General features: G+C 42.4%; 1 protein-coding gene and 1 long non-coding RNA gene across 4 annotated transcripts; one reads left to right on the top strand and one right to left on the bottom strand.

Annotated features, from left to right (window-relative positions):
• Window positions 1-48,058: 48,058 nt before the first annotated feature.
• On the bottom strand, window positions 48,059-97,188 carry LOC148687312 (uncharacterized). The gene is made up of 3 exons (XR_015947901.1): window positions 97,047-97,188; window positions 76,183-76,292; window positions 48,059-48,300 (listed from the first exon to the last, which is right to left on the bottom strand). It is a non-coding gene; the product is annotated as an uncharacterized LOC148687312 (long non-coding RNA).
• A 7,630-nt stretch (window positions 97,189-104,818) lies between these two features.
• NEIL3 (nei like DNA glycosylase 3) lies at window positions 104,819-128,664 on the top strand. 3 transcript variants are annotated; one of them, XM_035112163.3, is made up of 10 exons: window positions 104,819-105,160; window positions 110,243-110,361; window positions 111,778-111,912; window positions 112,933-113,146; window positions 114,241-114,315; window positions 115,436-115,602; window positions 119,119-119,288; window positions 123,570-123,948; window positions 126,352-126,526; window positions 127,938-128,664. In XM_035112163.3, exons 1-10 carry the CDS (start codon window positions 104,987-104,989, stop codon window positions 128,118-128,120), a joined length of 1,791 nt encoding a protein of 596 aa, XP_034968054.3. In that variant the 5' UTR covers window positions 104,819-104,986; the 3' UTR covers window positions 128,121-128,664. The 3 variants fall into 3 exon arrangements, with proteins under 3 accessions (XP_034968054.3, XP_088515728.1, XP_088515723.1); XM_088659602.1 differs by having other exon boundaries at window positions 104,888-105,160; window positions 123,741-123,948; XM_088659597.1 differs by having other exon boundaries at window positions 104,888-105,160; window positions 127,973-128,664.
• Window positions 128,665-144,179: the final 15,515 nt, after the last annotated feature.

Below are 144,179 nucleotides of genomic sequence, written 5' to 3'. Positions count from 1 at the left end.
GTTTTAATTTTATATAAATATCTGAATCATAAATATGATTCCCATCTCAAATCACTCAGAGACAGCTCACTTTTTTTTTCTTGCTAAAGCAGCCTTTTGTTTTAGTATGCATTTGTGCAGACTAAAATGTGCTAATTGAGCAATCATGGATATGTCCAGTGCAATTCTTGGATCATGGCATCTGGAAAAATACCTGCTGTGAGCACAGTAATTGTTGCCAGCTTAATCTCTAATTGCTCAATTCATATATTTCATTTGCTCATGTGAGCATGAGCCTTAGGACGTTTGGCAACTGCTCACACACTATTCTTCAAGGTCAGTTCTGAATACCAATTTATGCATCCTTTTTGTTCGCATAAGGTGGACCATTTCCCTATATGAGTGGATGTTGGGGAGTATTCTCACAGTCCCAGGTTGATGCAGTTTGCTCTTCTGATCAATGAAGCTTGTTTCACTCACATATATTGAAGCCCCCCCCCCACTCAGTCTTTATGGCATTAGGAAGCGTGAAAAACAGTGTCCTTTCAACCACATTTGTAACTACCCTGTTTTAAGAGCAAGAGTGTAGTTAAGAGTGTGGTTTAAGTTAACTAACCTATGTTAAATTATACTGTGAAAGAGGATAAATAAAGTACTTAGGAACATGTGGTGACCTTATAATCTTTTTCTTTTTCTTCTTCTTCAAAAAAGTGCTTCCTTTGAAAGTTGTTTTTTATACCAGTAACTGCTTAAAATCTGTTTCTGTGATTTGAAGGTAATAGTAATTATATTTCCTACTTTGTTCCTTCCAGTTACCCTTTGGCAGGTCTTTTGTAACTCTTTGCCAGATTTATGGGGGTCATCTTGCACATCTCAATCTAGCGTAGAGGAAATTGTTGGCTCCAGCAAAGAACTATAATGAGGATAATCTCTTCTCCAAAGGCCTCCAAGGGTCCAGATACTTTTGGTTTGGACGTGGTCTCCATTCATTCCTCTCAGGCAGCTCAGTATTGCACTATATATTGAATTCCAGGGTGGTGGTTTTTTATTTTACTTCCACTCACCAGCAACCCACAACTTTGTGCCTTAAACTGCCAGTGTGCTTGGTTATACAATCACCAAGAACAAGTCCTGCAGGAGGGGAAATATCAGGCTTCCAAGAAGAAAATTCCACTAGGCTACTTCAACAAGTACAGTTGAGAATACAGTGTGACAGCAGCTGAGGGCTGCTTTAAACATTACCACCCCTACGTGAGCATCACCAGCAAAATTGTTCCGTAGCTCCTAAAAGCTTCTATGCATCCACCTAAACACACATCCACTTTCCTGAGGGTTGTTGGTATCTGGGCAGAACAAAGGTGGAATCATAGAGTTGGAAGGGACCCTGAGGATCATCTAGTCCAACCCCCTGCGATGCAAGAATATCCACTTGCCCCATATGGGGAATGAGCCTGCAACCTTGCAATTTTCAGCATCACACTCTAACCAACTGGGCTATCCAGGCTGATATAAGAAGTTTATCCCAGATGTGGTAGAAAATGTATTTTCTTTCTTTACTGAGAAAGTTCAAGAGTCCCCAAGTGCCTTTGACTAGTGGCCAAATTTCATCCTACTTTCTATCATGTACTGGTAAATCTGAACATTCATTAAGGGCCACTTCTCAGGGTATATTCTGTAAGCAAGTACTTCCTGAGCAAGTACACAACATGTATCACATCAGATCTGAAGGGCACACATGTTTCACAAATGGCTTCCCCTCCAAACTACTTGCAAGCAAGGCCAAGAGAGGTTCAAGCTCCCACATGCAAATATTTGGAAGGGAAAGGCACTTTTTCTGCTTATTTCATTGATACAACACTTTCCTCAGTAACTCCACTCAAAGCACCTTGCAGCAATTTAAACAATAACCACCCTATAAATATAAAAAATAATGAGAATGTAATTGATACTACCAATTAAAGTTAAAAACAGCAGCATAAAATAAGATTGGAGCATATTATAACAACTGAACTGCAGAACAAACACTGAGCATACAAATCCTTTGTTTTTGCAATTGATACTTGCAAATGTATCACATCAAGTGTCTGAGTTTTCCAACCTTGCACTGGCCAGGACCAGTGACAACAGGTCCTTCCTCACTCATTACAGTTCTTCTCAACAGCCACCTAAGAGTGCGATGGAAACAGAAAGTAAGGCCCCTTTTCTGCCACATGGTAGGTACGACTGTTTGTTTGTTTGAATTTCTATCTCACCTTTTTCTCCAAGGAGCTAAAGATGGTGTACATGCACAGGAACCAGAGCAGCAGGACCCATTACCAGAGCCAGAGGGGCCCCAGTCCCCACGAACACGGCAGACTCTGAGGTGTAAGGAGTGGCACTCTAGGAGGCTGAGGCAGGCAAGGGCCCACAGCCCAGCTTTCTAGCTGGCCAGGTGAGGCTCGCTAGCTCTGGGAGAAAGTGTGTAATTACTCAACTGGAGAAGGCTTGGAACAGGTGAAGATCTCATGCCTCACAAGCCCAGATGCTGCAATCAGCATGCACAGTACAGAAGGGAAGCAGAACTGAGGTGCTGTGTCTTCTCAACAGCCTATGTTGGTGGACCTCGGCTTGGATGCATAGCTGCCAAGTTATCCCTTTTTTAAAGGGATTTTCCCTTATGCTGAATAGGCTTCCTTGCGAGAAAAGGGAAAACTTGGCAGCTATGCTTGGATGCTCTTGAACCTCTATGGGGCTGTGCTTTGGGTTTGATTCTGGACTGTATCCTGATTGCTGGACTTCAGACTTGGCTGTTTGTATTGTACGCTTTTTGTATTGCTGTGTTTCCTGACCTTTGGATTTTGGACTTTGCTTGTGTGAACTGAACTCCGGGCTTAAAACTTTGGACCTGACATACTGACTTGTTGCCAGCTAAGCCAGGGGTTGGTTCAGGACACATGGTAATTGTTACAATCATGGTGCTCACCTTTGTTCCTGTAGAGGGTTACAATGCTGGGGTCACACATTTCTTGTGGCATGGATCCTATTTCCCAGCACTGCAAGGAAAGACCATCAAGGTGCATCATGAGGGAAGATTTGGCACACTAAAATCATTGTAACATGTTCTTAAGTGATGCAACTGCAGTGGATCTTTTTTCCTCCGGAGCAATCCAACAGGTTGCACAAGAAGAGCTCTGTTGTGTTAAGTTCTCACAGTGGCTGATCAGATACCTATTGAAGCCCACAAACAGGACTCTTACCACTAACGTTCCGCATAAACTAGTATTAAGAGGCATGCTGTTTCTGATAGTGCAAGTAGTACACCGCAATCATCACTAGCAGCCAATGATAGCCTTTTGCTCCATGTCTGAACCCCCTACAATACTTGGTGTTCCTTTGCCGGCACTCAAGCCAGGATCAACTTGCCCACACAAATGGTGCAACACAATTTGTGCTGTTGCTCCAGATAGCTGCCATGCTTTGTGTTGCTTGTTCCGCAAGCTGAGCGCAAAACTGTAAGGGTGAATTCACTAGGCATGGATCGCAAGATCTGAGGCATCCCAACATCACAATCATTCCAAACCGTTGTCTATATTTGTACTTCAGCATAAGCAAACAAGGCCCTAATGAAAGGCAAAGCAGGTCTTTAATAAATGAGTTCAAGATTTACAGTGTAAACTCCTTTGGGTGCCAGCCATAACAAATTTACTCTCAGCACCGCTGAAATAGTGTGAAAGCGATGAAAGCTACAATTAGGCTGGGCTCCAAAATACACACATATAGGTTTGGCGATGAAAAACAAGGTTCCTGATTTGGGAGCTTCATCACCTGCAGGTGGTTAAAAGAATGCATCCATCATTGACACAAACCCTGTGAATGTCATCAAGCTACAGCATCTGACTCCAGTCCTCCAAAGGGCTCTTACTGGTGCAAGATCCATTCTTTAGAACTCATTCAGCAGGATATTCTGCTTGTCTCTTGTCTGTTTCAGCCTTGGAACAAATTCGAATCCCATAGTAGATTGAATAATGGGAAGTTAAAATAAATTTGATTACTTTCTCAAATGATTTTCAGCTGCCCAGTGTCTCTTGGGCGCTTTATGTGTAAAAAAAGAAAAGAAAATTTAATTATTGGGTACTCAGGAGAGGCCTATATACTGTAAACTGACATGTAAGATAACAAAAGCGTATATAATACACATTTACTATCGCCAACTTAAGGAATCAACTTTCGTTGTGATTAATCATGGATTCTCCTCCTGAGAGCTCATGCTTCAGTAACAGTGCAGTAAAACTTCGCTTCTCTAAGGGAGCAATCACATACTGAAGATTTGCTGGCTGAGGAGTTGCAGGGTTTGATGGAAGCCCTGCTATGCTGACAAAGCCCCAGAAACATGGTGGAACGCTCTAGATATACTGGCAGAGCACTCCACTGCCGGGGCTGTTCTGTAAGCAAAGATGCACCAGAAGAATGGCTGAAACAGAGCAGAGATTTTGGCAGGGAATGGTGGCACAGGGGAGGCATACACAATACAACTTCAGTCATTGACCATATTCCCATCAATAGTGCAGCTTGACTGCACAGCGCCAGGCCCAGGACAGGAAATTTCCTACCCATTCACTTCAAAAGTGGGGTTGGAATGAGCTAGTCTCACACTGCCCATGTCACCATGATAGAGGATAGACTCAAAGAATGTGGTGTAACTCAGCACCAAGGGCTCATCCAGACTTCCCTTTGTGCCCTGTTTCTAGGCTCAGGTCCCTGTGAAAACCCGCTCTTTACTACTGAATCAGAGCAAATGGCAATCCACAGAAAACCTGAATTGCTTTGGGACAATGAGGCATAAAGACTGTGGTGTTTATTTACTCCCATATACAACCTGAGCCTAGATGAAGGGCTTGCAGAACATTCACAGCCAAAGCAGGTCCAGACTCCTCCATAAGCGTAGCATTGGATTCAAAGAATGGCAAAAATTCATGTTTCTGCCTCCTTTTCCACAGCCTGCCACTGTCAGTCTCTAGTCTACACCATGTTCTGCCCCCTCTTCTCTGCTTGCCAAACTGCTTGCAAAACTGACACCTTCCCCCCTGTTCACTAAAGTCACCCACCCCAAAATCCTAAGCCCTTTGGTCTCTGCCCACCAACACACAGCTGGAGGAGGAACCCCTCCTCTCCTTGTCTTCACTCTCTCTTGATGAGTTCCATGAGGCCATCACTGTTCTTTGTTTCTTAATGGCTTGCACTCAGCTAGCCCTGCCAGGCTGGCTAGATTTGTTAGCATAAGGTAAACTCAGGCATTTCCATGTTTGGCACAGTTTAATCAAACTTTATTTCCAACTTTTACTCATTCTAAGACTTGTGGTGCCAGTTTTGTGGGTGCAAGGCACTCATAACACATAACAAATAGCTGCTGTTCTCTCCAGTGCCTTGCTTATATTTCAGGGGGTGTCTAAACATTTTTCACACTCACAATAGATGCACATTCACAACACATGCAGCACACACAAACAGAGCACATATAGTTTCACAGAACTCTCCATCTTACGCACACGCACACAGCACCAGCAACACTCAACACTCTCAGACACACGTACCCATGCAGAGGCATGTGTATGTTCTTTACTCTTAAGGAGTAGACAGGGTTGTTTTTTTTATCTGATCTTAGTGCTTCTAAAATTGATGATAAAAGATCCCTCTGGCTGCCCTTTAGAGTTCCTTTCTAAAGGGCTGCCAGAAGCATCTTTTAGTTCCTGATTGGACTTCTCTCAAATCTCAGCACAGTGGTGATTAGTGCTGAGATTATAGATAGATGATCCCTCTGGCTGCCCTTTAGAGAGGAATGTCAAGGGCAGCTAGAATACTTTTTATGACTGGGAGACGAAGCAATCTGCCTGTTCTTAAAAAAAAAATCACTCCCTAAAGAACAGAAAACTTTATCACCCAATGAGATTGCAAGATAAATTTGCAAAGGCTGGTGGGACACTTTATGTGGTTTGGTGGGCCGGATCTCGCCTGTGGGCCACATGTTAGCCACCCCTGCTATATGTGAACACTCCATCTCAGCATAACTGCATTGTTCTCAAACTCCCCATCTCTCCACAGTGGGGAGAAGTATCCGGGGCAAAAGCACTCATATGTGCACACAAATAAGCTCTCTGTTGGCAAATGTCAGTCACTCCAGCACTTCCTGAATGCACATGTTCTGCTGGATCCGTGGAGCAGAATTAACAGTCACTGAATACATGGTGTTCACCTGCAAGTGGGAAGTGAAGAGTACAGTCACAACAAGTCTTCCCTTCCCTACTAATTGTTGTGTGTGAGAGAGGCTGAGCCATGAGCTGTGCATTGAGCTGGCACAATTCACTTTCCTCTCACTCCCTCACAAAGTCCTGTTGTTGCATGAAACATAAGATTGGTCTGTGAAACCACCACAGGTCATAGCCAATGTTAGTCATGCCCATTGCAATTAATGGTCATGGCTTACTTACTCTGGATAGAAACATGGCTGAATACGGCTCCAATGTGTGTGATGTTTTAAGGCTGCCAGTGACCATACATCATGTCCTTTCTTCACCCTCAAACTTCCCTGGAAACCAGAAGGATACACTCAGAAGACTCCATTGCTCAAAACAAAAGTTAGCTAACAATTTAGCTTGGCCAATGTAATTTTGATGCTGCACTGCAACATTTAAAACTCAGAACACCAATTAAACCACATGTACAACCAAACAATCCATTAAGCACAGACCAAATGGTGTTTTTTTTTTTTGCTCTTTCCTATCTCTCCCAAACTAAAGGAAAAGCTGGCCTTATATAACATAACAGCCTTCTGAGTTGCGCACCCCCTCCCAGGCTGGGTCTAATCCAAAGTGTCATAGATAATAATGTCACCCAAACTCATAATTACTTTGTTTATGAAACTGCCTAGCTTGTAATGCTCAGATGCAACACGAATTGAATGTCATTTCCTTCAAAGTTCTCTAAAAAGCCAATTGGTTGGGTGTGGCTTGCAGCGCCTCCTCTTTTAATTCTCCTTAAAACTCAAGGGGGGAAATATAGGAAGGAAATGCAGGGACGTGAGCATTTACTAATCAGACTTCCAGATGGCATTCGGAGCGTCATAACAGTAGCTGCTTTCCCTTGCAAAATGTGTCCAGTACTTGGCAATCTTATCGAGAATGGAAGGGTTGCTGGCAGGCTTAATCCCTGCTAATTTTAGGAAACTGAAGTGGAGAGGGTTGAAAATCAGAATTTGTATTCCCAAGACAAAGGGACCGAGTGACATAAAAGTACACCTGGGTTAGGGATATCTAGGCAGTAGGCATGCCAACAATTGTATTGGCCTTTGCAGCTTGCTTGCCTTTAATAGCGATCTGATTGCCAGGAATCAGCAAGTGGCAAAAGCTTCAGCTCCCAATTTCTATGAATCAGGCTGCTCTTGAATGGCAAAACAGGAAACCATTCCCCCTTCCCAGGTTGGCAACCCTACAAAGCAAGGTTTTTAACTGGTGTAATTAACTGGGCTTTTCACAATTTTATGCGCAACAAAATATTTTTGTAGCATTTACGGTGTGGAAAACAGTATCCAATGGGACAAATATGGAGAATACACTCCAAGTCACAGTAAATGGAAAATCAATTATTTTATTAATAAGTCTCTCTTTAAAAAAAAAAAAGGAAGTGGCCCACTCTAACACTTCCAAGAACAATAGAACACAACCCCAGAAAAGCATATTCAGTATGTTTAGCACAGTAGTTTCAGTACTGGCTGGAAAGCGACACTGTGTTTGGTGCCTGATGAAAAGCAGCGGCATGTCACATTATATTGCTGGGTCCCTCGCAACTGTCTGAAAGGAAGATGGATGTGTGGGCTTTTATTTTTTTAGATGAAGCAAACTGCTCTTCAGAGACCTAATTGCTAAAGAAGCATTTTTGTATGACTGGCAATTTCTACACGGTGATCTCTAATGACAGAGCTACAAAAACTGAAGAGCTGCTCCAAAGCACTCTTGTCTGTCAGTACAAGATATCTGGGGGAAACCCTTGATGATTATTTCTGGCCTTGTATAGACATATGTTTTACTATTTTGGTTTGATTACCATATTTGATCTTGCAGAAGCTTGAGCATTCATATTTCAGTATCAAATAATGATCAACAGTACAGTAATTATTGACATCATTTGGGTGTATAAAGAGCTGTAAGTCTAGAGCAGGCACCCCCAAACTGCGGCCCTCCAGATGTTTTGGCCTACAACTCCCATGATCCCTAGCTAACAGGACCAGTGGTCAGGGATGATGGGAATTGTAGTCCAAAACATCTGGAGGGCCGAAGTTAGGGGATGCCTGGTCTAGAGTCTATCTGGAGTGTAAAGTGTATAAAGTCTACAGTTCTTTCCATATACCTTAAGAGTAAAGTAATAATAATAATAATGCAATCTCATTCATGTCTGCAAGTCTGTGAAGTAGGTCTGCCCAGATATATTTTTGAGAACTGATTTCCATTAAGAGAAAAAGCAGAAATGGGAGGTTGGGTGTAATATAATCAAGGCCAGCATCAGTGTTTGGCATCTTCAGGCAGTTGTTGAGGGCCTAGTCTCCACCCAGGTCCCACTACACTGGGTGGCTATGGCTGTGAGCATAGCTGCCAAGTTATCCCTTTTTTAAAGGGATTTTCCCTTATGCTGAATAGGCTTCCTCGCGAGAAAAGGGAAAACTTGGCAGCTATGGCTGTGAGCCATCAACTACTTTAATGGCCTATGATGTCCCAGAGCAACGCTGGTTTAATTAAAATGGCAGGCACCTCACAGCCATCTGTTGCTGATCATGCTGCTGCTGCCTGCCCCTACCAGGAGGTAAGCCTACTAAGGAGCGCTCACTGTTGTAAGAAGGAGGACACAAGAGGCACTTTGCTGGTGGTCTCTAAAGCCTGGAGCTGCCCCTGTGTCTAGTAATAAGTCAAAATGTATGTATATATTATTTATTTATTTACTTATTAAAATTCTATTAAATATCATCTAAGGATCGCAGCACAGTTTACAATATAAAAACACAAAAATGCATAACACCACTAATAAACAAAAACAATACCACCAACCCCAGTTTAAAATACCATAGGTAAAGGTAAAGGGGCCCCTGACCATCAGGTCCAGTTGTGTCCCACTCTGGGGTTGCGGCGCTCATCTCGCTCTATAGGTCGAGGGAGCCAGCGTTTCTCCGCAGACAGCTTCCGGGTCATGTGGCCAGCATGACAAAGCTGCTTCTGGCAAACCAGAGCAGCGCACGGAAACGCCGTTTACCTTCCCGCCGGAGCGGTCCCTATTTATCTACCTGCACTTTGATGTGCTTTCGAACTGCTAGGTGGGCAGGAGCTGGGACCGAGCAACGGGAGGTCACCCCGTTGCGGGGATTCAAACCGCCGAACTTCTGATCAGCAAGCCCTAGATTCTGTGGTTTAACCCACAGCGCCACCTGGGTCCCTTACTTAAAATACCATAGATTGTTTAAATAGCCAAAGGCCCGGGGGAAGAGGAATGCTTTTGCCTAATGAGTCTTACGGGAGAGAACAATCCACAAGCTGGGAGCCACCTTGGAAAAGACCTGTACCCATGTTGCTACCCTCCTGACCTCTCATGGAGGGAGCACATGAAGAAGGGTCTCAGATGATGATTGCAGGGTCTGGGTTGGTTCATATGTGGAGGGATGGTCCTTGAGCTATTGTAGCCCTGAGCCATTCAAGGCTTTATAGATCAAAACCAGCACTTTTATTTTGGCCAGGAAACTATTTGGCATTGAAGCCATGACAGTTCATCTTCTAATGTGTTAAGTGTTTTAGATACCCAATACTTTTTGTGGGGAGGGGTGGGTGGACATGGAAACAGAGATATTTAATTATGCCATGGCTGGTTTTGTTGATTGTATCACAGAATAATTATTTTGTAGGTCAGAGACAGAAGATAAAATTGTTTAATTCTTGGATCCATGCAGTTTTAGGATGAAAAGAAATGGGTACTTGGCAAAAGTTTCCCCTTGTTTATCATTCTTGAGTGGGTTAATATAAAATCTACTCAGCTGAAATGGTTTTCTAGACAGAGTCATAATCTCAATGGTCACAGCACTTTGAGGCTATCTATGGCATTCTTTAGAGACATAGACAGATTTCTCTCAAGTGTATTCCTTTCAGACCACCTGAGAACAAGTATTCCTCTACAAAATTTATATTCCTAAAATTATCCATTCTCCCTGGTTCTATAAAAAGATGATTTGCTCATATTTTCCCCCTTTGCTCTGAGTATGCAGCAGTCATGTTGGACATCTTTCCTCGGTGTTCTTCATTTCATCATTCAGCTCACATCTGGTGGCTTGACCTTGGGATCTGTGCCATTGGACAGCTCCATATATCAATGTTTTCTTGGCAGAAACCTTCCCCTCTACCATCTTTCATACTGAAGTACATGCTTTTTATACACTGTGATAAATATGCACTTTTGACTGCTAGTTCATGCCAAGAGGCAAAGCCACACTGTTAACCGTTCCTCTTCCTTTGCCTATTTTTTGTGTTTGATAGCATATTCAAACAGCATATTCTGAAATAGCCACAAAGTTCACTTTGCACAGAGAAATCAAGTGAAAGCCTAAGTGAGGAGGAACAGTTTCATGCATCTGCATTTTTGAAACATTTCTATTTACGCCTTACAAAAATCTGCCCAATATACATTATTGTTGTTTTTTTTAAAAAAAAATGCACTAAACAAAGGAATGATGTAATTTATATTCATAACACGTGTAGCTCCAAACAACCCTAGAGATACAGATAGAGATACTGATCCAGTGGGCTTCATGTATGCACTGGAGTTTAATGTGTGCATCTGGATTTCCCGTGTGAGCAAGTGTTGTTGACCTAAAGACCGGACTATGGTAATGCACTCTTTGTGAGGCTGCCTTTGAAAGTGGTCCAGAAATTACAACTGGTACACAATGCCAGAAATGCTTTGAAAGTGGTCCAGAGACTTCAACTGGTACACTTGTTATCGAGTGTGCGCTGGCGAGAACAACGCATCACGCTAGTTCTGAAACATCTGTCTTGGTTACCAAGTTTTTCCCCTTAAGCCTGATTCAAAATGCTGTTTTTGGCCTTTCAAAGCCCTGTGCAGCCTGGGAACTCAGCAAACACGTTCTTCCATATGAGTCCCCAAAGGTGTTAAGATCTGCTGATGAGGTTCTTCTCTAAGTGCCCTCTTTCTTGATTAAGATTAGCTTTTCCTAGGAGCAGAGCCCTTTCAGTTTTGTTTCTGGAGTTGCGAAACACAATCTTTGGAAAGGCTCATTTATGTTCTTCCTTGTTTTCCTTTCAGAGACAAGAGAAAACATCTCCGTCCTACCAGGCATTTTAGCATTTGACTGGAGCTATGTTTTTAGTGTTTTGTGGGTTGTTGTTGTTTTGCTTTTGAGTAATTTTATTAAATTGTTCTATTTCATCTATAGAGAGCTTAAATTGTTTCATTGCATGTAAGCAAGCTTGAGACCATTCACATTTAAAAGAAATGGCACAGAAATATGTTGGGGGGGGGAGAGAACCCACTTCAGAAATAGTTTAGGTTTTTGTAACCATAGGATGGGGAGGAGGAGAAGAAGAGGAGTTTGGATTTGATATCCTGCTTTATCACTACCCGAAGGAGTCTCAAAGCGGCTAACATTCTCCTTTCCCTTCCTCCCCCACAACAAACTCTCTGTGAGGTGAGTGGGGCTGAGAGACTTCAGAGAAGTGTGAAGTCAACTCCCATGATCCCTAGCTAACAGGACAAGTGGTTGGGGAAGATGGGAATTGTAGTCCAAAACATCTGGAGGGCCGAAGTTTGGGGATGCCTGCAGTTTAAAGCATTATAACAACCTAAGGAGTGGTGTACTCTTGTAATGCTACAATCCCACGTGTGGCTTTTCAGAAGTTAGTAATACTATATTCACATCTGACTCACACCACTACTTGATGAAAAGAGAAAGAGAACTGTGTGTCCTCAGTGCACTGACTCATAGCATTTTACTACATATCTATGGATGGCCTCCTTCACTGGTTTCATGTCAAAACTTAAGAGCATGCAGGGGCCAAATACTCTGGGCTGAGTCTTTATCATCTTTGGGTAATTCCTGGCAAAAGTGCAAGCATTTTCTGAGAATTTATGATGGCTCAGAAAGACCCAGCCCAGTCTGAATCAATATGCGAAGTTTTGTCTATCACTGTTCAATATTAACAAATGAAAAAGGCTTCTGTGAGAAAAAGCCTTGTTGCTTCTCCATGTACTTAGATGTTATCAGTGTTTGTTATCATCAAAGAAAGTGGTAAGGTCAGAAGTTACTATTTGTTGGCAAGTTCAAGAAGTCAAGAGAGTTTCAAGAAACCTGTAAGCCTCAGCATCATGTTACAGGTAAACAAAACAGGTAAAGTAAGGTGCAAAGCGTTTACCTGGAAGTAAGAACCATTGTACTCAATAGGACTTACTTCTGAAGAGAGATGTGTAGGATTGTTGTGTAAGTTGATGAAAAGCACATAGAAATTAAATGCCAACTCATTGAATTCAGTGCCTCTATCATGTAATCCTAACAAAATAATAGCAAAGGGCTGCGATGACAAATGGATTGCAGAGTTTTAGCGGCAGCCTTTAAAGTGGTTCTACATTGCAAATCTATGGCAGCATACTTGACATGATGTTTCTTTGTGGGCTGCAACGTACATCTCTATTACTACTGTCAAATGTCTTAGTCTGTCTGTGGAAGCTGCCCTATAGCAGGTCAGAATATTTGTCAATCTAGCCCAGTATTCACTACTCAGACTGACAGTTGTTTTCCAAGTCTCAAGCAGAAGTCTTCAGACCAGAGGCTTTATGCAACCTACAGCTCCTCCCCAAATTCCCTTCTTGTCACAGCCTGCACAAAGTGCTTAGGATGAAGGCAAGATATTGCTGTAGATTAGGGGGTGGGGAACATACGGCCCCACAGATGATGATGTTCTCCAACTCCCATCAGCCCCAGGATGGGAGTTGCAGTCCAGTAACACCCAGAGGGCCATAGACCGAGATTTTGGATTGAAGATACCCAGAGCTGCTTCTTTTTTCAGCCAGAGCTCACCAGATCTCGGTGGCACCTATCAGATAGGCACCATTGCCATTCTAAGAGAATAAGGGAGAAGTTCATGGTGAGATCAGGAGCCTCTTTTTAAAAGAAAAATAGCACTGAAGATACCACTTGTGTTCCAAGTGACTCCACAGAGTGGGAACAAAAGGACCTGCGAATAACAGCTGCTGAACGTTTTAAAGAAAATCAGGGCATTAGCAATATAGCTGGCAGGGAATTCAATGACTACTTAGAATCTTGAGAAGAATGACAATCACTATAGAGAGGGGCAAGGGACATAAAACTGGTAACATGGAAGTCAGGATGATGAGGGCAAACACCTGAAGATGGGGATTAAGGAGAGCCATATTATGATAACATACCCTCCAACATTTCTCTGATGAAGATAGGGACATCCTACCATACCCTCCAACATTTCTCTGATGAAAACAGGGACGTCCTAAGGAAAAGCGGGACATTCTGAGATCAATTCAGAAACTGGGATGGCTTCTGTAAATCAGGGACATCCCTGCCCTGGAAAATAGGGACACTTGGCTGTTCTGTGATAATCATGACAAAACATCGTAAGGATGTCACTGCTCTTAATAATTGTACTTGCTTTAAGCCACAGTGCCCCTTCTGGCAATGCCTTTATAAGCATGCTTTTCTTTTAGAAAGAGTATCTGAATATTGGTGCAATGCAAATAAAAAGTACAATATTCTTGAGAAATAAGGCTGAATATTATATTTAGAATTTCAGATGGATTCCTGTAAGTGGCAGAATATATTTAAAATGTCTGCAACACTCCAAGAAGCAAATCATGTTCTGATGCAGCCTGATAACAACGTAAGTGAATCCAGCCTTCTGTGATAAGCTAATCTGAGATGTAAATTGACATTTGTGACATTAATTGACTGGCTACACAAACAGCAGAGAGCCCATGGCTTTCTAATGTAAATACAAGGAAAGCCACTGTAATCCTTCAGGTTCATGCTATTATGACTGTTCACATGTGTTACAAAGAGATGACAGCATTTTCTTAATGAAACTATAGATAAAGGATTTGATGTGACATAATTTAACTTGGTCCTTGTATGCATAGCGGGTCTCTGTTCTAGAGAGGAAAGATATTTTCTTCTAATCGACTGTTTATTTCTAGAGCAAAAAAAGTCTTTTCAAGTGTTAATATTTCAGCCATAGCATCAAGCACACATTGCGACTAACAATGGACTAACCGAAAACGGACAGAGCTCTTTTCAGTTGACCCTAGCTCTGTTCAAGGTGTTCATGAGTTGTTTCTGATAACATTTCTTCTTCACTCTAGGATTCTAAAAAAGACACATCTTAAAAGGCACTGCACATTAGCTTCAGCAGAATATAAAGGGGGTAGCATTTTAGCTGCACAACTGCAAAAAGGTACTTTTACACCACCTGCAGGCCCAAAGAATGAACAAGGAGAAATAAGTCGCTGTGGTTCAATTACCACTAGCTTTCATCTTTTGCTGTTGCATTAAATTCTATCCATATGGGTTTTCTGAAATGGTATGTGTTTTGATTTTGAAAAACAACAACATTTAAATCCATTTCATCACTTGTTTTTATTTCTTCCCACACATTAACTGCTAAGAGGCAGATACTGTGTAAATGGAAAGATAAGCCCCAAACAGACATGGATACTTAGATGATACAATTAGCACCAAGGAAAAGGTAACGTATAAAAGTCAATTTGTGCAAGTGAAACATAAATATTACAAGCAATTTTTGTAGAGAAATACACAGTGCAACAAACAGGCAAGATTGAGGAACCCCTGGTGCTCCCCCCCCCATTCTTTTTTATTTCCTTCTTTCCTACCTTTTTTTTCCTCACCTTGTTATCTCTTTTGTAATCAGTAGACATGTGTTCATGATTGACTACATAAAAAAGGACTCATAGGAGGACCCAAAGGCTCTAAGCTAGATTCACTTTTACATAAGGTTGAAATTGCTGGAGAAATGTTTAGGAGATACAGAGGCTGGAGAATTAAGGATATAGGGAAAAGCAGCCAAATGGAACAGCTCTTGAACATTTCTTTAAAAATAATAAGAATTGGCATGGTTTATTAAAATTAATAGTAAAATTAAAAATATTGCTGAAAATATGGTTATGTATGGATGCTAGATTTTTGTTTAGCTTGAATGTTAACACATTTCCTCCCTCCTCCCTGATCCACCTCTCCTCCCATTAAACTAAAATTCTATGGGGAAACCAAAAGTTAGTACTTTGCCAGTTGGTGTTTGCTTGGAATTTGTTTAAAATAATGAACTTGGAAAAAGAGGACAATATACCTGCTGAAAATACTGATGAGATCTCTCTGAAAACAATTACGAAGCATTCATTTGCTTTGAAAAATTATGAGGAAATTCTCTACACTTGACCCTTATTTATTTCTTCCTATATAAATAAAAATGTAAGACTATCATCATGCTAGCACTCTTGTGCACAGGCACAGTTGGCAGAGGAGGGGGCAGCGTATGCATGTGCGTGAGAGTCAGTGGGAGACGCAAACAAATGAGCCAAGGTGGTCTGAGGAGAGCCTGTCTGCCTGCAGCCAACCTTCTTGCCAAGATGCCAGGGGCGGCTGTGTTATTAGAGGTAGCCATGTAAGGATCCCCTTTCTTTTGGTGGGTGGAAGAAGGAACAGAAGAAAATAGTTGCTTCAGAAATGCAGATGGGAAGATGAAAAGGGAGCTTAGTAGTTACATGGGCAGGTAAGGTGACGCTCTAGGGCAGGCATCCACAAACTTTGGCCCTCCAGATGTTTTGGACTACAATTCCCACCATCCCAGACCACTGGTCCTGTTAGCTAGGGATCATAGGAGTTGTAGGCCAAAACATCTGGAGGGCCACAGTTTGGGGGTGCCTGCTCTAGGGCATTGCCATGAGGGAAATGGTGAGGGATTGAAGAGTGGAAGCAAGCAGGTGGGCAGCCCCTAGTTATTTAAAAATATTTATATGCCACCTATTCATGCAAAACATATTCAGGTAGTGTAAAAATATAATTTACAATACAATAAACCAGGCATATGCAAACCCAGCCCTCCAGATGTTTGGGGACTACAACTTCCATCATCCCTAGCTAACAGGACCAGTGGTCAGGGATGGTGGGAATTGTAGTCTCAAAACATCTGGAGGGCTGAGTTTGCCTATGTCTGCAATAAACAGATCTACACTACACAAAAGCAAAGCAATACAGCATATTCGGTAGCCAAAAGCTAGAAAACATAGTGACTATAATAAGGAGCCATCAAAGGTGAGTAAGAAGCGGCTAAACTGCAGCAGAGCAGAAGGTATGCTTTATTTCCAGGGGTGGTCATTCCAGTTTATAGGAATCAATACAGAAAAGGCGTTTCCTGATTGTCACCAGATGGACGCCTGTAGGGCTTCTTCTGGTAACTGCAGGGACAGGGCAAGTCTACATAAGGAGAGACTTCCCTGCACGTATCCAGGTCCCAAGTTGCTTAGGGACTTCAATACCCCTTGATATTAAATAGCTAGCAACATGGAAATATCGGTAAAATTGAAGTATCTGCCAATAATGAGCTACATTTACTTACTTCCATTATAATGAATGGCTTCCACTGGCTGTTTTGGAAGAGATTAGTGGACTGCAGTCCAAGGTGGGGAACACCAATTCATGTGGAGTGAGGAGGACATATATCTTGTTTGGTGTCTATCTGGCCTGAAGGTGCTCCCTCCATGAAGCATGGAACCAGATCAGAGGCAGCATCAGCAAACCTCTGCTTTGAGCTGAGCAAAGAAGAGATGGAAGGAGAAGTCAATTTAAGATCTAAGAGGTGGAGAAAAGGGAGAAAAGCAAACCGTGGGTCATGGCTAAACATTGCTTTTTTGAAGTCAATGACTATGGTATGTTTAGTGAAGCCAGTGTTTGAAATCTGGAAATATCTTAGTTTCTAAAGTAATGGAAATCCACTTTAAACCATGTAATTCAAACGCATATTAATGCATCCAGCTCCCTGATGTTAATCTGTAATCTAGTTCAGACAGTCTCCATTTGCTCTCTGCATAGTAGTTATTAATAACTTATTTTGAGTTATCATTACATAAAGGCCACATCAGCATTCCAGTGAACACAGGGACAGCCTCAGCAACCCTATGATGCAGTCATAACACATTAAGGGGTTCTTTTTTCACATCATTATGTCTTGAACTAAGAGCAGACTATGCTGTTGACTATGATTTGACTGTCAAACTGTACCAATATTATTTCTGCTAATAGGCTGACCTCTTTTATATTTTTCAGATATGTGTGGCTTTGGTTTCGGTGACTGGCATCAGTGAAAATTTATGGATGTTGCCCTGTTTGTGCTAAGTGATCAATTGCACTGACATGAAGAGAATAATAATGAGAAAACCCTCCACAAATCAGAATTGCATCTTCCTTTAAAGAAGCAGCTGACCGGAGAATTTACAGTCAATATGTACCTCATTGGAGAGAGCTATAAACTACATGGTGAAATCAAAACCTCCTTCCAGAGTTGGAAACCATTTTTACATTCAATAACATGGCAGATTATATTACCTTATAAATAATAATTGTAAATCCTTAAGTATTCAGTAAGATTAAAAACCTGAGATGTCTTATAAATTTAGACTAAGCGAGACTTATGCTAGATTTCTGAGCGTATGCCATATTATGACTATATTCTGCCAAAGTCAATAGAAAGGAACCGAAAGATTATTTCCATACCATTTTAAACTGAAAAGGCAAAATACCAACTCCCTAATCCAAGGTCCATAGGATTCCATGGGAACCTCTTCTTTGTCTATTGTGTAAGAAAAGAAGTGACAAAGAATATCTTCTTAGTGAACATTTTTGGGATGGGTGGGAGCAGTAAAGTTCTTCTCTAGTAATGATATTATTTAGCATTTATAGAGTGCTTCCTGTGAATGTTCCGATTACTTTGATTATATCATTCCGTAAAATCTTATATCAATTTTATAATTCAGGTCAGTATTATCATTCCCTTGTTCCAGCTGGAAGGTTAAGAGATTGTGGCAATGTCCCAGCAGTTACTCAGGAAGAAACAAGAGAAAGGTCGTGGTAGGTCTAGTGTGGGCAAGCAGAGCATACAGCAGCTGCACAGTGAAGCAACTGGACGCACCACTGCTAGTATTTTTGTGCCATGGCCCCGTGACCTGCAGTTCCCTAGTGATTAATAAACACACGGACACTGGTATTTAGGTTTATGGGTTCAAATAGGACAGAACCTTATTGGTTACAGATGTGGGCGGTTTGGCTTAGACATTGGATGAAGCCAGGCTAAATCTCGTCTCTTACCCATCTCAGGGAGTCCATCAATAGGGGGAACTGTATGACTTACATCAAAGAGGAGCACCCTGAGGGGTCCCTGTAGGGGCTGTGACATGACCCTAGCCCACATCCAGGCATCGGACAGGATCCACACCTCCAGATCCCTTTAACAGGATACCCTTAATGAGGAGGGGCAGGCAGAGGCTACAACCTCCTCTCCATCCAAACAAAGTTGTGACGATTGCTACAAGGTAGGCAAAAACCAAATGGCTGGTGCCAATTTGCCAAGTGGAAAAAAATCCCACCCAGCCCCAAAAATATGGCAGCAGACATTTGTCCATAGCAAAGCATAAAAAGAGGATGGGTGACTTGGGAGATCCGGCAAAAGGGCTAAATCTCCCACGGCCACACTCCCTACCAGCGCTGATTGCCCATTGGGGCCACAGTGGGCCCTGCTCAACGCCGGTGACATGGTTGAGACAGCATGGGGGGGGCGTCAACTCCTCGTCCCCAGGCTGGATCACTTCAGGCGCCCGGATGCTTGGCCACAACACCGCCCACCCAAAAAGGTGAGCAAACCTCCCATCCAGTAAAAGAGCAGTGTACTGATAGTCCACTTGCAACTTGGAGAATCATGGCCTCCTCCTCCTCCTCATTTAAAAAAGATGGTCCTAGCCTTAAGGTAAAAAGAACCAAACCCTATAATCCAGGGTTTCCCAAACTTGGGTTTCCAGCTATTTTTGGACTACAATTCCCATTTCTAAAGTTTCCCCACCATCTCCAGTTAGGATTTCAGGCAGGATGGCTAGGAAAGAGCTCCACTTTTGCCCTTGAAGAACCATTGTAAGTCATACTCAGTACTGTGTTGGCCACTACAGTGGTACCTTGATTCTCAAATGCTTTGGTGCTCAAACAACTTGGAACCCAAGTTCTGCATACCCAGAAGTAAGTGTTTTGGTTTGCAAAAATTTTTTGGAAGCCAAACATACTCCGTTTTGAGTGTTACACTTCTGTTTTGAGCGCCACACTTCCGTTTTGAGTGTTACGCTGAGGTTTTGCTATTTATTTTGCATTTTTGTTTTTGCTGCTCTTTTTTTGTTTTTGTGACTGTGTGTTCAGCTACTGATTGATTGATTGTGTGACTGCAGTACATTGTTTGTTGCTTTCATTTTATGGATCAATGGTCTCATTAGATAGTAAAACTCATGTTAAATTCATGTTTTAGGGGTTGTTTTTAAAAGTCTGGAAGTGATTAATCCATTTTTGCATTACTTTTTAAGGGAAAGAGCACCTTGGTTTTCGAACACTTTGGTTTTGGAACGGACTTCCGGAACGGATTAAGTTTGAGAACCAAGGTACCACTGTATTAGAAAGAAGATTTGAACTAGATGTACCCTCAATCTGATGTAGTATAATTTTTCTTCTTCTGATGTCAGTGAACTTAAGAGGAGGAGTCATAGGAAATTATAAGAGACCAACAATAGAAAGTACGGTAAGTTATTACACACATTTACAAAAAGAAAACAAAATGACAGCTGAGCGGCAGAAAGAATAAGACAAAATAACTTTTTTTAATCCATGGCATAAATAAACACTACGTAGATTCCATGTCTCAAGGCAAAATGTGATTAGCATCCATGCAGTCACCATGCTAGCCAAACAGAGAGACATCAACACACACTATGTTTCAAGACTTGAGTATTTGACTCATCAGAAAGGCTGCACACGCCAAGTTTGCATTCTTAAAGTTGAGTCATCACTGGTCCATTCACTCAATTAGATGCTTAAAATTACATAAACAAAAAAAATGTGTCTCAGTTTTCCATTATGCAAGTAAATAACATGAAACAATTATCCTTGAAATGCTTCAACAGACAGCTAGAACCAACATGCACACCCAATTATTCCTGGTTCCTTGTAATTTTAGAGTGCACCTAGCGTGACTCTGTGTAATGCCATCTCTAGACTAAGAATCATAAGCATATCCTATTAAATTCAGTGTGTACTTTTATTTTCAATATGATAGGTAATGAAATTGTAACAAATATGTCCCTCCAAATCTGGCTTCTTCTACTGTGACATATGTGGTCAGGGTGATTATGAGAATTCACTTGCAATGGGCCCTAAACCGTTCAGAGGTTAGAGGCCAAAGAGTCAAGCTATACCAGTTATGCAACCATTCATTGCTAAATGGCAGCTATAAGTTTTTATTAGTGTTACTGCCTGCACAAGAAGCTCACATCCTAGAATGTCTGCTATATATTAGAGATATGCATGGATTTAATAAGGAATGGTAGTCAACCAAGTCTTTGTCCATGGAAAAGACCCTGATGTTGGGAAAGATTGAGGGCACTAGGAGAAGGGGACGACAGAGGACAAGATGGTTGGACAGTGTTCTCGAAGCTACGAACATGAGTTTGACCAAACTACGGGAGGCAGTGCAAGACAGGAGTGCCTGGCGTGCTATGGTCCATGGGGTCACGAAGAGTCGGACACGACTAAACGACTAAACAACAACAACAACAACAAAGTCAACCAAATGTGGCCCACTGGTGTTGTAGGGTTCCATTTCGCTTGCAGAAGCAGCTAATTTCAGCAGTTTTCTCCTGGAGGTTGCCATTTTATGTGCTAGAATTTGTGTTCTTCAAGAACATTCTGATGGGTGGGGGAATACTGGCCATAAACACCTACCCCCAGAATGTTCCAGAACATTGATACTTCTAGGAAAACATTTTCTGTTGCCAGAAAGTGACTGCCAAAATTACCTGTGCCTGCACTGCCATGGTAGTGGCAGCAAACAAGCAACTGTTAAAGAAAGAAAGAAACAATGGATTTAATGAAACCCAATTGTGGACACCTATCTATCTATGCCTGCAACCTGTCAATGAATTATTTAATGAGAGCAAGTCCTTCATATCCCAAATTGAGTCTCTCCCCTGTTCCTGCAAAGTCAGCATCTCCACCTGAATCCACCTCCAATTCCTATGTACCAGTTGTCAATCGCACATTCAGTTGGCACACCTTTCCAGGAACTGCACCTTTCTATCATTTAACAGCATAGTTCCTGGAATGGAGAAAGGTTATTGCATTGTCACCCCAGTTTGACCTTCTTGAACTTCATCAGTGCCTTCAACTCATTCCTATCCAAGTTGAAACTGACTACTAAAACTTAGTCTACCTGTCAAATGCCTATGCTTGTTCACACTCCTTGCAAGTGTAGCCACGAGGAGGATGTTATCAAGGAATGTTCTAGGCACTAGCAGTGTGTTATCCAAGTAACTCTGTAAATGCCTTGTTCATACTCACACAGTACAGTACCAACTAGTGCACTTCCTCCATGAAGTGGCAATGTGTTGCTGCATTTCCTACAGCCAAGGATATATACCAGAATCATGGAGTCAACGCTTTTAAAATACCCCAGAGCTACTGAGAACAAAATTTTGAATCTATTTTTTTAATTAAAATATATTTTCGTTTTGCTTTTGACATAAAAGTATCAACACAATATAAAATTTCACATAATAAGAAGCAAAATAGAGAGGATTGGTCATGTTACATTTTCAAAGTACATCCAAAAAAGAAAAAGTAACAACAATCCAGAACCTGTTAGGACATTTTTAAGACTGTAGCAATTACAATTATGAGCCTCTGGGTGCAATTATGAGCCTCTGGGCGCCAGTCACAAAATGGCTGCTGTGTGGATGTGCTATATCACAAAAGAGACAGGACCTCAAAACCATGCAAATATGGAAGGTTTTAATAAAAGGGGGATATAAAAGGGAAAACATCCCGCGATTGTTAAGTCTAGTGAAGTGTCTGTGAAATTACACAGAAGAATGGCATACAAATCAAAACCACCATTCTTTGCTCTGTGGAAGACACTTCCTCTTGCCGATGTTGCATCCAGAACAGAATGAAGGGGCGACATCAAATATTTATCCCACCCAATCAGGACTGGGTATTTTTAGCCTATGAGAGCATGGAAGAGTGAAAAGCCTCTTTCTGAAGGTACAGTGTGCCTCTGATGCAAAAGCAAGCACCATGTTGGCAATCCCTAAGTAGGCATTTGAATTGGTAGATTCTGAAATGAACCAATCTCATGTTCTCAAAGCATTATTAGGGGAAACCAGGTAACATTTTTAGATATATATCTAAATATATATATTCAGCAAAACAGATTGTTTAGCTTGAGGGTCACTGTTTTCCTTACGTCATTGAATTCTGATGTGCTCTACGATATCACATCATAAAGTTCAGTTGCATTAACACAGTATTACTTTCCAGAAAACTAATGGACTTCTGGAAAACAGCCATCAATAAGAGCATGTAATGTATGCAGCACCAAAAATGGTCAACTTCTTATGGAGTAAATTCACATGGTCTTTGTTAGAATTCTATGTATCCATGTTCCAGTCCAACAACTTGGATAGTGTGGCGTTAACGGTTTAACCCAGAACCATTAAACATATGTAGGACTATAGCAAATGAATTATTCAGGACCCTTCTCAGAACATTTGGTATCCGTTTGGAAAAGATCTTAAAACTGAACAATAGCAACCCATAGTTTTTGATGGGAAAATTAATTAAACACATTTCATAAATGGATTTTCCAGCATCAAAATCTAGAGTCTCTGTGGTGTTTTTTCTCCTTTTGCATGCTGTGGCAATTTTGTTTGGAATATATTTGGTTCCCTTTTTTCCCATCTTCTAAAGAGATAACTGATTGGTACAATTCCCATTTTTGTTATCAGATCCACTGGCCACCGGACACTGATAACCTTCTAGGTAGACTGCTGCAATGTGGTTACATGCAGAAGTGATCCAGATACTGTGGTTTGAAGACAATTCTGTTTTCTAGAAGGTGAAATGCCCGGAGTTTGTTAATCTTAATTGAACTGGGCTGGCTGCTGCTATGTTTCTGTGTACATTTCAAAGGGTTGTTAAAAACAGCCTTTGTATTTGATGAAACAAATCCTACCATATGTTATTCCCCACCATGTGATAACTGCCAAGAAGGCAATGCTTTGCGTTTTGTCTTTGAATCAAATTTTTACCAGTCTGAGAATGGAAGAAGTGCAGTCTCCTTTGTTGTGGCACCCACAGTGTAGAACTTGCTTCCAAGGGAAATTTGCCTGGTTACCTTCCTTATCAAATATGCTACCTGCAGAAGTTATTTATATTTCGGAAGGGTTTTGTTTCAATTTCATTGGTGTGAGATCAGCTGTCATATGGGGATTGCAAATGTGGTATTTTTAGTATGGCTCTTTGTTTTCAGTTTGTTTTAGGAAACTGGATTAGGTTATGAATTTTATTATACTGTAATATTTTACAGTTTAATTATTTGTTTTAATGTATTCTACTTCGATACTTTTAAAGAATAGAAATTGTGCATAAAAACAACAAACACTTTCAGTGGAGGCCTTGCATAAATGGAGTGTACTTCTGCTTACACAAGTAGGGGCACCTGATATTTGCTGATCCTCTGCTCATACACACTGCGATACTGCATGTCATGTCTCATAAATTCCCAAAGGATGGATGAAATATATGTGTCCTGCTTTGGGAAAGCAGAATTACTTTTTGCTAAAGAAAAGCCAATATTAGGTACAACCTGTTTTACTTCTCCCCTTCAGGATACAAAAGCTGGTAGGCTTAGCTTAATTAGTAAAAGGTGAAGGGACCCCTCACCATTAGGTCCAGTCGTGACAGACTCTGGGGTTGTGGCACTCATCTTGCATTATTGGCCGAGGGAGCCGGCGTACAACTTCCAGGTCATGTGGCCAGCATGACAAAGCCACTTCTGGCGAACTAGAGCAGCACATGGAAATGCCATTTACCTTCCCGCTTGGAGCGGTACCTATTTATCTACTTGCACTTTTATGTGCTTTCGAACTGCTAGGTTGGCAGGAGCAGGGACCGAGCAACGGGAGCTCACCCCGTCACAGGGATTTGAACCGCCAACCTTCTGACCGGCAAGCCCTAGGCTCTGTGGTTTAACCCACAGCACCACCTGCATCCCTTCAATGCAATGGTAATTGCGACTAATTATAAAGTTTGATGGCACGATGGTCTTTTTGCTAATGCAAAGATGGAAATAAAGTATAAACACTAGCCTCCACGCGCCTCGCCCCACCAGCCCTTGGTGCCTGTGAGGACCAAAATGAAGTACATTTGTAATCCAAACGTCCTACTTTAAAAAAAACCTAACTAATTTCTTGATCAAAATCCTCCTCATATCTCAGAAACTGCTATTAGCTCCATAGTAGAAAACATGGTGTTGTGAGTTTGGGGGTGGGGGGGTAGGCTCTATGCCTGAGTCCCTTCTAATTCTTCGATCCAACAAGGATTCAATTGCTGGAATATCCAGGCAAGTTTCTTTGTAGTGGGTCATTACGGTAACAAAGGGAGGGCTCTGCGCTAGAGAGCAAATGGATGGGCCCCCACTCTCTCAACTGGCTGTTGGTTAGAAAGACAAAGGCCAGAGTCATGGTGTGTGAGCAACCTCTGATATCACATTGCGAGTGGGGTGGCTGTTGAGGTACAGCACTACTTTCCTTTCCCCTCTTCGGATATCAGAAGCTGCTGAAGCCCTCATCTGCTACTTGGAGGCAGTTCTGAGAGGGATGAGGGGAAAGATGCAGAGGTGAAATCCCAAGCAAGATAGAGGGTGGTATGGGCTCTGAGTTCTCTGACACTGGAAGGAAGATTCCAACTGATGTGGGATGGGGTAGCAATTTGAAGATAAAGTAGATGATTGCTTTGTCATGCAGCCAGCTGCAATGTCCATTGATGCTGCCACACTCCCAGTATACCATTTGGGGAAGGTGGCAGGTGCATTGTACACCTTTGCATGTGATTACTTCTCAGGAGTAGGGATGTAAGAACACATTGCTATCCTCTCTGACCTGAGTTCCTGACATGCAATGCTGTTTTGGTTCTGCTGCAGTTCGACTTCCAACAAAAACTACATTATTTGTCTAGTTGTTTGCTCTGTCAGCATTTTACACAATTCATTACACAATTACTTATGTTATCATTACCCTTTCCCACACCGTTTGGTGCAAAGATCATGTATTTCAGATGCAATGGAAACACAATGCAAAGCAGGGAAAGTCACCAATTATGTTTTGATTGCAGATGGAAAAACAGCAGCAATGTCAATATTATTCACTGCATTGATTTCTCTTCTGGACAGGAGATGAATAGTGAACATTGCCAATTTCTGTTCCCATTTCTACCTGAATTCTTCTACTTAGGGGTGCCTGTATTTCTGGCCAACATGGTTTCTGCATGGTGAGTGAGTAAATGTAAACGGGCCTACTGAAAAATCTATTTTAAAAAAGTTGTGACTGCTTGACCTATAACATTGATATAGTCATTATGAGATATAAACAGCTAACCACAGGAAATACTCTTAGAATACACAGTGTTTTTAGAAGTTAATCTTGAATGTGCCCAGCTATAAGAACTTAAAGCTCTAGGAATCTTGCTCCTCTCTCAAGATATTTGTCCTTTTCACTAAAACCTAAAATTGTGTGACAGGCTGTCAGGGACATTTTTCAGTCAAGTTACAAATCATTTCTAGGAATAATAAAGTATTATGGAGTAAAAAGATGAGAGAGAATGTGAGTTTTTTTGTTTTTTTGTTTTAAAGAGAACTTTAAATAGACAAGACAGGAAAATGAAAGAAGAGAGAGAACTAGCCTACTGTTTATTACAGTTCCAAAGTATTTTTTTAAAAAATAAAAAAACCCATTATCACCAGTTCCAGCTCACTAGTAAAGAAAACGGATTATTAAAACCATCAAGCTCTGTACTAACTGTTCCCTAAGAAATCTTTGGGATTTTCACACCTCTGCCATTAAAAGCATTTGTGTTTGATGTATCCTGCTTTTTAAAGCCTGTTTAAGGGGACTGATAAAAAGAGAATAAACTTGCAATATTACTTTCTACTATTTTCCTCACTTAATCATTAGGCTACTTGTTTTATCTTGAAAGACAAGGAAGAAAACGATGAGTGTTCAAACATCACTCCAGCTAAATAGCTATCATAAAAGCTTGGTAGCTTAACATTTCCAAGATTATAGCTGCATGTTAAGCATATATGTCTCATTGTTACAATCCGAACTGTGCTTAAAGGTTACAAAAAAACAACAACCCATAGCTCGTTCATGGTTAAAGAGTGCACTGAATTTTAGCAAGCTACAGTGTGATCACAACCTAAGTTAACTCTGAACAGTTGTTGCAAATAAAAATTTGATATGCTACAAGTTATATTATTTATTAGGGATGCGGGTGCGCTGTGGTCTAGGGCTTGCTGACTGGAAGGTTGGCAGTTCGAATCCCCACAATGGGGTGAGTTCCCGTTGCTTGGTCCCAGCTCCTGCCAACCTAGCAGTTCGAAAGCATGCCAAAAAATGCAAGTAGATAAATAGGTACCGCTCCGGCGGGAAAGTAAACGGCGATTCTGTGCACTGCTCTGGTTTCACCAGAAGTGGCTTAGTCATGCTGGCCACATGACCCGGAAAAATTGTCTGCAGACAAACATTGGCTCCCTCGGCCAGTAAAGCAAGTTAAGCACTGCAATCCCAGAGTTGTTCACGACTGGACTTAACTGTCAGGGGTCCTTTACCTTTTTATATTATTTATTACAATGAAGTCCAGAAGACATTGTCCAGGATCCAAAGGGTCATGGGCATGGAAAGATGATACAACGCCAAAGACAAATCAGTTAAGGAAGAGAAGATGGGCAGATTCTCAGATCTGTGGGTCATTACAGGTTCCTTAGGCTATATAGTAAAAGCAGTATTGTAGTATGTGAATAAAAGTTTCACTTTTTCAAGCCCTGACATACCAAAAAAATTGGGTTTTATATGTCATCTTACATGACTTTGGAACTTTTCACTCTTCTTCAAAAGTCATTGTGTCAGAGAGGTTGGCTTCTCACAGCCATTGGTTTTGCAACAGTGCATTCTTATCCTTTCCTAACTCCCCCACCATATACTGCTCTATCCTAAACTTTTGGAGCCTATTGTCTTTTCACAATAAAGATAGAGTTTCTTGTTAAGTGGAGTTTTAATACTGAGGTTCCCCAGGTACCTGGCAGGAAATGCACATACCTAAACTTGTACCGAAAGAGTCGGTATAAAATTACCATACAGCTGTTATGAATTTCTTTATTGCTGTGCTGTTGGCATTCAAGTGAAACAGCATGATGTACCTGGCAATGTGTTAGTAACTTTAAGGCAATCTTGGTGATAGAGAATGTAAAGAAATGTCTTTACTGCTCATTTTACTAGGAGAGCTTCCATTTTTTTTTATTAAATGTAGCCAGATACATCCCTTCACTTTCATACTTTCCAGCCTGCTTCATCCCGAAAGCCAAAGTGGCTATTATTCCTCTTGTTTCTGTTCTTCCATTATTTCACAGAATTGTCAACAGTAACTACCATACAGGAACATTGTAAGGATCATGGTAACATGCCCTAGTATCCTAAGTAATTCATACCAGATTGCTATCTGAAAGGGAGGGAAACACTACACTGCCCCTTCAATTGACAGTGTGGCTGCTTTGTCACTTTGATTTAATCTACAAGCAGAAATTATTACACTTGCATAGTGCACAATGAAATGTTGAGCTCCAAGATGACAACAGTAAAAATAACTCAAACTCAACAATCAGTTCAAGATCTTCTCTTTGCCTTACTTCATTTCAAACAATTGTGGCTAACGGACAAATCATTTTACTTCAACCACTGAAGTACTTGGAACTAATAATTTGCTTATTTCCATGTTGCCAATGTAAATCCTAGGTCATGGTTGCAAAAGGTTTGGCAAAATGGATGGGCATTGTCTGCTAAAAGTAAACTCAGTCACTGCATTTCAATCTCAAGCACTAATTCATATCAGTTTTGCTACAGGTATAATGGGATGGGAGTTTATGGTTGTTCCACTTGTTTGGGCACTATATTGTTGTCTATCATGCAGACTTCTCGCTCCCCTATATCTGAACTCCTACTCTGGGATGAAATAGGTTTCAAGCATTGTGGATTTTGTGTGGAACAGCATGCACTTCATAGATGAGTTTCATATATTATAAACCTGTGGTCCTCCAGATGTTGTTGGACTGCAACTTCCATCATCTTCAACCTCTAACCATCCTGCTGGGAGTGGGGAGTCAAATAGCATCTGGAGGTTCCACACCCATTCCAAAATATTAACAGTGTGATCTCATATTTTTCTACTCAGATCAATCCCAATAAGTGTGTATAGGGTTACAGGCTAAACAATGGCATTCTAGTATAGTTTTGTTGGGGGAAGACTTAGACCAGTGATAGTCAAATTGATGCCCTCAGATATTATTGGACTCACCCTCCAGTCCCCAGACAGCATGGCCAACAGCCCAGGAATAATGGAAGCTGCATTGCAGGGCGGGGAGCACCACATTGGCTACCCTGATTTGAAGTCCTAAAATTAAGCCACCATCAGTAATGCATATGAAAGGTTCTCACTTCCCTGCATTGATACAAAAATTCTAATCATTGCTACCACCACATCTATTCCCTAGCTTTTTGTAAACATTTCATCTGTGAAAAAATAGCTGCTTTGAAGGAGGTATTGAAAGTGTGATGATTGGCTCTGTCCCCAATATTTGCACACTCATTTGAACAGCTGGTGGGAGCCTGTGCTTTTACCTGCAAAGGGCCTTCTATATACTTTATCACTGAATGTGCCCAAAGCAGTGGGGGGGGGGGAATCCCTGAGCAATGCTTGTTTTTTTCATCTGGCCAGCCTGGAGGTGCAGACACCCACAGAATATTTGCAGCAAGTGACTTCTGGTTGTCTTTATTAATTACAGTTAATTAAACATTGGAGGTTGGCTGCAGGACTTGGGAGAAGCCTGGCGGAATCAGATAGGATGGCACCCCCTAATAATAGTTTTACTCTCTAATTGCAGCTGCCACTGTTTATGTGGCATAGAACTCCTCCTGTGACTCCTTAATAAACATTGTTTGGAATGACAAACTTCCACCCCAGCATGTAACACAAAATTCATTGTCTCCTGCCAAGTCCTACAATACAACCTAATCTGTTTAGACTTGCCGGAGACTCACAACAAAAAAATCTACTTCGGGTATTCCTCAAATTGTAGTAACTACCCAACAATGTGTGTGTGGGGGGGGTCAACAAATCTATACTGGTACTAACCTATTATGGGACAGATCTAGAAGAGCAAATGACAGAAGAGGAAGAGGAAGAGGAAGAAGAAGAGGAAGAGGAGGAGGAGGAGGAGGAGTTTGGATTTGATATCCCACTTTATCACTACCCTAAGGAGTCTCAAAGCGGCTTACATTCTCCTTTCCCTTCCTCCCCCACAATAAACACTCTGTGAGGTGAGTGGGGCTGAGAGACTTCAAAGAAGTGTGACTAGCTCAAGGTCACCCAGCAGCTGCATGTGGAGGAGCGGAGATGCGAACCCAGTTCCCCAGATTACGAGTCTACCGCTCTTAACCACTACACCACACTGGCTCTCTACAGTGCCCAGTTAAGTCCACTCAAACATAACATCAGTGATCTACAGTTCATCCTGGCAGCGGCGGAGCTTCATGCTCCGCCACTGGGGGCGGAGAGCAGGCGCGCTGCCCCCAGTGATGTGGCGTGTGTTCTGGGGGCGGGGCGCGCTGTATGCAGTGATGTGATGTGTGTTTTGGGGCGGGGCATGCGTTTTGGGGCGGGGCGGGCAGTGGCGATGGTGCCCCTGGGATCGCGTCGCTCAGGGCACACCGCCCCAACCGCCCCTATCTTCCTACGCCCCTGCATCCTGGACAATATCACATTTGCCTTGCAGGTGGCAGCCCCTTCTTTGCTTACAAGAAGCCCTCCCTCCACCTATTAGCAAAAACAGGCCACAACATTCAAAACGTAAGAAACAGACCCAGCAGCAGAAAGCAGCAATGTACAAGGCAGGCAGAACGGCTGCCCTCCTGGCGGCAGCACTGTGCTTACCAGGACACCGTAGGATATGGCAGCAGTCGGGTTGGGGGGAACTTTGAGTTGTTGGTGGCTACACAGGCACATGCATAGCAGCATTGCCACCCCTAATGCAGAACTCTATCACCCTAGGAGTGCACTACTGCTTCTGGGAGGGTACCAATACTGCTCTATCCCTCTGCTGTTGGCAGACGCAGATGCCAATTCCATCCCAAGGTCTATTCTGACAACACTATTACAGAACTTTAATAATGTCATCCACAACACTGGAGGTTCATTCACCTGCTCATATCCCAATGTGATATTAATAATAATTCATTTTTAAAGTGATTAACAATATAAAGACCTATACAGATGCATATATAAACAACGTTTGAAACAATCGCACATATAAAAATCAATTTTTTTAAAAAAAAGCAATTGTAAATATAGAAGACAATTTAAAATAACAGCGCATACATAAAATCAGTTCAGTTCCAAGGCAGAACCTAACTCAGATAAGAATTTTAAAGGCTTGTTGAAAGAAGAACATATTAAAAGTTGCTGTAAAGACAATAGAGAGTGTGCCTGTCTAATGCGCAATGTTTCAAAGGGAAGGGGCCATCACACTAAATATTTGATCCCAATGTCATGCAGAATGGACCACCTAATAGGATGGTATCTGTAGTAATTGGTTAGGTATGTGGGGGATGAGATGATCTTTGGTATCCTTGTTCCAAAATGCATACAGCTTTGTACATGAACTTTTAGAAGACACCTCTATAGGGAAGTTTTTAATGTTTGATGTTTTATTTGTTGGAAGCTGCCCAATGTGGAATATAATTATAATTATTATTACTACTACTACTACCTGCACCTTGAATATAGCCAACTGGCAGTCAGTGCAGTTTCCCCCCCCCCCCCAAGAAGTGGCATAATCTGATGATGTTATTGCTCCCAGTAAGCAGTTGAGCTGCTGAGTTTTGCACTAGCTGCAGTTTATGGGTCATCCTCAAAGGCAGCCCCACATACTGTAGATTGCACTGCAGTAATCCAACCTGCATTCCCAGGATTCTTTTGTGGGAGACATGTGCTTTGAATGTATGTTGAATGCGCTTTAAATGTATGGTGTGGGTCTGCCCTGAGTATATATGTGTATGTTTCAGCCTGGAAACTTCAATCGATTAGAGCATGGTACTGATAATGCCAAGGTTGCAAATTTGATCCCTGTATGGGAACAGCTGTCTATTTCTGTATTGCAAGGTGTTGGACCAAATGATCCCCCAAGGTCCGTCCCAACTCCACAATTATAAGATTCTATGAAACAGACACACACACACACAAACACACACGTGTGTGTGTGCTTTTTAGTAGTAACCTCACTCATTCTCACAACATCCCTGTAGTCACTAGTATTCTATTTTTCAAACTGGGGAACTGAGGCTGAAAGGGATGAGTATGCTGAAGGCCATATAATTAATTCCTGATTGAGCAGAAATCTAGTCCTCTTAACCTAGTCTCAGACCAACATTCTGATGCTATTGAGCTACACTGGTCCAAGCTCACCTTCAACTTAGTTTAATGGTGTGCACCTTCTTAAGGAAATAGAGATATTCCCATATGCACATTTCTACATGTATTGGGAGTAAGTGTTTGAAATGGAGTAGACTAAACTTCAAATTCTTCTTTGACAAAGACCCAATGCACATCTCTTAGCTAAAATGAACTCGAGGATAGAAACTGGCCGGCCAACACTATAAAAATTGCCTTCAGAATTCTTTCTTGAGGATGGATCAGTTTTGTTGATGTCCATATGCTTGCACTTAATCTTTTACTCAAGATCATCTGGCCCATAGAAGAAAACTTGCCAAGTAGCAAATGCCTGGTTTTTAAGAAGATAATTGCGTCAGCTTTATGTGAATCATTGTGGTGCTAATTTTTCCAGCTAAAGAGCCTCTCATTTTCAACAGTAGAAATACTAGAATTTTGGAGTCTTTGTTCATGATTGCAGAGATATTGATAATTTACAACTGTGTGGTGCTTTGCAGAACATTGCTCACTTGAGATGAGGTCATGCAATATAAAAAAGAAACTCTTCACAAGTGTAGAAAGAATGATTTGAGGTTAAGATTCATTTCACTCAGAGCACTTAAAAACAGTGTAATTATGAACACAGAGACATTTTCTCACTCTGGCCTTTCATGCACATCTGATCACATAAAACTTTTTGGCTTGTTTCTGCTAGAAAACCATGTATGCAACATACAGATTTACTATGATCCCATGCTGATCCGCATTACAAGAGACCAAGATCTTATCAGCACATCTATTCCTGGCAATGGGGAAAGGTTCTGGACAGCAGGAGTGGCAATAGCTGACTGCGTTTAATTGTTGAGGATCTGAATATAAAATGCAAATGGTTATTTACTGATACCCCATTCCTACAAGTTTGTGTTAGCTGTTGTGGAATAAACAGAGTCTGTTGCTACTGCAACTGAAGCAGCATCCTAATGAGGCAAAGAGACCCAACAAGCAAAACCTTGTGCAAATTCCCCTATATTCACATGTACTCATAACAAGCAAAAAACCACCAAGATGCTGGTCAATGGCACCCCAATTTTCCATTATGGACTAGAGTCCCATTTTAGCATCTATACACACACACAACAGAAATAATTCCTGGCTTACCCTGCTCCCATCCACCCAGTTCCATGACAGCATTATAGGAGAGGTTGCAGCCAGAAATCATGGAGGTGGCAAATCTCTATGATCCCTGCCTGCAAGTTTTTGTTTTTTTGTTTACAAAGCCAGGAGACATGCAGCTGGATCAGATCCCAATTCAATCAGCCAATCAGACTCGCATCCAGAGCTCGAACTGCTCCCTTCCTTCTGCTAAACTTCTGAAATAATAGCTTTGGTTATCATTTGGTCTTGCAGTGTGATATCATTGCAGCATTGCATGAGGGGGGAATCCCAAAGGTGAAAAGTCTCGATTTTCTTCAACAGCCCATCTGAGCGCAACAGGAAGCAGCAAACTCATGAGCAATGGCCACAGTTCTGAATATAGGCCCAGAAACCGGGTCCTCCCTAACAAGAGGGTACGTGTTGCGATGGAACCTGGCAATCAGACCCTGTGTTGTGGGTGGGAACATTGGAGCAGCCACAACACCCTATTGGTGGTCCCTCGATCTTGGGAGCAATTGGACTAGAGGGAAACCAGTCAAAGCTATTGAGGGACCACTATTTAACCTGCTGCATGTGTTCCTGAGATTCTCTTTTGGGCTCAGTGCAACGGAAGACCCTCCCACCTCTCCCTGTATTTAGGGCTTGTGCTTGACCTTGCTATGCCATCGTGTGTCGCCTGTCATTGGGACAGGGGCACGGCAGGAATTTCCCCCATTTGGGTGATTGGCTGGTGCCACTTGGGTTTCACCTGCTGCGTAGCAAACCGTGACAACTTTGTAAGCTTGCGGATAGGCTCTAGTTCAGGTTGATAGGGGTGGCAGGATGCTTAGCCATCCCTATGCGTTGAGTATTCCTTTAAGATGGAATACACGGACTCATGGTTGGTCTTCCCCGTGCGGGGTTGTGCCCTGAGCCTGAGTCCAGGGCTCATCTGGGTGGAGGCTGAGCAGACTCCCCTGTTCACTACTGTCCCAGGTGTTTACCCAAGGCTGGCTTATGGTTGGTGCCCAGAGTCAGCGCTGCCTGCAGGGCTGCAGGTAGCTAGTCGAACCAGAGCCTATGCAACCACTCTCTTGATTGTAATCAATAAAGTTGTGGCCTAAATTCTGCCAAAAACCAAACCAAAAATTTGAGTCTGTCTGAATTTATTTCTTGGGGATGGTTAAAAGGTCTCCACACGCAACTATATTTGTGTATGCAGTATGGGTTCTGTGGTTGTGAAGGAAAGGAGCAGTAATTAGATAAGAGTTTATTTTGTTGCGAGAGTAGCAGGATAATTTCCCAGAATTTAAAAAGGGGAAGATACTGTTTCAGAACTGCTTTTGTAGCTCCTTGGAAAGATACAGAGCAGATATTTACAACTGGTGAAACAGTATAGCAAAGTGACCTGGGGTTGTCTGGAAGCATACAGTATATACGCAGTACCTGTGAAACTGCATAAGCACATACACCAGTCCCTGTGAGATCAGCAGGGAGCCAACTTGTATTTTGCTGCTCAAAAACTGCACGCAGGTGCCAGGTGCTTTAAAATGGTTGTAAAATCTGCTGTAAATTTCAGCCACACAAAACAATCAGCCTGATACAACAATGTTGACATCCTCAACAAAACTTCACAATGCAGTTAAACAGGAAAGGATACATCCTGGAGTAGTTTAGGAAAAGATGCAAAGCTATATGTAGATTCTGCTTGTATTTGCAGGATGTACCGTACATGGAAAAACAGCAAAAGAGAATTCAAAATGGTGACAGGGTGCTTGGTGAGTTGCTTGACCAAGATGAAAAGCAGATACAGATAAATATTAAGAATCTCATTGGAAGTTCATGTAACAAAGTTTTGAAAAAAAGTACATTGCAAATTAACGATGAGATGCATTAGTTCAAAAGGTATGCAGAGGAAACTCAAAACAAGGAAGTCTCTGCTATACTTGCAATGAGAAACCTTGGGGCTTTCAGTAAGATTTCATGAGCACCGAGTAACCACTAATAAAAATTAGGTTTTCGTATTATATTTTAATTCTTAGCATGTCATGAATTAAGCAACAGCTACAGAAAGGATAGTTTTGGTTTGAAAAACTTTCACTTTATTCTTGTGATTTTTTTTCTAGAATAGTTTCCCCCCCAGTTTTGAAATCTTTTGTTGTATTTTTCATACGCAAACAATATAAAACAAAAACTCAACTGAACAGAGAGGATATATGAAATGTCTAATTGCACTTTACATATCTTCACACTGTGGTACCTAAGTCATACTCAGAATAGACTTCAACCATGACTAATTTCAGTAAATCTGGTTGCACTTTAGTCAGATGCAACCCATATGATTTTTGTTTTGTATTTGTTAAATAGCAGGTGGGATGTGATCAAGATGTGGAATGTGGTGCAAAGGTAAGGAAGCCAAACACATTTTCCAGGTGGGGGTGGGACAAATGTTAATAGAGAATTGTCTTCAGCTACAGATCCATCTTCCAGGATTGTTAAAGCTCCTGGGAAGGTAATGAAGACCCAACATCTCATATAGGGTTTCGCTTCAAAAGTCAAATTGTTTCTCCCAGCTCTCCTACCCGTAAAGGTGGCCACTTACCATAGCTGCCAAGTTTTCCCTTTTCTCGCGAGGAAGCCTATTCAGCATAAGGGAAAATCCCTTAAAAAAAGGGATAACTTGGCAGCTATGCCACTTACACATTGTCAAATAGAGGACAGAAGAGTACACCGTTTTGTATAAAAGTGGCATATGCTAATGTATACATATAAATGCAAATTTAGCAATAATTGATACATCTCACCATAATGGGGAGGACAGTGATCAGATGATCTGCATGGTGGCTTGTGTGCCGTCTAGGTGCCATTGGTTGATGGACCCCTTCAAATGTCTCACTCCCCCCTTTTATGGTTCTTTACCCTTAAACTGGACTTAGGCCTGGGCAGCCCTTCAAACAGAAAACTTAAAATATAGAGGACTGTCCACTGTATAGGACACCACCAGTAGTGGAAGGTAGTTATGGAAGCTGAGCAGATGCTGCATATTGGGATGGAGCTGATGGTAAGGTTAATGCAGTGCAAACAAAATGGGCCAGCCAATCCAGGTCGCTTGCTGGTGCAATTGCCCTGTGTCAACCTCGGCCCTCCTCTGCATCTCATATGCAACAACTACTCAGCTGGATGGAGATCAGGTGAGCGGCACAGCACCACAACTTGGCCCATGGTCAACTGGTCCACTTGTGGGTAAGGCTTTCTGGGTTTGGCTCTTGAAGATGCAGTACACAATAGAAGCATCCACCTGTGAACAGACTTCATTCAAAGAATAGGATCCACATGGATCTTCTTCGTAAATGGACTGCCAAAAAGGAAGAAAAAAAATCACTGTACAGTGAGAAAATGATGCCGTGACTTGGCTCCAAGAATGTGGCATATGGAAAGATGTGACATGGCTTCCAGGTTCAGAAACTGATGCAGATGTAGCAAAAGCATAGACTGAGTTTCAAAATAAGTTTATTTTCATAATAAAGTTTTTGATATGCATTCTTTCCACCAGCAAATGATTTTATGCTCCCATGGGCTTCATTACAATCATCAAAAGTAACTTTAAAAGGAAAATCTGCATGATTTTGGACTATGATATATAGATTATTAAAATCTTCTTTGGGATAGGTTATGAAATACATTCCTACAACCACTTAATAAAAACCTATATCAGAAACACAGCAAAAAATAATAATCCAAATAGCAATAAAAACATTGTTTAATCATATCACCATTAGTGAGCCTTGAAACAATACATAAATTTTCATGAAAAGATATGGAATATAATCCACCCAGAGATTTCCAGTGCAGGCTCCAATGAAATCAATAGGAACCATTCAAGAGTACATGGATTTCAAAGAGAGCATCGTTAACAACACAGTGGGTTCTCTTTCTATTGTCAGTTCTTTCCCACATGGAAGATAATGTCCCTAACACTTTTCTCTTGGGTAATGGTCTTTCTTCCTTGTAATGGTTCAAAAGGATGTTTACATCCTATGACAGAAATAAATAATTATAAACAAATGACGCCATAGACATTAAGGGTATGTTGCATATTTGGCTTTTTTCTCCTTGGACTAATTTTCAGTGTCATTAAGCAGAAAAACATATCATTCTCCAAATCACTGGGAACCGAATATGTACAGAGAGACTGATTTGGCATCTGTTACATAAACTTTCTGGTTTAGATTTGGGATATTTACACAAGACTAGAACAATATAATATGCTGGAAACGTTTGCAGTGTCAATTCCTTTCTCCAGCAGTAATGTCCTGTGTTAGCCAGTTCTATAAGGCCTTACCTGGCTGTGAGAATGAATGCCTAGGATTTCTATCATCAATACTCAAGCATGCTGTGTTCCACTGGCCAGTTTTTGTTATTTTATTAACAATTCCCAAACAAAACTTCCTTTGGGAAAAGCTGAAGCCAAACTTTTTAACATTTATACAAATATTTTACATTTCTTGGAATCTGGGGAGAAGTTAACGTTGTTTTTGTTGCCTGTCAAACACGTCTTCATAGCCAAATCAGCTACTCTTACCAGAATGTTTCAAGTGTAATATACTGAAAGCTGAGCTAAATCTAATCAACAGGGTGGGAACAGATCACTGCTACTATTCCAGTACAGCAGCAGTAAATGTTTGGAATTTTGTAGCACGATGTTATCAACTAATAATTATTCTGAACTTTTAAAATTATGGATGCCTTGAAGACAGAGAAAGTTAAAATAGCCACTAGCTCGAATGATCATTCTTAACATAAAATGAGACCCACTTTTTTACTTGAATCAATTATTCTAATTTCTGGAACTGCTAGTAAGCTAGTTGATAGTAATCATGATATGTGGAATAAAAACCTCCGTAATTCAAGTTTTGTGCCTTGATCAATGCTGAGATATGTTATTTCAAGCACTTAGATTAAGAGTAAGTGCTACTGAAATCAATGGAACTAAGTAAATGTGATAGGATCAGTTTGTAAGTCTGCGATTGACATTTAGGGCAGCCATGTATCTTATCTTACAGACGACACCCTCTATTTGAAGATGTCTTAGATCTGAAGGATTGTCGGGTCCAAGTATGTTTTATGGATAAGGAATCCTAAGAAGAGACAGCAGCGGCCTTGAAGTTTCCCATCAACACTTAGTTACCTGGACAGCAGACTGAGCACGGAAAAAGGTCACCTGGTTTACTCTGCTATAGTGAAAAGTATGATATTTATCTTTAACTTACAATAAATATTTCTAATTTTGCATCTATCTATCTATATCTATCTATCTATCATATATCTATATCTATTAGCACCATCAAATTTTATGCAAATTTGTGTGCTCATCTGATTTTAAAATATATACATGTTTTATTTGTACATCAATTGTATATACATATTTGACAAGAATTTGAAACAAAGCAAAATTGTTTAGCAATTCCATAATATAATAAATAGGGACCACTATTCTGTGGTTGGTCTTTTTTAGTATGCTACTTTTAGCTTTATTACAATGTTACATATTTTCTCAAACCATTCTACCATTGATGGGGCACTGTTCTTTCCCCAGTTTTTGGCTATACAATTTTTTTCAGCTGCAGTCGTTACTCCTGGGTCAACCTCCAGAACTGAGTATTTCTAATATCTTGAAAGTCATTTTATTGACTCTACCTTGTCCTCTTTTTTTAGTGATGTGTAAATGGCCACCCTACTGCCGCTGATGACAAAACAGTCATTTACTGAAATTATTGTATTTTCTCTATTATATTTGTTGTATTGCTTCAATGTGTCAGCATTCTAGACCTATAGAAAATATGTTTTGTGAATTTTGCACTTTTCTTGAACTTCATTTCATTAATCATTATTCACAATGATTTGGTATTCATGATTTCATTATTAATTCATGAACGTATTATTCATTAATTAATCATTTCATTATGGCCTCAGTTTTTTACAGCAGCTTGGAGGTCCATCTCCCCAGTCGTTTTAGTTTCCCAGAGATCTCCTATCACATGCCAATTCCCTGCAGATGCTGCTTTGAAAGACTGTCTACTGAAATGCAATCAGAATAAAAATAGGACAAATAAAGATGTTGCCCATGTTGTAGTGGGAGAAGGCCCTTGGCTACCACTCAGGAATATGGCGCCTAACACCTCTTAAGAATATAGGTACATTAGTTTTAATTTATATGCTTGTTTGTTTAGACATTTATACTCCAACTTTACACGCTAAAATCAAACTCAAATTGGCTTATGACAAAAATATGTCACAAGTATATTACAAACTAAACAATAAAACCAACAGCTGTAAAACAGCATCATAAAAAACCATATAAATGGCAGCAGATTAAAAACATACCGAAGACTCACATATTTTTTTATAAAAAACAAGCCTGCTAGAATAATCAAGGATCCTGTTCAAAAGCATGCAAAGGGCCTGATGAACTTCTCGAGAGTTAAATAGACATTTATTCTCCCACGTTCACCCGAAAGTCCCAGGGTGCGTTACAGCATTAAAAACACAATATAAAAACGATATAAAGCAACTTACAACTGTAAGAATAAGGCAGGTCCTAAAAGCATACACCTCCAGTTTCAAAGGCCAGGGTAAGCAGGTGCATATTCAGCATTATCTGAAAGCTGCATAATGAAGGTGCCAGAAGCATCTCTGAGGGAATGGAGTTCCACTGCAAAGGGGTCACTACAGAGAATGCCCTCTCCTAGGCCATGAACCCCCTGGACCTCTGAGGGTAGAGGAACTACCAAGGGGGCCCCTTAGCTCCAGAGAGGGTCTGTAGGGAAGGAGCTGGCCTTTTACATATTTGGGGCTCAAGTCATTATTGGTTACAAGCCAGTCAACTCTTCCTGGATAGCTGGATGTATGCAATGTTACAAACAATAAATCAACACACAAGCACAAGTTTCGCAAATTCCATTTTACTGCATAGATGTTCTTAACCTATACTCTTTATGGATCTGCTGCATACACACCTATACAAATGCAAAACTAGACACACACACACAAAGAGAGAGAGAGAGAGAGAGAGAGAGAGAGAGAGAGAGAGAGAGAGAGAGAGAGAGAGAGAGAGCAGTACCAAAATGAAAGCATACAGGGTTTTATTGACTAAATAAGGTATAGCTAGATGATACGCTCCAGTTAGTAAAACTTTTATTTTGGATCCTGTCAGCCTCCTTCTTTCTTTTCCAGATGCTGAAAACCAGGACTCATCTTGGAAACAACCTTTGAAAAGGCATTCAGAATAGCACATATCCACTTCTTTATTGTCCTTCCTTCAACTGTTTAGAGGCCCCTCAGTTCCTACCACAAAGCTGGATGAAATATTATTCTTACTGCAGCACATATGGGCAAATATATTGATGAGAGAGACGATCCTGCCACTGTCCTTCCTTCTCTTTCAACAGCACTATCGCCACTTCCTCCAACAGTGCAGTCATCATGCCCTCCCCGCACCCCATGTTTACTTGAAGGTTCCACCTACTTTCCTTCCACTGATAATAGACCTTATAGGGAAAGGAGACAGTAAGATCAAAGAAAAAAATATGGGGCCATCCTTAACCCCCAGGAGTGCAGCATAGGGTTGCCATAGCCCTGGGAGTGGATTTTTTAGGGGGTGCGAAGCAGGTGCCCCCAGTGTGGCCCCACCTAGATATCTTCTCACAGAGAGGAGCACCAGGATGGGCTGCAGTGGGGGGCGGGCAGGCGTGGAGGTGCCTGTTTTGTGACCACCAGGAGCTGTGTCAGCTGGCAAGCTCTCTCCTGTGAGGGTGCCGGGAGGGCAGGTGGCTCAGCGCACCCTTGCTTAGCTCTGGTGCAGAGTGCGGTTGGTCTGGTGAGGACGGTGGTGCCATGGCAGGCTCCTTCACCCTCTGCGCCCCGCCCCCCCCAGTGCCTGCACCCACTCCCATGGAATAGTGAACATGCCCGAAAGAGCCCAAGACTGCACTCTCCACCTCCATCATTCTGCTGAGGTCCAGCACCGAGGGCCTTCTGGCGGTTCCCTCATTGCGAGATACCAAGTTGCAGGGAACTAGGCAGAGGGCCTTCTCGGTGGTGGCGCCTGCCCTGTGGAATGCCCTCCCAACTGATGTCAAAGAGAAAAACAACTACCAGACTTTTAGAAGACATCTGAAGGCAGTCCTGTTCAGGGAGGCTTTTAATGTTTAATAGATTATTGTGTTTTATTTTTCTGTTGGAAGCCACCCAGAGTGGCTGGGGAAACCCAGCCAGATGGGTGGGGTATAAATAAATTATTATTATTATTATTATTATTATTATTATTATTATTATTATTATTATTATTATTATTCACCTCAGGAACACTAACATTGTATGCATTTTTACTCAGAAGTAAGCTCCTCCGTATTCAATGGGCGTTACTCCTTGATAAGGACTGTATCTTATTTCACCAAATACAAATACAGTATGCATAAATAAGGGGTGGGGGTGGGGAAGGAAAGGAAAATATTCAGAGACTGCCTAAATGTATTAAATATATTAAACGTCTTGAAGAAGAATGCAAGGAATCTTGTTCTGAACTGGCAGGCTGGATTTTTAATGCAGGAAATTATCTCTGAAACATTGCAAAACGTTAGAAAATTACCCCACACTTTCTGTCACTTTAAAATAAATGAAAGCAGGTTGTCAATATGATTGCCCTCATGTTCTGTGCTGCTAATGCATATGAAACAGATTTAATAGGGAGGTTTCATTTCAACGCAATTTACAAAACAACATTAAATGCACCAATATATTTTTATTTACCCTGCAAATGAAGGGCACTTGCTTAAAGAGCTGTCTAGAGCTTCCAGCAAACCAGTACCTACAGCTGTGGTGCTTACTACAAGTGGCATGCAAAAGCTTGAGGACACTGCTTTAAAGAAAAACTACTTTTGAATGAGTAGAATTGGATTGTAAACATGATAGCAGAGTGGATATCTAACATGGGCTTGTGAAACAAGACAAATTTTTGACAACCCCGGGAAGCGGGAAGGTAGGCTGTAACAGGGGGCATGATTTGGAGTAGGAAAGCAGTGGATAAGGGAAAGGTTATGTGGCGTTAATGTGCTCTCCCGACACTTCTCCACTACAAGTATATTTCCCCATAAAACAGTTTTTCTTTTCTTATCTTTTTTAAAAAAAGTTTCAGGGTTCTGCTACATTCAGGTTCGTGCCATGTAGTTTTCTCATAACCACAGTAATTCAAAGCACCTATGCAACAGCCCAGGTAGGTTTCCAGAGAGCAGCTCACAGCTAAATGGAGTTTTTGCCAGTGCACAATATGTTTTAGGCTGTACATAGTTCTAGAAACATCATCTATCCTGCTATTTCTTACATTAAGGAAGGGCAGCAGTAATCACTAGTTTAGAAAACTTCTCAGCATAAAAGCAACGACTTGCAAATTGGGTAATCAAATAATAATTGAGTTTGGAGATAAGTACATCTAACTCCCACCAGGCTCAGGTCAGCATGGCCAATGGTCAGGGGTGATGGCAGATGTAGTCCAATAACAACAAAACAACACAAACTTAGTCTTCCATGGGATTACAGTATAGCTCATCTGCTAGGGAAGCAAGCAAGCAAGCAAGTAGGAGTGGTCATGAAAAGGGAATGATGGCGATTAAGAAAAGACCCATAGTGATCAGGTGAAAAACAAAGCTATAGCACCAAATGAACACACAAATTAATTGTCTGAATGGCTGTCTAATGATATACGTATATCATGAAGCTCCTCCAGATCTGCAATGGGTATGTTGACTTTCTAGAAATGGCAGCAAACAGGGCTATAGTGAACCAATTGTTCAGTGTAATAATTGAAGCATCTTTCCAACTTTAAGATATGACTGGGTAAGTGGCAATCACCTTTTAAAATGCAATGGGTCTTACACCCAGATGTTGCAAATATCTGTAATATTCCAACTTTGCTTAACACTTCCAAGAATTGTGCGTTGTTTGTACTCCATTCAGCATCTTATCTCACAGTCAACCAGGACAGGAGTAACCTCACAAAAAGACAGGCATTAAAAGTCAGGGCTATTAAATGGAATCCTCCACATTATTTACTACAAGTGTTTCTAAAAATATCTGGCAAAGTGGGTTGATTATTCTAAGTTCATGCACTTTGCTAGAACAGATGGGCTGCTTCAGGCTCACTAAGTGACCTTTCTCACACTGATTTAGAGCATTTTGTGTGTGTGTCTGCTTTTCTCAGAAGCCAGAGCCTCACAGGATCCATGACCACAACAGATCTGCAGGAGACTTGTGAGAACTGGGCCCTGGTGGACAATGGCAAGCCTCTGAGGTCATGAAGTCATCCATTACAGCATGGCATATGTATCTCCACCCCCACCCCTGCTTACCACAGGCCGTGCAGCTGGAGATATGGGAACCTTGTTCATGTTTTTCTCTTCCTCTAGGGAATTGAAAATAGGGTGGGGTGGGGTGGTGAGTGAGCAAGTCTGCAAATGGACACAAACCAAGCAGGTATAAAGCAGTAGAAGAACATAGCTTCCATAAATGCTACAGTATGTAGAATATTGAACTCAAGTCTTCATTTTAAGGATTTTGTGCAGTTTAAACTATGATGGTCCAAAGAAACTTCCTTAAGTGAAGACATGATTAATATTGCGGTTCACTTGGAGATGTGGGTAGAAAAGTCATTTGTACATGCTTGTCATGCATGTACAACATCTGCTAGAGTGGTGGGGAATCTCTGGCTCACAGACCAATCTTGGCTTACCATGGGATCAAATCTGGCCCACAAGGCCATTTTTACAAAAAACTAAAACCAGCTGCCAATCAGCTAATGTCATTCCAATGGCTTGACATCATTCCAATGGGCTTGACATTAGCTGATGGGCAAGGATCCATTTTGCCTTGGTTGTGCATACTAGTTCCATCTTCCTTAGTGGGAAGATGTCAATGGACAGTTCCTTGACAAGAGGTGACTGGCAGAAGCTAGAACTAAGTACACACCTCTTCATATGTACTAAGGAGTAAGTCAAATGAAGTTCAGTGGCTTTACTGCCAGTTAAGGGCTTATCCATACTTGCTTTTTCTCCATGCTTTCCAGGCATGGTCTGTACTTTAAAGCTCTGTGGTCAAGCACTCCTCTTCCCATCCCACCCTTCACCTGTGAAAACCTGCTCTTTAAAGCTGAATTGCAGCAAACAACAATCTGCAGAAAACCTGGATTGCCATTTGTTGCACTTCAACTTTAAAGAGCGGGGTTTAACGGGGCAAGGTCTGGGCAAAAAAGAAAAAAAAGGGGGGAGGAAGCACTTGAAAAACATCTTTAAAATGCAGGGCAAAATGTAAGTGTGTATAAGGCCTAGGTTGGTACAGGATTTCAGTCTAAGAGACAAGGCAGCTGAAACACAGAGAAAGTAAACAATGGTAAATGTGGCGCTAGTTGTTTGGAGAATTCAACTGAACTGGTCTCCGTTTAAGTGAACTTTTGTTAGAGTGACTTTTGTAATAGTGAAGACACATTCCCTAGTTCATTGTGGTGGCAGTGGGAGAGGACTTGGCAGCCGTATTCCCTAAAGACCACAAATCAACAATAAACATAGCTTTGGTGGCATTCCTTAAGAGATAATTTTGAACAGATAATATCTATTGGTCTTAGGCACAGATCCTTGGAAACTTGGAACTCTATTCCAGTGTTTCCCAACCATGTGCCTCCAGCTGTTTTTGGACTACAACTCCCATCATCCCTAGCTAGCAAGACCAGTGGTCAGGAATGATGGATATTGTAGTCTGAAAACAGCTGGAGGCACAAGGTTGGGAAACACTGCTCTATTCAACAAAGCTTTAGAACAGTCTCATTGAAATTAATGACCTAAGTAAGTCATGCCCATTTATTTAAATGGGTCTACTCTGAGTATGAATAACATTGCATATAACCATGGGTCATTTAAGCAAAGTTACATAGATAAATGCCATTTTCTTTCCCAATCAACTGAGGCAAGCATTTAAGAAACCACTCTGGCATAGGAAGACCCAATGGCATTTTATATTTTGACTGTTAGAAGTAAAAATGTATAGCTCAGCCATTATCAACATCCTCATCTTCACTATTGTTCCAAACCATGAATAGCTTTGATATGTCTCCCTTATCCATGTTAGTAGATGAGTGATGCCAAGGCAGATCTTTATTGGTCACATCCGGCCACATTCTCGGCCATTTTTTTCCTGTTTACTCTAGCCCTCCCATCACTTTTCTCAAGGACTGGATCATGCTCAGCGAAAACTTCTTCAACATGAACTTATAGTTAATAAACCATAAAGAAGGCTGATCACCGAAGAATTGATGCTTTTGAATTATGGTGCTGGAGGAGACTCTTGAGAGTCCCATGGACTGCAAGAAGATCAAACCTCTCCATTCTGAAGGAAATCAACCCTGGGTGCTCACTGGAAGGACAGATTGTGAAGCTGAGGCTCCAATACTTTGGCCACCTCATGAGAAGAGAAGAATCCTTGGAAAAGACCCTGATGTTGGGAAAGATTGAGGGCAGTAGGAGAAGGGGATGACAGAGGACGAGATGGTTGGACAGTGTTCTCGAAGCTATGAACATGAGTTTGACCAAACTGCGGGAGGCAGTGGAAGACAGGAGTGCCTGGCGTGTTATGGTCCATGAGGTCACGAAGAGTCGGACACGACTAAACAACAACAACAATAACAGTTAATAAAATACAGCAACAGCTTTGGAGAAATGGTGTATGGGGGAAGGGTTGAACCTCCCTTCCCTGATATGATATTGGTGTGTGTACTCCAATCTCTGAGTGGTGAGAGATACCAGAGGTTCAGGATTTGGTTTCCTGAGAATGAAGACCATTTGAGCTTTAGGATATATGGTGCATTTACACATATATACAACCTGAGCATAGGATGAAAGGGCTCTGAGCACACAGCAACAGATCTTGATTCCCCATTAGGTTTCCAGGGAAGCCTGTCTGACAAGTGATAGCTTTGGCATTCAACCCACAGAGAAAGTCAAGGCTCTCTGTGTCCCGGCATCAGCCAAACTCACTCACACACAGTCCCCTCCAAGGTTTATTGCCGTCCTTCCTAGGATGACATGCCATCCAGCCAGCTAAGGTGGGTAAAAGGTCCATCCCCTCCTTCTGGAGAGCACTATCATTTAATTCAGTGCTCCCCAACCTTTTTATCGCCGTGGACCAGTCAACGTTTGATCATTTTACTATGGCCCGCCGAGGGGGGGGGGCGTTGATTGTCTCGCGGCCCGCTGATGGGGGGACATTGATTGTTTATATTTTATTTAGATTGTTTTGATTTAATAATTTTAATTTCATTGTATTTAATGTTCATTGGGTGGCCCGGTACCAATTGATCCACGGACCGGTACCGGTCCGTGGGCCGGGGGTTGAGGACCACTGATTTAATTGATGCTGTGGCAACATGGCTCACTGTTTAAAATTTTGCTGTTGGCATCCATCTGTCTAAGGAGACCAGGGGGTGTGCCTCTGAGGATGAAGTTAAACCACTGTGTTAGCAGCACCAAAGCAACCTGCCCAGGGCAGAAGCCTGGACAGTGTGTATGGAGGTCCTGGGCTGACCAGACGACAAGACCCCTCTCTCGGTCTCACTGATGCGGTCCAAAGGAAAGCAGAGCAATATGTTTGGCACCAGTTTGACTGTAGGAGTTGCCAGAAGGAGCATAGCTGCCAAGTTTTCCCTTTTCTCATGAGGAAGCCTATTCAGCATAAGGGAAAATCCCTTTAAAAAAGGGATAACTTGGCAGCTATGAGAAGGAGGCATACAAGGTGCTATCCAACTGTCTTAGGGACTCCACTCCGGGTTTATTCCTTTTCTTCTCCTGAAGATCTCTCGCAAGGCTGCGGAGATTTAGGATCAGAGTTTTCCTTCTCCTAGATGGGCTACTTTCACAGGTTGATAAGCCTCACCTGCCTCACCTGGCCCTCACTTTCCTCTACAGCAGGCACCCCGAAACTGCGGCCCTCCAGATGTTTTGGCCTACAACTCCCATGATTCCTAGCTAGCAGGACCAGTGGTCAGGGAAGATGGGAATTGCAGTCCAAAACATCTGGAGGGCCGAAGTTTGGGGATGCCTGCTCTACATCATGTGCAGAAACTGCCTTCTTGACTGCTGGACCCCCTATTGTTTAAGATTATGATGATGGTATTTAAGTGCCAACTAAGGCCATTGTCTAACATAGAGACTGGTTCGATCAGAACAGCAGGTTCTTCTGCTGGATTCTAAACCTCACAGATATAGAATCACAGACCTAAAAGGGATCCAGACCAACCCCAGAATTCTATATCAAGATGATTCTTGACCTCCGTCGCCACATTGTGACTGCTTTTAAACTTTTAAAGAAACAACCTTATGAGTTCCTGTTTATCAATCTTTCACGCTTTATCTAGTTGGCGCCTTACAGCCAATCCTAACCACGATTACTTAGAAGTGTGTCCAACTGAATTCAAGAGTGCTTAGTTCCAGGTAAATGGGGTTAGGATTGCAATCTTAGTTGAGGGGAGTAGTTGAACTAGACCTAGAAAAATCTAGAAACCTTCATCCTGTGATACTAAATACTAGGAACTTAACACACTAAGAGCCTTCACTGGATCCTGCAAATCTTACTGGATGGTATTGTAGTGGGTGCAACACTATCCCATATGTATTATAGCTGTTCTATCAAGTTGCCCTATCAGTCAAAGTATATAAATATTTCAGTTTTATTCTAGGTTAATTCCCAGGTGAGATATTGGCCTTATTGGCCTAGCTATGTCCTCAAGCAGTTTGGCTGGAGAAAGCATTCTTTGTGGCAAAGCATTCCATCATCAGTAGTGCAGAGTTTGCCCTTCCACCGATAATGAAGACTGCCTTGGCAGTTTAGCTGTCAAGAAGCAGGTCGTCTATCAAGAAAGAAAGAGAGAGAGAAAGAGAGAGAGATAGCCCTGGAGGTCTTTGAAGAAATCTGGGCACCATTCCTCACTTGCTATGCTGGTATGCTGCCTCCTCTGACATCCCTAAAGTCTTATTTCCTTTTCTTTCCCTTTTTTTGGCTTGGGGATTTAAGCTTCCCAAATTCTCTATGACACTGTTCAGGGACGTGTTAAATTTAAGATGAATGGGATATGAAAGGAATTATTAGATGAAATATGTACTCACAACAGCCCTCTGAATTTCCAGCCCTGATGACATGATGATCAATCTCCTGCTGTGGCCTTCAGTGTATTTCATATTGTTCACTGACTTGCAAACCTAGAAAACAAATTCAGCTATTAAGTGAAAAACAGAGAGACAACAGAATAAGGGATTTCTGTTTTAAAGGACTTGGTTTCTAGTTCGTGCAAGCATGACTGATGAAAATGGGACACTGAGAAAATGGTAGATTGATTTCTCAAAGGTCATAAGGCAGGTCAGTGGCAAGGAAAGGAATTACTCTTAATGCCTCAAGAGCCCCATTCTGTTATCCTAAGCATGGGGCTAAAATACCAAACTGATGCCAATGGCGAAGCATGCAAGAAGAGGAGTGCAAGGGAATGTTGTCATGTAATATGGTATCAAATCAAGGGGGGGAGGGAAGCTGATGAATAGTTATGTTCCAAAGCAGTTAGATAACAAGAGAGCCAAAGGGGTGGCCACAAGCTGATAGGAAAAAGGGAAACAAAAACAAACCCTGTAATGTTATTAATTTATTTTACTTCATAAAATTTATACACCGCTTGATTGTAAAAATGAAAACCCTCCAAGTGGTTTGCAAAATAGATGATGCAATAAAATTACTGATCCAAAGAATTAGCAGTAATGAAAACACTGAAAAGTTGAAATCACAATAAACTAAAAAAGGGATTAAGAACAAATCAATGTTCTACATATCTGGGTGCGCTTGCCTAAACAATCCTGTTCTAAGCAGGTGCCAAAAGAGTGCAGTGAAGGCAACTGTGTGATATCAATAGACGGGGAGTTCCAACATGTAGGTACTGCCACACTAAAAGATCCCAGTTCTTACAAACACAAAAAGGGTATTATGTGGCACCAGTTCCACAGATTGAAGTAGTTGAGTGGGTGCATATGGAGTTATCCCCCAGTATCTTCCCTCTTTCACCTCACAATTTTTGAGAGCTCAGATTAACTTCTTACTACTGGGAATTGGCAGCTGTCTTGCCAGACTAGTCCTGGCAGGCACCTCAGCAGTACTGTTGATACTTGATCTCCTCTCAGGAGATCTTCACAAAGACGGCCCAAATCAGGACCCTTACAGTCAGGCTTCTCTTTATATTCTGCCTGTGTCACCCCAATAGCAGACTCCGTCTCGGATATGGAGCTGTGTACTTTGTTCAGCAACATACAAACTTAGGCCTCTTCCCCCACCAACCTCAGAAAATACACTCATAATTTGCCCTCTCCCTCCTGATCAAGGATATGATGGTTGCCTTGGTTAGAGTGTAGCCATCCCCTTCTGTCCCCTTCTCCACATTGTACTATTAGAATATCAAAATGGCAATCATCACAACTGGGTTGGGCATTGGGGCAATTGTAGTCTTGGATGGAGGGGAGGTTCTAGTCTCTGCCTGTCCCTCCAAATGCGGGGAGATCCCATTAAAGGGATCTGGGGGAAGGATCTGCCATGTCCTTATGCCCAGTTGGGGGACCAGGGTGGATGGTACTCCCCCAGATGGTGGTCCCTTTGGGGGATCACCCTATTTGATGTACGTCTTAGGAATCCCTGCACAGATTGACCTATGTGTATTTGATTGCCCCATGCTGAAGCCAAACCTCTTTCATCTGTATTCAATTAAGTTGTGGCTTGTTTTAATCCAAACCAGTCTCAGTTGTCCTTTAATTCTCTGGAGGGTAGGGGACTTAGGGGCAAGACACCTGGGCCTGCAACTCTCTGACTGGTTTCACAGTCAATCCGTCTTCTTGGGGAAGATTCAGAGCATATAAAAGTAAGTAACTATGGAATCTGTTACTACAAGATGTGGTGGTGACTGCCAAGTTGAGTGGCTTTAAAGGGGGTTTAGACAACTTCATGCAAAGTAAGGATATCAACAGTCATGATGCCTAATGTGTACTACCTGCAGCATCTGAGGCTGTATCCTGGGAGCATACAATTGTCCTCATGTCCTGCTTGTAGGCTTCCCTTAGGCAACTGACCACTCTAAAAAGAGCACTAAATAGGCCTTTGGCTGATCTCACAGGGTTCTTCTAATGTCCATAGGAAATGAAGATACATTAAAATGAAAATGCAGATATGTTAAATGCAACAAAAAACAACTGCTTACAGTTGCTGCGTGGAGGTGAGAAGTTATTGCAACGACCATCTTATGTGTCTGCTGCCCGAAGTTTTTGAGGGAATCAGAAGGATGCTATACAGATGAGAATGAAGGTTTCACAAAGCTTTTTTTTGCTTTAGACTGCATATTTGACACTTGAGAGGAAGAGTTGCTTTCTTGCATAGTGGGAAGGAAAAGGGGAAATGTAGGAAATGATGGCTACACTGAAGCGTCTCAGGAAAATGCTAGGCAACAAAGTCATCTGGAAATAATCAAGTAAATATCTGCATTGTGTGCTGGAGCACTGATCAATTCAATATGCTCAGCTCAGTGATTGAGATCTTGCACAAAGAACGTATCTGATTAAGGCTGACACTGAAAAAAATATCCAGAAAAGTATTGATCTCCCTTACATGATGCAGCCTCAATTGGTTTCCTTGTGCACTATTAAATTCATACCTTGTGGTGCTATTTTACATGTAGCTTAACTGTTAAGGCTTAATGTACTATTTATAGCTGGGATATCGTATTTTTATTTGTAATTATAGGGTGGTGCTGTTTCAGAGATTCAGTAGTAAATACAAATAAAGGCTGTTTTAATAGTTATGCACTCTGAGGACCAAGTTTTATTAGAGACAGAAGATTTATGATCTAATATTCTGATGTTTGCTTTTTGTGCTTTAAGCAACCATGGCTGGCCACCAAATTAGATCGGGGGCATTATGCAGGCAGAGAGTTTTTTGTTTGTTCGTTAAAAAAAGCACCACTGTTCCATTTTCTTAAATGAAACTGGTCTCCATAGCTGCTATTTGCCTCACTCAGAAAAACATTTGTATACCCATTTGTTTTCTCCAGATAGAAATATGTCTATTAATTAGATCAGGAAAACACTACAGGGGAAGGGAACATCCCATTCCTCCAGTGCCATAGCCCTGATCCATTCTTTTTTGGGTGGCTATGGGTCGGGTGGTGGGGTTGTTGTTTAAAACATCTGACCCTGGCTCTCTTGTCTCATATATTGTTTGACCACCACCATTATCTAGCTTTGAGACATGTAGAATGGTTAGTACAGTGGGACATCCCAACAACTGAAGCACCCAACTCACACACATTCAAAACTCATTCACATTCAAAGGGATGAAATTAGAAAAATTTGAGGTGAAAGCAAAATGACTTTTCTTCTATGAATACTTTGTCTGGTTATGAAGAAAACAAAGCCCGGTGGATCTCATCTTGGATCCACCAAATTCAATGAAAGTTCTGACATTGATTGCAGTTGGGACTGAGGAATGGATTTCTTTCATCAGAGTCAGCATAAAGGAGAGAATGCAGTGAAAATAATGAAGAGATAGTTTCAAAGACTGAATCGGTTATTGAGTTAATATCCTCCCTGTGTTTTTCTAATCCAGCCAGAGGACATAATCATAAAATGACAAGAACGTACAAATATATCCAAAAAGTGAATATGCCTCTGTAAGCACATATTAAGTGGTTGCTTATCTTTCACAGTAGGCTGATCCAAGTTACCACCCTAAACACAGGAATTAAACCAGTAGGACCTTAACCAGGTCAGACTATTTGTCTAGCTTGGTATTGTCCACTCTAGCCAGCAAAATCACTGGAAGAAGGGTCTTTCCTATTACCTGCTACTGTGTCCCTTTTTTAGATGGAGATGCCTGAGATGGAACCTGGGATCTTCTGGATGCAAATCCTGTCCTCTCCCACTGACTTATGATCCCTCCACCCAAAATTCTCAAAGTGTATACCAGAGCAAACCAACAACATGGCATAAGAGAATTGCTAGCATTTTTAGTTTTTAAAATGTTTATCAATTGGACCTGTTCTAGAGTCAAGGGGTTTCCTGGTCAAGTGGCACCTTCTTAGGTCTCCTACCTAGCCAACCCACCACCACCGACAATTGGGAAACACTGGCATGCGAGCTCTTCAATTGGAGAACCGCCTTTACCAAAGGTATCATGGACTTTGAAGACGTTTGAACTCAGGATGAAAAGGAGAAACATGCTAAGAGGAAGGCATTGTTGGCAAACCCTCACTATGATCAACTCCCACCTGGAAACCTATGTCCCCACTGTGGAAGGATGTGTGTATCCAGAATTGGCTTCCTCAGTCACTTACGGACTGTGGGTGTATGTACTCGTAAGCGTAGAGTAAAGGCAGAATCCGTTCTTCATTCCTATTAAGCGATTATTCCCCTAATGTACCATCAGAACCAGAGAGACTAAACTTAATATAGTTTCTAGGTTTTTCATTCATTTTCTTCTACCAGATTTAGGAAGTGATTGTGAAAAACCTTTTGAAAGAAGGACCATCAAATATGTAATTCATTTTAACAGCCAATTCAAATTTATCCCTTCCCACTAAATCTTTTTCCAACTTTTTTATACTGTTTTTTTTGCCTGTCAAATTATTGTCTACTTCTAGTAAATTTTCATTTTATTTATCAAAATCATTCTTTAAAAGAAACATCTATGGACTCACTTTAAGACCTTTTTTCCTGTTAATAAAACCATAGTCTAACAATTATTCATATGGTATGCAAAAAAGGATATGAATCACTGATTAGAAAATGCATGCTATATTTGATAAGAGTAAGAGTGAGACTTATGTAATTTCTCCCAAATCCCATTACAGTCTTAAACTTGTTAATTCTGAGGAAAACAAGTTTAATAGATTTTGGATTGAAACAATCTATGAGTAATGGCAGATAAATTGTGAGCATGTGTCCTGGGATAAAAATTGGATACAGTTAAAGCACAATGATTTCTAGGATTTGCATCTTGAGAAAGTTAATCTCTGAATAGAAATTGAGCCGAACAGACAATTTGTCAAATCTGTGCAGAGTACTTAGATCATGCAAAAAACAAAACACACACCTAATAGTAAAAGAAGTATAAAATGCTATCCCAAACTAGTGCTACATTAAATGTGTCCAAACCAACCTTATTCTGGATCCAGGTTAGAGGATCTGTGTGGTCCAAGCTGGTCAAACTTCATTCCTATGCAAGGTGCTCTAGCTAGCTTTTTCATACGTACAATGAACTGAAAGGACCAATTTTCCTCATAGTAACTCAATGACTAAATGTCATGACAAACCTTGTGAGGAACCTAGCAACTCTCTAATGAAGTACAGTTGCTGTGCAAACTTGAAAATGATGCTTTAATCACTGACCGAGTTTATGAATGCACAGGCATTTTTCTGGAATTGTGTTTTTCAGTTAACTGAAAAAGAAGAGCAGTGCTCAGTTTGATACAAACAATTGACTTCATTATTTGCATTTCTAACTTTGAATTATATCTGTCATCTACCTACCTACCGGTATCTATCTATCATCTACCTATATATCATCTATCCTGCCCATAAAACCCAAGATTCAAACATGGTGCCCCTCTCAATGGATTGCTGGAACCAAAACATTTATGGCACATTACAATCTTGGCACATCCTTCACTGATCAGAGGTAGACAACTGTGCAAGGCTTCAAACATTCTTTTGGTAATATTGACCCTAATCAGCACCTAATTTATCACACAGACTTGGGACATAAAAGGTGAAGGTCCAGAAACACCAACAGTTTGACCTGACTTGGCCAAACACATTTGTAATCTGAGTGCTCTATTTGATCTTTCAAAGTTGTGGCCAGTCTTGTCATCTCTGTTTGCCTTGTATGTAGCCTCCCTTCTTACATCTTTTAATTGGAAAGCAGAATAGTTTGTTGAGAGAAAAAAAATCTACCGAGAGTGAGAGTGAGAATAAGCTTCTGGGCTCCAAAGTAAAGAACTACTGATGCCATAAATCACTGACCTTTACATTTATTTGCTTCAGCTCAGACTTCGAAGCTCTATTTGCTAAAAACAGAACTCAATTAAGAGAGCCATTTTTAACTTTATGACTAGAAATGAAAATATTTTCCACACAAAATCCCATCTACAGACTAAAAGCTCAAATGATCTCATAGTGCATTCATACTGTGATGACTTCTTAAAAATAATAAACTGAAACTTGTAGTTCTTTCCATCTTAATTAGAAGAGTCTCTGAATGTCACGGTTCATTTTAATTTATCAACACAGCACATCTATCTGAGGTAGAGAAGTAGCTGCTTATCTATTTCCTTATCCTTCCAGACAGACTATGAAAACTCCACATCATATCAATAGGAGATAAAGAGTAAAATAACTCAGGGAAGGAAGGAGCACAAGAAGGATTGATATCCAAGGTTGAAGTTCAGGAGGAGTAGCATTGTATGAATACTGTCCATGGGACCCTGAGCAACAGGTGTACTGTGTAAGTTAATGTTCAACACACACAGCCAAAAAGAGATCAGCCCATTATATTTCTTCTTTGAACATCCAGTCCTTAGCCAGGATTGCTGTGAAAGCCAATCAGATTGAACAAGTTTCTGTTCTACTGTATAGTCAGAATTAGTATTTGGTCTATGCAACTGCAAAACCTGGTACGAAGTGCAGATTTAGCACCCTAATAAACCTCAGCTTTCATGTTTGCTAAGAAAATAAATTTCAAGCTTGTAGTGATGCAAAGATAGTGCTCAAACAGCATTGGCATTGCCTAGTGCAGCGTTTCTCAACCGCTGTTCCGCGGCACACTACTGTGCCGCGAGACGCTGGCTGGTGTGCCACGACGTGCGGCGACGAGAAGGGCGATTTGCAGAACTACCGTACCTATGTGTGGAGAACCTTCTCAGCATGGCTGCGTTTGAGCGCGCCCTTCACAAGATGGCGGCGATTCCTGTCATAACCCGCCTGCCTGCCCCGCCCGCACCACCACCACTCTCCGCTCTCTCTTTTATCTCTATGGTTCCTCCTCGAGCGTCCCTTTGACTTAGTTGTCTATGGTCTTCCGCACCCAATCGAAAGCCACTGAGCGCTCCCCCTCCCCTACTCACCATCTCTGCAGCCGCAACCTCAGCCCAGACCCCCCAGAGAGGAAAAAGCAGCAGAACCCCCAGTATCCCAACATGCACCGCAACCTCGGGACGGCCCAGCCGGGTTCGACGGGAGGAGCGGAGCCACATGGAAATGAAACGATGCATTTTGTAACGCATAAAAATCGCACAGAGACTCCATAGGTGCAAAGAGAAGAGCCTCTTTTGTCCAGCCAGCATCCAAACTGTCACTCTGTCAGGGAGTGAGCGGCCTCTTCGGCGAGGAGCACGTGCTGGCAGAGAAATCAGCGGCTTGTGAAGCCTTATTACAGGAGATTGCAACCAACACAGCAATTGGCAAGTGTTTCTTACAGTCATAATTATAGTCAATATAGGGTGGCACAGAGTTAAATTTTTTAACTTTTTTAATGGTGGTGTGCCGCGTGATTTTTTTCACGGAACAAGTGTGCCGTGGCCCAAAAAAGGTTGAGAAACACTGGCCTAGTGCAATCTCAGAAGCCTAGGTGAGTGGTCTGAGCAAGATTCCAGTAGTCACAGCCTCAGATCGCAGTCTAGTTCACATGGCTAGAAGAAGAAATAATTCCACATATGCACATTTGGGCAAATTGGTTGGATTTGCATTCTTCTCTTCCTCCTCTGGTTACTTTGACTCAGAATTTTGAATTTTAAAAAACACAACACATTACAGAGGACAGAGCACTGACTATGGCTGTGATTTAAGAAGGCTCTATTCTTTTACCCTTCATGTTCCTACATAGCTGATTATGTTGAAAAATGGATGCTGAGTCTCGGGATAAAGCTGCCACAGAAAGTTTGTAATTACCCAGTTCAGTAAATGAATCTGTCAAGCTGCTAATATTTTGAATGTTAAAGGTGATATATATTTCTTTTAAAGCTCTACTGGGTACATTAATTTTTATGTAGTATGTGTGCAAGTCTGCAATTTATATACAGAGAGGGAGAAGGTGGAGGAGGAGCATTATTAGGAATTGGGCTGAGCACCAAACCTATTGCACAAGACCTTAGATCTTCTGTCTTTCCCTCCCCCATAAAATAATATTATTTGTTTTGCTTATATGGCAGCATTCCCTTTGAAAGGCATCCTTACATCTATATTTTACCATATGCAAATTTTATGAGCCTTTTTTTATTTCATATTTTAAGGATCTGAGTTTTAAGGAGACATTAATACCCCTACCAGCTGCTTTGGCATATATACTGAAATCCTTAATGTGAAGCCATAACTCTCAGTGAAACTCTTGATGATTACTGTGAACTGACCCAACTGACTAGACCACCCATCCAAGCAGCCTTGTCTTGGGCCTATTCTTTTAATACTTCCTTGCAAAGATTTTATATGGTTGTCATTTCCCATCCAAATTAAACAGGGCCGGCCCTAAGGCAAGGCTGGGTGGCACAATGCGCCAGGGCGCCACGCTGCTGTGCCTGCGGCATCCACGCTACACCCGCCAGACAGCCACGCTGGGAAACGGGGGGCACCGGAGGGATCTTCGCACCACGGCACCACGGCACCAGATATGCTTAAGACAGCCCTGAAATTAAACCCCCTTCTTCCTTTGTTTTCCCCTTCAAAAGGATTTTTTGTTTCATTTACATGTTGTTTGTTTCACTTTACACGTTACAGCTGCTGGGATATATTTTGGATCCTTAAAAACATATTGTAGGGCAGGTGTGATTTTTAAAATATACCTTTAGGCAACATCCTTCTTTGCTTTTAAATTTGCAGGGCAGTTAAAATGAATGCAGCATTTAGAATAGAGCAGACATTCCCAACCTGGTGCCGCAGAATTGCCAGTAGTGCTAGCTACTACAGTCACTGCTCAGGGATGCTTAAGTTGTAGTCCAAAATATCCGAAGGCTACTAATGGGGAAGGATGGAGCAGACCTTTCTACAGTGTGTGATAGTAGGGGCAGGGTGTTAGCAGTGATCCAAAGTGAGTATGAGAATAGTAGTGTGGCACGTGAGACCTTATTTTCTGCTGTGAAGTATTTCTGGGAGAGGGGAAAACTATGCTTTCATAACAGAAGCTGGTCTGTTAAAAAAACATATTCGCTCGTTTGCTCATCAAGAGTTAGAACATTCACAAGCATTCCATGACATCATAGCAGCTGAGCTAATGGCTGGAAGAGGCTTCCAGCACATGGCAATATAAAGGTAAAGGTACCCCTGACAGTTAAGTCCAGTTGCGAACGACTCTGGGGTTGTGGTGCTCATCTCACTTTACTGGCTGAGGGAGCCAGCGTTTGTCCGCAGACAGTTTTTCCGGGTCATGTGGCCAGCATGACTAAGCTGCTTCTGGCGAAACTAGAGCAGCACATGGAAACGCCGTTTACCTTCCCGCCGGAGCGGTACCTATTAATCTACTTGCACTTTAACGTGCTTTCGAACTGCTGGGTTGGCAGGAGCAATGGGAGCTGGGTTGGCAGGAGCAATGGGAGCAACTGAATCGCAGGGATTCAAACCGCCGACCTTCTGATCAGCAAGCCCTAGGCTCAGTGGTTTAGACCACATTGCCACCTGCATATTGTGGTATACTTCCTTTATTAAAGCATTTGTTTCTTGGGTGCAGGGGGGGGGGGAGGATCCTTGCCTACAGCATCAAATAGTTCTACAGCCTGAAATTTCAAGCTGTCCATTTTACTGCTGGGAACTATCATCATATTAGCTGCAAATAAGAATAAATCAGCATTCTTGGCAACCCTGTTCTACTACTATAGATACTTCCATTTATAGAAGGATTGTACAACCAAAGAACATTCCTACTGTCAAATCTTTAGAGCGATACCATCAAAACTACTACTATAAGAGTCTTTTCTTCTTCATAACCTGCTCCTCATTAGAAAACTTCCATAAAGTTTGCACAAAGCAGAGTACTTTGGCAAAATCTGAAGGCAGCCCTGTTTAGGGAGGCTTTTAATGTTTATTTTATTTCATTTTTCTGTTGGAAGCCGCCCAGAGTGGCTGGGTAAACCCAGCCAGATGGGTGGAGTATTGTTGTTGTTGTTGTTGTTGTTGTTGTTGTTGTTGTTATTATTATTATTATTATTATTATAATATTTATTTTTATCATTATTACTATTATAACTAATGCTACCTTTTGTTGCTATTGCTATAATTTGTATACTGTCCTTCATCTGTAAATCTCAGGGTGGTTCACAACATAGAAGTACATAATGAAACACAAAATACAAAATAACAAGAGCAAACCCCCCACAAACCAATAAACCCTCCTCCCTCACCCCATCCCACAAACACAATTAAAAGGGTATAGGATGTTAATCAGCCAAAGGCCTGGTTGAAGAATGTTTTCACCTGGTGCCTAAAGGTGTATAATGAAGGCAGCAACCAAACCTCCCTAGGGAGTGCATCCCACAAACAGGGAGCCACTGCAAAAAAGGCCCGTTCTCATGTTGCTACCCTCTAACCCAGGCATCCCCAAGCTGCGGCCCTCCAGATGTTTTAGCCTACAACTCCCATGATCCCTAGCTAACTGGACCAGTGGTCGGGGAAGATGGGAATTGTAGTCCAAAACATCTAGAGGGCCGAAGTTTGGGGATGCCTACTCTAACCTCTTGCAGACAAGGCATACAAATAAGGGCCTTAAGTTATGATAGAAGGGTCTAAGTAGGTTCATATGGAGAAAGGCAGTCCTTGAGGTATTGCAGTCGTGAGCCATTGAAGGCTTTATAGGTCAAAACCAGAACTTTGAATTGAGCCCAGAAACTAATCGGCCATCAGTGCCGCCGGGCCAGGATTGGTGTAATATTCTCAAACCATCTTGTCCTGGTGCAAACTGACTGCTGAATTCTCTACCAGCTGAAGTTTCTGAACCATCTTCAGAGGCAGCCCCACGTATAACACATTGAAGTAATCTAACCTAGAGGTTACTAGATCACAGACAACAGTAGTTAGGCCAGGCATCCCCAAACTTTGGCCCTCCAGATGTTTTGGACTACAATTCCCATCATCCCTGACCACTGGTCCTGTTAGCTAGGGATCATGGGAGTTGTAGGCAAAAACATCTGGAGGGCTGCAGTTTGGGGATGCCTGAGTTAAGCTATCCCTGTCCAGATAGGGGCGCAGCTGACCCACCAGCCAAAGATGGTGGAAGACACTCCATGCCACTGAGGCCACCTGAGCCTCAAGCGACAGCAAATGATCCAGAAGTACCCACAAGCTACATACAGTACTTGCTCCTTCAGAGGAAGTATAATGCTCTTAAGAACAGGCAGCCTCCTGTCTATCTGGTCTAGGGAACCACCCACTCACAGTGCCTTAGTCCTATCTGGATTGAGCTTCAGTTTGTTAGCTCTCATCCAGAGAACAAGATAATGATCCAGCACATCCACTGCCACACTTGCAGGTGTGGAGGAGAAGTAGAGCTGTATGTCATCAGCATATTGCTGACAATGTACTCCAATGCCCTGGATAACCCCACTCAAAAGTTTCGTGCAGATGTTAAACAGCAGAGGGGAATAAAATTGTGAACCCTGAGGAACCTCACATTGGCGGCTTCACAGGGCTGAAGAACATTCCCCCAGCATGATCCTCTGGAAACATTCATCCAAGTATTACCACATTCATCCAAGTATTAGGAAAGGACTCTACTTACCCAAATCAGTTTCCTGCCTTGATCTCTGACTACTCCTCCTATTTCACACTCATGCACATCTCTATCCATGTTTATGGTCCTTCATATTATGGTGATGGGTAGAAGTGTTCTTCTTTAACTCTATTTTCTGAGAAAGCTGCAGCCCTTTCCTACAGTGCAGATTGACTGAACAACATTTATTCCTTTCATCTTGGAAGCTAGACCACCATAACGGAATCAACAGTTCCTTGAGGATTTTTTTTAGATTTAGACACTGCTATCAGGAAGGTCTTCTCAGATTATATATATATATATATATATATATATATATATATATATGCAGTGAGATGAGGTGGTTTAGATTTTTTTCTAGAGGAGTATGGAAGGAGAGAAGTAGCACAACCTATGTAAGATTGCCTTTCATAGGCAACTTTCATATCTTACAATATGTCAGATCAGCACTGGCTGTAAAGCAGCACATATATAGAATAACCTATTTCAACACAAGTTGAAAGCACTAAAATATGGTTATAGAAGTCAGCTGCAACATTCATCTCATGCTCCACCCATGCAATGATTCTTATCTTTACATGTATCATCTGTAAATGGATTTTTATTAAAACTGGCCTCAAATCCTTAAGGCATGTAGGAAAACTATTATATATCATAAATAAAAATTCCCTGGAGATAGTAATTTAAAAATAGGCAAAAGAATATTTTCTATGCTTGGTTTCCCAAAGTATAAACAAACAGATGGAACTTTTTTTTTTTAACGTTGGAAAAGTTTGTGTAAAGATAGCATTTTGCCCTATGCTGTAGTCTCATAAATATTCATTGTAGAAACATTGTTCTTTTCTAAGTAACAAATGGGAGCACAGAACACAAGAAGTTTCCTTCAGAGTTTACTTCAGACGGCCTTTCAAAGTATGTTGTGGTTACTTACAGAGAGCCAGTGTCCAAAAATGTTGCACTCCAGGACACAAATATTTGGCTGAACAAAATGAAGCAATGCTCTCCCTTTAATGATCTCTCTCTGATTGCAATAATTTGTCAGAGTGCATTCAGTAATTTATAGGAAATATTCTAGGCATTTGTTATCAATTCAGAGTTGCATTGATTTTAGTAGAAAGCTGAAATGGCTCTATTAATTTAAGCTCTTTCATTCTTTCATTGACCTTTTGCAAGCAGCAAAATAAGGGAGTGTACAAACTTGACATATAGTTAAAAGAAATAATGACTAAGACAGCTAGGAGTAGCTGGGACTGTAGGAGCTGATACTTTATGATAATGAACAGAGATGTTCAGGGTATGGTCTGAAGGCCATATAGCAATTTTCTTAAAGGTAAGCAAATTTTTGCCTAGGAACTCTGTGTGTGCCTCCTTGGCCTTGAAGATAGGAAAGTGTTCATAATAAATAAAGCCTTCTAAATTAAGATGGGCAGGACATGAAAACAGTTCATCAAAATGCAATTATGTCTACAAGCAACATTATTCACAACTAGAAGAACTGTTATAGACATAATTCAGGTGGGCAGAAGCCTCGGCCCAGTATACCTGAAGAAGCGTCTCCAACTCCATCATTCAGCCTGGACACTGAGGTCCACTTCCAAGGGTCTTCTAGCGGTTCCCTCACTGTGAGAAGTTGCAAGGAACCAGGCAGAAGGCCTTATTGGCAGTAGTGCTCTCCCTGTGGAATGCCCTCCCATCAGAGGCCAGGGAGATAAAGAATTACACAACTTTTAGAAAACATCTGAAGGCAGCCCTGTTCAGGGAAGTTTTTAATGTCTGATATATTTTATTTTTATATTTTGCTGGAAGCTGCCCAGAGTGGCTGGGGAAACCCTGCCAGATGGGTGGGGCTTAAGCAATAAAATTACTACTACTATTATTATGTTGTACCCAGGTGCATCATAAATGATGTATGAAATGTGGTTTAAAAGCAAAACAAAGCAAAATATCTTTCATAAATGTGCCTGATATTATTTTAAAGGCAGTGTGTCTCCTTGACTGTCCCAAGGGGAGCATTCCAATATGTTACATCTAATAGTAGAAAACGAGGATACATCTTCCATTTTAAATGCAAAAGCTAAGTTCTGAATGAAACTGTCCTGTCCTAGCTGGGTCCCATGCTGCAGGGGATCTCCCAGATAACCAAGGCTATCTATTGTGGGCATAGGCAGCAGCAATAACATCCATTGTCCAGTTCCAATCAAGCAGCGGTTCCAACAAGGGCTTTGGCAAGGGGCACTCCAGATTCCAGGCCCAGATAAGTAGCCAGTCACAATTGAGTACAAGACTCAGTATGGATAGCAAGATGTTTTTCCAGACATTCTGCCACCATCACATTGAGGCATTTAAGCCACAGCTGCTGGACTCCAACCAACGCCCATCTGCAGCCTTTTAGAGGTTTCTGCAAAGAGTCATGCTCACGAGCGCTCCAGATCATCCTTTCCTAGATGTTCTCAAAGAACCATCATCTGGTGGGGGCACGACATGTATGTTATTGTAGACCAAACTCCCTCTGGAGATTTGGCTGATGCTATTGCTGTTTAATTTCAGTCAGCAGCTGAAAGCCTGTCTTTACCACCAGGCTTTTCCATGAAGAGTGATGCCTGGACCTCAGGAAAAATGATAGATGTTTTAATTTTTATACTGCTGTTCTTAAATCTGTTCCTGTAACTTGCCCTGGCGTCTTCAGATGAAGGAAGGATATAAGCTTTAAAATTAAATGATTTAAAAAAACCAAAACCATTTCCTTCAAATTAATTTTTTTCTGCAGACTTCACTAATGTTGCTGACATTCACAGTTGCTTAATATTTCTGCAGAAACAGAATGTCACAATCATATAGTGGCGAAATCTAGGCTTTAAAGTGTATCCAGGAATGAAATTTATGCAATAACACAGTACTGTCACATTCTGCTGATAATTTGCTGGTGTCCACTGGGGAGTAAACATTCTTGCGTACAAAAATTCCAGGACACAGTGAAATGTGGCTTATTACCACCCTACCCTGAAAATCTGAGCCTGCAGACTCAATGCCCTAATGATGAACTATCACCCCGTTTTCCTCAATGTCCTCAGACAATGCTTATACGGCAGGAATAGAAGGCTTAGCTTAGTCACGTCTGACTGAAGTGGTGGTTTGAAAGAGACAGCATGTTCAGGAAATTAGTAAAATGAAAGAATGCATTTCATGTCAGGGTTGCTGGCACAAGGCTGACTCATTTGGAAGTAGCTAAGATACTTAATACAGAAAGCTGCTAGGTAGCTACTGAGAGGGAGTGAGGTGAAGTGGAGTCAGTTGGGCTTCCTTTCAGTTCCTTAGTGTCCATGTCCTGAACGGCATCCCTGTGAAAGGTGATAGCCTCTTAGAGCAGAGGTGGGGACTCTGGGGCCCTCCAGATGTTGCTGAACTTCAAGTCCCATCAGCCCCAGCCAACACAGTCAATGGTCAGCCACAGCCTAGAGGTGGAGCCTCCTATAGGACTCTATGCCACTGCCATAATGTGTAATGTGATGTAGCACTTCATTATTCCATGTCTCATGGAGCATTTCCAGACGAGGTAGAAGAAAAACCACAAGGACCGTGCTAAGAGTGCATGCTTTCCATGCAGAAGGCATTTTGCTCAATCCTCATATGTCCCTCTTTTTGATCGCTGCCCCCCATCCTGGTTTTACAGTCCATGACCAGAGAGTCCAAACCCCTTTCCCATTTTTATGTTGGTAAGGTTATTACAAAGTGTGTGTGAGAGAGAGAGAGATTCCCCCCACCCTTGGGCATTATCCGAGGGTGTTGTTAATGATGTGTGGCAAGTGTCTTGAAAGTGCTGAACAGTTTGGTATCCAGTTTGGAGTTTTTCCACAAATTCCTTGTACTTTCAGGAAAGGAGCTTTCATGGGCAGTTTTAATTAGGCACTGAGGGGGTCTGATTTTTCTAAAGGCCGCTCTGCAAGTGAACACAGTTTATAAATGTTTGCTTGGGTTATTCACATCCCATCACAGGCTTTGTCCTTAACTGGCGGCCAGGTTGTTCTTTTCCCAAATGAATGTCTCACAGCAGCAGTCACAATTACAAAAGAGCAAAAGCATTCCCAGAGGTTAATTGTTTTTTTCAACTCAAAACAGTCAAGTGGATTCTTTATTCCCATTTTTTTTAAAAAAGCTTCCTACTTAGAACGATAAGTAGCATGAACTCCTCACCATGTTGCAGCAAAATGCCTGCTCTGCTTGAACCTTCAGTATAATCAGGACAGTGGAGAACATTTTAATGAATAATACATTGTGTTGCATACAAATGCAAAGCACTCCATCAATTTCCATTGCAGTTCCTAAATTAATTGTTGTATCCAACAGTTCACACATTTTGGGGAACATTTTCTGAAATGTTGTACATTGTACCTTTTACCCGAGTTTGTGTTAATTAAATTGCTTCTTACCCCTTTCTCTTTAATTTAGTCCTGTCATTTCACACTTTTATCATTCACATGAATTGGATGCTGCAGGTATGTAATATTTTGACGGATGTGTAAAGATTGGGTGACGGGGCCAGAGAAAATGACCTGCCATTACTTCCACCTGTTTGTACCTATGATCACATGCGCAGAACTTCTCGCTCATTAAATCAACTAAGCCACAAGCTGCTTGCAATCTGATCTATTTGCCGCTATAAAGGTAAAGGTAAAGGGACCCCTGACCATTAGGTCCAGTCGTGACCGACTCTGGGGTTGCGCGCTCATCTCGCACTATTGGCCGAGGGAGCCGGCGTATAGCTTCCGGTCATGTGGCCAGCATGACAAAGCCGCTTCTGGAAAACCAGAGCAGCACATGGAAACACCGTTTACCTTCCCGCTGTAGCGGTTCCTATTTATCTACTTGCATTTTGACGTGCTTTCGAACTGCTAGGTTGGCAGGAGCTGGAACCGAGCAACGGGAGCTCACCCCGTCACAGGGATTCGAACCGCCGACCTTCTGATCAGCAAGCCCTAGGCTCAGTGGTTTAACCACAGCGCCACCTGGGTCCCCTATTTGCCGCTATACTGGCCTGCAAAGCTCAAGAAAGAAACAGTTGCAATAAAGAACGGAAATTCTGCTTTTGTGAGGTTCTCCCAGCCCATTATATTTGTTCTGTTTTCAAGTTATGGATGCTGGATCAGGGCCACAACAGAAATAACAGAAAATTCACTCCCATTGTTCTACAAAAACTATTATCTGTGCAAAGGCTTTGTCCTCCATTTCAGCTTCTATGCTGAATTCAATCAGGCTTCACTTGAACATGGAATGAATATTGCACTGTTTATTTTCTAAATAAGTGTCAAGCAGTTAGACAGGGGCTAGAAATTTACTTAACGCAAATCATACAGGAAAGCTGAGATCTTCACCTTCTACAAAGTTTGGATATTCCTCTTTACACGCGCCAGATGCATTATCCAGTCTCCACCTCCTGCCTGCCTTGAATTAATCTGATATTATTAAATAGACATTTGATACTCATTTCAAAGAATGCTGTGTTTCCTTTTTCCATTTGCAGTCACTGCAGGTTTATTAAATCCATATACTTCAAGGTAATAGAGCATTGTCCAAATGTGCTAATGCCCTCCCCATACTACATTGGTACCTCGGTTTAAGTACACAATTGGTTCCGGAAGTCTGTACTTAACCTGAAGCGTACTTAACCTGAAGCGAACTTTCCCATTGAAAGTAATGGAAAGTGGATTAATCTGTTCCAGACAGGTCCGCGGAATACTCAACCTGAAGTGTACTTAACCCGAAGTATGAGTGTAATTGGTTCTGAAAGTCCGTACTTAACCTGAAGCGTACTTAACCTGAAGCGAACTTTCCCATTGAAAGTAATGGAAAGTGGATTAATCCGTTCCAGACGGGTCCGCAGAGTACTTAAACTGAAAGTACTCAAACCGAAGCGTACTTAAACCGAGGTATGACTGTATTAATGAGTCCAAATGTCAACTTGCACCAGGACAAAGCATCATGAATCAAATATTTCAATAGTTGTATAAAAGGGCAAGACAATGTGTAGAACACACAAAACGAGTCCCGCCCCCACTTGCTTGGCCCATAACAGACCAGTACCAGTTTAATCTCCCCTGCCCTTCAGCATGCTCAAATTTGTTTAATGACTCTTCATTGGTTAATACATTTCCACAGAGACACAGCCTGTATTAAGAATGGGGCTGAAAGTTGACAACAAGCAAATATTATGGTATCTGTTGGTTCTTGATTGCACAATAAAAGACACCAATGCTAAAGTTGCTATATTTCAGTTCCATAAATTGGCTAGTCCGATCTCCACATTATACCAAAATGGCAGACTGCCACAGAATGTTGAGGGTTAGTTCTACTGATTATTCAAGAGCTGCAAATAGGCTGCAAAACCAGCAACTCCTCAAACATGTAGGTGTGGGAGGAACAGCAGAAACATCAGCTGGACCACAAGAAGGCAAACAAACGTAGGTAAAGGCATCTTTTTTTGCAATTGACAAGCATCCTTCTCACACAGCCAGAGCTTAAGCACAAGCAGAAGAAAGACACATTACCCCTCTGGGGATGGGAATTTAATCTCACAGCCGGTAGCTTGTGGGGCTGAAGACAAGGTATGTGGTCCTACTCTTCACACTCTTATTCCCCAAGATTCTTGTCAACTCCTTCTATTTGGTTTACACCAGGCACCCCCAAACTTCGGCCCTCCAGATGTTTTGGACTACAATTCCCATCATCCCTGACCACTGGTCCTGTTAGCTAGGGATCATGGGAGTTGTAGGCCAAAACATCTGGAGGGCCGCAGTTTGGGGGTGCCTGCTTTACACTAACTTTCAGTATCTGGTCAGTCAGAGACTTTTCAAAGATCACCACATATCCAGAGGGTTGAATACACTTTTTTTAAAAAAGAGACCCTCAAAACAGACACTTCTTCATTTTCTATCTGCCTGACACATCAACTAATATGCTGACTCATCCTCTCATGTTCTAACATTCCTCTTGGCATGGTGATTTCAATTCCCCATTCTGACTTGATCATCTGTGTTTCCATCCTGTTCTGCTTAATACGTGTGCCCAAATGTACTAGAACATTCTCATAACCACAGCTGTTCATGCCCCTATATTAGCTTTGGGGTAATTTTCAAGTTCTCTTGCTAATGATCTCCTTTTCAATTTAATTAGGTTCATTCAACAATGGACAATGTTTGTATCCTTCAGCATCTGGACACCCCTGTTTCTACCAGCAGCAATGAATAATGTTCAATTTATCTTTAAGATACAAGACTCTGGCATTTGAATTATTTCAATAATTTTTTTTGGGGGGGGGGTCCTCAGGGTCCCTCACTGAACATCTGTTATGCCAAAATAATATTATAGCTGTCAGCCCTTAACAATCCACATAATCTCCCATTGTCATCTTATTCCCTATTACCTAGTTCTGCCCTATTCAGCTAAATCCATTTACAATCCTTCCTTGCTATAAGCAACCTTATAGTACTCAGACAACCCGAACCTTTAAATTAATAAATTAGTAAATTTAAAACTCCAACAGGAAGGTCTGTGGGTTCACAGGTAGAGCAACTGTTTTGTATGCAGACAGTCTCATATCCCTGGTATATCCAGTAGGGTTAGGAAAAACTGAAATTAGGGATCTGAATTCAGGAGAGCCACTGTCAATCATTAGGACAGCACCTTATAGACAGAACCACTGACCTGATTCACGTGTTCCTATGCACTACATGTTGTCTTACTGACCATGGTCATGGATGTGTACCATTAGAAAAGATGATCCATCCATTCCTCATGCAGAGGTTTACTTTCTAGGATTGAGAGCTGAGCCATAAAGGATGACAAGTTAATTAAATTTCAGCATGGCACCCCCAAAAGTCAGCAAATGGCAAAGGTGGGCAAGCTTTCTCTCTCAGTAACTTTGGACTAACTCAGTAATGATTCAAGTGCTCCCCATAGACATTTTCCTTTTCTAAAATAATTTTTGCCAATGCTTAGAGTCCTGAGAGCCAGTGTGGTGTAGTGGTTAAAAGCGGTAGACTTGTAATCTGGGGAACCGGGTTCGCATCTCCGCTCCTCCACATGCAGCTGCTGGGTGACCTTGGGCTAGTCACACTTCTCTGAAGTCTCTCAGCCCCACCCACCTCACAGGGTGTCTGTTGTGGGGGAGGAGGGGAAAGGAGATTAAGAATCTCATGCTCTAGTACGGTAAGTGCTGTAAGATCAAGCTGCCACAGTAAGTCTTCAACTTAAATCTACAGTTACACTTACTTACATACTTACCTACTTCCTTACTCACACACACACATTTACACATTTGGCTTAACTTGCTTAGAATTCTCCCTGTGATCATGAATGATGCATGACTGGGGTCTCCCTTCATGGCATGTAGATTCCAAGTGTGTTCAGCAAATAAAGGAAGTTTTATAGTAACCGAACATGCTGGATGCTGTAATTGCTAGGGAATTTCACTACAGGTGGAATTCTAGCCATATTATGCTGTTCATTATAGGTGAAAAGAAGCTGCAGATGTTTAATGGTTCCTACTAAAAGTCTGTTCTGCTCAGTGTCAGAGTCCTGTGTTGCATCATTAGGCTTTTGCAGAGGCCTTTAGGTGCTATCATGTGCCTAGGGTCTCAGAGGTGTGCACCGGGTAGCGATGTGCCAAAATCTGTCTTTAATTTCTCATAAATTTTCTTCCCCTGCAAATGATGCTTCCATTTTTCTGTCACTTTCTCAGAGCACTTTAAAATTTATAAAGGGGGGGTGGAGAGAGAGAGAACTTGTGCTTACCTGGTTGTAGCAAGGTGTGTGTGTTGCAAGGTTTGTGTGTTTCTCTTTCCAGTAAACATTTCTCCAGCATGCTGTAGGCTCCCCAGGTGCCCATGCTTCCCAATTTGAGAAAGCCCCATGGGAGCAGTTCTCATTAGGTCTTCCCCTGGGCTTTAATTGAAGTAGGGGCACCTAGGAAGGCTGCAGAGTGCAGACCACTGAGCGCAATGATTTGCAGAATGAAGTAAAGGACATTCAAAAACACTCCTTTGTCACCTCAAAAGTATGGTAAGCACAACAACCACTCCCTGCACCTCACCCATGCACATTTCACCATTTGTTTTACTCCCCTCCTTTATAAATGCAATTTCTTATCCAGCCGGATCTGTTTCAACAAAGTAAGGCATTCATGCCAGCCTGCTTTCAGGAAACATCTTGGAGTAAACAGCCTAAATATTTTAAGTGGGGTGTGTTGCTAAACAAATCTTCATAAACAAAATGCAAATAGATGACTGCATTTAATTTGCTGTGATAAAGATCTTGAGAATTATATTCATAGCCAGTGTTTAACAACTGTCCTTATAAGGCACAAAGGATAGGAAACACGACTCAAATTTATCCAGAAATGTAGTCATCACTGGTCAGATGCTTGCTGCTTTTAAGGACATTGGCTAAAGAAAGCAAAAAACCTTCTTTAGGACTACACATCACTGGAGTTGTATCGCTGAAAGCCAGGGCTGTCTTAAGCATATGCAGCACCGGGGTACAAAGATCCGCCCGGCACCCCCCCCCCCAGGTTGCAGGCAGAGCCGGCCAGCCGCCTCATCATCTCGCTGGCTCGGTTGCCCCCAAACGCGCAGTGCAGAGCTGCCCACAGCAGACGAGCCTGTCACGGCGCTCCAACTGACGGGCGGGCTCTTCTCTGACTCAACTCTCAGGCCCCGGACTCTCAGCCTGGCGCCCTTGAGAGCCCAGTGCCGGGGTGCCCCACACCCCTAGCGCCTATGGGCAATATACACAACCCAAACCCAAAAATTAAGCAATGAGATTTAAAATGTGTCAAACGAAATACAGAACTCAGGCCTCATCCAGACTTGCTTTTGTGTTATGTTTCTAGGTACAGGTGTGCGTTTTTCCTGTCTGTGTCCGAGCACTTGGGTTTTTTTGTCCTGCCAGATTCCCTATGAAAATCTACATTAAAAAAAATCTACATAAAAAAAGAAAAGAAAAGAAAATCTACACAACAACTCAACACTAAAGAGTGGGTTTCCTAGGGAGTAACATTTCCTAAGGAGTAACGTTTAGAAATAAGTTTCCTTTTTCTATTGTTTGGTTTTATGAATGCTAATCATTAAAATCATGAAAAGAGCAGGTATAAATTTAAATTTTCAAGACCTTGATGTTCAAAACCTCTCACAACGCAAGTCCTCTTTAGGCATTCAAAGTAGCTGGGCATGTATGGAGATGTGGCTGGCTCCTCTTTTACTGCTTCCTTTTTTGTTCCTCTTTGTGTGTTCATTGGTATGTGTAGATAGCCCTTGAACATACCATACAGGTTCCACAGGAGCCAACTCTAGGGGGCTGTGGATGCCTGGGCACCCACAATAATATAATTGTGGGGGCTGGGCACCCACAAAGTCAATGATAAAAGCCCGCAGGTGGCAGCAGCACTCCCTCTGAGAGAGAAGCAGTTCAGCTCCCCCCCCCTCCACAGCCAGCTAGCGAGGCACCCTTTTCCAGGGGGGTGGGGTACAGATGTGGAGTAAGAGTGTCTCTGCCCCCAAGACCCTCCCCGCAGAAAAGGGCACCTCACTGGCTGCAGAGGAGGAGGAAGAAGAGGAGTTGCTGCTGGTTACCGCAACACAGATGTGCGACATCACACATCCGCATAACAGCGGCATGCACCCAGAATCCTGAGCAGAGCAGTCTTTCCTATTGTGCTTTCTGGCATGTTGCGCCAGGGCGCTGGCCTCTCAGGGGCGCCCCAGAGAGTGGGGGAGCTGTGCGGCTTTGCCGGCCCTTCCCTTTCCCTGCATGCCCACCAGCTGTACCCCGTCAACTATATGGCTGGCGGGCGTGCAGCTTTCTTCCCAAACCTCCGTGGGAGGAGAGTGATCCCTGCAGAGGCTTAGGATGGAAGCCGCGCCCCGCCAACTATACGGCTGGCAGGCGTGCAGCTTCCTTCCCAAGCCTCCACAGGAGGAGAGTGATCCCTGCAGAGGCTTGGGGAAAGGTCGACAACTCTGGGAAACCGGGGGGGGGAATCTTTGAAGCATGACGCCGCATATGCTTAAGACGGCTCTGATCCTGAGGGCAAGATGGCACCCCTGACAGGTTCTCACACATATTTTCAATGACCCCCATTTGGAACACCTGTAGTTTGATACCATAGTGCTTCATAGACAGAAGATGGGATTTATCATATGATACATGATTTTCACAAAATGCTTACCACCATTAAGGGCCAAATATATTACAGTCACCAGGCCCTGGTATGAGAGTGTCGATGTGTGTAAGTAGAACATAATGCATCCATGTGGTCTTTTTGCGGAGTGGCATTCTCTTATGCCACCACCACATCAGTGGAAACTAGACTATACAATTTTGAGTAATGTCCCTGAGTGGCAAGTCATTAGCTCTGGAATGCCACTGGTGGAAGCATAATCAGCCCTAAGGCCAAGACAATAGTGATTCCAGCATTAGGGCAGAGAGTTAGTTTTGCCCTTGCCCTAACAATGCCCACGAGAAATACCTCAAATAATAATTCTCTTCTTGCTATGTAACAGAATTGGCTACATTAATTCCTATGGCAGAATGTTACTGAAAGACAGGAAGTTCCATGGCAAGTATCCCACACTCTCCCAACAGCTTAGCCCATTGCTTTGCTAATGCTGTAATATACGAGCATCAGAGGTGATTTTAGTAAATTATCTCAGCAAATTAGAGATAGTCAAAATGCAACATTTATGATGGTTTTCAAATTTTGATCTAACATTGGTTTCGCAACACATTATTTTATACACACTCTGCACATTTTGCTATCCAAAATATTATATAACAAAAGTGGTTCTTTTAGAACAAGCAGAGTATTTCAAAATGGTTTTGGCAACCAAAACATCAAACATAATACTTAAGAGAACTTTAAGCAGGGGAGGGGAGGGTAAATCCATCAATCAACTGGATTATTTAGGGCCCCTTTACTGCCAAACAACAAACAAACAACCCCAGAATTTAGGCTCAGATCCAAAGATATGCAATATGACCTTCAGACTTTGGCTTATAACTTGGCCTCTGTGTGGGGAAGGGAAGAGTTTGGATTTGATATCCCGCTTTATTTGGTCCTTGAGGCATATGGTGGGGCTGAAGCAAGCCAGTTGTACTTACTGGCTCCAGTGCTTTGACGATTTAGCCAATAGTTACAACTTCGTATCAGTGATTTGTTTTTAATCAATTCATTCTACTTACTCCACCCTTTATCCAAGGGCCCTGTTGTTAAGATAATACAGACAGTAAGTCTTTCCATGTAACTTAATGCTTGTTATGCTTGTTAACCACATTCCAATAGCGGGTATTTGTTTTCGCAACCATAGTGACGACATATATTTATTGGCTGCTCTTACAAGGGATTCTAAACAAGTATCTGTCTTTGTTTAATTTCAGCAAATGAGGACATTTTCCTAATGCCGCAGAAATATGGATTTGGAGTCAGGCACTGCCTTAAGAAATAAGTTGTTCATCAGTATTCTAATAACATACTCGAATGTTTTCAGGTTGGACCATCATCTAGCTAGAGGAAATCAGACATATCTATCACCATTTTGTTATAAATTTGGGGGTGTGGCTTAGCGGCCAAAAATGTACTGCAAAGTACTGTGAGGTACAGCTTGGAGACTTTGTATTAGCATTCCTAAAGTTTAAGATCCTAGAAAATGCAGTACAGGTATTTCCTTTCCTCCAAGGACCAAACCTTGGTGTACATGGTTCTCCTCCTCCCCCTCCCCATGTGGGTCAGACTATGTGGGAGGGGTGCCGTTATCCAAGTGTACACTCATTCCCATATTAAGCAGGGGATGAGGGAGTCTTGTTTTTAAAGTGAAAAGAGGATCATGGGAAGAGAAGGGTGTTGAACTGTGCCTGCTTCTGCCCACCTTTCTTGGCTGTGGTACCAGACGTGAGCTGGGAGTGGGGCATAGGAACCAACTCCTAGGGCCTGAGGTCCCCCCCCAATTAAATATTGGAGGAGGCCATGCCCCCCCAAAGTTGATGGCCATTGCCATTCAAATGGTGCGCATGCACCACACCTTGTGATCAGTTATGCAGGGCATATTTTATTCAAGTTGGCACCCCTGATTAGGAGGAAATGACTGAAGCAATTGGCAGAGTGGTCAGATATCGGGGTGGGAGGGAGCAGTGCTCATTTCTTGCCTGCTCTTTTTGCTGTTAAAGCAAGACCTTTTTCGTGACATGTGAAAAGTAGCACAGGCCAACCTCCATCACGCCCAGTCGAGTCCTTAGCTCTAACTGGAAGCCACATTTGTACTTTCCTGTCTTACTGTTCTTCATTTGCTTCCCTCTCCCTTTAAATCAGTCGGATGCAATGTGAGTTTACTGTGAGTTTGCTCTGAGTTAACATTCATCCATTTTCTACTGTCATTGTAACAGGATCCTAGCTAAAATGTTTGGGCAGTTTCTGGACAACTGAAGGAAAGGATGGGAGGGGGGGCAGGGAAAGTTCCTTATAAAAGCCTTATTATCAGTGGGGAAAGCTCTATCATTAAAGAAAGACTGTTATGGGGGGGGGAGATCCCCAATTGCCTTGCAGAGCTTTCCAAAGATAGATCTGGCAGCTTTTTAGACCATGAATTGCAAGATGGGATAGATGATGTAATCCATATTGGATTTCATGGGACATTCCTAATGAAGAAGAAAAAAACCAAAGCAAGCAGTAAAACAACTCACTTAAATTACCAGATTGAAACACATTGACCTCAGAAAGCTATTGACATTTCATTTGAATGAATGAGACATACCAATGTTATTTTGCAAGTTTGGTGTGGCAGAGGAATATGCACCTCCCAGCTAAGATAACATATCTGCCACAGATTTGAGAAAAGTTATGACTTACAGCATTTGATCCTATTTCCATACTTGATTAATGTTAACCACTAAAGTCAAAGTTTCAAAAGTCTGAAGGAAAAGTGGAAGCTATAATACATTTCCTGTAAAGAATAATAATCTTTGTTCCCTAGCCACTAATCTCCCCTAGAACCTCAGAGTCTGCCTGTTATTTCAGTTCAAATTTGATGAGGAAAAGTCATTTTGGAGGTTTCTGTAGGAGACCAACTGCATGTCACACAGAAGCATCTTTTAAAATGCAAGCCTTCATCCAACACCACAAAAGGAATACAGCATGGGGGAGGCTACTTTGCTGATTCTAGACCAGGCATCCCCAAACTTCGGCCCTCCAGATGTTTTGGACTACAATTCCTATCATCCCGGACCACTGGTCCTGTTAGCTAGGGATCATGGGAGTTGTAGGCCAACACATCTGGAGGACCGCAGTTTGGGGATGCCTGTTCTAGACCAACTTTCAACATGCAGTCAAGCCACTTGCAACCTGTATTAGACTCTATTATACCATTTCCCCCTGATGGCTTGGCTTGTGACATCTTATTAGCAGTTCAGATATTTAACACCTCTTTCTTATATTAACAAAGTCATAATTCAAGAACTATTAAACCAGACTCCAAAAATGCCAGAAATTCCATTGTGAATGAATATATCTTATTATAGACCTAACTTTCAGGGTCATAGTACGCTTGTTTAATGAAGAGGACTCTCAAGTAGACATGTATAGGGTTGCACTATAAAGGTGGGTCAATCTAGCCCTGTATTAGGGTGCTCAGTTCATCCCCAGCTCAGATGTCCTCTCACACTCCACAAGCAAATGCTTCTGGCCTCCCAAGAGCTCACTGATTTTGGTCGCAGCAGTAAAAAGAAAACAAATTTAAAGTAGACCCAATACTGGGGCAGGCAGAACACAGGGCTCTGGTGAAGGCACAAATTGGCCTCTCCGCAGACATCAGATGAGTGTGGAAGATAATCCTCTTTTCTCAACTGATCTACACAGAGGAGCTGGGTGTGGAGGGGGAGAACATTGTGGGCTTATATGTCTCTTGTGTGCATTAGAGTGTATGGGATGGCCATTCCTGCTTCTGTGATGCAGCCCTTGGAACTTTAGTCAAGAATGAATGTGGCTCTTTGGCCAAAGAGGTTAGCCAACCCTGTTAACTATAAGCCCTTATTACTCAGTTATGTGACAATTCTGTGGAAGGCCCAGCCTCCCAGTTGCAGCTCCTGTCTGATGCCACAGTACCATTTACCGTATTTCTTTATTATAGCATGCAGCCATGATCAGTTTGAAAGAGGATACTCAATTAAAGTTAAGAAAACATGGCCGTGTGTGGGCCTTTGGGACCACAGTATTTGTTTGCCATTGTTGACAAACCATGTCATCACAAGCATGGAGATCTGTGCCAAGCAAAATACATAGCCAAAAGAAAGGCACAGAATCAGGCCCGTCCTAGCCATAGAGGCTAGTGGCGTGGAGAACCATGGCACCGGGAGCTGGAGGGCACTGGAAGGGCACCAAGTGAGCGCAGGGTTCCGGCGATCTGGCCAGGACTGCGCTCTATGAGCTGAGAGGCTGCGCCGTGTCTCTCTCCTTCTCCGAGGACTCCGCGCTGCGCCTCCTTCTCGTATCCCCAGCGCTGGGTTCCGCTCAGTCGAGCTGCGCCACCAGCGTGCGCACAGCGCCCAAGCAGCTCTTGCTGGTCCCGCGGTGTGCACGCTGGTGACGAAGCTTGACTGAGCAGAACCCAGCGCTGGGGAAACGAAAAGGAGGCGCAGCGCAGAGTCCTCGGAAGTGGCCTCCCGCTGCTGCCGTGGTCCGCTTGGCACTCCCGGGTCCTTGGAGAGGCTCTGGAGCCAAGTCTGGTCGCTCAGGAGCTGTTTTGGCCAGCAAGGCGGGAGGGGGCTGCCTGTAGCCCACCAGCTCATAGAAGGGCGGCTGCCTCAGCATGATTGCTTTGGTGCTGCACTTTCAGAGGGGGGCGCTGGAGAGACTTTAGCGCCAGGGCGCTGGATGGGCTTAAGACGGCCCTGCACAGAATTCCAAATACAATAATACTTCAAGAATTCATGGCTACAATACTACACTAACTTACATGGAACTGGAAGACAGACTTCAAAAACAATCATATAACTTTTAGAAATATATACAATACATCCCAAAACAAATTTGAAACATATCTTATTCATAATTGTTATATTGTAAGTTATAAATCAAAGATTTTCCCCTAAGTATTTTTAAAAATACTATAATCTTTGATGTCTTTAAAAACAGAGACAACCACCTTTGTACATCAACCTTTAACATTCAGGGCTGATAAAGAAAGGCAGATTCCATATTCTTTTATCTTGCCCTACTTCCAAACCAAAAATAATTATTTAAACAACAAGCATAATAAACAAGTCTTATTGCAGCCTACCTTTCCAATGAAGAAATCCTACTGACTGTAACCTGCTTGTCTGCCCCCATTCAGTTGAATCAATTATTTCATCAGTGCAAAATGACTCACATGTAGTCAATTATCGCCATCTGCATTGGTTTAATAAAAAGATGTGGTTGTAACAAGGCATTTAACTATTTTATTAACAAAACTACAGTATCACACCAATTTCTCTTTTAGGCAAATCTCTCATCCTAATAAAGACCTAAGTAAGGCAGCAGGATAATTCTTCACCTGTAAATGATCCATTATAGCTTTTCAAGAGAAATTCTGAGGTTTTCTATACATTCCTGGTAATTATATTTACGTACATATAACAAATTGTAGGGGAATCTATTGCAAACATCTTGGAGCAAAATCATTCAAAACACATCTTCCCTCTTCAATAGGGTTATAGAAATCTTTCTTACAGTGCATGAAAGAATTAAAGGTAACATGGACTTTGTCCTAATTCATCTCTGTGCACCTGCATTCTTGGAGAAGTCTTGTCTTCTTCAATTGAAAAACTGATGCAAGGAGTACTGTATAAAAAAAAACAAATCGTCTCAGCGGGTCTATGTAATAACCATAATATATTTATGCCCCACCTTTCAGGTACACCATCACAATGTTACATACAAATAAATAGAATATTTGTGCTGAAAAGACCATAATGAAACTTGGGGTGGCACTCCACCAATGGGTTACTACACGCAAAAGTGTCCATTGATTTTCCTGGGATTTAATTTTTTGCTTCCATTGGCACCCTAGCTTTCCCCTTCCCTATCCTAAAATATCACAATCCATCAGATGAACCAATATCAAGTCACCTTGCTTCCTTTGTATTCATTTCCCACAATTATTTCATACCTTTCCTGCAGCCATAATGTTTCAAGGTTCGTAGGATGTCTAGCAATTCCCAAAGGGTAATTTTAGAATCCCACAGAGCTCCAAGTTAAGATTGTCATTGTCCATCTTACAATACTATGTAATTTTATCTGCTTGTCCACATTAGCAAGCTTGCATGCATGTGGCTGCTAGTTGCTCAAGTTTCTTCTGATAGGAATATCTAAAGTTTCTTAAGTCATTTGTCTCTCCTGGAGTAAGATGGGTATTTTATAATTAGTATTTTTCTTTGGTAAGCAATACTCTCTGAGTGCTTGAACATTTGTCAAAATTATTCATCTCAGCTTCTTCTATTAGTACATCAAAATACCAAGGCAAATGTCACACATGGTGTAATGTTAACCATAGTAAATTCTGTACTGCTGTGATTTAAGGTCAGTGCCATGTGTGTCTGGTTCAAATGTGTGTGAGAGAGAGTAGTATAGTTTGTGTCAATACAGCACTACCGTTCATATTAATGTTTCGATATTGTTGCCAAAAGCTATAAGTATTGCTTCAGCACCTAGGAGTCATAGGTCACTTCCAGGTGATCTGTTTATTGAACATTCATCCTGACCTGTTTGAACAAAGTTTGCAGGAGTATCAATAACAAAAAAAAAACTATAAAAAATAACATTGTCTGTTTATTGAGCATTCATTCTGCTTTGTCTGTGTGACAGGTTTATATAATGCTACCTCAAGCAATTGTTTCCAGTGCATTTCCTCTTCACTTTGCTTACGGCAAAATGTTCAGTTTTATAGGAAGTGGGGGGTTTGCTCAATGGCATGAAAACACAGAGGGACGCGGCAAGGGGGTGGTATCCACTAGATACAAAATACTGCTCCACACAAAAAACAATGTTATTGTTGCCCATTGGGTCCAGCAGATAACTTCTAGACCAAGTGTAAATCACAGAAGACAAGACATATTAGAATTATAATAATTTGCTTATAATAATTTGCTTCCTTTGTTTCATTATTTAAGGTATTCATTTTTTTAAAAAAAAATGGAAAATAAGAATCAAAGTTTTATGTTTTGCCAGTGAAGAAAAGGCCTGTAAGTTCAAATAAAGTTATTTAGAGCACACCAGAAAAAGAGAAAAGCATTAGTACGCTAAGTTTAAGGAACATTTAAGGGTGATTTTATACAGACAGTTTTAGGCAGGGAAGCCATGCTGTGAAGTTAAGCTTTCTGTCATTTTGCGGTTGGGGTTTCTTATGAACACATTTCAGCATGATGAAATCAACTTCAAGCTATTTTTGTGGAAAAATAATAGCAAACATTTTCCAAGACATGGCTTAGCAGTTATTCCTCCAGGAGGAGTTTATTCAGAAGAAGTTTTAATTACTGCAGAATGGTGGGGAGCTGTCACCACAAGGAGATGTCTTCCCATCCAAAATGTGTGTAAACTAGTCCTAATAATGTGCATCAATAGTATAGTACTCTTCAGTGTAGTCTGCTAATCATAGCTTGACCTTAAGATTCTACTTCCCATGTGTGCAATTAGCAATGGGACTAAGACTCTGTTTGAGGTAATATTGGCTATGTTCACATGCAGCGCTAAAGTTTAACATTACATGGAAGAGCCTTGGGCTCCTGTGTTTCCCTATCCTTCTCCTCCTCTGGTGTGATTGTGAAGAGGATATTGATAGCATTTGCTTCAGTTTGCAACTATACCCAGTTTGCCATTATGCCCAAAGCGGGACAAACAGTCTTTACTAGCTGTTTTTTTTTAAAAAAAAACTAAAAAAAAACTATGGTTTCTCCAAACAAGTTTCCCGTGATTGATGATCTTGAATTTTTTGAATAAACCATAAATAAAGTGATTACAACTCTTGGTTTAGAAATTACAAATTGTGGTTAGTTGAAAGTGGAAGAAAACACTTCTGCTCTCCTCCTCTTAGCCTCACCAGAGGGTGAGAGAGGAGGAAGGAGCACATGAGCCCAAAACTTGTGTACGTAACACTAAACTATGGTTTTATGTTAAATGCAATTTTTTTTCAGTTTAGAGAAAAGGCAAGCAAGCAATGACATGACATGAGGGTATAGAATTATGCATGGCATGGAGAAAGTGGAGAAAGTTCTTTTCCTTCTCTCATAACATAACAGCTCATGAACATCCCACGAGAATGAATGCTGAAAGATTCAGGACAAGCAACACACACACACACACACACACACACACACACACTTTATCACAGCACAGTTAAACTTTGGAATTCTTTCCCACCGGAGGAAATGGTGGTCATAAACCTGGATGGCTTTAAGAGGGGATTAGAGAATTTTACAGAGGATAAGGCTATCAATGGTTGCTAGCTAGGATGGCTATCCCTTGCCTACACAGTCTGAAGACCAGTTCTGGGAAACCATTGGAAGGGATAGTGCAGTTTCACCCAAACCCTTCTTGTATGCTTCTCATGGGCATGTGGTTGTGAAAACAGGATGCTGGACATACCCTCCAACTCCCGGTAAGAAAAATCCGGGATCAGCAGCGGCACGGCACCAGAGCTTGCTTCTACGCATGTCTGGACATGCATACCGGTAGAAACAGGGCTGTCTTAAGGCTATCCAGCGCCGTGGTTCAAGGAGCCCTCCAGTGCCCTGCCCCCATTCCCATAGTTGCTGGGGCTGGAGGAGCGAGCCACTCCCCCCTCTTTATTGGGGTGCATGTCTGCACAGAATAGAGCAGACCCAGGAGTCCCGGCTCAGCTCCCTGCACCCTCCGCCTCCTCTCTGCTCTGGCCCCTCCCCTCCAGCTTGGCTTGGCTTCGCTGCCGCGAAGCAGGAGCCACCGGGGTGCGCGCAATGAAAGGAGGAGGAGGAGGAGAGCAGGGAGGGACAGAGGGAGGGAGCTCACGGCCTCTCTCTCCTTCCTTTTCCTCTGCGCGGCACCAGGTCCGCCGACTGGGACAAGCGCCCGCCTCTCCATCCTGGCTGGGCTGGAGGGCGGCACCTCTGGTGGGGAAGAGGAGGCTCCAGGCACGGTGCTGCTTCAGCGTGGTGGGCGAGGTCGCTGTGTCCAGCCTCCGCCTCTTCCCTGGCGCCAGGGAAGCCCTGCCCAGCAATGACAGGAAAGTGAAAGTTGCTGAGAGGAGGGAGGGACAGGGTGCCAAGCGCAGTTTCAGCACGTGCACATTCAGCACAAAAACCGACGGGGCGTGTGCAGATCGGGTCACTTCCAAGCTCTCCTCCCCTTTTCTTTGCTTCTCGCAACCTTTTTCTCTGCACGCCCGCCAGCCACTTGGTAGACGGGGCACAGCTGGCGGGCATGCTGGGGCGCCTGTCAGCGCCCAGCGCCCTGACGCAACATGCCAGTAAAACCAATGGGAAGGACAGCTCTGCGTAGAAACAACTTCTGGTGCTGGTGCTGCCCGATTTCCGGTGCCCGGACATGGACAGAGCGGCACCGGAAGTCGCTTCTATGCATGTCCAGACATGCACAGAAGGAGCCTCCCTGGCAGGTAGGAAATCCGGGGGATTTACAGGATTTTTCTCTATTTGGGATAACAGCGGGAAACGGGTTTAAATACGGGGGTTTCCCGCGAAAAACAGAAGACTTGGCAGCTATGATACTGGAGTAGAAGGGCCAATGGCCTGGTACACCAGGACTTTATGTTAATCTTCAGTTTACAAGTCACTGTTTGCAAGAAAATTGAAATTTACAAGCTTTGTACAGAAATCTATCTAAAGGGAATCACCGATGATTCGAATGAAGCCAAACTGAGATACCTACTAAATGATGAAGACTCCTTAAGATCACTCACGGTTGCCAGATTCTTGATCAGCGTCCTATCCCTAAAGAAGAAAAACGGACTCCTGTGCGGCTCGGATAACCCTTTTAAACCATGATTTATGTTTTAGGATGTAATTAGGTGATATCATCATCATAGCTGCCAAGTTATCCCTTTTTTAAAGGGATTTTCCCTTATGCTGAATAGGCTTCCTCGCGAGAAAAGGGAAAACTTAGCATCATTGATGTCTTTTATTAATTTATGAGCAGAGGGCGATGTTTATGCTGCAAATTTATTGTATTGTATGTTGTTGTTGTTTTGTTGTTTTGTTTTTGTAAGTTTTGGCTGTTTAAAATTTGGAGGTTTAAGTACATATATGTTGGTATGGGAATTGTTGTGTGATGGGCCAATGGCCGTAATAAATGTCAATCAATTTGTAGAGAAATCAGGAACAAAGGCGGAGTTGGGAGCAGTGCAGCACGGCTGGAATAAATTCCCCCATTTGATGATTGTCTTTCTATATAGCAGTGTCACCGGATGAATGGCTCATGCTAGATGAAAATGTGCTCATGGATTTTTCCTTTCCCAGAACTGACTTAATTAGTGGGAAACCCAGAGATACAAACATTAGTTTCAAGGAATTATTCTAACGATTTCATGGTTTGAGTAAAGTAGGAGCAGCCTCAGGGACAATGTCTCCTGTAACTGATAGTAGACTCAGACTCAGAGTCATTATCCCCAATAATGAGCAAGAGCCTCTCTCACATCTCCTTTTGAAGATTAAGATTTACATGTTTTCATTATCTCTAAACACTCTTGAGGAGGAGAGAGTAAGCAGAACATTCCTATAGTTTACATTGGGGGTGGGGTTCTGCTCATCATGATTTTTTTTTTAACCCACCAGGTTTTTAATCCTCTGTTAAAGTGGGCAAGTCAGCTGCTTGTGAAATGCCTTCCTCCTCCCAGCTGTGTACTGTGCGAATGCTGTTTTTTCACAGAATTCAGAGGTTGGTGTAATTAAACTGAAGGGACCCTGGGTCATATCCACCTATTAACTCTGCTAATATAACTGACATGTCCAAACTGTTCCTTATGGGCAGTAGGATAAACATTCTCTCTCTCAGATTCTCCAAGTCCCAGAAATAATGAATTAGCGGCTTGTTATGTTGTCTCATCCTCATTGCATGTTTATCACCATTAAGATACACACTGTTTATTCAGAGATATTTCTTTGTAAAGAAAGAGTGTATAAATAAGAGATATTGATGAAGACAGTCTGATACTGACTTCTTACTAAGGCTGCAATCCTGTGTGGATTTTGGCATGCTTAATCCCACAGATTCTAGCAGGCTTAGGTGCACATAAGTCTGCACAGGATCAAGCTACACGGCAGCTAACAGAGGACTTGGGTTTTCTGCAAGTGTGTGACAATATATTCAAATGTTAATATTCATAAATGTCTAGAAATTCAATTCCTACTAGTTTTCTATGGCAGGAGAACCTCCAGGATGGCAGCACTGGTGTAGGGATGGGCATATCTATCCATTTGGGTTTCTCATTTTTCCAGTCTTCAATTCAATTCTCCACATTTTCACACCGGTTTACTTAAAAAATAAAAAGCCCTCATGAAAATTCATCAGCAAATCTCTCTTAACCTGTCCAAAATGTTCCTTTGGGTCAATACCATAAACATTTTCTCCTTCAGATTTTTATGTGTTTGTACGGAATTTTGACCAATATACGGTACAGTGGTACCTCTACTTACGAATGTTTCTACTTACGAATGGAGCTCCGTCCGCCATCTTGGATGCAGTTTAGATAGGATTTTTTCTACTTACAAATTTTTAGAAAGGTTTGCTTCTACTTACGATTTTTTTTCTCCCAATACATTCCTATGGGATTCAACTTACACATTTTTTCGACTTACAAATGTGCGTTCGGAACGCATTAAATTCGTAAGTAGAGGTACCACTGTATACAATTTTGCAAAGCTGTATACAATTTTGTGCTGTTTCAACTAATAAATACATTTTTATGCATAGTTTACCATAGTGCATGCATTTTTTTATACATAACTAGGCTGGCAGACTGCATTGAAAACTAATTTCCAAGAATGTTCCAGTTCCTGTATTGATTCAGAAAGTGCAGTTTAGGTTGGTTTGCCCTTAAATACAAACTCAATTGAATTTCTGCTGCATCCATACTCGGATGTTGATGCTTCTTACTGTATTCAGTAAGATCACCTTGAAAAGATCTGAATAATACATCCAAATCCCATCCCAAAACATGGATCATCTCAGATCTGGAGCCAATGGCTTTCCATATTAATCTTATAGCTTGTTCTACATCAGTTCAAGTCTCCTGTTCATTGCACTAGGGATCCACGTACCCTGGGCTTTCTTTGACAATACTACTTCATTTGTAAATTATGTCACTTTGCACTAACACCAGGAACATTAAACCTAATGGGTTGCATATGTTTTGGGGGACCCTCCACGATAGGTGCCTAGATGCAGCATGTTAACTTTATCCATTAGAAGAGGGTCCTGCGCTGATGACATTGTAAAACGAATGGCTCCTTCATAATCAGTATGTTAGGTTTTCTGGTTTGGTTAAAGTGCGGGAGAAGATATTTCTTTCCAACTATTTCATTCATTGTTCAGCTTCAGATGGCAAGTTCAGAATAAACATAAAATTAATAGACTCATTGACTGGGGGGGGGGGAGAGAATGGGAATGTGACAATTTAATAAAATGGACTGGAAGGAAGGAGGTACACTAAGAAAAGCTGCTGCCAGAATGGCTGAAGACAAATGCTTCAGCCAACAAGACAAGCACTCTTGAAGATTTATGGATGAGCATCTCACTTGAGAAACAGGATTAAAAAATCATGTATAACTTTTGATGTGTAACTAAATCTACTAAAGCATTCCTTTCTCCTTCTTCACATGAGAAAGCAGCCATGTGCTACGGGAGAGAGTGGGGTCACCACTCCCTTGGGGATGTGGTATTCTTGCAACGTTTCATGCTGACAAGATGCCTCCACTAGGAACATGTTTGAGTTTGGGTGTGTGCCAGTCATTGTTCTTTTCTGAATAAGCTAAGTGTTGTGGCACTGGGATCATGGTGGATTCTCTTCCCCAAGAACAACAATAGATCAATGTGAGAACGATCCTAGCCTTCTGAAGTTATGATTGAATGCAAATGTATTATGCGTCTAAAAATTAATCAATAAACTATGCAGTAATAAAGAATTCAACAGCTAACAAAAACAACTTCCATGAGAAACAAATACAGTCGAACACCTCGGTTTACGGATTTTCGGTTTACGAACGCCGCGGACCCATCTGGAACGGATTAATTCACTTTCCATTACTTTCAACGGGAAAGTTCGCTTCAGTTTATGAACGCTTCAGTTTATGAACAGACTTCCAGAACCAATTACAGCCATGCTTCAGGTTAAGTACGCTTCAGGTTGAGTACTCCACAGACCCGTCTGGAACAGATTAATCCACTTTCCATTACTTTCAATGGGAAAGTTTGCTTCAGTTTATGAATGCTTCAGTTTATGAACAGGCTTCTGGAACCAATTGTGTTCATAAACCGAGGTACCACTGTAGAAATAAACAGGGGTGTCTCTTACAGGGGAGCTACATCCCGTTTGAGGCAAAATGGGAAATACCACCCTGCCCTGCAGCTGCCACCCGAACCACCCACTTTGCCATCTCCAAAGTTGTGCCAGCATTGGTTCCAATTTCAGGTAAAATCAGTGGAGGCAGTAGGACAGCCAGGGAGCCCTCGGGGATGCCTCCTCAGTTTCTGCTTGCCTAATGGCTGTGCCGCCCCAATCTCTTATTTAGATTTTAATAATAATAATAATAATAATAATAATAATAATAATAATATAATTTATTATTTATACCCCACCCATCTGGCCGGGTTCCCCCAGCCACTCTGGGCGGCTTCCAACAAAACACTAAAATACAGAAATCCATCAAACATTAAAAGCTTCCCTAAACAGGGCTGCCTTAAGATGCCTTCTAAAGGTCTGGTAATTGTTGTTTTCTTTGACCTCTGGTGGGAGGGCATTCCACAGGGTGGGTGCCACTACCGAGAAGGCCCTCTGCCTGGTTCCCTGTAACTTAGCTTCTCGTAGCGAGGAAACCACCAGAAGGCCCTCGGCACTGGACCTCAGTGTCCAGGCAGAACGATGGGGGAGGAGACGCTCCTTCATGTATACTGGACCGAGGCCGCTCCTTCAGGTATACTGGACCGAGCACCTCCTCTTTTCCTTGGGAATCCTTCCTTTCGTTCAAGCATAGGACAAGTAGTTGTTCTGTCTAGTATAATCTATTTTACAAACGCTGGAAATCCTTAACTGGTAGTGTTTGATTAAGGTGTGTATATGTGATACAAATGCATACAGTTTCATGAGATGGTGTAAAATGCCCCCCCCCCAAGAACTGCTGCAATTAAAGCATTATCTATGAAGTAGGGATGTTGGACAAATTATTGAAATTTGCATTTATGCACAAATAGGTGTGCTCTGGCACCTTGAAGTGAAACCCCTTATCTGCTATGCTCCATTATATTTGTGGAGCATTAGCGAATGATTTTTGGCTCTGCAAAAAAGGGGATTAAAAAAAACATTAACATGTCATATGCTGATATTATTGCTTCCAAATGAAATCTCTGACCATTACCTATTATGGCAAGAAATAACCTATATTTGGCCAGCTCTTTAGTTATGCAAAACCCCATTCTCCCAACAAAATGTGCCAGGCTATCTACTCAGCAAAAAGGAACAGGTTAGCTTCTTAACAAAAGGCAATTTATGAAACAAAAGAAACTGGATGTTGAACATGATTCCTTATGCAACCAACAGGTAATGAAGACACATAAATGAAAGTTAATGAACAGCACAATACAATGTCTAATTTTCTGGGAAGGAAGAGAAGGAGAGAAAATCCTAATTTTTCATATGGGATGAGACAAAGCAGGGAGGATTGGATTACATGTGGAACAGAGAAGTAGGAATTCATACACTCCTCACATAGAGTGGCCTTAAGATCCAATTTTCACTTTACTTTTTATACTCAGGTTCATGTTAGCACAGAATAATACTCTGTGGTGTGTGGATGGTGCACAGAAGTGGAATTAGCTAAAAACTCAGAAGCAGCTGCTCAGCCCAGCTCTGCCAAGTTTCTTAAAAAAGTCTAATTTGACACATGGAGGGCCATGTGAATATTTTGCACTATGTAACAAGTATGAAAATTAAAACAAATGGCTTCTGTTTGTGTACAGTCTTTGAGAATTTGCTATTCTGTTAGAACACACCTAGAGTTGTTTTTAGTTCTGGGCACTATCATTCAGGGTGGATATTGACAAACTGGAACATGGGAATGTGGCCAATACGGTGAAAGGTCCGAAGACAGGTTGAAGGTGCTGGGTAAATAACCTAGAGAAGAGATGCTTCAGAAGCTATATGGTAGTCATCTTCAAATATTTGAATGCTGTCACATAGACAACAATGCATGTTAATTTTACAGTGGAAGAAACTGGCAGGAACCTGGTGGACGCTCCTTTCTTACATTTTAAAGCAGAAGCTGGACAGTCACCTATCAGGGATGCATTGTCAGGAAGTTAGACTCAATGACTCTTTATGCCCCTTCCAACTCTGTGATTCCATATATGTTCAGAGTATCATCCTAGAAGGGCTATAGACTTTTGCCTGAAAAACTATTGCCCTCCTTTTCTCTTCATGTGTCCTCTGATGCTTTCCAGATAACTGAGGGAAAAGCCAAATTTCTATTCCCAATGGCGAGGCGAGGCAAACACTTACTTGTGTGTGCACAAGTGAAGCAATGTTACGGTACTTACTCAGTCCTTTAGGAAGTTCAATGCAATTCATAAATAAATAAAACTCACCTTTTTTGTTCTTACTTGCCTATTTAAATCATGTTGGTTTTAAATTATGGGAAAGACAACAGCAATAGGAGATTTGTATAGTTTTCCAAATTACTATTGTTCCCCGTTTAGGTTCTTTTTCATGCAGTTGGGGCTGCTTTACAGTTACTGGGAAACTTCCTTTAGATAGAATTTTCAAATATGAAGCAGGAGCTCCCTCTGTGTACCCTTTACTGTATTACTAGGGTTTTCCCCCTATTTCTTTTATGACAACTCCAGCTGCGAGCTGGTATTCTTTCACCTTAGATTTTGTATACCAAATCATAATGAGGCTAGCATGGCAGACATATTAAGACTTACCTGAGATCAAATCCCATTGCATGATAACTCATCTAGTATCTGCCCAGATCTATTTTTGTTTTCATTTTTACTTGAACCCTGAGATCTGCCAACCAGAGCTCAGCACAGGGTACATACACATGAAATTAAGGAATTATTAGCCTAGGAATTTGTTCTGTGAATACTGAACTGAGCTTGTAGTCCTACGCAGAAACATATTTATTTCTTAATTAAAATATTTATATAGCACAATACCATCAAAAGAAAAATATCAAAGCAGTTTACAGGAATAATACATAAATAAAAACCATATTAGAAAACTAAAAACATAACCATTGGGGAAATATGTAGTCTTAATTGCCTACATAGCCATGGCAGAATAGAAAAGTTTTCAGCAGACATTTAAACGTTGACACAGAAGGTACCTACTGAATCTCTGTTGGAAGAGTATTCCACAGGGCTTGGCTGATGACACTAAAGGCTCAGTTTCTAGCTGTGTCCAATCCAGATACTATTACTACCCTGCTGACTTTATATCAGAAGTATATTTGGGGGTGGAGGTGGTGACTCATTTTGTTGTTACCCCTGTGAGTCAGAAATCCTTACTTCAAATCACCCAGAAGTTTTACCAGGAGATCCCAATATACAATCTCGTCACCCTGGAAGAGATCATAAAACCACTTCCATAGTTTCAAGAAGAATTAAAATTGTATCAGAAGAAGAAGAAGAAGAAGAAGAAGAAGAAGAAGAAGAAGAAGAAGAAGAAGAAGAAGAAGAAGAAGAAGAAGAGTAGTAGTTTGGATTTGATATCCCGCTTTATCACTACCCTAAGTAGTCTCAAAGTGGCCAACATTCTCCTTTCCCTTCCTCCCCCACAACAAACACTCTGTGAGGTGAGTGGGGCTGAGAGACTTCAAAGAAGTGTGACTAGCCCAAGGTCACCCAGCAGCTGTGGGTGGAGGAGCGGAGACGTGAACCCAGTTCACCAGATTACGAGGCCACCAGATTACGTTCTTAACCACTACACCACACTGGCTCTCTGAAGAAGTGTGCATGCACACGAAAGCTCATACCAATGACAAATGTAGTTGGTCTCTAAGGTGCTACTGGAAGGATTTTTTAAATTTTATTTCGACTACGGCAGACCAACATGGCTACCTACCTGTAACTAAGATTGTTCTGTGCAGGCAGCAAATACGGGGGGGGGGGGGGTGAAGGTAACGCATGAACTTGCTGAGACCACCATACAATTGCACTGCATATCCCCTCCTGAGGAGGTTGCATTATTGTTAAAACACAAAATTAAAGAAGTAGACCACATCATAAAAGTGACAAGCTGATTTAATTAGGGTCTTGGAACATGATTTTGTCAGTCCAGACATATGCACTAGTACTTTCACTAAGCAGCAGTGGTGGGTGAAGGTGAGTGGAGCACCGCCTGGTGGTTCTGAGTTCCCTGGGATGGGGACAGGTGGAGCCGGTGTCCATTCAGACACTCCTGCTCTTACCACTGCCTCATCCTGCTCCATGTCTATCCTGGTGAGCCCACTTCTGCCACCATGGGGTAGAAGCTAAGAGGTGCCTTACCCCCATGTACTGCTGACCCAAGGGTGTTTGGTTTATCAATATATATGCCACTTTCCCACAATAAATGACCCTCATAGCAGTCAACTTTAACTTGTCAAAATACGTTTGAAAGTCTATTACAAAAATGAACCAATAAATTAAAACACAGGCAATCCCGTGGTTTGAGCAAGGGTTCTGTGAGTCTCAAAGCGTCACATGTGACGGCGTGTGTTTTTCATCACAGTGTGTGTGGGGGGGGGGGGTATGACTGTTGCCTCTGGCCTCACCCACTAGTGCTGCCATGTGGCCTCCAGAAGGTTGCCTGAATGGAATGTGACCCTCAGTCTTAAAAAGGTTCCCCACCACTGGTATAAACCCTAAAAGGCAGGCAACAAATCCCCTGAAGAATAAGTAATAAAAATAACAATGTTTTGGTTCCAGGGTTTTCTTAATGACTGGTTGGCTCTAGAAAGGAGTCTGTCACACCTGTTTACCGCATTCCAGGCAGCGAGCCTACAGCTGACTGTAGCTCTGTTGCTTCAAACCTGTTATTACTACATCTATACCACAGGCATAAACTGGTTTACCAATCAGCTGATCAATCTCAGTGAACTCTGGGGACTGTAAAATTTCATAACAATTCTCAGCCCTCTTAACAAACCACAGTTCCCAGTATTCTTTTGTGGAAACCATGACACTCAAAGGGTGTAAAACATGTGTGTGTGTGTGTGTGTGTGTGTACAGTGTAGATCAGTGTTATTTTTCTAGAAAAAGAGGTGCTAGAACTCACCACGAAAGTCTCCCTTGTTCTCTTATAATGGCAATGGCATGCACCCGAGAGGTGCCGTAACTGAGTTCTGGTGAGTTCTGGCTGAAAAAAACACACCCTGTGCCACACTAAAAATGGCAGTGCTGAGCACAAATGCATCTTCACAAGCGAGAAAATCTCCAGTTCTGCATCCTGTTCCTGCTTCAAGCTTAGCATAAGTCATAGGAGTAAAACCAGCAGAGATCCAGGGGTGTTACTTGTACCGACTTGGTTGGACAGTGTTCTCGAAGCTACCAACATGAGTTTGACCAAACTACGGGAGGCAGTGCAAGACAGGAGTGCCTGGCGTGCTATGGTCCATGGGGTCACGAAGAGTCGGACACGACTAAACGACTAAACAACAACACTTGTACCGACTATCTCACAGTATGTTCTCAAGCAATGATTCTTCTTTCATAGTATTTACGAACTGATAAACTAAGGAGAAAAGTTGGACATTATAGCAGCACTATGTTTTACTAAGTATGGTCAGTTGTAGCAAACCATGAGCAAAGTTATTGTTTTGTTTTTTAAACTTTTTGTGACTGAGTAACTAATTTATGCATCGGTCCTGTCTGAGTAATTTCTTTGATACACTATATAATGTAGGAATTATATAGAGTACATCAAAGCCTGCCTTGTGGTCTCTTAATAAAATGAGCAGAGGCGGGTGGGGGAATCTTCCCATGCACATCTCTACCAGGAAATTTTCCGCCAACAGAGTTGTTTGCTAAATTAAAGAATTCCTGACAACGCAGCAGTAAATGTCGTTACCCAGTTTCTCTCATCCAATAAATGTCACTATATATTATACCATTTATTGCTTCAATGGACCACTAGACTTGTAATGACTGATTAAGGCTTCTTCACAGCGAGGTTTTCTTTTTTTGCTTAATTACCCATTTAAATATTTTATTTGATATCACACCAAGTAATGCAAATATTTTACGGGGGGGGGGGGGAGATTTTGAAGGAAATACAATAAAGCAAAGATGGCATGTTTCAAATGGTGCTGCAGCTGTTGTGGAGAAGCTCATTTATATCTGTAGAAATGCATACATTTGTCCAGTCACCATACAAAAAACAGTGGCAAGAATTACAATTATCAAAAATTGCTAAGCTGAATCTACTTTTCAGTTTAACCTTCTGTAGTATATTAAAAATATCAATTAACAAGCCTTGTGTTCTATTATGGGCAGACAAGTAATAGGCTATAAAATTTGCTAAATTCAAATGAACCTTTTGACTCTTTCATAAATGCCTAACTATAGAAATCCTGATCACATGGCATAACATGCGCTGTAGGGTGTATGCCTGATCCCTGCAATCTCTTCAGCCATAAAACTTGAGGTTTCTTCAAATGATTTTGGAAATGTATAGATTTTGGAAAACTCTTGCGGTATATTCATCCAGTCATTTGCTATGAAATCCCAAATGCTCCTGTTAGCATATTAGTGGTTTTTGTTTTACATTTTCTTAATCAAGTGGTAGTTGAAACCAGGGCTTTCTTTCAGCCGGAACTCGCTGGAACTCAGTTCTGGCACCTCTCAGGTGGGTGCCATTGCCGTTCTAAAAGAACAAGGGAGGCATTCATGGTGAGTTCCGACACCTCTTTTTCTAGAAAAATAGCACTGGATGAAACTGATTTGAAAGTCACAGCCGTGATTAAGGGGCACTTGCCCACTATCAGAAGAAAACTTTCTCTTCTTTATGTGATATGGAATGATGATAGCTTCACAGGATATTGAATATAGTTATAAACATTGCACATGAAGGACATGCTTCACAAAATAAACCTCCTTCGAAATGAGCTATGCTTGAAATGTTCAGAAATAATTACAAACGCCCTGAGTATATCAGAACCTATGCTGTTTTCTCTCTGATTTGATAGCACTGATTTCTTTCTTTAAAGTATCATTAATAACTACCGTATATATAGTGTTTTACATATGAACATGTGTGAATATTTAATTTCTTGCATTCCTGCCACCACCACCCCCCCCCCCCGCCCTCTGCATTGTGTCAACCATAGTTCAGCTCAAAGGTTACATTCTGTGAATGGAAGCAGTTGCCACTCGAGAAAGGAAGACGCTTTCCGCTCACAGAATTCTGCTTGCATTTGATTGGAGAACCTGTGGCATTCCAAATGTTGTTGGACTCCAACTTCCATCAGCCCCAGTTAGTACAGCCAATATGCTGATGGGAACTGTAGTCCAGAAACATCTGGTGAGCCGCTGGTAGGCCATGCCTGACCTAAGAAGGTGTGATAAGGTCCTGTCCCCCTTTCAAGAATATTCTGTATTCCGCATGTCCAGACTTCAGTAATACTTAATGTGTTGGTGGTAGCTATTGATTATTGAAGGAGGGAACATCTCTCAGCCTGTTCTACCTTGCAAGAAAGGCAGATAACAGCAGTTATAAATGACTTTATAAAGTTGTCTTTTAAAAAACCTAGTTTACAAATATGTACAACTTCAGAGCTGAACATATCTGGCACACCAGATCATCCCTATTGGTCCACTATTGGTGGATGTTGCAGATTTTCTCCCTTACGGGAGTTAGCACCAGCAGCACTGCCCCCCCCCAATCGGAACTTCATGGAACACAGTTCCAGCTCCTTTCAGATGGCACCATTGCCATTATCAGAGAACGTGGTGAGTTCCGGCACTTCTTTTTCTAGAAAAATAGCACTGACCAGCAATGATATAACAGCAAAGGAAAAGTTCAAAACAGCTTACTCAGTCTGAAAACTTTTAGTTTTGGAATCCTGCCTTGGACCGAGGCATTATTACAGTGACAGAACGATCTCCGTTGGGCCACTGAAGGCGGACATAAAGAACAGGACAAGTATTTAACTACAGGTTGTAAAGGTTCTTTTCATTAGGTCCTAAGTAATAATGAACACTTATAAAAGGAAAATAGCACAGATAAAGTATTTCCACTGAAGGAATTTCATGCGCAAGTTCCCTCGTTACTAGTGTTTAAATATGGGCCAGGCAGTATCAATTCAAATGTGCATCCATAATTCCCTGCATAAAAACATAATTGTACCCAATCTCTCTCAATCTCTCCTTGCCGCATTTTGCTTGAGTTCCAATATCATTTACAATGTTAGTGCCATTTCCCCTTTAAAACGGTCTCTGCTCGCCGCGTCTCAAACGGAATCCTCATTTGTAAACAAAATGGTGATTCATTATTGAAGCTGAAGGGTATCGTTTTTACCTGGATGTAAATTTATCATTTTTTAATGCCTCCCAGCTTGGTGCCTGAAATCTCATCAAGCCCTCCGAAAGCTTCTTTGACACAGATTGATGACCCAAACAATTAACTTAATAAAGGAATCAGCAAGCGTAGGTTGGCGCTGAGCACCAAAAGCATGGGCCAAAGCGATGCCTCATGCAAGCCCAATGAACTTTGAAGAGTTCCTTGTGGGATTTGTCTATTTACTTGCATTTGTAAAGGTGGTTCAATTAAAGGCTTTTCTTGCTCTTATGTCATGATCTTCTCGCAGGGTACGGTTGACCACAATGAGCAATATTTGCAGCAAAGAGCTAAATGGGATGGATATGCAAGTTGCATTTCAGTACAATTGCAAACTACATTTGGCTAGCCCTCACTGTTTAAGGGAAGGGCTGGCATAAGTGGTACGTTTAACCTAGCCCTGCACAATGAAACCTTGAAGGCCTTGAGGCCTTATACAGAGTCGTTAATATTTTAAGCTCTTTAATATAACTAAATCCATATGACTTAACAAAAATTTGTAAGTTACCAAATCACATTTCTTATTTCCTTAAATTGGTAGTTCTAAGCTGGGAGAGTGTCGGTACATTTCGGTACAAGGTGCATTAAAACATATCGTGAAACTTATTGAACACCAAATAGTTAAGAAGTGCAGGAATCTGAGGTGCCATTTGAGCATAAAGCCCTCAGCCCTAATGGCTCGTTCGGGTCCCAGTCTGACAGGGCCTGATCATGTTATTAGAACGCCTTTTCCATTATAGATTGATAGATTACATACTTATGAATATAGATAAATGGTACTTAAGAGTGTGCTATCATAATACAAGCAGGCAGTTACACTTTTTGGAAAATGAGAATCAAAGTGAAGCAGTGTAATACACTGTATACTTTCAAAGACCTATCAGGAAAGAAAACACCGTTAGAGCAATAAAGCTTGCCATCTTGCTGATGACACTCAGGAGAAATTCAACAGATGTTTCTCTGAGCAAATATATACTTTGCTTCGTCTGATTACACTGATCTTGAGAATTCTAGATTTGATTTGACACTTAACAATTCTTCAACAGTCTCATTTTTTAAAAAAACCCTCCTGGAAAATATGAGCTTTGAATTTTCCCTCACAAACAGTTGAGGTGAGCCCGTACTCCCTTACGATGAAGCAGTATCCTTATGTTCACACAACTGAACTATAATTAAATATGATGCCAGCGTCTCTGTAACTGCCTGCTGAATGCAAGCCACATTTTTGGGTCATTGTGAAAACCACTTTTCGCTGAAGTGACTGGTGACCGCAATAAATCATTTCTCACATTCTCACTTGCTATGCTGTATGATAAATAGCTTTTGCACATCTTACCTGAAAAGAGGTTCGCAAACCATTCATTACTGTGTCTGAATACTTAAAAACGAGTTATTTTTTTCTTACCAGATGGGTATCTCTGTAGCAATGTAACAGTGCTTATGGACATTATCCAGAACAGGGTGTCCTCAATATATGCTGGCGTCCCAAACCCCTGGCCTACCTTGCAGCAAAGTTCAAAGTCTGAGGGTCAGTCCACACAAGCAAAGTTCAGAGTCCAAAATCCCAAGTCTGAAGGTCAGGAAAAGAGGTTCAGGGTCAATCTAAGTAGCCAAGTCTGAAGTCCAGCATTCGGGACACTGAGTCAAACCCGTAGCAGAGTCTGGGGAGGTCCAAGTCAAGGTCCAGCAACATGGGCATTTGAGCAGACACAGCACCTCAGCTCTTCTGCATGCTGATTGCAGCACCTGGGCCTGATGAGGCAGGTGACCCTCACCTGTTCTGAGCCTCCTCCAGCTGAGGAGTCACACGCCTCCTCCCAAAGCTAACGAGTCTCACCTGGCCAGCTAATGAACTGGGCTGTGGTCCCTTGCCTGCCTCAGCCTCCTAGAGTGCCCCTCATGCTTCTCCCTATGCCTCAGAGCTCTGGGTCCTGCTGCTCTGGTTCCTGTGCACTGACCTCCATCTCCTTGTCATCCTCCGTCACCCCACGAGTACTCCCTACACCAGCCGCTCCTTCCCTATCCCCAGCTTGCTCTGGTGTGTCCCAGTCCCTGCTATACCCCCTTGCCAGGATCCTCTTCCTCCTCCCTGTTGTCCTGCCAGTTCATGACAGCTGGGAAGGAACTGGGATCTGGAGGATCCTAGAGCCACCCAAGTCCCAACACCAGCAGAAAATTCAGACATGCTTTTGAGCATGTCTGAACCTCTCTCACCCTTGTTTCCAGTGAGAGGGGAGATTTTCAGACTGTGAGGGTTAGGCCAGAAATGAGCAGAGCAGCCCATTTTCCAGAGCGGAGCTACATATCTATTCTGCCCCATAGCGTACTGGGTGATGAGATTAAATTGCCTTCATAATTACCTCCCCTCCCATCCCCTAGTTTCATCGGAGAAATGTTGGAGGGTACACTATTGGCTGGGTAGGAGAGTCCTGGGGGGGAGTCATTTTGACTGATCTGATTATTAGGAAGCAAACCATGAATATTATTAAGTAACTGAAGCAATAGGAACTTAGGGCTTCAGTTAGATGGGCAGCATATAAATAATAACAACAACAATTATTATTATTTACCTTTTCTAGACTTCAACAAGTTTAGCTAAAGAAGTATTGCCAGAACACTGTATTACAGGAGAATGAGATGTTACACTGATTGAAGTGTACTGACAATCCTGTCACATTCCGTATGGCCACATATAAATAGCATGCATTTAAAGCACCACTACTTTAGTCATGGCTTCTCTCAAATAATTTCCGGGAGCTGTGGTTTCTTAAGTGTGTTGAGAGTTATTTGGAGACCCCCTATTTCCCTCCCAGAGCTGCTGTCCTCAGAACGGTTTAACAACCAGTCCCCAGGGAAATCTGGAAAGTGTAGCTCTGTGGGGGGAATAGCAGAGGGGTTTCCCGACAATGCTCAGCACCCTTAGCAAACTTCAGCTCCCAGCAACCTCTGGGGGAAGCCATAACTATTCAAAGTGGCAGGGTGTAAATGTGGCCACAGTTTATGACATGTGCCTGCTGAATGCAAGCCACATTGCAAGTTTATGACATGTGCATGGCATCCAATTTTTTATGTTTATTTTTAAAGAGGCCCAAGCAAATCACTGCAGCATCTTGGGAAATATTACAATGATGGGAAGCACCTGGGCAAAAAACCAACAACCCTTAATGCATGGGCTTCTCCCTCTGGCCTGAAACCTACGCATTATAAAGATTGCTTTGCCTCCACTGTTCCTATAAATCACTAGATGCCACCTTGTCTTCATGCGCCTCACCTGCTCAAATTGCTGGCATCATTAATGCACTTTATATTATGCCATTCTTCTTGCTGCCCAGCCTGTCACCTCTATTCCTTTTTCTAGCCTCCTCCTTGACAGATGCACTCTTAAAGAAACCTCGGCTGCATTCCCTCCCCCCCTCCCTGTTTTCCCCCTCCCTTTGCTCATGCTATAATGCCAACCTCCTCCCGAGGGCGCTGCTGCATCGTCTTGAGCTTCTGCTCATAACCAAAGCCACAGTAGGCATCAGGGCCCAGCATAAAAACGGCTTGCTGTGTACACACACACACACACGAATGTTAGCTCACTCTGGAGGATGTGGATTTTGTACTTTTATTCACAGAGACCATTTGTTACTCTGAGCAAAAATATAGACACTGCGCATTAAAACTGCAATATACCAGAGAGCTCTGTGTGTAAGGTGATACATTTTTCTCCCCCTGCAGAGAACGTACTTCTTCCTGTTCTTTTCGGTATTAAGAAGCCCCTCACATCAGTCAGTGTGTACATGATGAGAGTCACATCTTCCATATATTCATGAGCAGGAAGCAGTCAGGAAGCTTTGCATCCTATCTTGAAGACTGCATGGGTCTGCATTTCAGAGCTGCCAAATACGTCAAGACGAATGAGAATGGTGGGAGTGAAGGAAATAAAAACCCAAACACACTTCAGGGGGCAGGCTGGACTTATTCCTAATGCAAAAATCACAACGCAGTTTATACTTAATAAACAAACAAAAACCCAGCTTTTAAAAAACAAAACAACCACCCTGCTTTTGTGAAAATATACTAAGAAGCTTGTAACTCTATGCACACTTAGCAGGGAGTAAGTCTGAGCTTGTTTGAACTTGTTTCCAAGTAAACACACAAAGGATGGGGCTGTAGGGATTAAAAAGGAGCAAGCTCTTCTGATCTCGTTTGATGTTTTCTCTCTTAAAAGATTTGCAAGGAACAAGACAATTCAAACCAGAGAAAGAGAAAGAGAATGATATTGATATAATACAACTGTTGCAATACATGCATAATTTTGGGGTGGGTGGGGGGTGGGGGAGAGTCGCAGAAATTTATATAGTCTCATGTACTGCAATACTCACTTGCTTCTCTGCATGCCTAGATAGATCTTCCCTGTCTTGAGAGTTTCTCCCCTTCAGATCAACCATAGAAGCAGTTCTCGGAGCACATATGAAGCCATTCCTTCTAGAAGGAATGGGGAAACCCAAACACCCACGGCTCCATTTGCTAATTATTATTATTATTTATTTATTTATACCCCGCCCATTTGGCTGGGTTTCCCCAGCCACTCTGGGCGGCTTCCAACAGAAAAGTAAAATACAACAATCTATCAAACATTAAAAACCTCCCTAAACAGGGCTGCCTTCAGATATCTTCTAAAAGTCTGGTAGTTGTTATTCTCTTTGACATCTGATGGGAGGGCGTTCCACAGGGAGGGCGTCACTACTGAGAAGGCTCTCTGCCTGGTTCCCTGCAACTTGGCTTCTCACAACGAGGGAACTGCCAGAAGGCCCTCGGCACTGGACCTCAGTGTCCGGGCAGAACGATGGGGGAGGAGACGCTCCTTCAGATATACTGGACCGAGGCCATTTAGGGATTCAAAGGTCAGCACCAACACTTTGAATTGTGCTCAGAAACGTACTGGGAGCCAATATAGGTCTTTCAAGAGCAGTGCATACAGAAGTGCATATGCATCTCATAGTATAGACATCCATACGCAACACTGGGTTGGGATACATGGGTGGTGCCCCCCCCCCGATAACAAACATACATATTTCCTACTTTTAAATGGGAAGGCACTGGAAATATTTAATGATAATATTTGATGATAATTAAATATTTAATTACATAATATTTAATGATAATAGCTAAAACGGGCTTGATATATACACAAAATGAATTTGCTAGCTTACTTTTACTGTATATGCTCATGCTTTGAAATTTGTCTGGGAACTTTTACCTGGCTATTACTTCTCTGAAGCATATGCCAATTTAATGAATGAGCTGCCTAATCCGTCTTCTAGATCATTAATGAAGGTGTTAAATAAGACCATCACTAACACTGCTCCCCCTGGAACTTCACTAGACATCTCTTTGCAGCTCAATTTATCACCACTCTTTGCTTGGAAATTACTTGGAAGATACAGCTGATACACAACAAGCCAACCCACCTGCTTAGTTGTATTAACTACAGGAAGCATATTACACCAATTATTTTAAAACTTCACCAAGTTCTTATTTGTCTCTGGCTGCAATTCAGGATACTCAGATTGTTGACAATGAGCGATGGGTCACCTCAAAGTTTTGCATCTTATTCACTTGAAAGGCTAAGCCCAGATTTTTAGGCAAAGTGCCAAGCATACAAAGCAATCTGTTGAGTGGACACGTGCTCTATGTAACACAAAATTTAAGTGTCTTCCGAAATGACATTTTCATGTAATTTTTTCCCAAAGAAATAATGTAAGTAAATGAAATGAAAGCATAAATCCAAAGACCATACAGGCTCGAAGATATAAGAAAACAAACACATAAACCAACCATCAATATGAGTCTGACTGTGTTAGTCCATCTGATGTATCCATTTGTTCAGTTTCAGCTTGATTAGATGCAGCTCAAAACCAATACAGTAGTTCCCCTTTCAAAAAAGGGGCTGTGAAGGGATGAATGTGACACTCTCCATTCATTGTTAAGTTATTGCTTTTTATATAATGGGCATGGAATTTGAATGACAACTATCAGACTGACCACAACACAAAAGAAACAACTTGCATACAAATTGGGGTGGGTACCATCTTCATTGTTGGATGAATGCATCCATCAGGTGACCTCAATAAACTGAATATGATGGAGAAGCACAAGTGCTAGGGCAGGCATCCCCAAACTTCGGCCCTCCAGATGTTTTGGACTACAATTCCCATCTTCCCTGACCACTGGTCCTGTTAGCTAGGGATCATGGGAGTTGTAGGCCAAAACATCTGGAGGGCCGCAGTTTGGGGATGCCTGTGCTAGGGCTTCCTGAAATTGTACCCCTCTTTACTATTATTTATTATGTTTTTATATGTGTTGGAAACTGCCCAGAGTGACTGGGGCAACTCAGCCAGATAGGCGAGATAATAATAATAATAATAATAATAATAATAATAATAATAATAATAAAGAGCTTATACATGTGCATACATTTACCGGTAATGGAAAATCTTTTAACAGGGATACCCAAATATTAACCAAGTCTTTGGCAGTCAGTCTGATGTATGCTGATCTGTCACAGAAGGTCTGGGACTCAACATCTCTTCCTTGGGCTGCTCAGATATCACAGGAGCATACCTGCCAAGTCTCCCGTTTTTCGCTAGAAACCCCCGTATTTTAAACCGTTTCCCGCTGGCAACCCGGATTGGAAAAAATCCTGTAAATCCCCCGGATTTCCTACCTGCAATTTTGGGTCCTGGCGCTGCCTGATTTCTGGTGCCCATACATGGGTAGCGCGGCCACTCCGCCCATGCCTGGGCACCGAAAATCGGGCAGAGCAGCACCTACGCTTCTACGCTTCTTCTTCTGTCCGGACATGCGTAGAAGCAAATTCCGGTGCCGCGCTACCCATGTATGGGCACCAGAAATCGGGCAGCGCTGGCGCCGGAAGTTGCTTCTACACATGTCCAGACATGAGTAGAAGCGACTTCCGGTGCCGCGCCGCTGCTGATCCCGCATTTTTCAGCGGGAGACTTGGCAGCTATGCACAGGAGGGCAGATAAAGATGCCCCAGGAAAGGACATGAGGAAGTAGACAGGGAGGGATCAAAGGAAGGGGACAAAAGAGGCAGTAGGCTGAGGTTGGAAAGAAAGAGTAGATGAAACAAGGGCTAAGGGCAGCAAAGCTAGGTAGCAAGAAATACGGAATGGGAGAGGAGATAGCAGAGGCCTAAAGAGGGCTAAATAGGCAAGGCGGGAGTACAGATAGAAGAAGCCAATTCCAGGAAAAGCCAGGCCATAATGGCAGCCTTCTGCACATCAGATTACAAAGGAAATCTCTGCTCCATCCATTAATCTGAAGATTGCACCAAAACAGCTTGGTGGAAGGGTGAGACAAGTTGCTCCCTTTCACCACAATGCTGTGAACTGGGCTGTGTGAAGGCCTGATTGTGCAAGGCATCACGACTATGATCCAGGGGCCATGCACCATGGGATGGAGTTCTGCAGCTTAGGGGCCACCGCAGAGAATGTTGTCTCCCAGGCTGCCACTTCCCTGAACCTCTGAGGACAGAAGAATGACCAGGAGGGCCCCCTCTGCTGATCTCAGCATTTGAGAAGCTCTGTAGGGAAGGGGCAGACTTTCAGATATTTGGAAGCCGAGTCGTTTAGGACTTTAAATTCTAATGTGAACGCTTTGAATTGGGCCCAGAAAAGGTGGCAGCCAGTGTGGCTGTTTTAAAACAGCTTATATGAGATCTAAATGGAATCTCGGCCAGTAATCAGGCTGCTGCATTTGGGGCTAATTGAAGTTTCTAAGTTATCTTCAAGGACATCCCCACATATAGCACACTGCCGTAATCCAATCTGGCCCAATAAACAGCATCAGCTGTTTTGTACCTGCTGAAGAAATGGCAACTGAACAGCACTGAGGAAGTGTATGTAGTTAACTTTTACAGTGTATCATCATTGGTCTGCTGATAAAAATGAAGGTAATTGAAAATTACCTATGGAAATTATCTACCTCCCCAGCTTCTCTTCCATTGGCATGTCAGACATTTTAAAGGGATTACTGATAGAGTTTACACTGGTCCCCCCCCCCCAAAAAAAAAAACTTACACAACCTCTATGCTGTGATATGTCCGTAACAGTTACTTTTGATTACATAAAGAATGGCTAAGCCTTTTAAGCTTTATTATCGATAAAGTGGCTTTGGTTCTTAGTTGCTTCTGAGATCATTCAGGCCCTTTGTTAAGTCCAGCCTGTGAATACCAATAATTAAAACTCCAGAGTCTTCATTCACTTAAAATGAATTCTATTTACAATGATCAGCCATCACATGGGGAGATGCTTTAAAAAACAAACCCTGCTCAGATTCCCAAAGCCTTTTAAAATGATTAATACCGTAGCTGCTTAATTTAGCCAGATTTCTCTCACTATGGCACACACCTATTAGAGGGATGGGCGAGTTCATTGCTCCCACCACCAGTACTGCAGAGGGTAGGGCTTTGGAACAGAGGTCCAGAGACCCATTTAAGCAGGATGGGCAGGAGGATGGGCACCCAATTTCAGGAGGGCTGCATTACCTTTTGAAGGGATGTAAGGTAAAGGTTAAGGGACCCCTGACCATTAGGTCCAGTCGTGACCGACTCTGGGGTTGTGGCGCTCATCTCGCGTTATTGGCCGAGGGAGCCGGCGTACAGCTTCCAGGTAATGTGGCCAGCATGACAAAGCCACTTCTGGCGAACCAGAGCAGCGCACAGAAACGCCGTTTACCTTCCCGCTGTAGCGGTACCGGTATCTACTTGCACTTTGATGTGCTTTCAAACTGCTAGGTTGGCAGGAGCTGGGATCGAACAACGGGAGCTCACCCCGTTGCGGGGATTCAAACCGCTGACCTTCTGATCGGCAAGCCCTAGGCTCTGTGGTTTAACCCACAGCGCCACATGCGTCCCGATGTAGTATGCACATTATCATCTGAAGGGTGGGTTGGAGGCAGAATAGAATAGAATACTTTATTGTCATTGTACATAGTACAACAAAATTGAATGCCATCCCATAAAAAAACAAAATAAAAACACAATTACAGCCACATACACACCCATCACAACTCCCTGGGATCATATTATTTAGTTACAGCATTTAAGATGGTTATAGCTCTTGGATAGAAACTGTTTTTTAATCTATTTGTTCTTGATTTAATTGTTCTGTATCTCTTGCCCAAAGGCAATGGTGCAAAAAGACTATATCCAGGATAAGATCAATCCTGTAAAATATTATTTGCTTTTTAAGGCAACGGGAGTTGTATAGTTCTTCCAGAGATGGGAGAGGATGGCCGATAATCTTTTGGGCTGTGGTTATGACCTTCTGGAGCACTTTCCTATCCATGACTGTGCAGCTGGAAAACCAAGCACAGATACTGTATGTAAGAATGCTCTCTATGGAGCCTTGGTAGACCATTATGATCAGAGTCTAAAGTGAGTGAAGTATTATACACTGCCGCCCAAAGAGCCCTTTATATGCCTGGATCATTAGATGATTAAGTTCAGAATCTAAAATTGCATTACAACACCAATGGGTGGCTATTTTACTTGTGCCGTTTTAGCTACCCCTTAATGTCTGCACACTGCAAAATAGGCCATCTCACAATCTGTAAATATAAGCCTGCAAGTAGTTGTCCCATATCTATCTATCTATCTATCTATCTATCTATCTATCTATCTATCTATCTATCTAATCTCCTTCCCTCCCTCCCTACAATCTAGTAGAAACGTCAGGCACACCTATGTGGTGTAGGCCCAATTGATTATGATTATATGTCTTTTGAAGTAAATATGCATAGGCTTAGACTATTGTGTCCAAAAAAATAAATAAATAAAAATACAGTTAGCCAATAATCTTACTGTTTACTACCTGATGTTCCCATGGTAATCAAGAATAAAGTAGCAAAGGCCCACATGGATCTAACAGTGGAAAAAGAAATCAGTTTGAAAAAGACAAAAACAACAGATTACTTTCAAAGGGTAGCAGATGTATTATTGGAAAGAGCTGGCTGCATAATTTTACAGGAGGAAATATTAATGGTTTCTGACAACAACGGACACCAGACCTCTTGAGTAGCGCTTATTGAACATCTGACTTACAGATCTCTCAATATCAACAGAACAGGTTGCATCTTAACGCCTGCTAGACTTAAATGGGTAAAACCAGTCTAACTTAGCAAAATTATCCAAACTGATTGCTGTGTCTAAGAGATACATCAGATTCTGTCAGATGACAATGCGGTTATCACTTTAAATAAAAATATTTTAGGATTATTCCACCAAAACAGCTAATTTTTCCAGTATTATATCTGCATTCTCTGCCTATGGCTACTAGGCAAGTTGTTAAAAACAAGGGTAATATAGTTATATCTTTGAGGAAATATGAATTGCTAAATGAATATAGTTATTAAAATACTTATATCATAGATATTGATGTTACCTGCATGTGCGTTATGCGTGTCAACAGATAAATATGTTTAGAAGACAGACATACAATGTTTAAAATCAGCCAATTTTTTAATAAATACAAAGATGGTTAAAACTAATTTGATATCTGACAAGTCACTGAAAAACTGATTTCCTTATCCTCCACTTTTTTCTGCTTTTCTCCTTGATTGTACTACTGGCCTCTGACTGCCTAATGCCTTATTCATTCCTCATTTTCTGGGCAGATCACTAGTTTGTGAAGATAATTAGGGACCCCTGCTATTCCATCAGAGACTTGGATCTCTAGGCTAATTAAAATGAAGTGCTGCACATATGCAAGCAGCTGATAAAGGCTTGCAACAAGGCACCTGGAATCCTGGCATTTGGATAGCAGCAGTGGCAAAGAGAAGAGGCACGTTTTGGCAGCAGAAAAACTTACGAGGAAAGGCAGAGAATCTTTCGCTTGCTGAGGTCTTCCATGCTAATATTTTCCAATATGCTGACTGACTAACCTACAGCAGAGGTCAAGCAAAAGAGACAAAGTTTTTGGGCTCCCTTCATTATACTGTAAAATCTTTGGATGAAAAAAAAGGAGCTAGAGCAGACTAGAATTTAGATGACCCAGGTTCAGATCCTAACAAGGCTGCAAGGCTCACTGGGTCATCTTGAGCCAATCACGCCTTCTCAGCTTGTCACATACATCACAGGGTTGTTGTGAGCACAAAATGGAAGGTAGAAAACCATGCAAGCTCCTTAAAGGAGAGATGGGACGTGAATGCAATTTTAAAACAAGCGGTGCCTGCACATTATGCCTAGCTGTGCAATTATTCCACCTCTTGTCTGGCACAGAGGAATTACACATAGAATCCTAGAATTGTAGAGTTGGAAGGGGCCCTGATGATCATTGGCTGGAATCTGCAGCTGGATCAAACTACAACTTTGATGTTATCATCAGCACCACGCTCTAACTAGCTAAATTTCCCAGTGTTGATTACATGATCATGTGTGAATGTGCGCACGCAATCACACATTCAAGATCTCATATCTATTCCCGGCACATATACACAGCCTACACACTGGGGCACTGAATGAACTGGACCTGAGACAAATACATGGATATGAAATGGAATTCTTTGTAAGGACACTTACATGCTGCTTTCAGGGTCCCCCCCCCCAACTAAGTCATACTCAGAACATTATCAATGGACTTCATTGGCATATGCAATTATGATACACTCTGCTGCTGCAGGCTTTCGCAGTTTTAAGAAAAACAAGTCTCTCTTCTGCCACGCAACCACCATGCCCAACCCCTGGCAACTCGATAAGGCTTCACTTTCGGTGTAAATATACTGTGTGTTGCAACAACAGCAGCTCAGTCGGTGGAACAGGAGACTCTTAATCTCAAGACCCACCTTGGGCCAAAGATTCCAGCACTGCAGGGGGGTTGGACTAGATGACCCGTGGTACCCCCTTCCAACTACCCAGAAGCCTGAGTTCAATGGGGCTTTCTCCCCCCTGGTAAACGCGAATGTGATCTGCAGCTCAAATATCAGTGATCCAGAATACGCGCCAGAGACGCAGGCAGTTCCCCCCCCTTTTTTTATGGAAGACAGAGGGAGGGAGGAAAAGGAAGATGGATCCAGGGGCTGCAAAAAACATTCGCAGCAACCCTGAAATCCCAGCCGTTCCTTCTACGTGTGGAGGATCTCTCGAGCTCACAGTCGCCGAGCCCTTGCGCACAAAGCTCCCGGAGGCGGAAGCGCGGGGCGGGGCAGCGGCCAGGCAAGGCAGGCGGGAAATTTGAACGCAGCCGCGGCTTCTCCGCCCCTCCCGGTCCCCTTTTTTTCTTTTCCGCCCCACGGCGCGAGGATGGTGGAAGGTCCCGGCTGCGCGCTGAACGGGGAGAAGATCCGGGCCCGCGTGGCCCCGGGGCAGGCGGTGCGGGGCGTGCGGGGAAGAGCCCTGTCGACGCCCCCGTCCCGGTTTGTCATCACGGCAGGACAAGGCGCTGCCGCTACTCCCGCCGCCTCTTCCCCTAACGCGGTTAGTAGGGTCTGCACTCTGAAGCCGGTGCGGATCTAAACCTTCGCTCCACCCCCGCTGTTGTTATAGGAATGACTGCAGGGAAGGAGTCGGGCGGTGTTAGCAGGGGGTTCACAGGGCTCCCTCCCCCTCATAAGAGCAGAGGTTGATGGCCACGTGTCAAGGATCCTTTAAGATTCCTGCGTTCCAGGGGGTCGGGGTAGATGACCTTTGGGGTTCCTTCCAGCTCTGTGACTCTAGAACTACCCAAAGACACATCCAGCCGGATATGCTTTCGGGAGGCCACAAGCAAAAACAAGGAATATCTGTGGCCTTCCAGGTGTCTTTGGACTGCAGCTCAAGCCCCCCCCCCCCCCAAAGATCCCTGACCAGCCTCCGAGTTGGTTGTGGGGCTGCGGCTGCGGCTGATGGGAGTATTTACTGATAACGCCAAGGTTGCAGGTTTGATCCCCTTTTACGGTTCCGCTGTATGTTCCTGCATTGCAGGTGGAGGACTCGATGATGCTCAGGGTCCTTTCCACCTCTGATTCTATGAGGATCAGTGAGCAGGATCCACACGCCAGCTTTGCTTTAAGCCCGCTTTGCATATTATGGGTGTGATAGGGACTCCACATCAAAGGGCAGATTGCTAGCTCTGCTCCCTGGTGTTGGAAAAGCACTGCCCCCTGGGTCACACATTGGCACAGACGTGTTCCCGGGAGGAAGCTGTTCTTGCCTAGGCTTCCATACAATGAGGGTGTGGCATTGCAACAACAGCGCTTCCTGCTTCAACCCCAAAGCCCAGTGATTGAAACGACTTGCTAGGATTACTTAAACTGCTCCTCCTGAAAATGCATCCATTACAGAAAACCCATTTAAACTAATGGAAAGGACTGAATGTGTTATTGGTTGTGTTGATAGGATTTTAGGGCTGTATCAGCGTGTGATGCGTTTACAAAGGTTATTCCCGTGAGCAGATTTGCAGACTGTAAAGGGGGTAAATGGCACATGAATACTTAAATAAATCTTACTGCCGAGTTTTTACCAATGATATTTGCATGGCAAGTATGGTGCCCTTTGGTCCCCTTCATTCCATTTTGTCAGGCTCTATAATATAATATTGTGGCACAGTATTGAGCAGGCCATGTCAAACATTGTATAGGTTGCAACAGTGATGTATGCCATCCAGGCTGCTGGTCCTGTTCCTAAAACTAAGCACCTGCAAGGTTGCCCAGTAAACATTCCTTTGTTGCATGTCAGAATTACAACAGACATGACTGATTGACATGAGGTTTGTATAGCTGACACAATCATCTCCTCTCCAGTAATCATCAGTTCTGACTGTTTCAGCGATTTCGGGCAGCTGTTTGTGAGGGTTTTGTTTTTTGTTTTTCCCCTGCGCAAAACACTTAAAAAGAAATAACTGACAATCTGTAATATATTCTTGCCATTAACATAATAAATCAACCATAACGAGTCTGATTAATTTGAAGAGTTGGTAGAGCTTGGGCAAACATCTAACACATGTAAGAAATAATGAGGAAAGTGTCCTCGAGTCACTTTGCCTAATTAGGAAGATGGCATTTTTTTAAAAAAAAATTAAATAAATAAAAATAAAAATTTATTATAAGAAAGCCTGTTATACAATATCTGCTATAGAGTCACTGTCATTGAGGTTGTTTTTTTAAAAAAGAAACGTACAGGGAAAGATCACATACTGAAATTGGCTCACAGGAAAAAAAAGCAAAGCAGGTGGATGGAGTTGTTTGTTTGCTTAAGACTGTACTAATGAGGCCTGCTGTTGGTGTGAATGCACAGGACAAGGGAATAGGGTTCTCCTCCGCTTCCCCACTTGCTTTCCCCATGTACACAGCATGCAATTTCTCCACAAGTTTTGATCACTTGTGTTGCCAGCATAAAATTACTCTGTTGGGGCTTGTGGAACTTTATAGAGGAAAAGATGTTGGAATATAAATGAGTAGCTTGGGTTAATGAGCTGTGAATATCCAAGGCTGTATTCCTGATTGGTGGGGTGGGAGGTACGGAGGAGACTCCCACCCCGCCTTTGTTCAAGTGCAAGCAAGGAAATTTTATTTGAGGCAACATAATCCTCAAAAGTACTCTGGTTATGTCGTCTTTCGTTGGAAAGATATAGTAAATATTCCAACTTGAAAATGCACAAAGCGTTTTCTGTTTAGGTTGTTTGTAAAGACATGTTTGGCATAAATAGTAAATCCTGACAGTACTTCGTATATATATATATATATTTTAACAAGTGGTAACTTATATTTTGCCTTTGTAACAATAACTGGTGTTGCTTTTCCCTAGGATACTGTAGCTTTTTGGGGGGCACTGTGTAGCTGTACACAAAGCCAAACAACTCAGCGCTAGGCACTGAGCCTAGTGTGTTTCCAACAGAAGGCCCCATATCCAATCTCTTGACATCTGCAGGAAGGCTCCCTGCCTGAAACTCTGGAGAGTCACTGCCAGTCTAGCCTAGACAGCATTGAGCTAAAGATGGACCACTGGTCTGATTCCATGTAAGGCAGCTGCCTGTGTTCATGCTTAATGCAACCCTTTGGGAACAGGCCATGCCCATAGCTCAGCAGTAGAGCATCTGATTTGCATGCAGAAGGTCCCAGGTTCATTCCCTGGCATCTCCAGGTGGGGATGGGAGAGCACCCTCCCTGAAACCTTGGAAGGCCACTGCTGGTCAGGGGAGACAATGGATTCCATGATTTCCTGAATTCCATGGTGTGACTTGACAGAAGGCGGCTTCCTATGCTACAATCCTTCTGTCTGATCTGCACAAACAGCAGATAATGTGGTAAAACATCCTGGATTTGATTGTTTTATAAAATTATTTATACTGTATTCTGCCTTTGGGGGCATGCCTTACCCAAGATAGCTCACAGTATCATAAAAAACCCCCACTAAACACAGCAATGAAAAATAGTCTATCTTTCTTACTTGAATTTCTTCATACCTCAGTGGCAGGCAAGGGGAATCACATGACTAACTGTACCTCCCAAATTTGCACACATAGAAAACGAATGTGTTTGGAGGAATTCAAGGTTATAATCTTTCTCTCTAGTTGTTGTTTTCATTCAGTGAGGCTTGTCTTTCACAAAACCATGTCATCCCCTTTCCCCAGTTTTGGGGTGTCTAAGAACACTTTTATCCTGTGATGAAGGTTTGTGGAGACTTGGTCCCCATTTATGTTAAATGCCAGTGACATGGAAGCCCTGTGGTATCTTTTTGTGTTCCTTTGGTAAGTGTCTGAATAGAGGGGGGGAACTGCAGGGTCAAGTTCAGTTGTATGATTTCTTCTCAGCTGAGGTGGCCACTGGGCTGGGAGGCAGGGTGATTATAGACTAAAAACCAATGCAATTGGCTGTGCTAGTACAGTTCCTTTTTCCATATGCTTACTGGACTCGAGCTCCTTTCTCTAGAGAATAGACAGTCATACCTCGGTTTAAGTACGCCTCAATTTGAGTATTTTCAGTTTAAGTACTCCGCAGACCTGTCTGGAACAGATTAATCCACTTTCCATTACTTTCAATGGGAAAGTTCGCTCTAGGTTAAGAACGCTTCAGTTTAAGTACTCCACAGACCATCTGGAACGGATTAATCCACTTTCCATTACTTTCAATGGGAAAGTTCGCTTCAGGTTAAGTACGCTTCAGGTTAAGTACAGACTTCTGGAACCAATTGTGTTTGTAAACTGAGATACCACTGTACTTTGAAAAGTAAAGTCCTTTCCCAAAATCAGTTTTCAAACAGCTTGTGCATAATCAACTTGGAAAAGGCACCATCTGCTTATTGTGCATGGCCTCTGCTATTTAGGAGGTGGTAGATTAAGGCACCGTGCCGTGGGTGGATTTGCTTCCAGGTGAATGCCAGTGATGGCCTAGGCTTGCTTAGCTTGAGGGGGAAACCGACATTCATGGTGTCACAATGGCAGGGCATAGTATGTGCAAGCCTACCGCCAGCATGGCACACTGTAAACTAAGGAACTCTTTTGTTACATGTTGTACAGAATCAGCTTCAGTCCACCCTTCCTCGTGAGCCTATTTTTACTTGAATCACAGTCACAAAGCTGGATGAATTTCCTGCTTTTGCGGTGTGACGGAGAGAAAAAATGAAGTGGTTGTAAAACATCTGTCAGGCCGCAATGTATGGCCAGTAGGCTGAGTTTGGCTTGAGAGTGAACCAGTTACACGGGGCTGGTGTAGAAAAACATCTGAAAAACGAGGTCATTATCAACTACAGTATGCCTTGTTGGATATACTGTACTCAAAAGTAAATCGGCTCTGAAACATGTTATTGAAATGCGCCAAACTATTCAAAACTGATGCTGGCTTTGGTCAGGCTGATGGAAAACCACTTCTAAACAAGCATAAGTTTGCTCCCTCAGATTTTATGCATCCAACAGCAAGTTGTTATCCTGTCTGAAATAATCATAAATTACACCATGACCTTCAGTTTACAACATGTTCTATTTCACAAAGACATCTAGAAATTCAAAAAACAAATTAGCAATTGAGAAAACAGCAATCTTGGGCCTTTAAATTATTTAATATTGTGTGAGTAGCAAGGAAGATATTTCATAAACAGTGTCAGCATATTATAGTAGTTTGGCAAATAAATAGCTAAGTGTTGATGCATAGTGTTCAGCATTTAGCGTGTAGTCTTCCAAGAGTTTTTGCTTGAATCATTTTTTACATTCTGTTGTACTGACAGAAGGGTCCTAGTGGATAATCATAGACTTGCACAAGTTGGCTTCATACAAATATTTGGCCATTTGGTTTCACGAGTCTTTCAGCTGGAGAACTTGGAGCAAACTGGCAAGGACCAAAGCGGAGCTTAGCACGAATGTAATTAGTTTCCTTTTGTACAAACCTTGGAAGATTTGTCCAAGTGGCCATTTGTGTTTTTAAAACCAACATTTTGATCTCAGATTCTTTTTGGCGCACCTAATTTGGTTTCTGTGCTTCTAAAATCTATCTAGAAGGAGTTCCATCATATGTTCTTAGGTTTATATTTGGCACAAAAATCCCTTTATTTTTATTTTATTGTTGTTATTGTTTTCACACCACTCAGATGATTGGGAATAAAGTATCCAGTCAAGACTTCTTGAGTGTGCTTAATGGATGTGTTTACAGTGGTGTGGAAACTCTGGGGAAAGAGCTGTTCATGTATTTTGGACAGAAAGCCTTGAGGTAAGTGAAGTGCACATAATTTGGAGGAAATATTGCCCAAATTTATTAAGCTTTGTTTTTTAAAAAAACACTGGGCTTTTTTTTTAAAGGTGTTGCTTGCTCTCTCATCTCTGCACACTGACATGGTTTGCATCTCGCACTAAGCCAAACCATGGTTTAGCATGAACACTCAAGTGTGCAGCTCCCAGAGAGGAGCTCATGATTGCCTTGATCCTCCTTGGTGGTTCTGTTGCTGAGCTAGCTAAGCCCATGATTCAGCTTACTCTGTCATCCAAACCAGGGTTCTTGGTTTAGCTCACCTGAACAAACCATAAACCATAGGACAAACCTTGGTTAAAACTCATTGAGTCTGGAGAGAGCTAAACCATGAGCCTGGGTTCAAATCGCACACCAAGCCACGACTTAGCTAAGTGAAAGCATGACAATGACCAGGGAGGATCGAAGTGGCTGCAATTACTTCTCTGGGTACCCCCCCACGCTTTTGTGATAAGTCGTGGTTTGGCTTAGTGCTGCATATGAACTAGCTAGGCCACTGAGCACATTCTCATACCGACTGCAAACTTTTCGACCGTTGACATAAGAATATAAGGCGCTGCATCTGGTTGTAGTGATGGTCTAGACCAGGCATCCCCAAACTTCGGCCCTCCAGATGTTTTGGACTACAATTCCCATCTTCCCTGACCACTGGTCCTGTTAGCTAGGGATCATGGGAGTTGTTGCCCAAAACATCTGGAGGGCCGCAGTTTGGGGGTGCCTGGTCTAGACCATGGGTAGGCAAACTAAGGCCCAGGGGCTGGATCCGGCCCAGTCGCCTTCTAAATCTGGCCCGCGGATGGTCCGGAAATCAGCGTGTTTTTACATGAGTAGAATGTGTCCTTTTATTTAAAATGCATCTATGGGTCATTTGTGGGGCATAGGAATTTGTTCATTCTCCCCTCTCCCCACAAGGTCTGAGGAACAGTGGACTGGTCCACAGCTGAAAAAGTTTCCTGACCCCTGGTCTAGACCTGCAGAAAAGAGAGGAAGCTGGTAGACAAAAGTCTGTTTGTAAGAGGTGCACAGTCTAGCAAAAAGCTGTTTGTTCACGCAGTGTGACAAAGGCCTTCCTTAGCAGATTGGTGCTCACATGGAGATGAATGTGTTGAGACAAATATATACATACATACATACATACATACATACATACATACATACAGTTAAACCGCTGATGACCATAGACGGGGGAGATTAAGATACAAAAAATTAATACCAATTACAGCAAAAGAAGAATCCCAACTAAAGCCCCAAACAGTACCCCTGTTCATCAATCTGTTCAGCAGCCATAGCCATTGTAGTTGTTATGCCAGAGTAGGGGATAAGCTGGAAATAGTTAATGTTCTGAACTGAGGGATATTCAGAAATGTATTTCTTTTCTAGGATCCACTTTGGCATGAATGGTTCTTTGCGTATAAATGCAGATGCAAGCCGGAACAGAAGTGGAGAATTGGCAGTTCTGGAAATACAACTTACTAAAGATTTGGTTTGTTTCTACGATGCAACTGTTGAGCTTAGGTAAAACCATGCATGCTTTCCTGTGATGTGTTTTTACAAGCATTCCTGAAGAGGGAAATACTGTGGCTCTAAGCTGGAAATGTTGCAAGATGGCTTAAATCAAGCGAAAAGTATGCTTAAATTCAAGTAGTTCATTTTATTTGCTTTGTAAGCGGGGTGGTGGTGGTGGTAGAAGAATAGATGTTTTCAAAATGCCTGGATACACACTGAAAATAAATGAATAAATTGTTATCCATAAAACTGACAAAGGAATATACTGCCCTCTCACAAAATATCGGGGTATAACTTATATTGGACGGCAATATAACAACGTGTGTTTGTGTGTGTGTGTGTGTGTGTGTGTGTGTGTGCGTGTGTGTGTGAGATCACATATTTGTACTCCACATTTAATGGAGAATAGTTGCTTCTTTGTAATCATTGCTCGTAAATAAATGCATGTTTGTAGTAGGGCTGCAGGGTTGAATCAACTTATTCTAATTTTTTGTTTGTTTTTAAAGTTGACTAAAAATGTGCCCTTATTAATCAGGCAACAGATTTCTTCCCCTCCCTACCCACCCAAAGTACTGCTATATAGTAATGCGGGTCCTGTAGTCTTCCAGATGTTGGCATACAAATAGCAGGTGATAAACACCCACCTGCCAAAGAGATCTGGGATGGGATTTTGTTCCATTCACTGGAAAAGGTTTCACACTCCTGGTTTGCTTAGACAAGCTAATTTCAAACTTTTGCTTATGAAGTTTTGTTCAATAACCCATAGTTACGGTTAACCACAGTTTAGGGTTCTGACATAATGTTAAACTGTGGTAAATGAGAATGGAGCTCCCCCCCCCAAAAAAAATGTTCCTGGTTTAGAACTATGGATTGCTTCCTGCTAAATCCAGCCTGGCTTTGGGCAGTTTTGTTTTTTCTCTCTGATACTACCTACTGATAAAACTACTACTTAAATATTTTAATTGCACAATGCATTGCTCACCTACTGTCTGCTTACAACAGATTTTCTTTCCCCTTTTAACCTTGCAGGAATGCTGCTGAATGTGAACAGAAAGTCAGAATGCTAGAAAAGTTGGATGTATGCTCTCCAAAATTTAGTTTTTTAAGAGCAGAAGGTGAAATTAAGAAGCAAAAGGGACGTATGTTATGTGATGTGTTGCTCGATCAGGCAGTCCTACCCGGAGTGGGAAACATAATAAAGAACGAAGCACTTTTTGACAGTGGTCTCCATCCAGTTGTTAAAGTATGTGAAATATTCCTGGCTTCCTCCTACTTGCAGGTTTGAATTGCGAGAACCAGAGTTTAAGAAAATATGCAAATCTGTACCATTTTCATAATAGTAACAGAATATTAGGCACCTGGCCTAAAAGCAGATCCTCAAAAGAATCTTCTCACAAAAGGGATGCGTGACCAAGATTGCTTTTCCTTACAAATTAAATAAGTGGTATTGAGAAGAAAATAATTCAGATTGATATTTCCAAATTGGGCAAGTGGGCTAAAATAACAGTTTAAAACGTAGTAAAAACTAACAAAATATTCAAGTACAGTGGTACCTCGGTTTACAAACAGCCCTGTTCACGAACTATTCAGTTTATGAACTCCGCAAAACCGAAAGTAGTGTTCCGGTTTGCGAACTTTACCTCGGTCTACGAACAGAAGCTGAACGGTGGAAGGGCACCGGCGGTGGGAGACCTCATTAGGGAAAGTGCACCTCGGTTTAAGAATGGATTTGGTTTAAGAACGGACTTCAGGAACGGATTAAGTTCGTAAACCGAGGTACCGCTGTATCTTTTTAAAAAGCCATACGATGATAAAATTGGTCCCTGATGATGATTTTCTGAAAAGTACTATGATGATATTTATCTCCTTGGGGGTTCCTGACTTTTTGTGTGACCCACCCCCAAACCAAATGGTTGCGTAAATGGTGGGTCCACTGTATATCAACCCCCTACATTTGATCTGGAGAGTCCGGTGGGAAAGCGGACCCGGAAACAGCCATAGTTCAGTTGTAACCAAGCTGATTAAAATTCCAGCAGTGATCCCCTCTAAGTGATTGTCAAGACAAAAGTTAATGGCACTACTTTGTGTTCTTGTTTGTGGTAGAATTTTATACACGTCTTCTCAGAAGAAAGTCCACAGAGTTCAATGTGGCATACTCCCAGATACATATCCATAGGATACTAACCTTAAAACGATACTAGTTGTCCCTTTACCAGTGATGTGGCTTCTTAAGATAGGGGTTCCACGTCCTCAGCCTTTCCTTGTTTTAAGCAATGACCCACTGTGGCTTGGAGAGTCCTTGGGTGTCCTTTTCTAAACCTCTGCTCCAAATTCCAGGCCTGTCAGCTAACGGATGAGCAAGTACATCACTTGGTGAAAATGACTCGGGATTTCACGCTACTCTTTTATAAGGTAGGGAGAAAGCCCTTTCTCAAGAGATCTTCGAAAACTGCATTAAAATGTAAATGCTGAACATGTGTCTTGATAGTAAAAATGTTTTTAACACCATTAGTATAAAATTGCTTCATCCAGCCAATTGATTGAAGAGGCTTTTTCGCCCTGGCTGATTGAAAATTGCCTGTGGAATCCAAAGGGAGATGCACTTGAGTCTTTTAATTTCCATAGGACTTGGGGCCAACTGATGTATTTAGAAAAAGTAGGAAAGAGCTGTACTACTCCACCAGAGAGCCCAGGCAGAGAATTACATGATTCGGTGTTCCCAAGCCATCAGAAATTATCTGGATGTAGAAAGGTAGCACAACCAGGGGAAGTGGTTTTGGTCTTCAGCATGCTAGGTTTCTGTTTTGATTATTTTTTTAATAAGAAAAATGTAATGTGAACTCTCCTGGAGTGCTGCACTATCAGCTTTTTCTGTCCAGGTTGGTTGGTGCTTAAGCACCATTGATGGCAACTGCCAGAGAACTGGTAACTATGCTTAAAAGATGAATTGCATTGCTTGACATCTTGCTTACCTATAAGTCAGAAAGCTAGGGGATATGTTGATGGTTTCTTTTCTTTTTTCTTTTGCTGATAACCTTTTGCTTTTTTTGCAAATAAGAAATATGGGTTTGTAACATTATATATATTTTAAAAAATTAAAGATCTTATCGGTTCACAAAAAAATGTGCATTGTATTTTTCTGACAACAACAAAAGCCCTGCAGTGATTGACAAGCAATTAAAAAAAGCAATGATGAAGTTTATAAGAACATATTAAAAGCAGATTTAACAATATAGTATCATTTGTGCTGCCCGAGGAAAACAACCCTCTTTGCCCAGTGACAAAACAAGGCTGATGCCTGGTTATTCCTCTCTGGGGAGATCATTCTATAAAGGGGAAGCTAATTTCCAGGACAGAAAAACAGGAATTTCTCAAATTCATGGAACTTTTTTTACCTGCCCAAAGCGTGAATGTATTCAAATCTCTCTTTTTGGATTTTTTCCCCCCTAGTCGGAGGATAAATTGATTTGACAATGGGCTGGAGCTCTGGCTTTCTAAATCACATGAATAATAATTCAGTTCTCTGTTCTAGTGTCGCAAGACGGGATCAGCGTTGTATAAGCATTACAGGGTGTACAAGCGCCCTAACTGTAGTCAATGCAGAGCAAAGATCACGGTGTGCCGCTTAGGAGAGAATAACAGAATGACGTACTTCTGTCCTCTGTGCCAAAAGGACAAGCCTCAGCTTGTGGATCCTGGGTAGGTTGTTCACCTTTATCAAACATTTTCTAAATTATCTCGGCATTCTGAGAAGAACTGGTTTTTAGAAACGATAACCTTTTGCTCAATAGCTCTCCAGCTTGTCCAGTGTCAAAATCCAACCTTTGGCATTTGTTTGTTTGTTTGTTTGTTTGTTTTAAATGACGTTCTGTATTTTTCTGTCACTCCTTCCTCCTCTCTCTGGGCTACCCCTGCCCACTGCCCAGCCACCTGAATTAAGCCAGCAATTTTGTAAACTAAACCTTGGACCAAGTCCTATTGAACTTATTGGGACCAAGTAGATATGGATAGGCTACCACAGGAAAAGAGTTGGATGTATACCCTTGTTACATCCGGGATGTCCAACCTGTCGATTGCTATCAATCTATGTTTAAAAAATGCCTGAATACACTGGAAATAAATGAATAAGTTGTTATCCAAAAGAATTTACTGCTCTCTCACAAAATATCAGGGTATAACATGTTTAACACTACATTGCAAAGCAATAGAACAATATGTGCAAGATGACATATTTGTACTCCACATTTACAGGAGAATAGTTGCTTCCTTGCAATCTTTGCTCATAAATAAATGCATGTTTGTACAGTGGAACCTTGGTTTACAACTACCTCTGTTTATGAGCGCCTCCGTTTACGAACGCCGCGGACCTGGAAGTGTTCACATCCGGGTTCCGCGGCGTCGGATGCACAGATCACTTCTGTGCAGCTCACGCATGCGCAGAAGCAATCTGCGCAGCACGTGTGTGCGCAGAAGCGCTCTATCGGTGCTTCGTGCACGCGCAAAAGTGTGCTTTCGGGGAGCGAATGCCTCCGTTTACGAATGCCTCCGTGGAACGGATTTCATTTGTAAACCGAGGTTCCACTGTACTAGGGCTGCAGGGTTGAATCACCTTATTTTTTAAATGTCCTGATTTCTTCCCCTCCCTCCCTACCCACCCAAAGTATTGCTATATAGCAGGGATGTCCAACCGGTTGATCATGATTTACCGGTCGATCGCAGGTCCATCCATGTCTTTCGCGTGATCCTGACTGATCCACACCCCCCCAAACCAAACCAAACCAAAAGCTCAACAACATTGGCTCCCTAAAAAAACCTTAACAACATTGGTCAATCCAATGGGTAGATCACCATAGCTGCCAAGTTATCCCTTTTTTAAGGGATTTTCCCTTATGCTGAATAGGCTTCCTCGTGAGAAAAGGGAAAACTTGGCAGCTATGTAGATCACTGCCAGTTTCTTAATAGTGTGAGTAGAAGCTGGACTCCCTGCAGTACATCAACAGAACTTAGTGTTATAATGCACATTTCCTGCATTCAATGAGCAAGGCTGCAATCCTAAAGGCACTTTCCACAGAAAGTGGGGTCTGCAATCCTAAATCCTGGTAAGCAAGTCCCATTGAACACGGTGGGGCTTATTTCAAGGAAGGCATGCATAGGATTGTGCTGTAAGTAGCCCACCTCCTTTTTCTTTGTCTTCTTTAAACATTTTTCATCCCACCTCTTCTCTCCCTTAGACAAGGTGGTTATTTTTAGGGCCGTATTCCCTGATTCTAAAACAGTAGGGTTAAGGAGCGCATGCACTGCTGGAGTCAAACAGATATCTTATTTTCATCCCCTTGTTTATCTCATGCAAAATAATGCAGGCAGCAGGGCTTCAGCTTGTTAAGCTGCAGATGGAGGATGTCTACTGAGAGCACCAGGGGGGCAAGCTTTTATTGAGGATATTTTATCCACAATTCAGAAAAGGGGAGAAAAGAAAAATTCTGCTGCCTTCTAGCTAAATTGGAAGAGATTTTCAGGGAGGATCGTTTTAAGAACATAAGAAGAATTCTGCTAGTTAAAGACTAAAGGCTTGCCTAGTTCAGCATCCTGTTTCTCACCTTGGTCCACAAGATACTTCTGGAAAACCCAGAAGGAGGGCAGCAGCCTCCTCTCATGGATGTCCCCCAGTAACTTGGTATTCAGAGAGATACTGCCTGCCTGTAAACCAGGACAGAACTGTCGTTTACATGACAAAATTGGCATATTGGGAATGTGGGCTGAGTGGAGCCACATGGAGTTTGGCACATGGGGTACCCAGCTTTAATATCAGCCCATGCTCTTCACATTCTTAATGCAGGATGACCTGTAATGTGATGGATATGGGTTGAGTTGCAAGATGAGCAGGCACAACCTTGATAAGTTCCATATGTACATGTTTCCGTAACTGGATGATGTATCCATGTATACAAGCCGTTGCTGTGAGTGCAATTCTCTGGCCTGATACAACACCTGCCTTTTTCTTAGAATGAATTGTGTGTTTGTCCTCTTCTCCCCCCCCCCCAAAAAAAAATCGGGTGTACTCTTTGGGTAGGTACATTTAAGACTGCAGTGATAGCGGGCCATGTTAAACTATGGTTTGGTCAGGATAACAAACCGTTGAGATGGGAAAGCAAGAAGAAACATGTGATTGAAAATGTCTTCCACCATTCATTCCATTCGCTGGTTTCCAAATCACAAGGAGGGAGAGTGCACATTAGCATCCTGTCCCATCTACAGGCTGCCCCCCGCAATGAATGGATGTTGGAGGCTGTGGGGTTGGAGCTAGCAAGCTTTAAGTCCACTCTCTCCTCCTCATATGATTGATTGCTGAATACATGAGGAACGATGCCCAATCAGGGTTATTTTGTTGAAATCCAATTTTGAAGCATGGAAGAATTTGAGAATTAGGCTGGAACACAAAGTTCCCTTTGATGTCCGTCCATCCGTCCCCCCCAAAAAAATAACTCATCTATATCTAACAATCTCAGTGCAGGATACACAGAAGCATGAAACGAAAGTTCCAATCACAAGCGGGGGACAGAGCAGGCAGACTTCTCTTCTGATCTACATGTGTCCATTGGAACATGTGTATAACATGTGTATTATGTGTGGCAGCTGTTATGACTCTACAGGGCAAGGGAGGAACCTAATCTCCATCACTTCCTGGCCTAGCATGTGTATTGAATCTATTTGGAAAGTCTAGAAGGGCTGGATTGCATAGATCAGGGATGGGCAGCCTGTGACCTTTCAGGCATTGTTGGACTTCATCAGTCCAAGCCAGCATGGCCAACCACCAGGAATGGTTGGAGTAATGGCTGAAGAGCTTCCAGAGAGCCAAACAGTAGCCACCCCCAGTATAGATGGCTGGTATGCCACTGCGTTTTATCACCCAGTGCTTTGAAATAAGTAAACTCTTATTGTTGTTTTTGGGAAATACACTTTTGAGGAGTGGGAATAGTGCCCTTCCTATTCCACGTCTCGATAGCCAAGTTCACAGAGTTGAGGTGGATAAACCTTCAAGGCGAAACTGGAACCTCCAAGCTAGCAGACGCAGCAGCCCAACTTTCCCCCTCGCTGGTGGTCAAGCTATCAGAATCCAGTGTTGAATCTCCCATATAACCCCTGGTGGAACACGACGCTCAGAACAAACCTCTCAACATGTTAACATCAATTTCCCCCCTTTCTTTCATTGTGCAGCAAACTGCCAGGAAGAAATGGTTTAATTGGCTGGGCGTACAGCAGGGGGTCATCTTGTAAGGAACAAGTTGCTCAGGAATCGAAAGGGGAGTGGGCCTGTGCACTCTGCACTCTGATAAACAAGCCGTCTGTCAAACTCTGTGATGCATGCCTGACTCCAAGGCCTGAGCGTAAGTCTGTATGGTTCTCTGTCTGGCATTGTAATGTATTACAGCAGTGCAAGTAACATGGGACCGTTTTGCTTTGCTTTGTGTCATTTATACTCCTCTTCACAACATGCAGGTAATATGTTCATTAAAACTCTGGTCCTAAATGCCTATTACTTGCCCTAATGCTTCAAATCTGAAATATTATATGAGGAGGAAGACAAAGGATATCATTGATATTATTTTATTTCAGAGTTGCTTTATACTTTGTGGTATGGTGCATGCAGTGTTCCTCCCTCCCTCCCTCTTCTCTTTTTCTCTCTGCAGAAAACCCCACTCCCATTTAGCTAGACATGTCCCCAAACATTTAGAGACATGTGACAAACATGTGGTTGGAATTGGGAAGCCGCTATTGGATGTGCCTTCCGGACACGTTTACTGCTTATTTGTTGTCTTTTCTTTGTGGACTTGACCACTTTGATGTAGGAACTGTAGGGGTAGCTAGCCTAGTTTGAGCGTCTGCTCTGGTTCCCCAGGCAAATTCTTCTGGGACCCCAAGACCTGGCCAGTTTACATGACAGCATCAACAACGAGAGGTGGAAAATAGTGGGACACAACACTGGGATTGGCAGGGCCCAAATTCCTGACATGGATGCAGATCTTCCCTTCCCCAGTCATTACACCAATGACTAATAAGTGACGAGAAAGAATGATAGCCAACCACAATTCATCTAATCTGTATGAATCAGCTATGGAATGTGATGGGGGGGCAGTCTGCTGGTGTGCCTTTTGCATGTGTGCATAGATGAGGCTGTGTCGTGAATGTGTGGTGTGGAGGGTTGGACAGGGCCAATATGTACTAGCCACCCCAAAGTCCCAATTAAACATGAGAAGGTCCGTAGGGTTCCTAGCAGTTTTCATGAGATAACTATATGGGGTGGGAAGAATGTTGTTGTTGTTTAGTCGTTTAGTCGTGTCCGACTCCTCGTGACCCCATGGACCATAGCACGCCAGGCACTCCTGTCTTGCACTGCCTCCCGCAATTTGGTCAAACTCATGTTCGTAGCTTCGAGAACACTGTCCAACCATCTTGTCCTCTGTCGTCCCCTTCTCCTAGTGCCCTCAATCTTTCCCAACATCAGGGTCTTTTCCAAGGATTCTTCTCTTCTCATGAGGTGGCCAAAGTATTGGAGCCTCAGCTTCACGATCTGTCCTTCCAGGGAGCACTCAGGGCTGATTTCCTTAAGAATGGGATAGGTTTGATCTTCTTGCAGTCCATGGGACTCTCAAGAGTCTCCTCCAGCACCATAATTCAAAAGCATTAATTCTTCGGCGATCAGCCTTCTTTATGGTCCAGCTCTCACTTCCATACATCACTACTGGGAAAACCATAGCTTTAACTATACGGACCTTTGTTGGCAAGGTGATGTCTCTGAAGAATAGACAGAAGAATAGACAGGGAAGAATAGACAGCCCTTCTTTCCAGAGACCAGGAAAGAAATTCAGAGGAAATCCTCTCTCAAGAAAATTAAGATAGAGAAACAGCCCTGAGCAGATGCCCCTGTTCTTAGAATCTGCATTATAAACCCAGAAACATGTCTCAAGGAACAACTGTTTGTGCAATAATAGCATGTTCCTTTTGTAACTCAAATATATACTTTCACAGCTGTTATCCCATCCCATGCTACATGAATTATTCAGTTAAACCTTTGGTACTTTTTGCAGATTTCAGCAACTTCCCTGAATTGTCAGACCAAATGTTCCATAAATTGAAAGGGAATGCATTTGTAAGGAGAATTTTTTTTTTAGCTGGAAGGGACAAAAGCTGTCCTCCACCCTGTTGGTATTTCAAAAACAATAGAAGTGTTTGTGTGTGTGTGTGTGTGTGTGTGCATGCGTATGGATGAAAAGTGTTTAAAACCTGTAATAAAAATTGTGATTTAAAAACTAAGTGTTGAAACTTTACGTGGGTATTTTTTTATACACCTTTTACAGTTGGAGCAAACTCCAATCACTCAGCAATGATGTCTTTCATTTCTCCCACAAAGAAGAGCTGTTCTCAGCTGCAGTGTTCAGCTTCTAATCTCTGAGGCACTCTACTTCTCTGCCCTGCCCTACCCTGCTCTGATTGCATTTCCTCCCTGCTCTTCCATGATTCTCTCCTCCTTGCTGTCTCTTTCCTCTCCTTCCTCCTGCCTTTGTGCTTTCTGCTGTGCTGCTCTTACGTATTTATCAGGCTCCCCCCTCTAATGGACAAGCCAGTTTCTTTTAAGAGGCTCCCCAAGTTTGGGTTAATATAATCGTTCCTTCATGTCCAGTCTCACCTGGATCCCTTGCTGGCTATCCCGGGGTGGGGAAACATCCACTTTTTCCTCTTCCTTGCCCAGCAGTGGGCATGTGGCCCCAAAAGGTTGCATGGCCCTTGGACTGCTGTCCATTCTTCTCACTCTTCCTCTTTTGGGTCTATTTGTTTTGCACTTGGACTGCCAATTGCAGTCCCTGAGAAGGTGGCTTTACCCATAAGGATGACATAGACTAGTGAAATATGCTGGGAGTGGGCTTGGCTGTCAGTGGAGCACTGGTGCTATAAGCATCTGGTAGGATCTTCCAGTCGAAGCTCCCGGAAGCCTTTCACACTCCGGATCGCGATTGACTGTAAGGGAAGGTTGAGAAAAGGTGTGCCGACCTGCTGTAGGCCTTCTGGAGCCAGCAGAGTGCCGGGCAAGGGAGGTTAGCGAGCAATCGGGAAGGATTTCTGTTGTCTGCCAAAGTTGCTCTTGGCTGATTGTCTTCCACTAAAATGTCAGCCCCAGGAACCTAAAGATTTAGTCTGTTCAGAAAGTCAGATTTGCCAATTAACTTCTCTCCTGGAATTTATGCACCCAGCTGGTTCCCTAGAAGCTGAAGCGGACCCAATACAACAAAGGCAGTGTGGCTTAGGGCTTTAGAAGAAAATCACAATAATGCTCTTTTTCTCTCTCTCTCGGCATCTTTCATTCCAGTTGTGAAGCTTTTGAGCTGTTATCAAAGTCCAATGCTGGCATCTAGAGACTTCTTTAACATATATTTAAATAAAGCAACTTTATCTCAAAAATCTACATTAAAATAAAATCCAGAGAGGTTTTTTTTAATAAAAAAGATGATGTAAGTAAAATGATTTCCTCAATGCTTATAATTAATACTTTTTCCCCCTAGAATCAGAATTGTAGAGTCAGAAGGGACCCCCCAAAAGTCATCTAGTCCAAGCCCTTGCAGTGCTGGAATCTCAATGCACAGTCCCCCATCCAATTTGAAACCATACTGGATCCTGCTTAGCTTTGCAAATGTGCTTGCATTTTATTTCCCTCCACTTAATTAACATATGTAAAATTCCCTTAATTAATTGAATGTAATTTTACTTTCTCTGAAAAGACCTTTTCAAAAAATTAAGTTATTCTACATCCCCCATCCTTGCATATGTTGCTAGTGTGCATTCATAAGACTATTGCTGTCATTCTGCAATGCTAACCTGAACTGCTTTGAGTCCCATTGATGTAAATGGGGATGTGCATTAGCATCCAAGGCTAGTAGTTATTATGGATAACTATTTCTTTAAGAAGAACTGTAGCTCAGTGCCTTGCATGCAAAAGGTCCAATATTCAATCTCTGGCATCTCCAGGCAGAGCTAGGAATGTCTCCCTGTCTGGAAACCCTGGAAAGTTGCTGTCATTCAGGGTAGACAATGCTGAGCTGACCGGTCCAGCGGTCTGACTTGGTGTAAGGCAGATTCCCATGTTCACAACTATGAAAAGGATCTAGGGGTCTTGGTGGACCACAAGCTTAACATGAGTGTGATGCAGCAACAGAAAAAGCTAATACTGTTCTAGGCTGCATCAACAGAAGTATAGTGTCCGTGAAGTAATAATCGCCCTCTATTCTGCCTTGATCAGACCACACGTGGAATATTGTGTCCAGTTCTGGGCACTGCAATTTAAGAAGGATAATGACAAGCTAGAACATGTGTAGAGGAGGGAAACCAACATGATCAAGGGTCTGGAAACCAAGCTGTAAGAGGATCAGTTGAGAGAATTGGGCATGTTTAGCTTGGAAAAGAGGAGGCAGATATGATAGCCATCTTCAGATATCTAAAGGGCTGTCACATGGGAGTTAGACTAGATGACCCTTGGAGTACCTTCCAAATCTACCATTCTATGATAGTAGTATGTAGAGCAGTATAGATGTAGTTCAAAAGCTTGGGGGGGGGAATAAGTGATTCAAAGAGGATACTAACCAGTATGTCTTCCTTTTCTTGCCACCTATTTTAAGTTCAAGAAATACAGAAGAACAAAGCTTTGGAAGCCTTTAACAGCAGCTTAATCAAGTACCCATGTAATAACTTTGGGAAACCAAGTGGAGAAATTAAGATCAACAGGAAAACTGTGTTTGGGACAACAACATTGGTGCTGTCAGATTTTGCTAGCAAATTGTCTCTGCCAGAGCATAATGGAAGCAGAAGTCTAACTCCAGATGGAAACTCTCTATGTGATTCTTCACGAAATGATTATAACAGCACCAACCACCATGCTGTAAATACACCCGTATCATTCTCCCATCAATATAATTCTTTAAAGCCGGCACAGAAGAAACAGAAGATTGATTCCTCATCTTCATCTGTTGGGACGATCAATGAGAATTTAGCAATCAGGTTTGTTAATTCCAGATCTAAACAAGATTCCTCTAAAGTATATTTCATTGAATGTGGACTTGAAAGGTAGAAATTGATGGGTGCGAGGCAATGTTTATAGGGAAACATTGGTTTGGGGTTTATTGGGTGTTTTGCTTTTGAAGTGGTTTGATATAATATATATTCCATCCAGTAAGGATAATGGGTAACTCATGAAACAGAGTTTGCTTACTGCTGTTTGCTTATTTGACACAGAATCGCTTGTAACTCGGGCAACTTGTTAGATCAGAAGAAAGGGCAATTTGCCGAGCTCAAGCTTCAGTGGCAAGAGATTAGCTGCTGAGTGTCCTAGAAATGAAGCAGGGCAGAAGCCCTGGAACTTTGCAGAATTTGATTGTAGGTGCAAGGGGGCCAATGGGCTTCTCTATAGCACAGCAGAGCAAAGTATTCTTTGCTGCCTGCTTCCCTACTTGGTAGCCCAGAAACAAAATTGCATTGTGGTGTAGCCAGCGTAGCATAGTGGTTGAAAGTGCTAGCCATGGACCTGGGAGACCAGGGTTCAAATTCTTACTAGGCCATGAAGCCCACTGGGTGCCCTTTGGCTAGTCTAGTGTACCTCACAGGGTTGTTGTAAGAGTGAATTAGTATTATTATTAATTAAAATTGTATACCGCCCTATACCCATAGATCTCAGGGCAGGTCACAACATAAAATTGATTATGGAGAGAACCAGGTGTGCCACTTTGAGCCCCTCGGAGAAAAAGACTGGTTATAAAGGCAATAAATGAATATAGTTGTACCTTGGTTCTCAAATCCCTTGGTACTTGTACATTTTGGCTCCTGAATGTCAAAAACCCGGAAGTAAGTGTTCCGGCTTTCGAAGGTTTTTCAGAAACCAAATGTCCGACGCGGCTTCCGCTTGAGTGCAGGGAGCTCCTGCATCCAATTGGAAGCTGCGCCTTGGTTTTCGAACAGTTTCGGGAGTCAAACGGACTCCCAGAATGGATTAAGTTCGAGAACCAAGGTTCCGCTGTAAAGGTATGGGGTGTATATAGCCCATTTGAGTAAGGAGCCACGTAAACCCGTTACCCAAAGTTGGACCTTTGGGGAGGTGGTGAAGACTGAGAGGGGTTGGAGGAGGATGTCAGAGTTCCCAGGTAGCACTTTACGAGGTATACAGGAGTGGAATTTGGCCTTGACTTGTAGACTTATAGGAAGGGGAAAAAAGGTTGGCTGCTGCTAAATAAAAGTAACAGGGAGCGAACTAACCTTGTTTAAACATTAACCATCAAGGAAAATGCCCTTGTGCCTTGTAAGCGAAGATGCTCTCCAACTCTTCTGGTGACGCTAATGTTAGAGGAGAGTAAAGCTTCCCTGCCACCTTCATAAAATACACTTTTCTGCTCTGCCAGACAGACTTCCTCCTCTGTGGAACATGATTGGGATCATTAAAGTAGCTTTGATCAAAGAGCATGGAAAATTGTCTCCGAAGCGGACAAGTAGGTAGAGATCCCCATGGCCTGGTCTAAGACACTCGTAATAGCTTTCCAGAGGGGGAGACTATAATTGGAGGGAATTGGACCTCGAGTACATCTTGCCGCTGCCAATTCAGAATGCCTTTTAAACATGAAAGGACAAAATTTATGCCAGCGACACCGGAATAGTGCTGTTTTATATATATATTTTTAAATGAGATAAAATAAGAGGCCACGCAGTTTGGGTACTTTAAATTTGCCACTTGCCCTTCATTTCAATTGCATGGATACTCAGTGCAGATTCCTTCAATTTTATTTAAAGAGAAATCAAGTAGGGCAGGTAAAATATCCGGTTTCTCTATTTTTATCACTACAGTGGAACCTCGGTTTATGAACACCTCGGTTTATGAATTTTCGGTTTATGAACGCTGCGGACCCATCTGGAACGGATTAATTCATTTTCCATTACTTTAAATGGGAAAGTTCGCTTCAGTTTATGAACGCTTCAGTTTATGAACAGACTTCCGGAACCAATTACACCCATGCTTCAGTTTATGAACGCCTCAGTTTAAGTACTCTGCGGACCCATCTGGAACGGATTAATCCACTTTCCATTACTTTCAATGGGAAAGTTCGCTTCAGTTTATGAACGCTTCAGTTTAAGTACCCCTGGAACAGATTAATCCACTTTCCATTACTTTCAATGGGAAAGTTCGCTTCAGTTTATGAACGCTTCAGTTTATGAACAGACTTCCAGAACCAATTGTGTTCATAAACCGAGGTACCACTGTATATGTGTATAACAATGCATTATTGACAGCTGTGTACGAAAGGCAAGAGTTTGGACGGTGTTTGGTGGAAGGGAGGAAGAGTGTTGTTGCTGTTGCTGTAACTAATCCCTTTTAACTTCATGTAGGTTTTATTATTATTTTGCAACCTGTCATTGCAGAGCACCTCCAGTTAATATGACAGATGGTTCTTACACATTAAATGCTGGCAGCCCTCGCTGCAGTAAACACAGCCGCTTCTGCGTTCTTCGCGTGGTGAGGAAGGACGGAGAAAACAAGGGCAGGCAATTTTATGCTTGTCCTTTACCCAGAGAAGCCCGGTGCGACTATTTTGAAGTACGTGAGATTGCGTAGCCTTGCCGAGCACCCTTGAAGGGTAGAACTCTTTTCCTCCAACCCATTATGATTACTCATGGGTTTCGTTCGTACTTTCGGGATTAGTGTACTGGAAGGAGAACTGCAATGTCACTTCTAGACACATCCTGGCCACTGCAGAATGGTTTTCTGCATGGAGTAGATTGTGTTGTGGACTTTGAATTCAGATTTTACACTAAAAGGTTTTCATTTATTGACACTATTAAGAATTAAGACACAAAGAAAGCTATGGCTTATTGATATCCCTTCCCCAGTTCCTGAAAGCAGAAGCAGGGGAGAATGCTCCTGTCAGTCATGAGGGGGATTTAACTGCCTGGCTAGGATGACGTCTTGTGGAGGAGGGCATAAGAGGGAATTCATTTGAAGAGGGTAATTGATGCAGAGATGGGAGTAGAGATTATTCTTCATTCAAGTAGCCACTGCTGTCCTTGAAAAGCTGGAGAATAGGGAGTTTGGGAGAGGGTTCTCTCCCTACTTCTCTGCCTCTTCAACCAATAGCCATCTATGGCAGTGATGGGGAACCTCAGTGATGAAGTTCACCTTGGGCCTCTCGGTCAGGTCTTCAGCACACTCTCCAGGCCACAGACCTGCTCCACATCCTCCTGGGATGTTTATGCCTCATTGCGGAATGTGTGGTGGTACCTCCTGCTTGATCAGATGGAGACAGACTTGTTCCTTCCATGTGCAGAGTAAATGTATGGAGGAAGGAGCAGCACTTTCTTCTCCCAGACTTACCCCTGATGTCATTGCAGCTTGTTGAAAGGTCTGAAAAGGGCTCCCTGTGCAAATTAGCGGTATTCGCTGCAAAAAATAATAATCTAAGAGTCTCTTTGTATGGACCTTGGCATCCTTTTTAGACCTTCTACCTGCTGGGACCAGCAGAGGACAGATATGTTGGGAGTGGGGCCAGTGTATACACTCCTCCCGTCTCCACATGTTTAATATACACATGGAGGGAAGTTCTGAAAGGGGAGTAAAAGGCCCTCTCAACTAACTTCCCAAGGATGGGCTGAACGCAATATACAATAGATTGTTTTCACATGGGTTTTGTTCTCTGTTAACACGGCAATTACAGGAAGTTGGAAGTGTGGGGAAGTGAGATCTATTGCTATTCATCTATGAGGTACCAGAACTTTACTTTGATAAATTGAACCCATGTTGCCTCCAGTCAGATAAGACTCTCGAAAACTGTCCTCTCACAAAGTCAAACCAGTGGAGCTCAGGTGGTGAAACATATAGCGTATTTGAAAGAGAGCCATTTACCCTGATTATTAGCTGTTGCCACCTACCTGGCAGAATTAAAGTCGAGTTTCTTGCCACCGGTTTAAAAGAGGGATCTGATGTTAAAAGGAGAAATGATTTCTCTCTACAGTGGGCAGACCTGCATTTTCCCTTCTGCAATCACAGGAAGCGCAGCATTATGAGGACGGTGTTGAAGATTGGCCCTAATAATGGAAAGAATTTCTTTGTGTGCCCTCTTGGGAAGGATAAGCAGTGTGACTTCTTTCAGTGGGCAGAAAATGGTCCAGGAATGAAGATTATCCCAGGATGCTGAGCAATTCATCTCCAATACTCCATCTGATGTTAATCTTCTCAAACTGTGGGTACAACGCTGCTCTTCTCTGGGAGATACTTTAGGAGGGTCATGATCAAGTGGTATCTTGCGATTGCAAATCCATCTAGATTATACATTTGGACATGCTTTCTTTTGTTCCCTCCTTCTAACTGCCTCTGTGATTTGTTTTATCTAACACTAGAAGCTCTCATATAGAAGGGTTAACATATCTGAACAATACCCAGTCATCTCTTTTGTTGTCTTGTTTCCTGGCTAAAAAAATAAAATTGTTTAAATACAATCTTCAGGAATTATCTGGATTTAGTTGTCTCTCATGCAATGTGCTACAATCTGTCAACAAAACATACATTTTTAGTTGGAGTTTGTACATGTTGTTTGTCCTTCAGCGCTTCCCCCACTCCCAATTCTTAAGCTGTGCTTCCATAAACATTTATATTTCAATGCATTTAAGATGAATAGATTTTAATACACTTTGTAATCAGTTATGAAAGATTAATATATTCAATAAACTTGTTTCTAGCAATGACGAGTCTCTGTTTGTTCTTAAGGATTGCTCTGAATGAGCTTCTTGCCAAAGTAGAAGGGATGCATTTAACTAACATGCTTTATTGTTTGTTGCAGATCTGTAGGTGACCTTGCGATGGTTCCTGCATGGCTTTCCCTTCACCTTATATTTCTCCATATAGGAACCTGTCCTAAGAAAAAAATGTTGCTCCTTTGGAATTGAACAGGTGGCTAGTTTAGCTTGGCTTACACAATCAGCCTTATCCCCTATGCAGAATTAGGCACCCATTTGGGGTGGTTTGGTGCCCTTAAGTCTGCATGGGCTACTTGCACTTAAATTTGGTGGAAATTTGGACAGCAGTTTACCCATCCTTTCAAATCCATGGACTTTGGCTTACAAGCATGGCAGAGTAGGCCACTCTGTTCTCATTTATTGGTGAGATTGGACACATGCCTATTTGGGAGTAAGTCCCATTGAATTTAGGATGATTTAGTTCTGAATAGACATGCATAGGGCTGGGCTCTTGGCATAATTCTTAAAGACAGTCCTGGCTCCAACCATTAGCTAGGTTAGGCACTGGCCAAGAGCCCCATGAGCTCAGAAGCACCTCTTACCCTGCCCTCCCTGCCAAGCCCTTGGGTGGTTGGGTTTTTTTTGGGGGGGGGGCAAATCACTGCTCCCACCTGCAGTGTCCACCCATCATTTAAAATTTACCCAAAATGCAATGCCCTAGCCTATAGATCTTTGTTGTTGTTTTGTCGTTTAGTCGTGTCCGACTCTTCGTGACCCCATGGACCATAGCACGCCAGGCACTCCTGTCTTGCACTGCCTCCCGCAGTTTGGTCAAACTCATGTTTGTAGCTTCGAGAACACTGTCCAACCATCTTGTCCTCTGTCGTCCCCTTCTCCTAGTTTCCTCAATCTTTCCCAACATCAGGGTCTTTTCCAAGGATTCTTCTCTTCTCATGAGGTGGCCAAAGTATTGGAGCTTCAGCTTCACGATCTGTCCTTCCAGGGAGCACTCAGGGCTGATTTCCTTAAGAATGGATAGGTTTGATCTTCTAGCAGTCCATGGGACTCTCAAGAGTCTCCTCCAGCACCGTAATTCAAAAGCATCAATTCTTCGGCGATCAGCCTTCTTTATGGTCCAGCTCTATAGATCTTACAAAATCTATAGGCTGGTTAGGAATATACAGTAGATCCATGGTGGAGCATTGCATTTGGGGCAATTTAAGGTGATGGGTGGCCATCACAGATGGGAAGCCCATTCAAAAATGGTACTGCCCACTAAAATATAAGGGGTGTAGCAGAGCAGAAGAAAATATACTGCATGTTTTTCCGCTGGTGGCCCTGCTGAAATACCACTGTGATAGATTCTGTCGGTGGATTGGCACAGATTTTCCTGTAGTTGCTCATTCAAAGATGAAATGCTCTCCCCATCGCTGCTGCTGCTACCCCAGACTTCCTCTGCTTCTTTGATCTGCTCCCCAGGCATATAGGTTTTCTTGGGAGTCTCTTAGAATGAGCACCTCCTGTGGCATTTGAATTGTACCTCATCTTCGTTTGTTCAGCTCGCCTATTAAGATCGCCCTGGGCCAGCGACAGAATCTAATTGTGTTGAAGTGCTTTAACGCCAATGGAGTGCTGTTTATTCTTTAAGGTCACTTTGCAAGCGCTTACACACCTGTCGTTCAAGAAGGCCTAAAGCAAAGCAGCTTATGGAGAAACCCTATGGTTGTGTGCAGTGAACTTTGACGAGGGATCTTTCGAAAGGACAACCTAACACAGGTACAAGAAGAGATGCATCGCGGGCAGTAAAACCGCCTTGGTAAACCCAGAGGGAAACATTTCCTGCCCCGTGTGACAAGACTGCTGCTCTTCTGAACCCTCTTAAAGTTCACAAAGCCACCTTGTTTTCCTTCACAGAACGTTAGGCTTAGAACCCAGATTTAAAACCCAGAGTTCCTTTTGTAGGCAGCCTCTGTCAAATGAGGGTAATACTGAAGTTTGTCCTACTGACATGCTTAGTTGCAGTACAGAATTCCACCTCTTTTTCAAAGGCATTCTGCTTCTAGGACAGCAATGACATGCCTGCACTTATTGCCAGATGGTTTCAGTGCAGGAAATCAATGCTGTATGTACATATGCGAGATACATAGCATCTTAAATTAGCGTTGAATGACTCACGGGGGGACGGGACTGCTAGAGATTATGCAGGAGCCTTCAATATTTGTGGCAGCACAAATGATGCAGAGATGCTGCTTTTGTAATGACAGAATATCAAGAAGTAAAGCATTGCCCATAACTTGCCACCTGTTGTATTTTTCTCATACATTGTTAAAGATTAACTGTCAGTGGTGAAAAGGTGGCAAAAGGCAAGTATTATGAAACAAAACGCACAGAATTCTCTCTGAAACCAATTATGCCATATAGCTAGCTGTACATTTCATAGTGTTTGGGGATAAATGCAGGAAAAACAACAACATGATGTGGATGCCGAATGCTGAAATTCAGAGAAAAAGGCAAAGTCAGATCTCTCGTTTGCCATCAGTTTTTCATTGAGAGGGGTGTCATTTATTTACTTTAGTTTATCTTTCTCCCCATTTAAAATGTGTTGAATTTAAATTAGGGCATTATTAAAATTACCAACCTATTAAAAGGCACCCTACCTTTCACCAGGATTGCAAATCTTTTTAAGAGAGTATCCAAAATGAAATTACACTATTTAAGGCAATAGCTTCATTCTCATCTAATAGTTCTTTCAGCATTAACATTTCTATTGTAGATTGTGAAAAGCAATAGCAATTCTGCAAAAGAGAATGCAAGATGTTAAAGAGTAAGATTTTGTTGTAATTGTTACCTTGGCTTTTAATGGTTCTGTTTTCCAAAGTTTAGCTGGATGTGGAATGCTGTTTTAAAAAATTCTAGAACTGTAAATGTAAATAGAATAGTGAGCCTTCAGCTGTCATTTAACACGGAATAAACAAACTCTGCTACAAGTATCTCATTTCCTGGATGTTCCTATTGGGAGGCAGCAAAGGATATAATAAACACATTAACAAATTACACAGAAATGCAGAAGCTTGGTTTTAGCAACAAATGGAGGTGCTGCAATAGCTAACTTAGAATGAGACTAAAGCAGATTTAAGTAGATTGTTGGCAACTGTGCATTTACAGCTGAAGTTTTTGTGGGTTTGTACAGTATCTCTCATAAAATAAAAAGAAGTGGTCTTACACATAATGCGATACCTTGAAGGGGGGGGGGGCGACAACAGGGAAGCAGAACAAAGCTAAGGAAGCCAGGAGCAGGAATAAACAAGAAGGTATGAAGGAAACATGTAAATATCATAAAAGAGTCAAGGACTTTGGGTTTGATCTGCGAATGACTTTAACATGACACAACCTTGATGGCAGAAAATGAGGAATTAAAGAACCTTTTAATGAGGGTGAAAGGAGAGCACAAAATATGGTCTGAAGCTCAACATAAAAAAAACCAAGATCATGGCCACTGGTCCCATCACCTCCTGGCAAATAGAAGGGGAAGAAATGGAGGCAGTGAGAGATTTTACTTTCTTGGGCACCTTGATCACTGCAGATGGTGACAGCAGTCACGAAATTAAAAGACGCCTGATTCTTGGGAGAAAAGCAATGACAAACCTAGACAGCATCTTAAAAAGCAGAGACATCACATTGCCTACAAAGGTCCGTATAGTTAAAGCTATGGTTTTCCCAGTAGTGATGTATGGAAGTGAGAGCTGGACCATGAAGAAGGCTGATCACCATAGCTGCCAAGTTTTCACTTTTCTCGCAAGGAAGCCTATTCAGCATAAGGGAAAATCCCTGTAAAAAAGGGATAACTTGGCAGCTATGCTGATCACCGAAGAATTGATGCTTTTTAATTATGGTGCTGGAGGAGACTCTTGAGAGTCCCATGAACTGCAAGAAGATCAAACCTATCCATTCTGAAGGATATCAGCCCCAAGTGCTCACTGGAAGGACAGATCCTGAAGCTGAGGCTCCAATACTTTGGCCACCTCATGAGAAGAGAAGACTCCCTGGAAAAGACCCTGATGTTGGGAAAGATTGAGGGCACAAGGAAAAGAGGACGGCAGAGGATGAGATGGTTGGACAGTGTTCTCGAAGCTCCCAACATGAGTCTGACCAAACTGCGGGAGGCAGTGGAAGACAGGAGTGCCTGGCGTGCTATGGTCCATGGGGTCACGAAGAGTCGGACACAACTAAACAACAACAACAAAGGTATAATGGGAAGTAGCTAGGTAATGGAAGGAAGCACCTCTATAAACCCTAGGGCAGAGGTGGAGAATCACATCATCCCTGAATATTGACCATGCTAGCATCAACTGATGGGAGCTAGGAGTCTAACAATATATTGCGGGTCGCTGGTCCCCTACCCCTGTCCTAGGCTACAGTTAGTTGATATCTTATGTGCTCACTTCTCTTTGGATAACAAAACCCAGGTAAAAAAGAACTTAGTTGCTGTGATGGGGGAAACGAAGACTTCTGTATTAGGAGACAGAAAAACAGAAAACTGAAACTAATACTTAGGCAATCTGTTTTAGCTTCAACAAAGGCTAGAAAGATACACAAAAATTTATGGCACAACCTTGAAAAACTTAGATCCTAAGAACTATGAAGATACTCAGGAGGAAAGAAAATTCCCTATGAGGAAAAGTTACAACATTTGGTGCTTTTAAGAGAAGAAAAAGGGTAATTGCAAGTGGGGGGGGAGGGGAAGAATTATGATAGAAATCTATAAAATTATATGTTGTGGAGAAAGTGGATAGAGAGAAGTTCTCCCTGAAATAGCAGAACCTGGGACAATCCAATGAAGCTGAATTCCGGGAGATTCAGGACAGATGAAAAAGAAGCACTTCTTCACACAGCACAGAGTTAAACTATGGGGTTTGCTACCACAAGATGTGCAGCCAGCAACTTGGAACACTTTAAGGGGGAGTTGGTAAAATTCTTGGAGGATTAAGCTTTTGATGGCTTCTATCCATGATGGCTTTTAGCTACTTCTAGTAGAGGTGTTAGACCTCCGGATACCAGTTGTTTGGGAACATGAAGAGGGAGGTGGCTGTGGGTCTCATGTCATGTTTGCATGCTTCTAGGCATGGAGTTGGCCACTGTGAGAACAGGATGCTGGACGAGATGGAACTTTGGGGTGATCCAGCAAAGCTCTTACGTTAAAAAAAATCATCAGACCTGCCTATCTTCTGTGTTAGCAGCTGAGGTTCATGCTTTGAAAACTCCAGTGAGTGTGTGTGGTGTGGTGGTTAGAGTGGGGATATCAGGCTTTGGGGGAGTGGCTTCCTCCCTCCCTTTGGCCATGGATAAGCAGAACAAAGCAAAAATAGCCTATTACCATTTAAAGAGATTTTAATGATCACAGCGAAAGAACAGAGTCAATTTTCACAGTAAAGGTGCTTCCAATTAAGGTTCACACCTACTTCCCTGAGTCACCCTCGTGACTTCCTCATTTTGCATCCTGATCTTGCAACCACTGTGCCTTCTGTGCAGCTACTTATCTAATCTCTGTGACCTTGGACTGGTTGGCTGGACTATCCAGCGAACTCCAGTCTGTTAACTTTCTGTCTCCCGGTTTTTCTTCTCCTAGCTGTTCACCACCCAGTTCTTCCCAACTTTTGTCTTCTGAACTATGTCCCTCTGCAAACCACTGTTCGAAATCTATACTGTCCCACTTTTCCTGGGAAGATTCAGGATCCTGATCAGGGGGAGGGGGAAGCTCCCACAATTCCTCATCTGTGCAGCCCTCCTCAGCACAGTCCCTGACAGGTTATCTAGGGCCTGGGAGACCAGGGTTCAAATCCTCACTCGCTCATGAAGCTCACTGAGTGGCCTTGGAACAGTCAGTGCCTGTCAGCCTAACCTACCTCACAGGGTTGTTTGGGTGGTTAAATGATGAGAACCACATGTGCTTTATTGGAGAAGAAGGTGGGATATAAATGCAATAAATATATTTCACACTAGGTTATGAAGTGAGACAATGTCTAGTGCAGTGCTATCAGCCTCCTGCTGAGGTGTGGGCCTCAGCGGGTGCCTGCCAATGCCAACCCCTGACCCCGATCACATCTGCAGGCCAGTATCCCATGCTAACATCAGCCCAAGGACACTCCCTCTTCCTGCTCTTGCCTTCTGCAGGCCTCGTAAAAAGTGTATGCCAAGAACAGGACCTTTTGACTAGCACGTGAAGAAAGCTTCACGTTCTTTAGATGGCTCTGACAAGGCTGCTTACAACATAAAACACAACCCCAGCGCTAGCCCCAAAATTTCTCCCCAAGTCGGCATTCAAACCTAACGCACATCATCAGAGGAAAGCAGGAAGACAAGTACAGAGTGGCAATTTGAAGCAGATGATGAACACTGCGTGTCGGAATGAGAGATCCATTTAAGTATAAGTATAGTTAAGTGCAAGTTAGGCAACAATTGTAAGCATCAGATTTCAGGATGCTAACAGCTGGGAGGTGGAAACACTGATGGCTGAAACCCACAGAAGCTTTTTAGCGGCATTATACAGCCATTCATCTTGTTTGGGCTTCTGCTCTGGGAGATGCTGGAAAAAGAAAAGATAATGTAATGGCAACAGTATATCAACAGTCAATTGTGGTTCTCTCTGAAAGCAAGGAAAGACACTTTGGATAGAGGAAAATATTTAAAATGCTTTTTGTTGTAATTAACACTGCAGCGCTGGTGTTTTTAAAGGGTCTTGTTACACCCATTTACTGGAAGATTTCATTAGACGGCCTCTCAGTTGTTGAGCCAAGCAGCTGTAGGGTTGCTGCAGGTTCAATACAAGAGAAAAAGAGAGTTAGTTAGTTCCTGGGCCTTAAACTGTTGAGTTAGAAGGGAGGACTTTGGCAGAGACTGCTTCTTGAACTATGGCAGCTTGATGGCAGGGCAAATCAACCCTTCTCAAATGCTACCTTCTCTGAATCATTTAAAGTACTGAATTCTCCTGAACTGGGCAGCCCTAGGTGAGAAAATGATATTACAAGGTTCACCATCAAGTTCCAACATAAAAGGTTGGGTTTGTTTGTTTTTAAGTACTTTTAACTCATGACTATAAAGGGTAGGTTGAGTTGTTTCACATGATAAATATGAAAGACTTCTGTGCTGAAGTGGTTAGAGTGTTTGACCAGGACCTGAAAGACCAGAGTTCAAATCCACACTCTCTAGGTCTAACCTACCTCACAGGGTTTGTTTGTTTTAGGATAAAATGAGGGAGAAAAATTTGTATGCTACCTTGAGCTGCTTAGAGGAAAGCTGCTATAAATGGAAAGAAAGCTGCTATAAATGGAAAGAAGGAAAGAAAGACTTTTATACATAACTAGCTGACCCGGCCACGCGTTGCTGTGGGTTTTTTTGGGGGGGGGGAGGTATTGATGTCATTTGTGTTTTGAATGGTAATGGTTGCATAACTTGGTTTTGGTTAGTGTTTTGATGTAATATGCTTTTCCGGATTATGAACTTTGTCCTTGGATTTGTTGTTTTAATTATTTTTGTTTTCTTATTATTGTTTGTTGTGCCTGACTCAGGGTCCTTGCTTCCCAGGAAAGGGGGAGGATGTGTCCATTCCCCCCTGGACTATGTGTCCACCCCCCCGGTTGTTGTGTCTCATCCCTGTGATTACTCCTATTTTGTAGCGACCCATGAGGTATCCCGTCCCCCTCCCCCACCCTGTGGCTTCCCCCACCCTACGTCAGCCTATGACCTATTTGGGCCCCTCCTCCCCCCACCCTGGGCTCCACTCAGGATAGTATTTAGAGTAGAGGCCTAGTTTGTAGGCTGTAGAGCTGAGGCCTAGTCTGTAGGCTGTAAAGTAGAGCCAAAGCCTAGTCTGTGAAGCAGAGTCGAGACCTAGTCTGTAAGCTGTAGAGTCGAGACCTAGTCTATAAAGTAGAGCTGAGGCCTAGTTTGTAGGCTTTAAAGTAGAGGTGAGGCCTAGTCTGTCGTCCTTGGTTTGGGCTAGTATTTAAATGCGAGCCGAGGCCTCCACCCTGTATCTCCATTCCTTGGCCATTCCTTGGCCCCGGCCTGACTCTGTGGGTTGTCTGGTAATGGCCGCCTTGGTGGTTTCAGTTGCTCAGCTGATGACATCATTATGTTCCTTCAGAGCTTTTGCTGGTGACAGTGCACGATCTGCCTTTCTATTGAATGCTGCTGGAGTCTTCAGAGCTTCTGCGGGTGATGTCTAATTTGGGCACCACTTTTTGTGTTTAATCATTATTTTAGGTATGAAAGGTGTGCTTTTTTGGGGGGGGGGAAATTATGCAAGATCCCTCCCTGATGGGCAAGGTACGCTTTGTCCTAACTTGATGCAATTTGGTTCAGCGGTAACGGTGAAAGGCTGTCTCATCCGTGCACGCAGTGGGAACATTAGATAGATAGATGATAGATAGATAGATAGATAGATAGATAGATAGATAGATAGATAGATAGATAGATGTAGGACTGGTGAGCAGGGATTGCCTTGGCATACAATGTCTAATCACACTATCTAAGGTTCATGGTATGCTGTCTCCTTCCTTGAGTCATAAGATAAAGTGTCTTGGGACATGCTTGCATCATCACATGTCTCAATATAATCCTTAATATACCTCCACGTTGGAATCTGTTTGCACAGCAAGATATCAGTCCAAAGTAGAGTAAAGAAAACTATTTGGATGGTCAGAGCTTCTTTTCCCCACTGTCTTGTTCTGGGCTGGGTCCCCAAATAGGCTACACACACACAGTAGCCCAAGAAAATGAATTGCAGTTGCTTTGTCCAAATGAAGCTGCATATTGCAACAGTGACAACAGGCCAGCAATTTTAGCTCCTGTTTGAAGCAGGTAAGCAAACCATCAGAGGTAGTTATAACTACAGTGGTGCAGAGAAGAACATATCTTGGACACCAACCATGTTCTAGACCACATGTGGTAGGAAATGTTTGTTTCTGGATAAGCATGCCTCCATTGATAGGTACAGTATTCCCGTGATTAAAAAGTATTTGTATATTTGGTGGTTTAGAAGGGATCAAGACAAATACTTGAACACCACAGCTTCCAGGAAAATATGGATGACAGTAATGTCATAAGACTTGACATCACTTAAACAATGCAGACAGAGAGGGGGGGAAATCCTGCTAGCAATTTACTGAGAAAAAAACCCCTCAGCACTAAACCGTGTATAATTTGAGGAAAAAGCAGCAGAAATGCTTTTCCTTTCTTAGTTCAGACCCTGAACAGAGCAGGGGCACATTCAATAAAATATACACAGAAAAAACTCTTAACTACACAGCCAATCTGGAAACATGCAACCTCAGTAAACACCATGCCTGGTTGCTAAGCTATACCTCTACCTATAACCCTCTTGGCCAGTTGACTTCAATACTAACAGAATTAACCATTAAGTTGCACACAGAACATAGCTGCCAAGTTTTCCCTTTTCTCACGAGGAAGCCTATTCAGCATAATGGAAAATCCCTTAAAAAAAGGGATAACTTGGCAGCTATGACACAGAATGATTTCTGCTGTTGCACTTTCAACAAAAATACAGTCCAACAACCAACAGTTGTTCTGTTCTTTTCCGAATATAGCTGGGAAAACATGCTACATTTTTAGCATTAAGCAGTAAAGGCACATTCTGAAAAATTATGCCCATAGATGACACTGATCAAATAATAACTGGAATCATTTCCATGTAATGTAAAAGGAGTGTGTGGTGAGGTATGGTAATCTATAGTGGGGCCGAATTTGTGTTTGTGATGCATCTTTAACGTTTAACATGCATAGCACCACAATTTGTTAAATTGTGCATTGTGCACACACATTCATTCCCCTACCTCTCAGCTTGTCTTTGGAAAAGCTTTCTCCACAGTAATAGAAAAGAATTGATAATTTTGATTTTAAAAGAAAAAAGAAAGAAAAGTTCCCCCAAGGCCACCATTAATCAAACACCATTCTGCAATGTAGCACTTTCGCCTGTTAATTGTAATTGTTCGGGTATCTACTGTAGAGTGGTCTTCGCAAATAGAGAAGAGTCCTTTAATGACTACATAGGTGATTGTACGCTGCCTGTATTTACTGACAGAAGAACCTGGTTGATTGGGGACTTTTACTGATGGCTGTAAGTTGCTTTTCCTTATCCCAAAAAGAAAAGAAAAAATCATGTCCATAACTTTTTGCCCTCAGGGTTCCTATTCCAGACTTATCTCTTTCTATTTATTTATATCCCAACTTTGCTTCAATGCGCCCAAGTTGGCATACATTTTATTACTGTAATCCAACAAGATACAGAAAACCAAGGTTGAAGAACACTGCCCTAGTAACAACAACAACAACAACATTTTATTTATACCCCACCCTCCCCGGCTATATCCAGGCTCAGAGCAGCTAATGCTAAATATAAATACAGTAAAAACAGTAAAAACATTCGAAACAAACCAAACAAAAACAGTTGATTAAAATATAAAATATAAGTTAGAATACAGTTTAAAATGCAGCTTAAAATGCAACCTCGTTTTAGTGGTAGCCTATAGATCAAAGCCGTAAGGGAAGAAAACGTCAAATATTCACCGGGGCCAACTATCCATGCTGGTCCTACACGGGCCAGCAAAAGAGCCGAGGGAAAATTTATATACAAATCCCATATAAGGGGTTCCTTTTTAAAAAAATATGAAAGGGGGGGGTTAGACTGAGTCCAGCTCAAAGGCCAGGCAGAACAGCTCCGTCTTGCAGGCCCTGCGGAAAGATGTCAAATCCTGCAGGGCCCTGATCTGCAGTAGGGCATTCCACCAGGCCGGGGCCAGAGCTGAAAAGGCCCTGGCCCTGGTTGAGGCCAATCTGACCTCTTTAGGGCTCTGGACTTCCAAAGTGTTATTTATGGACCTTAAGGTCCTATGCAGGGCATACCTGGAGAGGTGGTCTTGTAGGTACGAGGGTCCTAGGCTGCATAGGGCTTTAAAGGTCAAAACCCAGCACCTTAAACTTGACCCTGTACTCCACCGGGAGCCAGTGCAGCTGGTAAAGCACTGGATGAATGTGATCCCACGGCAAGGACCCCATAAGGAGTCTCACCACGGCATTCTGCACCCGCTGGAGTTTCTGAGTCAGCTTCAAGGGCAGCCTCACGTAGAGCAAATTACAGTAATCAAGCCTGGAGGTGACCATTGCATGGATCTCTGTGGCCAGATCGGGACGAGAAAGCTAAGGGACCAGCTGCTTAATGCGGCGGAGATGGAAAAATGCTGCCTTTGCTGTAGCTGCAACCTGCACCTCCATGGAGAGGGAGGCTTTGAAGGTTACACCCAAGCTCTTGACAAAGTAGATCTATGGATGGTCTGAAATAGATCAGCAAGGTTTTCTGATTCCCATAATTCTTTTTCCTGTGTAAGTATGGAAGTTCTGCTGTGATATGCAGAAGAAAACTGTGTGCCCAGCAACTACTCAAAGGCAACCTGTTCTTTAAATCTAAGCATATGTGCTTTGCTCAGGGCTCCAGTGAAACACAAAATAGATCCTGCAATCTTGAAGTCTGCCTTCCCCTGTTGACTATACCAGCTTACCTGCATTATGCCTGCTTAAATTCCTGGTCCAAATGAGCAGGAATGTGCAGTGACGTATGTTGCAAATCACCCTTCGTCTATAATCTGGTGAGCTAAAATCCTAATTTAGAATGTGTAAGGGGGAGGGCTTATAGGGAACAGCCCCCCCCCCAATCAGGTCGAGTAGAGAAGGAAGCAGCTGGGGAGGAAATGACGAGAGTGGCCACGGGAGAGCAGTCAGAAGGACGGCCCTTCCCCCCCCGACGCCTGAATTGAGGCACCTGGCGCCCCGTAGGGTGAGAGGGAGGCGATTTGGGGTTCCCAAGCTGTTATGTCGGGCGCGAAACAGAAAGAAGCCATTGCGAGGTTCTGACTCGGACTAAGCAGACATGTTTTCCAGACTCTTTGCACTGTAAATAAGATGCACAATAAAAACACCTTAAAGACAAGGAGGTGTGGAGCGTCGTTACTCAAGAGTAGCCGCAAGAATCTCTGACAGAATGTTAATATAAATTAATATGCTCTCCATGCCAAATAGACACTATTAGCTAGCTAGCTTGGTTTCTATTTCTATACCATTCTTGAATTTACCATATTATGCACTTAATTACTAAAGGCCTGCTTTTGTTTTGTTTTTTAAATCCCAATGACCAAGCAACCAGATTGAGAAGCAGATTAGTTCTATGTTAAGTAGTGCCAGCTTGAACATTTGAAAGGTGATGCCGTTGCCATTTTCACCCTTATTTAATGAGAGCAGTGTCTTGTTTTCTGTATAGCTGGTCTTTGATTTATTCCCCTCTGGAGTGGGACATCACTGTAGGGGTTCAGTATATAATTTTAACAATGGCTATCAGAACAGTAGGGATCTCTGCTAGCGAAAAGACATCTCTGGCGTGAAATATGACAGTTTTCTTCTTCTTCAGTCTTTACAGTGCTTGTTGATGTGTGTAAAATGACTGCTTCAAATACAAGAGCTTAGTTAAGCAGCATTTCTTTTGTTTTCCTTTTCAGGATTCTATTTTCTTTTGCTGCTTCCAAGCAAATTAAATTTACTTTCTCCAGCTGCTGGTCTGGACGGAAGTAATGCAACCATCATAGATAAAAGTAGACCAACAGATGTTTTTGGATTTTGTACCATTATATGAATGTAGATAGGCATGTTGTAGATAAGCATGTCATGTACTCATAAGCCCAATATATGTAGGCAAATTGACAACCTGTGAAAACTCTTCCAGCTTATTAGGAACAATATAAGTGATGTTTTGGGCTTGAGATCTTGCAGTCCTTACTTTTGACATGCCTAGTGCAGGACAAACTATGTTAATAAGAAGTTGCTATTAATTTTGAAGAGGCCATGTAGTGTTAGACAGTTAGAAAAGCTTTCTACAATCAGAGGTGGGAGGCAATGCTAATACCCAGTTACTCATGTAACTCCATTGTTTTCTCGTGAATTGTGGCTGGCAGGTCTAGACCCTGAAAAGGTTCATTTACCTAGAGTTGTGCAGAATTGCAGCTGAATTACATAAGATATGGTGGATGGAATTCTTCCATCATTACACAACAAAGGTATAGGAACTCTCCCAGAGGATGCCTTCGGACTTTCACTATTTTACAGGAGAGCTTCAAGTGCACACCAGAACTTTAGGTTTGCAGAATTAAAGGGGATTAAAGCACTCTTGTCACCCTAGCATAAATCCAGACCCAGAATTCTTGTGGTTAGTATATTGACGGGGGAGAGCATGGCAAAGTATAGGATGAAGAATTGTCCTCTTCATCCATGAACTAGCTGTGGACATCTGCACAAGCCAATGTGCATAGACTTTCTTTGAAGTTGGAATCCTGAATGCTGAGGATTCCAGCTTCCAGGGGAAGCCTACACACAAAGAGATCTACATAGGGCAGCTCTTCCTAAGCAGGTGTCTACACTTAGAAAGTCATGAAACCTCAGAGGCAATGCCAGCAGTGTGGTCTTGCTGCCCCTTGATTGTGTGGAGGCCTCTTCATGTCAATAATATGTGAAGCAGGGTCATCCAGGCAACCAGACTATTCTACATGAGTGTCAAACAAAGACCGGGGGAACCTGGGGTTCAATTCGCTGCCTGGCATGACTATTTCATTTGGGGTCACTGTTGACTATCACAGGTGAGATTGTCCTAGGCAGTCTACTTCTGCGTAAAGGTAAAGGTAAAGGGACCCCTGACCATTAGGTCCAGTCGTGACCGACTCTGGGGTTGCGGTGCTCATCTCACGTTATTGGCCGAGGGAGCTGGCGTACAGCTTCCAGGTCATGTGGCCAGCATGACAAAGCCGCTTCTGGCGAACCAGAGCAGCACACAGAAACGCCGTTTACCTTCCCACTGTAGCAGTATCCATTTATCTACTTGCACTTTGACGTGCTTTCAAACTGCTAGGTTGGCAGGAGCTGGGACCGAGCAACAGGAGCTCACCCCATCATGGGGATCCGAACCACCAACCTTCTGATCGGCAAGCCCTGGGCTCTGTGGTTTAACCCACAGCGCCACCCGCGTCCCACTACTTCTGCATAGCAGTCTACAATGTAAAGTGGGTACCCAAAGTTTATTTTACCCCACTCAGAAGGACAAAATTACTAGTTTTAGCTAATTCAGCCAATACAGTTGGTAATACTTTAGTAGTCAAATAAAATTACAACTTCACTTGCCATCCTTATTGTCCTTTAATTGGTTCCCTAAACCACACTGCAGCTAACGTCTCACGTTCTAATTAATAATGGTGATAAGGGGAAATTATCTTCATTGGGCACAGTATCTCAAAGCTATTAGGACAGTCTATTAAGGAATATCATAATTTGGGTTGTTCCAAAGCAGGGGGTATATGGAATGTTTTATATTCACAGACTCTGGGATCTTCAGAAGTACTTATTTGAGCAATCTTAAAAGGAGATTATCATCCTCAAAACATACATGAAGAATAATTCATCCAAATACAAAGGACAGCTTCCATTTTCCCCCTTTTAATGTTGCAAAGAAACCCTTTCCCTGCCATTCCACACAAGATAAAATGAAATTCAGAATCATTAAAAAGATTGTCTCTGCAAATTTTACTTAAGCTGCAATCCTATAATCAGTTAGCTGGTAGTCAGTTGAACTTAATGAGGCTTACTTCTGAGAAGATATGCACACTACAGAATTGTAGACTACTGTAGGGGGAAAATCATAAGAAAAGGCTAAAGCCTACCATCCTTATAATTAACAGAGCTGGAAGGGACTCTAGTCCAGCCCCCTGCAATGCAGGAATCTCAACTGGAGAATACATGATAGAGGGCCACCCAACCTCTGTTTAAAAACCTCCAAGGAAGGAGAGTCCACCACCTCTCATAGGAGTCTGTTCCATTGTTGAACAGCTCTTACTGTTAGAAAGTTCTTCCTGATGTTTAGTCAGAATCTCCTTGCTTGTAACTTGAAGCCATTGGTTTGGGTCCTAGCCTCCAGAGCGTACACCTTTTGCTTCCAGTGAGAGGAGTGTATGGACCCAAAGAAAAACATTTTATTATTAAAAAATGGTTTTAGAAACATTAGAATCCAATGAGACAATCTGAATTCAAGTCTCATGAATAGTATGTCCTCAGACTAGTATATCCTTATCAACCTAAACCAGGCACCCCAGGACTTCGGCCCTCCAGATGTTTTGGACTACAATTCCCATCTTCCCCGACCACTGGTCCTGTTAGCTAGGGGTCATGGGAGTTGTAGGCCAAAACATCTGGAGGGCTGCAGTTTGGGGATGCCTGACCTAAACACTTAATTTTAACAGGTAAGACCTTCTCTTGCAAAAACAAGACAAAAAGAGAATGTTTTATTTTGTCTGAAGACCTGCTTCAGGAGCCAGTTGTTGTTTTAAAAGCATGATCCCAAATGTTATGTTCCACAAAGCCGCACCAAAGGAAAACATCTCTAAAATACAGATACAATAGCTTAATGGGCTTCACCG

Source organism: Zootoca vivipara, chromosome Z1, assembly GCF_965207765.1.
Source record: "Zootoca vivipara chromosome Z1, rZooViv2.hap1.1, whole genome shotgun sequence".
Taxonomy (NCBI): domain Eukaryota; kingdom Metazoa; phylum Chordata; class Lepidosauria; order Squamata; family Lacertidae; genus Zootoca; species Zootoca vivipara.
Note: the sequence above shows the minus strand (reverse complement) of the source record. Positions and strands in the feature narration are given on the sequence as shown.

Coding starts and splice junctions, on each gene's coding strand:
- NEIL3 (XM_035112163.3), top strand. CDS start 104,987: ATGGTGGAAGGTCCCGGCTGCGCGCTGAACGGGGAGAAGATCCGGGCC. Junction 115,603..119,118: donor CCTCAGCTTGTGGATCCTGG/GTAGGTTGTTCA, acceptor TTCATTGTGCAG/CAAACTGCCAGGAAGAAATG. Junction 123,949..126,351: donor AATGAGAATTTAGCAATCAG/GTTTGTTAATTC, acceptor CTGTCATTGCAG/AGCACCTCCAGTTAATATGA.